Consider the following 121,896-nt stretch of genomic DNA (forward strand, 5'->3'; position numbering starts at 1 on the left):
GTCAGATGGGTAGATTGCAAAATTCTTCTCCCATTCTGTGGGTTGCCTGTACACTCTAATGATAGGATTTATTTTTTTCTGTGCAGAAGCATTTCAGTTTAATTAGATCCCATTTGTCGACTTTGGCTTTTGTTGTAATTGCTTTTGGTGTTTTGGTCACCAAGTCTTTGCCCATGCCTATGTCCTGAATGACATGGCCTAGGTTTTTTTTCTAGGGTTTTGGGTTTTACATTTAAGTCTTTAATCCATCTTGAGTCAGTTTTTGTATAAGGTGTAAGGAAGGGGTCCAGTTTCAGTTTTCTGCATATGGCTAGCCAGTTTTCCCAGCACCATTTATCAAATAGGGAATCTTTTCTGCATTGCTTGTTTTTTGTCAGGTTTGTCAAAGGTCAGATGGTTGTAGATGTGTGGTGTTATTTCTGAGGTCTCTATTCTGTTCCATTGGTCTCTATGTCTGTTTTAGTACCAGTACCATGCTGTTTTGGTTATTGTAGCCTTGCAGTATAATGTGAAGTCAGATAGCATGATGTCTCCAGCTTTGTTCATTTTGTTTAGGATTGTCTTGACTATATGGGCTCTTTTTGTTTCCATATAAACTTTAAAGTAGTTTTCTCTAATTCTGTGAAGAAAGTCAAGGGTAGTTTGATAGGAATAGCATTGAATCTATAAACTACTTTGGGCAGTATGGCAATTTTCACAATATTGATTCTATGTATCCATGAGCAATATCAGTATGATATTGGCTATGGGTTTGTCATAAATAGCTCTTGTTATTTTGAGATATATCCCATCAATACCTAGTTCACTGAAAGTTTTTAACATGAGGGGATGTTGAATGTTATCAAAGGCCTTTTCTGCATCTATTGAGATAATCATGTGGTTTTTGACATTGGTTGTTTATATGATGGAATACATTTATTGATTTGCATATGTTCAACCAGCCTTGCATCCCAGGGATGAAGCTGACTTGATCATGGTGGATCATGGTGGGTAAGCTTTTGATGTGCTGCTGGACTCAGTTTGCCAGTATTTTATTGGGATTTTTGCATCTAGTGTTCATCAGGGATATTGGCCTGAAGTTTTCTTTTTTTCTTGTGTCTCTGCCAGGTTTTGGCATCAGGATGGTAAAGGCCTCGTTAAAATGAATTATGGAGGAGTCCTTCTTTTTCCATTGTTTGGAATAGTTTCAGAAGGAATGGGTCCAGCTCCTCTTGGTACCTCTGGTAGAATTCGGCTGTGAATCTGTCTGGTCCTGGGCTTTTTTTGGTTAGTAGGCTATTAATTACCGCCTCAATTTCAGAATTTGTTATTGGTCTATTCAGAGATTCAATTTCTTCCTGATATAGTCTTGGGAAAGTGTATGTGTTAAGGAATTCATCCATTTCTTCTAGATTTTTCTGGTTTATTTGGGTAGAGGTGTTTGTAGTATTCTCTAATGGTAGTTTGTATTTCTGTGTGGTCAGTGGTGATATCCCCTTTATCATTTTTTATTGTGCCCATTTGATTCCTCTCTCTTTTCTTCTTTTGTTAGACTAGCTAGAGGTCTGTTTTGTTAATTTTTTCAAAAAACCAGCTCCTGTATTCAATGATTTTTTGAAGGGTTTTTCATGCCTCTATTTCCTTCAGTTCTACTCTGATCTAAGTTATTTCTTGTCTTCTTCTAGCTTTTGAATTTGTTTGCTCTCATTCTCACTTCTCTAGTTCTTTTAATTGTGATGTTAGGGTGTTGATCTGAGATCTTTCCAGCTTTCTGAGGTGGGCATTTAGTGCTATAAATTTCCCTCTGAACATTGCTTTAGCTGTGTCTCAGAGATTCTGGTTTGTTGTCTCTTTGTTCTCATTGGTTTCAAAGAACTTTTTGATTTCTGCCTTAATTATGCTATTTAGCCAGGAGTCAATCAGAAGCAGGTTGTTCAATTTCCATGCAGTTGTACAGTTTTCAGGGAGCTTCTTAATCCTGAGTTCTAACTTTATTGCCTTGTGTTCTGAGAGACTGTTTGTCAGATTTCAGTTCTTTTTCATTGCTAGGGAGTGTTTTACTTCCAATTATGCGGCCGATTTTAGAATAAGTGCCACATGGCTCTGAGAAGAATGTATATTCTGTTAATTTGGGTTGGAGAGTTCTGTAGATCTCTATTAGATCCACTTGCTCCAGAGCTGAGTTCAAGTCCTGAATATTCTTGTTAATTTTCTGTTTTGTTAATCTGTCTAATATTGGCAGTGGGGTGTTAAAGTCTCTCACTATTATTGTGTGTTTGTCTAAGTCTCTTTGTAGGTTTCTAAGAACTTGATTTGTGAATCTGGGTGCTCCTGTATTGGGTGCATATATATATTTAGAATAGTTAGCTCTTCTTGTTCAGTTGATCTCTTTACCATCATGTAATGCCTTTCTTTGTCTTTTTTGATCTTAGTTGGTTTAAAGGCTGTTTTTTCAGGGGCTAGGATTGTAACCCCTGCTTTCTTTTTTTTTTTTTTTCCTGTTTGCTTTTTGCTTTTTATTTGCTTGGTAAAAATTTTTCCATTCCTTTATTTTGAACCTATGTGTGTCTTTGCATGTGAGATGGGCCTTCTGAATACAGCACACTGATTGGTGTTGACTCTATCCAATTTGCCAGTCTGTGTCTTTTAATTGGGACATTTAGCCCATCTACATTTAAGGTTAATGTTGTTATGTGTGAATTTGATCCTGTCGTCATGATGATAGCTGATTATTTTGCACACTAGTTGATGCGGTTTATTCATGGTGTCATTAGCCATTATGTTTGGTGTGTTTTTGCAGTGGCTGGTACCAGTTTCTTTTCCATATTTAGTGCTTCTTTCAAGAGCTCTTGCAAGGCAGGCCAGGTGGTAACACAATTCCTTAGCATTTACTTGTGTGGAAAGGATTTTATTTCTCCTTTGCTTATGAAGCTTAGTTTGGCTTTATATGAAATTCTGGGTAGAAAATTGTTTTCTTTAAGAATGTTGGATATTGGCCCCCACTCTCTTCTGGCTTGTAGGGCTTCTGCTGAGACATTCACTGTTAGTCTGATGGGCTTCTCTTTGTAGGTGACCTGACCTATCTCTCTGGCTGCCCTTAACATTTTTTCCTTTATTTTGACCTTGGAGAATCTGAGGATTATGTGTCTTGGGGTTGATCTTCTCATGGAGTATCTTAGTGGTGTTCTTTCTCTTTCCTGAATTTGAACATTGGCCTGTCTTGCTAGGTTGGGGGAGTTCTTCTGGATAATATCCTAAAGTGTGTTTTCCAGCTTGGTTCCATTCTCCCCATCACTTTCAGATACACCAATCAATCATAGGTTTGGTCTTTTCACATAGTCTTATATTTCTTGGAGGCTTTGCTCATTCCTTTTCATTCTTTCTTCTTTAATCTTGTCTGTGCCTTATTTCTGCAAGGCAGTCCTCAATCTCAGTTGTCCTTTCTTCTGCTTGATCAATTCAGTATTGATGCTTGTATATGCTTCACGAAGCTCTCTTGCTGTGCTTTTCAGCTAGATCAGGTCATTTATATTCCTCTCTAAACTGGTTATTCTAGTTAGAATTTCATGTAACTTTTTATTAAGGTTCTTAGCTTTCTTGAATGGGATTAGAACATACTCCTTTAGCTCAGAAGAGTTTTTTATTATCCACCTTTTGTGGCCTACTTCTGTCAATTCATCAATCTCATTCTTCATCCAGATTTGTGTCCTTGCTGGAGCAGTGTTGCAATCCTTTGGAGAAGAAGCATCTGGCTTTTGGAATTTTCAGTGTTTTTTCACTGGTTTTTCCTCATCTTCATGGATTTATTTAGCTTTGATCTTTGAGGCTGTTGACCTTTGGATGGGGTTTTTGTGGCCAGGTCTTTTTTGTAGATGTTGTTGTTGCTTTCTGTTTTTTAGTTTTTCTTCTAACAGTCAGGCCCCTCTTCTACAGGTCTCCTGAAGTTTGGTGGAGGTCCACTCCGGACCCTGTTCACCTGGGTATCACCAGTGGAGGTTGCAGAACGGCAAAGATTGTTGCCTGCTACTTCCTCCAGAAGCTTCATCCTAGAGGGGCACTACTGGCCTGATGCCAGCCAGAACTCTTCTGTATGAGGTATCTGGCAATCCCTGTTGGTAGGTCTCTCCCATTCAGGGGGCACGGACATCAGGGACCCACTTGAGGAGGCTGTCTGTCTGTTAGCAGAGCTGATGCACTGTGCTGGGAGAATTCCCCTTGTCAGGATCAGAGCTGGCAGGCAGGAAAGATTAATTTTTTTATCTGTAAGCCCCTGACTGCAGCTGCTGCGTTTCTTGCAGAGATGCCCTGCCCTGTGAGGAGGAAGCTAGAGAAGCAGTCTGGCCACCACTGCTTTGCTATGCTGTGGTAAATTCTGCCCAGTCCGAACTGCTCAGTTTGCTTAGCACTGTCAGGGAAAAACTACCTACTAAACCCACAGTAATGATGGTCACCCCACTCTCAACCAAGCTTTATCATCCCAGGTGTCTCCAGACTGCTATGCTGGAAGTAAGAATTTCAAGCTAGTGGTTCTTAGCTTGCTGGCTAAGCAGGAGTGGAACCTGCTGAGTGAGACCACTTGGCTCTCTGGCTTGAGCCCCCTTTCCAAGAGAGTGGATGGTTCTCCTGTCTCACTGGAGTTCCAGGTGCCCCTGGAGTACAAAAAAACTCCCGCAGCTCAGTGCCTGTCCAAACGGCCACCCAGTTTTGTGCTTGAAACTCAGGGCCCTGGTGGTGTAGGCTCATGAGGGAATCTCCTGATCTGCGGATTGCAAAAATCCGTGGGAAAAGCATATTATCCAGGGTGGGTAGCACTGTCCCTAACCACTTCCTTGGCTGGGAGAGAGAGGTCCCCAGCTCTGTGCACTTCCCAGTGAAGCAGCACCCCACCCTGCTTCTGCTTGCTCTCCATGAGTTTCATCCACTGCCCAACCAGTTGCAATGAGATGAACTGGGTACTTCGGTTGGAAATACAGAGATCACCTGCCTTCTGCACTGGTCTCACTGGGAGCTGCAGACCAAAGCTGTTTCTATTCGGCCATCTTGGCCCCTCCCTGCCTTTTTAATTTTAATAGTGTTTATTTGTGCTTCCTCTCTTTCTTTACTTGCCTTTCTAGATTATTTTTATTGTTATTATGTTTTACCTTTTCAAAAACATAGTGTTTTATTTTTTGTTACCTCTGTTGTACATAGTCTATTTATTAAATTCTGCTATTTTTACAATTTTATTATGAATCATTTCTGTAATATAGAAAAGACATTGGTGATTAGAGTTAAGTCATACTATAATCCAACATAACCTCATTTTAACTTTTAACTTAACTAATTCCATTTGCAAAGACCTCATTTTCAAATAAGGTAATATCATGAACTCCTGAATGAATATGAATATTTTGAGGAACACGACTCAACACAGTACAAGGTGTTCTATCTCATTAATTAGATTGAAATTATGAATCTGGATTAATCTATTCATTCCATATAGATACGTTATTTTCCCTTTGGAAACTGATATCCCAGAAACCATTGCCCATTTATAGACTTAGAGCCTGTGCATTCAGCCTGTGAATTCAGTTCTGTTTACTCCTTTATGTTTCTGTTTAGCTTCTGGAAAACCAGATGTCAAGGACAATGTTTATATTGTCTTTGAACATAAATATGTCCCTGTGGAATTTTAAAAACATATTGTACCAATTATTCTTATTTGAGATAGAAAATATTTCAATATGTAATTATTGAATTATTTATCAGGTTGTTCTACTTTTTTTTTTTTTTTTTTCTGAGATGGAATCTCACTCTGTCACCCAGGCTGGAGTGCCGTGGCATGATCTTGGCTCACTGCAACCTCCGACTCCTGGGTTCAAGCAATTCTTCTGCCTCAGCCTCCCAAGTAGCTGGGACTACAGGCGTCACCACCACACACAGATAATTTTTGTATTTTTAGTAGTGACGAGGTTTCACCATATTGGCCAGGCTGGTCTCGAACTCTTGACCTCGTGATCTGCCCACCTCGGCCTCTCAAAGTGCTGGGATTACAGGCATGAGCCTCCGTGCCCAGCCTCTTTCACTTTTAAACTAGCTTTTCTCAAATCCTGAAGTACCAAATCATCAGGCTTTTAGGAAATGGAGTAGGCAATGCTCTATTACTTCTGTTCTGTTATATTATGTTTTCCCCCTCTTTTCTCTCCCCTTTATTTCCCCTTCTCAGGCTCAATCACTAAGCACAATGTCAGAAACATTATAATCATTCAATGCATTGTATCTGTCATAATAGTTTTTATCAAAGTATAGACAATACTGTAATAAACATCTTTGTATGTAATTATTTGAATACATCTGTAGTTTTCTACAGTAAATCATCTTGGAACCAAAATTACTGAATCAAAGAATTTAAACTTTTTGAAGTTCACTTTTCAAGTTTCTTTTCAAAAAGATTTTACCAAACAGATTTTTTTTACCAAACAGATTTTACCAAAAAGATTTTTCCAGACAGATTGCCCCTGCTTATTCATATTTATCAGACATAGGGTTTTTTCAATATTCATTAATTTATTCCAAAGCGGTGTCTCACTGTTTATTCATTTTTTATATATCTGATTATAGATGGCATTTATGCTAATTTGACAGGAATTTATGACAGAGTCCTCTAAAATATTTTGCATGATAGAAACTTTTCTTTTCTCAACTCTTTCTAGTTCTCTTGGGCTCAAGTCTGGAATAATATTTTTTATACTCAATGGCTAAAAAAATGTGTGTCCTCTTGAATAGCACCAATGTGACATTTGTTTACTCTAATAGAAATCCTAATTAGTTCTCAGTTTTCGATATATGCTCAATAATATAGAAAACAAGATAAAGAGATTGTTTTCTGAAAATTTCAACTTTCTCATAGAATTCTGAAGTCATATATTCTCACATGATATAACAAAGACCAATCACAATACCTCAGATTTTCTTTGGAGCAACAGCATTCTCCTGTCCTCAACTCCTGCTAATTAAGTGTCTCCTGAAATTCCAGTTGTGACCTGCTTGGATCATCTTGCTCATCTGCCTTAGACCTCTAAAAATGTGTTCCCTGTTCTGTGGACTGTAAGCCTTCTGAGATCCTCTTGGACACACTGGCTATCTATAGCTGCCTAATAATTTTTATAACACATTAAATATAAAAAACAAGTTTTTATAACAACCCCAAAGATCACACTAGCTCACCAGCATCCAAAGCAAGCCAATGTGAATTGCCAGAAAAAGAATTCAGAAGGTTGATTATTAAGCTACTCAAGGAGGCACCAGAGAAAGATGTAAATCAACTTAAAAAAATTTAAAAAATTATAAGATATGGATGAAAAACTCTCTAGAGAAATAGATAACATAAATTAAAAAACAATCTCAACATCTGAAAATTAAGGACACAGTTAGGGAAATGCAAAATACACTGGAAAGTTTCAACAATAGAACTAAACAAGTAAAAGAAGGAACTTTAGAGCTTGAAAATAAGACTTTTGAATTAACCCAATCTGATAAAGACAAATAAAAAAGAATTTTAAAAAATGAACAGCCCTCAAGAAGTTTGGGACTATGTTAAATGACCAAACCTAAACATAGTAAGTGTTCCTGAGGAAGAAGGAAAATCTAAATGTTTTGAAAATTTATTTGAGGAAATAATTGTGGAAAACTTTCCTGGCCTTGATAGAGACCCAGACATCCAAATACAAAAAGCTCAAAGAACACCTTGGAAATGTATCACAAAAACATCATCACCTAGGCACACAGTCATCAGGTTACATAAAGTGAAGACAAAGGAAAGAATCTCAAGAACCATGAGGTAAAAGCGTCAGGTAACCTATAATGGAAGACCTATCAGATTAATGGCGTATTTCTTAGCAGAAGCCCTACAAGCTAGAAGGGATTGGGATTCTATCTTTAGCTTCTTTAAACAAAATAATTATCAGCCTAGAATTTTGTATCCAGCAAAACTAAGCTCTATAAATAAAGAAAAGATAAAGTCTTATCTAGACAAACAAATGCTGACAGAATCTGCTACTACCAAGCCATTTCTACAAGAAATGTCAATAAGACGTTTTAAATCTTGAAACAAACCCTCAAAATACACCAAAACAGAACCTATTTAAAGCATAAATCTCACAGGGTCTATACAACAATACACAATAAAGGAAAAATAAGGTATTCAGGCAGCAACTAGCATGATGAATAGAATAGTAACTCACGTCTTAATACTAATGTTGAATGTAAATGACCTAAATGCTCTACTTAAAAGATGCAGAATGGCAGGATGGATAACAATTCACCAACCAAGCATCTGCTGTCTTCAAGAGACTCACCTAACACATAAGGACTCACATAAACTTAAGGTAAAAGGGTGAAAAGAGATGTTCCATGCAAATGGACACCAAAAGTGAGCAGAGGTCCCTATTCTTATATCAGACAAGACAGACTTTAAAGCAGCTGCAGTTAGAAAAAGACAAAGAGGGACATTATATAATGATAAAAGGAATAGTCCAACAGGAAAATATTACAATCAGAAGTATGTATTCACCTAATACTGGAACTTCCAAAATTATCAAAGAATTACTACTAGACCTAAGAAATGAGATGGACAGCAATACAATAATATTGGGAGACTTCAGTACTTCACCGACAGCACTAGACAGGTCATCAAGACAGAAAATCAGCAAAGAAACAAGGGACTCAAACTATACCCTAGAACAAATATTTATGTCAAATGACCACACCTAAAAACTGGACTTAACAGATATTTAGAGAACATTCTACACAACAACTGCAGAATATACATTTTATTCATCTGCACATGGAACATTCTCCAAAATAGACAATATGATAGGACACAAAGAAAGTCTCAATAAATTTAGAAAAATCAAAATTATATCAAGTACTCTCTCAGGTCACAGTGGAATGCAATTCTAAATCAACTCCAAAATGAACTCTCAAAGCCATGCACATACATGGAAATTAAATAATCTGGTCCTGAATAATCTTTGGGTCAACAATGAAGTTAAGATGGAAATTTAAAAATTCTTTGAACTGAATAATAATAGTGATGCAACCTAACAAAACCTCTGGAATACAGCAAAAGTGGTGTTAAGAGGAAAGCACATAGCATTAAATGCCTACATCAAAAAGTCTGAAAGAGCACGAATAGACAATATAACATCACACCTCAAGGTACTAGAGAAACAAGGACAAACCAAACCCAAGCCCAGTGGAAGAAAAGAAATAACAAAGATCAGAGCAGAACTAAATGAAATTGAAACAAAAGATATACAAAAGACACATGAAACAAAAACCTAGTTATTTGAAAAGATAAAACTGAATTTTTTGAAAACCATTATCTGTGTTTTCCCATCCTTTGGAAAGCCTTCTCATATTTCTGAGTGAATATCTCACATTGAAGGCCACTGGGATAGAGGATTAATAGCTAAGATAGAAGATGAGATGCCAGATCTCTTTCTGTGTGCCAGACATGTTCAGAATTCATGAAGTCGATAATGGAGAGACTTTTGAAGGCATAGTTGATTGATTTATTCAATGTATTTATTTTCTATAATAATAATTTATTATAATATTGTTATAATGAACTTTATTATAATAAGGCTTCATTTATCATAATAAATTAATATTAATAAAGGTTAAATTCCTTTAATAAAGTATCTTATTTTAATATTAAGTTATTATAATAATAATTTTCTATGTATAATGATTTATTCTTTCTGATAATATGCCAAGCACTATACTAGAATCTGATGACTGATCAAAAAGATGAAGTTCCTGATGTTTTGTTGATCATATTTACTGGAGAAAAGACAGTATACAAACATATTTCATAAAATCATGTAATTTTAAGAGATATGGGGGTAGGGCAAGAGATAGAAATTTACAAATGTTACATTTTTAAGCAGGTCAGGGCAAGCATCTGCAAAGCAGTAATAATTGAGCAGAAAAACAATTGAAACAAAAAGTGGACGTCTGTAGATAAAACATTTCAAGTAGAAGGAAGAATCATGTAGCTTGCTTCATGGTCAAGTTTGACTCTTTAAACAAAATAAATTGTTGACTTCTTCCAATTTTTTCACATGTATTGATGATTGAATAACTGCTTTACATACAATTACAGTCATCTTTCTTACCATTTTAAAATACTATTGCAGATTAAGTCTTTGTTTTTAACATCAGTTCATTGGTATGCATTTTTAAAATAGATATTTCATTTATTTATTTAAAAATATTTATTGAGTATCTTCTAAGTATGAGACACTATTCTTGGAACTGAGTATACAGCACTGAACAAAGAAAACAAAAACCTATCCTTGTTCTTCTGGAGATTCCTCTGCAGTGTAACTTTATGGTTGTTGAGGCAAAGGAAGGCTGGCAGTAAACAAAATATGTGAGTAAAATTTATAATATGATGGTGAGAGAATAATAATTGAGTGTCAAAGGGAGTAATATTAAAAAATTGTTAGAGAAGACTTCGCTGGGAAAGTGCCATTTGTGTGGGTACTAGAATATGGTGAGGGAGTAAGCTATGCAGCTATAGGGAAAGAACATTCCAGACAGAAAGAAAAATAGGAACAAAGATCCTCAGTAGAGGATCTGTAACTTATAAGGCCTTAAAGCTGTTCTTTGGATTTTTGAGTGATATGTGAAGCCAATGGGGGATTTGAGCAGAGCTATGACATGGTATGACCCTCACTTATATGTTAATATTTACACAGGGGAATGAGGTTGGGGAAGAGGGGCTGTGAGTGGTCAGGAGGAAAGCTGAGATGCAAGTATGAGGGTATTGCAATAATTCAGGACCAGCCTGAAAGTTGTGGAGGAGGTGAGAAATCATTAGATTATGGGTATATTTGGAAATTAGAGCCTAATGTGAGTGTGAGAAATAGAGAAGAATGATTCTAATATTGTGTGTGGGTGTGCATGTGCATGCATGTGTGCAACTGGAATGACAGAATTACAATGTATGGGGATTATTGTCTTCCCTGGACAATAATCCCTGGAAATGGGGATTATTACAAGAGGAGAGGTTTGGGAATGGAAGACAAAGATACCATGTTAGAAAATATTAAGTGTAAGATGCCTGTTAGAGATATATAGGAAGATGGTGAGAAGTCAATGGATAAATCTAGAGTTCATGAGTAACTTGGCTAGAGAAAAAATTTTGGAATTATCAACATATGGATAAGATTTAAAGACATGAGAATAGATGAGGTCACAAACACACACAGTAATGTTATTGTCTGATATGCTTCAATTTAGAAGACAAAGATAAAGAATTTAGAGTAAATGAAGTGTAAATAAGTAAGTCAGTGAGTTAGAAAGCAAACCACAGAGGGTAGTGTCCTGCGAAGTTTTGTTTAGTGAGGGAATTCTCAGTTCTGAAAAATGCTGCTAATAGTTCGGGTCAGATAAGGACTATTAGATGTAGCATTTAGGTAATTTATGACTTGGGAAAAGTAGTTTCAGTGGAAATTTGGGGGCAAAAACCTGATAAGAGTGTGCTCAAGAGAGAATGTAGAGAGAGAGATTGAATGCAATAATTAAACAAGCTATTTCTCTGTAAAAATAGCACAGAAATAGGGCAATATTAGGAAAAAATGGGATCAAAAGAGAGATTTTTGGAAGATGAAAAAGTGACAGAATGCTTACATGCTGATGGAAACATTTCTTTAAAAAGAGGATAGTGATATCCTTAAAAACACAACGGGAGGAGTCAATGTCATATGCAAGTGGAGATTGGCCTTAGCTTAAACTTGGGTAGTTCACTAAGGTAGACCATGTGGTACTGGGGCTTTACATAGATAAGTGTGGTCAAGGGAGCTTTTGAAGTTTCTTCTTTATTTATTTATTTTTTCAGTAAAATAGGTCATCAGCTGAAGGTGGGGAAGGGATGTATTAGAATTCCAAAAGAAAAAAGATGAAGGCACAAAATGCTCAGAATGCAAAATGACGTGAATGATTTCTTGGCAAAATGAAAGGTCCATTTGGGCTTCCTAATCATACGTTTAAAATCAGCATGGTTGAGAGATTTTCCTCAGTTACATTTAGCTTCATGAGGGAAATGTGCAGAGTTATTTGAGAGTTAAATTTAATCAAATTGTGGCTTTGACATGCAATTAAAATAAAGCAAAACAGTCAAAATTATATGAAGTTATATAGAAGATAGTGATTACCGTGATCATTAAATTAACCCAGATGTATAGATAAGGAAGACCGAAATCTCTGGCAAAATCAAATTATAGATTATACATCCTGGTCAGTGGAAGCATGTGGATCTAGGGTGTTACTGAGTGTGAGCTAGGAATGATAAAGAGTGGTGCTCCAATCTTTGATATTATGGAGAGATTACAGTGGTGTGAAAAGTATAGGATATGCCCATAGTAGTAGGTAGAAGCCAAGATCATTGAGGAGAAGACTAAAAAATAAAAAAAATTAAAAAAAAAACAGAGAATTAAAAAGATTCTCTTCATGGTCATTACCATCATGAATAATTAAAATAGTAGTAGCATTTTGAGAGAATGGCTTTGGATCGAGAGCTAAAATTGTCATGAAATGAGTGGGAGTGACTGAGGGTTGATAGATGATTTCAACAAGAGGAATAAGTGATAGAGTCTTTCAATATGAGATCCAAAACTGTGGATTATGAGTGTAGAGGGTGGGGAAATGTAAAGAAACTAGCAAAGTGAGGCACATTGGAAACCAGCCCATCTGGTTGGCAGCAATATGGGGGATAAGGCAACCCCTATGTATCACTGCTGCAGGAGAGGGAGTGTCTCAGAGAAGACCAATTTTTAAGTTCAAGGCAGAAGTGAAGCAGAATAACTCGGAGAGGAGGTAAAGGTAAGGGGAGTTTCAGTCATGACTAGTGATGGGTTCCAGAAAACTCAAGAGAAGAATTTCAGTCCAGGATTGGGAGAAAGAGAGAAGATGGGGACAAACATAGGAATGTGCAGAGCTCTTTGGGGGTTAGAGAAGAGGTGATGAGTCATCAGGGAATCCTTACCTTCTTATGGTGGTCACTACCGTAAGAGAGATAATTGCCATGGTGATATTAGTATTGATGATGCCAGAGCTTTGAGCATTGGTGGGTATAGAAACATGTTTGGAGAATACTATGTAGAACAGGGGTTCTTTCCAGGAGAGTGTAGCTTTCTGGAGCTGTCTCTTAATCAGCACCAACAGAAGTGAAATGTTCGGGTAATGGCAGATCTGCTAGGAGCCTGATGGTTCCCTCTTGAGGTGTGCCTGTGGTACACACTTGAGAACTCTGGAGCTAAAACCTATTGGGCATAGGTTTTACAGATCTACAGGATACAGATCTCAGAGATTTTATTTGTACTCATTTAATATAAATTAACGGTTTTAAAATTTATAATATGCAAATATCATACAATTAATCTAATTAGGTATTGAATCTATAATGTGCCAGGCATTATGTAAGGCACTTTACATACACTAAATCTTTATTCCAAATATAGATTTCCTATTTTACAGATGAGCGCACTGATGCTCAGAAATGGTAAATAACCTACTGATGTTTATACTGCTGGCAGGTAGCAGAGACATATTGGCATTTAAGTCTTTCAGACTTCAAAGGCCATGATATTTCATCAGAGCTGTGATAGCTGTTCCTGAAAAAAATATCAGCTGATTCTTCAAATCAATTTTTGTCATCTAATTGATGTGTGGCTGTTAGCATAATATTGATCTTGAAAGATGTTTTGCAACATCTTTCCCCTGGTGTACTCTTGTTTTTCCACGATCCCACAAAATGAGCAGTCTAATTATTTACACAATTAGGAAGAGAAAAGTGGCACAGAGAATGCTCTTTGACCTGTGAAAATATTGAAGAATTTTATAACTGGCACCTTTAGCTTAGGATTATAAAGGTTGTTAGTTTGTACTGTTTTATCTTCATTGTATGTAATATATATATTAGTCTCCAAACATGTTGATGTGTTTCAATGAAATAGATGTCTGAGGAGAAAACCATTAGCCTGAGAAAACCCAAACTGTATTCCCATTGTGAATAAAAGGAAATGATGGAAAATGTTCTGCATTCCTGCTATGATATCAAAATCTGGCAGCACATGAAAATTTTTCAAAATGCTTATTTAAAAGGCATAATCTTTGGTTTCCTGAGCCAGAATCTGCTGGGTATGGGACTGGTTTGCTATTTTGACAACTCGCCAGTAGATTCTTACTCAGCAGAGTATTTGGAAGCCTTACTCTAATTTTTTGGCCTTGGGTCTACATTTCTCAGTTCTGCACAGTCATTCTTCCCCTCTACACTCTTTAGTTTGTCTCATGACTCCAATACTCTCAATAATTAAACCAAGAATAGAACTAATCAATCAGATAACTATGACACAGACATCAAATACATTTTGCTGCAACCATATCAACAAATGTCCCGTGAATGATAAGGGGTAACCATATTCTCATATGTGCATCCTCACATTACCACATGTATATATGTGCATATGTGTATACAGGTAAATGTGTGTACATATGTATACATGTATGTTTGTGTGTATATACACACATGTATCTTCACACTTTTCTGAAATATATATATTTATGTGAGAGAAGGGTCTGTACTTTATTTCAGAAGAGAGCTTAATGTCCGAGGTATAATTGGGAGTCTAAAATGTTTGAGTTATTCAATTAATTAAACTTCATCTCTACTCAAGAAAACTTTTAACTGAGTTAAGCTCTTCCTTTCTCCAAAAGTCAAGTCAATAAAAGGAAACTGTGATATTAATAATTCTTTCAGGTTTTGATGTAAAGAATCTATTGCACAAAGCAGTCTTAATTTTCATCATTCAGAAAAATGGTCTTGCAGTTAATTGGGACTTTCCTATTCCAGATGGTATATCCAGTCTCCATACATACCATATTAGAACTATACCTATGTACCAAGCAAAGAGGGTATATTTTAATTTTTAAATGCCAATGTAACCGTAGGCATATTTTTTATCTGTCTTAAATTATTTCCTATTTGGAAGTTTTAAATATCTGGAATAATTTATTGTATTCATATTTTTAAAGAAAAAAATCTTATGCCACCAACTTAATTGAATAAACAAGTAAAAGCCATTCCCAAAAGTAAAGTTTACTTGTTAAGATTAACAAAAAATAATGTGAGAATTCTGAGAAATATAATCTTTAAATATTGGCAACTGGAGCGAACTGTTAAAACTAACTAGGTTTTGTCTGTTTGACTAGAGCAATGACATAATAAGGTGGTTAATCATCACTGGACTTGTTTTCAAAAAGCCAACTACTTTAAGAGGAATAAAGGGTGGACTTGTTGCAGTTGCTGTAGGATTCTAAGTCCAGGTAAGAACCATTGAGATTCTCTAATTTTAACATATATTTTATGTAAGAAATTTTCACAGAAAGAGATCTTGATGGTCTTGATAAATATTACAAATGGTATGCTCTGTGTCTTCCACATGCTTACATTCTGAGCCCTCAAAACATAGTAAATATTCCTTCTGGGAGTAGAAGAGCCTCAGGTTTGTATACTGCTAAAAATAAAGTAGAGAAAATAATACCTTTATATATTTAAATATAAAGTTTCAAATCTTGGTCTTACTAATCTCTAAACAAATAAAAATCAAGTCTCAAAAATGAAGCTCTAGTTACCTTCTTAAAATATGCTACAGGATAATTATTTTTATCAACTACATTGACTGATCACACTAGACTCCTTATTTCTTTGATGTCTTCTTAACTGCATGAAGGCAGCCAAGGGTGGGAGTAGAGGGAAGAGTTAATTGGCAAACATAAAAAAACAGGTGTCTCAAAGTCACATAACCACCTCAATTTCCTTGTTTCAACTCAAGTTTGATACAGGGTGAAGGGAAATATATTTTCTAGATAATTTATCTCCAATTAAATAAGCAAAAAGTCTTCTCAGCACAGTTTATTTTATTTTATTATTATTATACTTTAAATTTTAGGGTACATGTGCACAACGTGCAAGTTTGTTACATATGTATACATGTGCCATGTTGGTGTGCTGCACCCATTAACTCATCATTTAACATTAGGTATATCTCCTAATGCTATCCCTCCCCCCACCCCCACCCCACAATAGTCCCCGGTATGTGATGTTCCCCTTCCTGTGTCCATGTGTTCTCATTGTTCAATTCCCATCTATGAGTGAGAACATGCAGTGTTCGGTTTTTTGTCCTTGCGATAGTTTGCTGAGAATGATGGTTTCCAGTTTCATCCATGTCCCTACAAAGGACATGAACTCATCATTTTTTATGGCTGCATAGTATTCCATGGTGTATATCTGCCACATTTTCTTAATCCAGTCTATCATTGTTGGACATTTAGCTTGGTTCCAAGTCTTTGCTATCGTGAATAGTGCCGCTATAAACATACGTGTGCATATGTCTTTATAGCAGCATGATTTATAATCCTTTGGGTATATATCCAGTAATGGGATGGCTGGGTCAAATGGTATTTCTAGTTCTAGATCCCTGAGGAATTGCCACACCGACTTCCACAATGGTTGAACTAGTTTACAGTCCCACCAACAGTGTAAAAGTGTTCCTATTTCTCCACATCCTCTCCAGCACCTGTTGTTTCTTGACTTTTTAATGATCGCCATTCTAACTGGTGTGAGATGGTATCTCATTGTGGTTTTGATTTGCATTTCTCTGATGACCAGTGATGATGAGCATTTTTTCATGTGTTTTTTGGCTGCATAAATGTCTTCTTTTGAGAAGTGTCTGCTCATATCCTTCACCCACTTTTTGATGGGGTTGTTAGATTTTTTTCTTGTAAATTTGTTGTAGTTCATTGTAGATTCTGGATATTAGCCCTCTGTCAGATGAGCAGATTGCAAAAATTTTCTCCCATTCTGTAGGTTTCCTGTTCACTCTGATGGTAGTTTCTTTTGCTGTGCAGAAGATCTTTAGTTTAATTAGATCCCATTTGTCAATTTTGGCTTCTGTTGCCATTGCTTTTGGTGTTTTAGACATGAAGTCCTTGCCCATGCCTCTGTCCTGAATGGTATTGCCTAGGTTTTCTTCTAGGGTTTTTATGGTTTTAGGTCTAACATTTAAGTCTTTAATCCATCTTGAATTAATTTTTGCATAAGGTGTAAGGAAGGGATCCAGTTTCAGCTTTCTACATATGGCTAGCCAGTTTTCCCAGCACCATTTATCAAATAGAGAATCCTTTCCCCATTGCTTGTTTTTGTCAGGTTTGTCAAAGATCAGATAGTTGTAGATACATGGCATTATTTCTGAGGCCTCTGTTCTGTTCCATTGGTCTATATCTCTGTTTTGGTACCAGTACCATGCTGTTTTGGTTACTGTAGCCTTATAGTATAGTTTGAAGTCAGGTAGCGTGATGCCTCCAGCTTTGTTCTTTTGGCTTAGGATTGACTTGGCGATGCGGGCTCTTTTTTGGTTCCATAAAAACTTTAAAGTAGTTTTTTTCCAATTCTGTGAAGAAAGTCGTTGGTAGCTTGATGGGGATGGCATTGAATCTATAAATTACCTTGGGCAGTATGGCCATTTTCTCGATATTGATTCTTTCTACCCATAAGCATGGAATGTTCTTCCATTTGTTTGTATCCTCTTATTTCATTAAGCAGAGGTTTGTAGTTCTCCTTGAAGAGGTCCTTCACATCCCTTGTAAGTTGGATTCCTAAGTATTTTATTCTCTTTGAAGCAATTGTAAATGGAAGTTCACTTATGATTTGGCTCTCTGTTTGTCAGTTATTGGTGTATAAGAATGCTTGTGATTTTTGCACATTGATTTTGTATCCTGAGACTTTGCTGAAGTTGCTCATCAGCTTGAGGAGACTTTGGTCTGAGACGATGGGGTTTTCTAGACATACAATCATGTCATCTGCAAACAGGGACAACTTGACTTCCTCTTTTCCTAATTGAATACCCTTGATTTCCTTCTCCTGCTTGATGGCCCTGGCCAGAATTTCCAACACTATGTTGAATAGGAGTGGTGAGAGAGGGCATCCCTGTCTTGTGCCTGTTTTCAAAGGGAATGCTTCCAGTTTTTGCCCATTCAGTATGATATTGGCTGTGGGTCTGTCATAGATAGCTCTTATTATTTTGAGATACATCCCATCAATATCTAATTTACTGAGAGTTTTTAGCATGAAGCATTGTTGAATTTTGTCAAAGGCCTTTTCTGCGTCTATTGAGATAATCATGTGGTTTTGTCTTTGGTTCTGTTTATATGCTGGATTACATTTATTGATTTTTGTATGTTGAACCAGCCTTGCATCCCAGGGATGAAGCCCACTTGATCATGGTGGATAAGCTTTTTGATATGCTGCTGGATTCGGTTTGCCAGTATTTTATTGAGGATTTTTGTATCAATGTTCATCAAGGATATCGGTCTAAAATTCTCTTTTTTGGTTGTGTCTCTGCCAGGCTTTGGTATCAGGATGATGCTGGCCTCATAAAATGAGTTAGGGAGGATTCCCTCTTTTTCTATTGATTAGAATAGTTTCAGAAGGATTGGTACCAGTTCCTGTTTGTACCTCTGGTAGAATTCGGCTGTGAATCCATCTGGTCCTGGACTTTTTTTGGTTGGTAAGCTGTTGATTATTGCCTCAATTTCAGAGCCTGTTATTGGTGTATTCAGAGATTCAACATCTTCCTGGTTTAGCCTTTGGAGGATGTATGTGTCGAGGAATTTATCCATTTCTTCTAGATTTTCTAGTTTATTTGTGTAGAGGTGTTTATAGTATTCTCTGATGGTAGTTTGTATTTCTGTGTATATTGAGAATGGTTCCAAAAACAGGGGCTTGGTTTAGGTTGTGAAGACCCTCAAATAGAAACTATGAATTTTATTTTGTGTCATTAAAGAAAGCTTTGAAAGATTCCTAGGATAAATATGATATGCATAGGATAGAAAGAAAGGTAGGAGACAGGACAAACAGAAGTTAATCAATTGAAATAAACCAGGTTTGGAGTGGTGGGACAATAGCCTTCAAGACTTCAAGAATATTTGTTAGTAGAAAGAAAATCAAAGCCTAAAACTAAGGGAAGACTATCCACCTTGCAAGTCATACAAAGATATTTGCTATTATATAATTAAAAAAAAGATTTCCTAATATTTAAATTATGAAGAAAGAAATAGAAACAGATATTCATGGAAAAAAATGGGGTGAAATTTATCAAAGGGCAGCTTATTACCTTGAGACTAAACAGCTATTGACTCTTTTCTCACCTCACTGAACCCAGAAACCCGACATATCTAGGTACAGGCATTCATAAAACACATACACACACAAAATGTAATAATTGGAGTTCACTTAGAGGTACACACGTATGGGTTTCTGCATTCAACCATATGTTGATATATACTCACATATACGTAAGTGATAATATCCTATTTATTACTTCCACATTTATGCACTATCCCCTAAATATGTATTATATATATTTATATTATTCAGCATCAATAAGCCCTTGTTGAATAAATTAGTGAATAAAATATAGAGTTGAGCTTCATTATTCACAGATTCTATATAAGCAAATTTGTCTACGCACTAAAATTCCTTTGTGACACCAAAATCAATACTGCTGGACTTTCGGGGGCATTCACACGCATGTGCAAAGCGGTGAAAAATTTGAGCTGCCATGTTCCCAACTGAGGTTGAACAAAGTGAAGCTCTGTCTTCTTGTTTCTGCCCACATATGATAAACAAATATCCTTTTCACACTGTATTTATCGCCACATTTTTGGCATTTTTGTGTTTTGTGTTTCTGAGTTGAATGTTTCGAATGGGCCCCAAAGATAGTGCTGAAGTGCTGTCCGGTGCACGAGAGTATCCGAGGGAAAAGATACATATGCTGTATAAGCTTCCTCCAGGCCTGAACTACAGTGTTGTTGACAACTAATTCAATGGTAATGAATCAATAGTATGTATTAAATAAAGTGTCTTCAAACAAAACATACATAAAACAGAGTTCTATATTGAACAATTTACAAAAATATTGTGACCAGAGGCACACAGGCACATAACTAACCCCACATCTCTCCAAGGAACAATGGCTCAATATTTGCTAATTCAGTGTTCCCAGCAACTTTATAAAACATAACTACTGCAACAAGTATCAACTGTACATATAATATATATTAGACATATTGTATAATTAGTGCCCTATTAAAAATCATGTATCTATGCTGTGTCTGCTTATATAGATATCTTAGATACATAAATATGTATTGTTTACATACATAGGAACAAGAATGTATTTCTAAAACTCCATGAAGAACACATTATATTCTATATAAAACAGTCAGTTGAAGTAAAATGTTAACTCATTTTACTAGTCTTTAAAGTAGGACTTTAATGACTCTCAAAATAACAATTTCTCTTATACATTGACTCCAAAACTTTAGTTGTTGAATTTATTCTACAGATATGGCCACATAAAACCAAAATGGCATATGATGATATATTAAGAACATCTTTAATATGAAATGATTAGATACAACCTAAATGCTGATGAATATAGAACCAGTTACATATATTATGGACAACTTAATACCCTGCTACCATAAGAAAAATGAGAAAGACTTATTAATATAAGGTTAAGTATATAGAGAAGATAAAAAGGTAGAGAATGATGTTTAAGGTATACTACCATTTGCGTTGAAAAGGAAAATATTATGTACTTAATGAAAAATCCACATTATATTTCCGGATAATGGGACAAGAGTTAGAGGAAGAATCTTTGTTTTATTTTTTTAATTTGCATTTTCAACTAAATGCATTTTCTCTTGGAAAAGAAATGAACAAAATCAAAATAAAGTAACATCATGATGGTGGTAAGGTCAAGCAATACCAGAGTTGCTCTGAGAAGTACTTGGAGTACACTTTGCTCTTTTTAACAAATCCAAATTCTGTCTGCTTTTTGAGCCTGATTGCAGTGGTGTCTCCTTTGTAAAACTGAGGCCACTCTAATTTAATTCTTTATATTATTTTTGTATCCGTTTTGAATATCTACTCTGTGCAAAGGGCTAATAGGCACATTTTAAAACTAGAAGGATAAAGAAAACATGTATTTGCTTTTATAAATTTCACAATATAGGTGTATAGAAGAGATAATAATTTAAATTTCTATAATTTAAAATGTTCAAGTAATCTGGTGTGTGATTCTATATTACTTACTTGTTTCAAATTTCTCTCCACAAATTTATTTTTCTATTAAATTATAATCTCCTTAGGCTAGAATTTGTGTCTGTCTTTCCTACTTTTGTGTCCAGCATTGACCTAGCAGAGTGGTCAAGACATAGTAGACCCTGAATGAATGTTATTGAATGGTTGATTGATTGATTGATGATCTTGTGGCTTTTCTTATTTCTAAATTATATATTGTAAAAATAAAATAAACTATACTTTTTCTTCTTTTATAGGTGGTTGTTTCAAACTAAGCATCAACAAAAATTAAAAACATTTGTTTGATATCAATATTTCAATCATGGACCAAAATCAACATTTGAATAAAACAGCAGAGGCACAATCTTCAGAGAATAAGAAAACAAGATACTGCAATGGATTAAAGGTAGAATAAGTTTTATGTTTTTGAGCTAAAATAAGTAAATAAGAAACTTTAATGTATAGAAAGGCAGGTTGTTAAAAAGAACATTATATTTCAAATTATAATTTTCAATTGAAGCATATATTGAAATATTAACATAATGATTCATACCTTGATTTAAACCAGTCTTTTAATCTGATTAAGTATTTCTTTGGTGAAATTTTTGATACCTAATAGTTTATCAATGTAGAAAATAGAGAAATACTTTGATAGCTTCTCTTTGGTTTTGGATTGATCACGAGATATTTATGAATGTGATTAAAATAAAAAATGCATAATGAATAGTATGTTAAAATTCTTAGAATTCACTTATAAACTTAGAATATTAATGTCTTGGGACTCACTTTGTGATACTGACTTATTTAAAAATTCTTTTTTTAAAAACAAAAAACAGCATTTAAAAAAGTTCTGATAAGTAATTTAGGCTCATGGAACAGAGGTCTACGATAGTCAAAAACCTGGCCAAAAGACCTGTTTGATGATTTAGAAAAGCCATTTAATTTTTTCATTTGCAAGCTGGTAAAAGTAATTATTCTGCCTTTTGCTTTTGACACGAACTGTATTAAATGATGCAGTTGAGGTATTAAGTGATGCTGGCATTTTTATAAACAGGAGTGAGTACTCGTAAGCACAATGCTAAATGGGAAGCCAAGACTCAGAAAAGTTAAGAAATTTACCTGAAGTCATTGACGTTGTGAATTGAAAGCCCTGGAACCCAAGTCAAAGCATTTAAATCCCCATACGGAAGTCTTGAGGAAATCAAGAAATAAATCAGGGTCACCTTTTATCAATGTTTTAAATTTTTTATGTAGACAAATTTGTAGTCTTATACAGCTGAATAAAGACCACCAAGATTAGAGTCAATTATAATAATGTTATAAAAGGTTCCTTTTAGCTTCTTCCAGGGGACATAAAATTTGTTTGTTTTCTGAGATTACTGATAAAGCCTTCTCTGATGAAATATTTGAGTAATATTTAGGCCGAATGGCAGTCATAAGGAAAAAGTATTGGTTAATGCAAGTGAATTATGTTCTATATTCTAAGGGTAATATAATGTACTGAATTGCTTTCATTTTTAAATACTGAGTGTTACAGTAATTTCACTGACATGTGCATAGCAAAATGGCAGCAAACTGCCTGAAGCAATAAAATTTCCAGAGTGATCCCTTACAGCATATCTGGAGAAGCTGGGAGTTAGGGAATTAGCAGTGTATGGAAAGGACATTAACTGCAGCCCAATAAAGAAGACCAGAGCTGGAGGAAGATACTGGGATAAGATTGGCATCACTAATGCTGGTATTTCAGAAACATCGCTAAATTGGTTAATCATGTCTACAAGTGATATTTAAAATAATATTTTCACTAACTTAAATTGTTAACATTGATATGTTGTTGAGAAAGAATATTAAACTCAACAATCATTTTACAATAATTCTGTAAAGACTTGTCTGCCTGTAGTTGAAGTTTGTTGCATTTCTGAGCTTACTTTTTATTCATGAGGAATGAAAACATAATGGGAGAAAATTTTTTAAATAAACGGTATTTTAATTTTTTATGAAGTTTGGGACTTCAAAGTATTAACAAAAGTTGCTGAAAATATATTGACTTTTACTTTCATTAAATTACATTTTATCATCTAATTTCTTAATTTTCTGTATTTGAAATATTATGATTTAGAGATATCTCTATAGATAGAAAGATAATGAAAACATAATAGTAAAACAAATGTAATTCAGGAGCATAAAAAAAGATGAGAGAAACCTTAATAATAGTAGCTAACATTTATCAGCATTTACTATACGGCAGACATTGGTTTAGTGTTTTACTTTTGCTAACAGATTTTTTCCTTACCACAATTCTATCAACTGGATGCTATTATCTCCCCTTTTCAGATGAGAAAACCTAGATATATACAGGGCAAATGTCTTCTCCTAGGTCTCAAAGTTGGTAATTGGTACACTGAAGGTCTGAACTCAGGTAATCTGATTCCAAATCCTATGCTCTCAACTCTATTCCATGTTGCTAAAATAAATGTGGATTTTTGTAATATTAGTACCCTCAAGATGTTATGGCAAGCAGGGTTTTATAAGTGGTCTCTTCAATAACTTTCCTCATTCCATACTTCTAAAAAATTATCTTAAGGTTAAATTATTGAGTGTCAAGCAACCATGGATTCTAACACTTGCTAACATGTATGCACACACCCAAATATACATGTTGTTACTGACTTACATATACAGACTCAGCAGGTGGCAATGTATAAGTGCAAATTGATAATGTGTCCATGTAAATACAAACAATACTTTGAGAAATCAAATATTTGGATTCTTTTCTACCCCTTCTCCTCAATTTTTGTACTGAACTAAATACATTACATAGAACCTGCTAGTATATGCTTCATCATTACACTCGTCATTTCTTCTCTTCAAATTTATACTCAACAAGATACAGGAGAAGATTTAAACACAATCCAAAGAAAACAGGAAAACAATTCAAGAGTTTAAAGATGACATAGTCATTTTAAGAAAGAATCAAAATTAACTTCTGAAATTAAATATTTTACCACAGGAATTTCATAATACAATTATAGTAGTTAACAACAAAATAGACCAAGCTTAAGAAAGAATCTCAGAGTTTGAAGATTACCCCTTTGAATCAACACAAGCAGACAAAATTAAAGGAAAAATATTAATGAACAAAACCTCTGAGAAAAAGGGATTATGTAAAGAGACCAAACCTGTGACTCATTGGCATTCCTGAAAGAGGAGAGAGAGTAAGCAACTTGGAAAACGTCTTCGAGGATAAAGTCCGTGAAAAATTTCCCAGTTTTGCTAGAGAGGTCAATATGCAAATTCAAAAAATTCAAAGAATCCCTTCAAGATACTATAAAAGATGGCCATCCACAAGACATATAATCATCAGATTCTCCAAGGTAAACATGAAAGAAAAAAACCTTAAAGGCAGCTAGAGAGAAGGGGCAGGTCACTTACAAAAGGAGCCCCATCAGTCTAACAATAGATCTTTCAGCAGAAAGCTTACAAACTAGAAGAGATTGGGGACCTATTTTCACCATCCTTAAAGAAACTTCAACTAAGAATTTTATATTCTGCCAAACTAAGCTTCATCAGTAAAGAAAAAATATTATTTTCAGTCAAGCAAATGCTACAGAATTTGTTACCATTAGACCTGCCTTACAAGAGATGCTTAAGGGAGTCCTAAACATGGAAAAAATGATACCTGTCACCACAAAAATAGACTTAACTACAGAGCCCACTGACGTTATAAAGCAATTATGCAATCAAGTCAACATAATAACCAGCTAATAACATTATGACAGAATCAAATCCTCACATATCAATATTAATCTTGAATGTAAATGGGTTAAATGCCTACACTTAAAAGGCATAGAATAGCAAGTTGGATAAAGAAGCAAGACCCAACCATTCTGTTGTCTTCAAGAGATCCGACTCACATGTCATGACATCCATAAGCTAGAAAATGAATAAATTGAAATAATATTTATCTCAGAGTTGTCAGGATATTTATAAGGTGCTTAGCACAGTGTTACATAGAAACTCAATAAATTGGAAAGTTCCAACATAGTAGCATTATAGTTGCTGCACTTTTTTTGAGACAGGGCCTCTGTCACCCAGGCTGGAGTGCAGTGGCATAATCTTGGCTCACTGCAAACTCCACCTCCCAGGCTCAAGTGATTCTCCCACCTCCTGAGTAGCTGGAATTACAGGCACATGCCACTTCGCCCAGCATTTTTTTTTTTTTTTTTGTATTTTTAGTAGAGATGAGGTTTTACCTTGTTGCCAGGCTGGTCTTAAACTCCTAGGCTCAAGCAATCTGCCCGCCTTGGCCTCCTAAAGTGCTGGAATTACAGCTATGAGCCATCACATCTGGAAGCTGTTTCTTTTTAAAGTGACTACATTAATTTACTTGATCATGAGTAATACGTAAATGAAAATTTGAGAATACATTCGCTCCAATATTTGGAATTATGTGACTTCTAGATTTTTGCAATTTAAGTAGACATAAAATGGTACTTTTATTTTGGTATTTGTTTGTGCTCCTTGATTCTTATAAATATTATATTATTGTGAAATCCATTGCTGAATGCAAGTGGTGCTGGTTACATTTGCCTATTTCCAAGTTTTAGTACGTTTATTTTTGAAATATATTTTATCAGTTTAAGGACTTATTTGTAATATCTTTGTCTGGCCTTGGTATTAGGGTAATGTTGGCCTCAATAAATGAGATAGGAAGTGTTTTTTTCTGCTTCTAACCTCTGGAAAAAAACTGTAGAGAATTGATATAAATTAATTCTTAAGTATTTGGTAGAATTCAACAGTGAAACCATGTAGGCCTGTTTCTTTCTGTTTTGGAAAGTTATTAAAATCAGTTCAATTTCTTAAACAGAAATAGTCCTTTTAATATTGTCCATTTATTCTTGTACAAATTTGGGTAGATCGTGTCTTTCAATATATTGGTCTATTTTATATAGGTTATTATAGTTGTAGGCAGAGTGTTGCTTATAGTATTCCTTTATTATCCTTTTCATGTATATTGGATCTATAGTTATGTCCCCACCTTTATTTCTGTTATTAGTAATTTGTGTCTTCCCTCATTTTCTTAGGTAACCTGGCTGGGTCAATTTTATTAATCTTTCTAGAGTATTAACCTGTGGTTTTGTCAATTTTCTCTGTTGATTTCCTGTTTATAATTTAATTGATTTCATGTCCAATTTTTATTCTATTTTTTCTTGTGCTTACTTAAAATTTAATTTGCTTTTCTTTTTGATTTTCCCAAGGTGGAAACATAGATATTGATTTTAGAGTTTTCTTATTTTCTAACATATGCATTCAGTGCAATAAATCTCTAAGTCTTTATTTTGCTACCTTTCACAAATTTTGATCATTCGTATGTTTAATTTTATTTTCTTCAAGATGTTTTCAAATTTTTCTTCAGATTTCTTTTGACTCATAAGTTACTTAAAAGTGTGGTAGTTAATCTCCACATATTTTGATATTTTTCCAGTTTTCTTTCTGTTATATTCTAGCTTAATTTCATTGTCGTCTAAGAGAAGACACTATCAGTTTAAATGTGTTCAGGTGTGTTTTATGGCTTAGGCTGTGGTATATTTTGGTGAATATTCCATGTAAGCTTAAGAAGAATGTGTATTCTGCTGTTGTTGGATGAAATAACATATAGATGTTTATTATATCCAGTTGATTGATGATGTTGTTAAGGTCAATCATGTTCTTCCTGTTTTTACCAGCTGGATCTTTCCATTTCTAGAGAGGTGTAGAGTCTCCAAGTACCATAGTGTATTCATTTATTTCTCCTTGTATTTCTACTGACTTTTACTTCAGATAGTTTGCAGCTCTGTTGTTTGGTGCCTCCATGTTAAGAAGTATTATGTTTTCTTAAGAATTGACCCCTTTATCATTTTGTAATGCCCCTTTTTTACCTCTGTTAATTTCCTTGCTTTAGAGTCTGCTGTGTCCAAAATTAATTTAGATTGTCTTGCTTTGTTTTGGTTACTGTTACCATGGAATGTTTTTCTCCACTTCTTTACTTTTTTAAAAAATCACACTTTAAGTTCTGGGATACATGTGCAGAACGTACACATTTGTTACATAGGTAAACACATGCCATGGTGGTTTGCTGCACCCATCAACTCGTCATCTACATTAGGAATTTCTCCTAATGCTACTCCCTAGCCCCCAACCCCCAACAGGTGCTGGTGTGTAATGTTCCCCTCCCTGTGTCCATGTGTTCTCATTGTTCAGCTCCCACTTATGAGTGGGAACATGCAGTGTTTGGATTTCTGCTCCTATATTAGTTTACTGAGAATGATGGTTTCCAGCTTCATCCATGTCCCTGCAAAGGACATAAACTCATTCTTTCTTGTGGCTGCATAGTATTCCATGGTGTATATGTGCCACATTTTATTTATCCAGTCAATTATTGATGGGCATTTGGGATGGTTCCAAGTCTTTGCTATTGTGAACAGTGCTGCAATAAACATACATGTGCATGTGTCTTTATGGTAGAATGATTTATAATCCTATGGATATATGCCCAGTAATGGGTTTACTGGGTCAAATGGTATTTCTGGTTCTAGATCCTTAAGGAATTGCCACACTGTCTTCCACAGTGGTTGAATTAATTTACACTCCCACCAACAGGGTAAAAGCATTCCTATTTCTCCACATCATCTCCAATATCTGTTTCCTGACTTTTTAGTGATCGCCTTTACAACTGGCATGAGATGGTATCTCATTGTGGTTTTGATTTGCATTCTCTAATGACCAGTAATGATGAGCTTTTTTTATATGTTTGTTGGCCGCATAGATGTCTTATTTTGAGAAGTGTCTGTTCATATCCTTTACCCACTTTTTGATGGCATTGTTTGTTTTCTTCTTCTAAATTTGTTTAAGTTCATTGTAGATTCTGGATATTAGCTCTTTGTCAGATACATAGATGGTAAAAATCTTCTCCCATTCTGTAGGTTGCCTGTTCACTCTGATGATAGTTTCTTTTGCTGTGCAGAAGCTTTTTAGTTTAATTAGATCCCATTTGTCAATTTGGGCTTTTGCTGCCATTGCTTTTTGTGTTTTAGTCATTAAGTATTTGTCTATGCCTATGTCCTGAATGCTATTGCCTAGGTTTTCTTCTGGGGTTTTTATGGTGTTAGGTCTTACATTTAAGTCTTTAATCCAGCTTGAGTTAATTTTTGAATAAGGTATAAGAAAGGAGTCCAGTTTCAGTTTTCTGCATATGGCTAGCCAGTTTTCCCAACACCATATATTAAATAGGAAATCCTTTTTTCATTCCTTTTTTTGGTCAGATTTGTCAAAGATCAGATTGTTGCAGATATGTGGTGTTATTTCTGAGGCCTCTCTTCTGTTCAATTGGTCTATATATCTGTTTTGGTAAAAGTACCATGCTGTTTTGGTTACTGGAGCCTTGTAGTATCATTTGAAGTCAGGAAGTGTGATGCCTCCAGCTTTGTTCTTTTTGCTTAGGATTGTCTTGGCTCTATGGGCTTGTTTTTTTTGTTTTTTTGTTTTTGGTTTTTTTTTTTTTTGGTTCCATATGAAATTTAAAGTAGTTTTTATCTAATTCTGTGAAGAAAGTCAGTGGTAGCTTGATGGGGTTGGCATTGAATCTGTAAATTACTTTGGGCAGTATGGTCATTTTCACAATATTGATTCTTCCTACCCACGAGCATGAAATGTTTTTCCATTTGTTTCTGTCCTCTCTTATTTCCTTGAGCAGTGGTTTGTAGTTCTCCTTGAAGAGGTCCTTCACATCCCTTGTAAGTTGTATTCCTGGGTATTTTATTCTCTTTGTAGCAATTGTAAATGGGACTTCACTCATGATTTGGCTCTCTGTCTATTATTGGTGTATAGGAATGCTTGTGATTTTTACACATTGATTTTTTGTCCTGAGACTTTGCTGAAGTTGCTTATCAGCTTAAGGAGATTTTGGGTTCAGACGATGGGGTTTTCTAAATATACAATCATATCATCTGCAAACAAAGACAATTTGACTTCCTCTCTTCTTATTTGAATATCTTTTATTTCTTTCTCTTGCCTGATTGCCCTGGCCAGAACTTCCAATACTATGTTGAATAGGAGTGGTGAGAGAGGGAATCCTTGTCTTGTGCTTGTTTTCAAAGGGAATGCTTCCAGCTTTCGCCCATTCAGTATGATATTGGCTGTGGGTTTGTCATAAATAGCTCTTATTATTTTGAGATATGTTCCATCAGTACTTAGTTTATTGAGAGATTTTAGCACAGCTCCAGTGTGCAGCTCCCAACAAGATCAACACAGACGGTGGGTGATTTCTGCATTTCCAACTGAGGTACCCAGCTCATCTCATTGGTACTGGTTAGACAGTGGGTGCAGCCAACAGAGGGCAAGCCGAAACAGGGTGGGGCGTCACCTCACCTGGGAAGTGCAAGTGGTCAGGAAACTTCCTCCCCTAGCCAAGGGAAGCCCCGTGAGGAACAGTGCATTCTGGTCCAGACACTATGCTTTTCCCACAGTCTTTGCCACCTGCAGACCAGGAGATTCCCTCGGGTGCCTACGCCACCAGGGCCCTGGGTTGCAAGCACAAAACTGGGTGGCTGTTTGGGCAGACACTGAGATAGCTGCAGGATTTTCTTTTTAAACCCCAGTGGTGCCTGGGACACCAGCGAGACAGAACCCTTCAGTCCCCTGGAAAAGGGGCTGAAGCCAGGGAGCCAAGTGGTCTAATTGAGTGGATACCACCCCCACAGAGCCCAGCAAGCTGAGATCCACTGGCTTGAAATTCTCCTTGCCAGCACTTTAGTCTGAAGTCAACCTGGGATGCTCGAACTTGGTAGGAGGAGGGGTGTCTCCCATTACTGAGTCTTGAGTAGGTGCTTTTCCCTCACAATGTAAACAAAGCCACTAGGAAGTTTGAAATGGGTGGAGCCCACCGCAGCTCCACAAAGCCCCTATAGTCAGACTGCCTCTCTAGATTCCTCCTCTCTGGGCAGGGCATCTCTTAAAGAAAGGCAGCAGCCCCAGTCATGGGCTTATATATAAAATTCCCTCTATCTGGGACAGAGCGCCCGGGAGAAGGGGCGGCTGTGGGCGCAGCTTCAGCAGACTTAAACTCTCCTGCCTGCTGGCTCTGAAGAGAGCAGTGGATCTCCTAGCACCATTCTCAAGCTCTGCTAAGGGACAGACTGCCTCCTTAAGTGGCTCCCTAACCCCTGTGCCTCCTGACTGGGAGACATCTCACAGCAGGGGTCAACAGACACCTCACGCAGGAGAGCTCTGGCTGGCATCTGGCGGGTGCCCCTCTGGAATGAAGCTTCCAGAGGAAGGAACGGGTGGCAATGTTTGCTGTTCTGCAGCCTCCACTGGTGATACCTAGGCAAACAGGGTCTGGAGTGGACCTCTAGCAAACTCCAGCAGACCTGCAGCTGAAGGGCCTGACTGTTAGAAGGAAAACTAACAAACAGAAAGGAATAGGATAAACATCAACAAAAGGATGTCCACACAAAAACCCCATCTGAAAGTCACCAACATCCAAGACCAAAGGTAGATAAATCCACAAAGATGAGGAAAAAACTAGTGCAAAAAGGCTGAAAATTCCAAAAACTGGAATGCCTTGTCTCCTCCAAAGGATCATGTTTACCTTTAATCCATATATGTTTATATATTTAAAGTGGGTTTCATGTAGACAACATATAGTTGGTTCTTGTTATTTGATCTACTGTGTCAATTTGAGTCTTTTAATTAATACATTTAGATCATTTGTGTTAAAAGTGATTACTGATATAGTCATGTGTCATTTAACAACAGGAATACATTATGAGAAATGCATTGTTAGATAATTTTGTCATTGTGCAAACAACTTAGCGTGTGCATACACAAACCTAGATATTATAGCCTATTACACACCTAAGCTTATGGTATAGGCTATTACTTTGATGCTACCAAAACCTGTACATTATTGTAGTTTACTAAATACTGTAAGAATTACAACACAGTGATACTGGTCTATCTAAACATATCTGAGCATAGAAAAGATAAAGTAAAAATATGGTATTATAATCTTATGGGACAGTAGCATTGTATGTGCTATCCAACATTGACTTAAATGTCATTATGACGTGTGTGACTGTAGTTAGATTAATATCTACCATAGTGGTTGCCTGGGCGTTTGCAAGATAAATTTACAAATAATTCAAGTCCACTTTCACATGACATCACACCGCTTCATGGGTAGTGTGAGTACCTGATAATAGCAAATTATTTCTAATACTTTCCTTCCATTTCTTGTATTGTTATCATTCATTTCAATTTTGTGTCAGTATACATAATCAAATACATTATAGATATTATTTTAAAAAGTTATGTCTTAGATTAAGAATAAGAAAAGTAATAATTTATATTTTATGCTCACTTATTTCTCCTCCAATGTTTTCCTCGCTTTAAGTAGATCTGAGTTTCTGATTTATATTATTTTATCTTTCTGTAAAGAACTCCTTTTAACATCTTGCAAGGCTGGTCTAAAGGCAAAACATTTCTTTCATTTTCATTTCTCAGAGGAAGTTTTATTTCTCTTTCATGTTAGATGGATAAATATACACGGTATGGGGAAGGTATTTTTTCCTCTGTATTCTTTTGGGATTTTTTTCCTTTGTCCGTGATTTTCTATAGTTTTAAAATGACATGACTAGGTGTAACAACTTTTTGGGCATTTATACAACTTGTTATTCTATGGACTGCCAGGATCTCTGGTTTGTTGTCTGATATTAATTTGGGGAAATTCTCAGTTGTTATTGTTTCAAATATTTCTTCTGTCTCTTTCTATTTCTCCTTCTAGTGATTCCATTATGTATATGTTATACCTTTTTTAGTTGGCCCACAGTTTTTTGATACTTTGTTCTGATTTTTTGTCTTTGTTATTTTTATTTGCTTTTTAGTTTTGCAGATTTTAATTCATATATTCTGAATCTCAGATATCCTCTTTTCAGTCATGTGCAGTATACTGATGTGTTTACCAAAGGCATTCTCCATTTCTGCTACAGTGTTTTGACATTATCATATTTTTTAATGAAATTTGTGTCTGCTTACATTGCTCTGTTCTTGCACGCTTCTTTGTTTTACCACTAGAATGCTTAGCATATTAATCACAGTTGTTTTAAGTTCTCAGTCCAATAAATCCAACATCCTTTCTATATCTGAGTTTGGTTCTGATTCTTGCTCTGTCTCTTCAAAATTATATATTTTTTTTTTATTTTAGATGACTTGTAATATATTCTGGATATCCAGACATAATGGATTGAGTTTTGTAAAACCTGCTATACATAGGCCTTTAATAATTGTTACTAAGGTGTGGGAGAGGAGAGGCTTTTTTTTTTTTTTTTTTTTTTTGCCTCTGGACTGTAACCTTCACAAGTGTTTTTTAGTATTTTTTTTTTCCTTCTTAGTGAGAATGGGTTTGGTAGAGTGAGATGGATTTTCGTATTTTCCTTCTGTCACATGAAGAGTAGAATTGGCTGGAGCTGGGTATTTCCTTTCCCTCGGGTCAGTTAGGCTTTAATAACACACCATCTTACGAGGCTCTGATAAACTAGTTCTGCCTAAGGGCAAGCACTACAAGTCCTATTAAAAACAGAGGGCTCTGGTCTATTTCCAAAATGAGTCTTGTCCCCTCGTGCTACTGAAAGAACAAGATAATTTTTCTCCAACACTTACTATAAGAACCTGGTCAAGCTCCTGGAGGGAAAACTCAAAATGTGAAGGTCACCGACTGCGTTCCCTTGGAGGGTTTAGTGCTCAGACTTAACCACACTGAGTGAGACTATAGCAGTTTATCAATTATAATGAAGGTATTTCTACCTTGGCACTGGTTCCTGTGCAGTTTCTGTTCATGAGTCTCTACTGCTATAAGCTGTGAATCTTTGTAATGACCTATTTGTCTCTCCAATCTTGAAGGCAGTCGTTTGCCATTGGTCCTCACCTCTTTTATGGATCCATAAAGTGTTGTTGCATTTTAAATTGGTTCAGTGTTTTTCTTGTTGTTACTATAAAATGGCAAGCTCCAAGCTCTTTGAAGTTTTCCAGAGCCTAGGAACCAGAAATACCAGCATATATTTTTTATTGTATTTTCTTATCTCGTGTCTTACAGTTCTACATTTTACTTAAGATTTCATTGTGATTTCTTGATTAATACACAAGTTATTTAAAAATAACATTTTCTTCAAATATTTGGAGATTTTTCTTAATAAATTTTTTGCCACTAATATTTGTCCTAATTGCATTGTGGAAGCTATGACAACTAATTTTTGAAATTAGTTGAGACTTCTCTATGTCCTAGTACATCACTGATGTTTGTAAGTCTCCCTGATGTACTTAATAAAAATGCATATTCCATATTCTTTCAACTGCTGAATGTATAATTTTATATGTGTCTGAGAGGTCAGTCTTGTTAATTGTGTTATTCAGATCTTCTATGTCCTTGCTAATATTTTAACTATTTCACTTATCATAATTGAAAGAAAGATGTTGAATTTTTTTCTTACAAAAGAAGTTGTATTGATTTTTGCTTGTATATTTTGCAACTAATAAGTGCATTATTATATAACCGTTTTATCTTTTAGGATGATATAATTCAATATGTGGAGGACTTCTCTATCCTTAATGATGTTTCTATGTCTATTTGGGCTATTATTTATACACCTATAAAATTTTCTCTTAGTGGTTGTGTTTTCTCATTATTTTACTATCATCAGAATTTCTTCATGATTTAGGAGTATCTCTTATAAAAAGCACAGAGGTAAATTTTGAAGAAAAATCCAAATTAAAAATTATCTATCTTTAAACTAGCAATTTTGTCCACTTATGTTTATTGTATCTATTGATATAGTTAGACTTGTTTTTACTATCCTAGATTATTATGCCGATTTTCCCCTTTTTTAATGCTCCCTTAAAATTATTTCTTATACTTTTTGAGTGTATATGCCTATCTGTCTCATAACAAGACAAACATTCCAGCATGATTCTATGATCTGAATGTTTGTTTTCCCCCAAATTTGTATGTCGAGTCATAATCACCAAGGTGATTCTATTAGAAGGTGGAGACTTTGGAAAGTGATTAGTTCATGAAGGTAGAGTCCTCATGAACAAAATTAGTGTCCTTATGAAAGAGACCCAATAGAGCTTCCTTGCCTCTTCTAACATGTGAGGTTACAGTAAGAACATGGTTCTCACCAAATACCAAATATGTTGGTGTCTTGATCTCAGATTTCCCAGGCTCCAGAGCTGCAAAAAGTAAATTTCTATTGTTTATAAAGTACACAGTTTTCTTATATGCTATATTTTGCTATATTTTCTTATAGCACCCCAAACAGACTGAGACATATGTTCACATACTCTTTTATATGCCTCTTTACCTTCTATACAATATGACCCTGTCTGGATTTTCAATCTAAACTTTTAAATTCTAGATACTATGACTATTTTACCCCCTTTCCTGTTTTTAGTTTTTTTTTTAAGACATTGAGAAAATTTATCAAGTATTTTATTCACTTTGCTTTACAAATCTCATGCAACATCTTCAGAATTGGATTCTTCTTTTATTTAAGCAATTCTTCCAAAATTGTTTCCAGTGTGTGTTTTGTTGCAGTATTTTTGAGGCCTTATATGCTTGAGCATTTATATCTTTATAGTTGAGTGGCTATTTAGCTCAATATAAAATTATGGGTTCAATGTTCTTTTACTTCAATACTTAAAAAATATATTTCTTTGTCTTTTATATAAACACTTTGGCTGTTAGAAAGTGATATACTTTCTTTCCTGAAAGGCCTCAATTTTTTTTCCTGTCTTTGATATTCATAAATTTTAATATACTTCTTCCAAATATGTCCGTGTTCTTACTTATCTCTTGTGTTGAGCATTCAATGGGCACTCTCAACCTGCATTTTTTTGGTTTTTTTTTTAAATCTTAGTAAATTATTGGAAAATTTTCATTTATTATTTCTTTAAATATTTCTCCTCTTCAACTTATTTTTTCTCATTTTAAGGCATTAATAATTAAATTATTCTCAATTTTAGTTAAAAACTATGTATATCTTAACCTTTTACCTATATATGCTTTCACTATTTTAAATGAAATAACCAATTTTATTTTCCAATTCTTTATTGTTTTAAGCCCATATATTATTTTAAACTCTTATAAGTCTTGTTCTCCATGTTTTCTACTTGTTCTTTTTTGTTATCTTATTTTGCTTTTATTTCATTTTGCTAATTTTCTTTTCTTATATATCTTGTGTATTTGTAATGCTTACTTTACACTCCTGTTAAGTGTTTTCTAAAACAATTACTCCTTATGGTGTCTTCAAACCAGTTTGCTTCTTTCTTTCTCTTTTGAAATGTTTTCTCAAAGACATCACTATTTTGCCCCGAAGTCACATTTACCTAGTTATGATGGTTTCTTTTTTATAGTAATTGCACAGGGGAAGAGCTAAAGCATAGAACTCTGTCATTGTGAACCCCCAAAGCTCAGAGAAAGGGGAGGGAGATGAGCCTCGAGGTGAAGACCAATAACCAATAAATCACATGTCACTCTGCACTTTGACAAATATTTCTTTACCCATGGCTCCCTCAGTCCCTTGAATGCGAAATTGCTTTGAAGAGATTGTTAACTAGTACTGCAGAAATACTGAGGGGATTAACTGTACAAGGGAATGCTCAAGGCTAGTCAGCCTTTCCTCCTTTTCTCAGCTCCTCTGTTGAGCAGGACTTCAGAGCTACTCTGATTTTACTCTGGAGGACACATGCAACCAATGTCTGAACAGTCATACTCAATCCCTGCATTGAGGTAGAAAGCACTGATTACTAGAGGCTGATCTGAATCATGCAACTGTATTGAAGGCAACAAAAAATAATAAAATAGCCATGTATTTTAATAGGGAAAGTATATAGTAATTGAAAAGAAAAAACAAAATCAATACAAGAAGTATTGTGACCGAGAGATAAAGGTAAATTTGAAGATAGGTTTGTGATTTCATAACAGAGACCTTTGAATGCTAGGAGCTACCCCCTCCCTTTGTAAAGAACAACATTAGGTAAGTGATTAAAAAATTATGTCAAAGTCTATGATTTTGAAACTCTACCATATTTGAAAATATTATATTAAAATAATGATATTAAACAAAGAATTTATGACAAATGTTCATCTTTTAAGTAAAAAACTTTAAAATTTGTAAGCAACTAACTCTAATGACATAGGCAATTGCTAGGATATCACAAAAGAATGGGATTGTAATAGTGAATTTATAAAATTTGCCTGAAATTAATCAAATCAGCACAGAAATGCACAAACAGATGACAAACACTGTAAAATGTAAAAGGAATTAATCATAAGAAGTTTATTTGGCTAAAGTAACTATTGTTAAAGATAGAGTTGCCTAATGTTAGTTAATAACAGAAAAAATATCAGAAATTTTAAAATGTGCTGTCTTAATCTATTAAAATTATATAAAATTAAAGCAAAACAATGTAGGTTTATAAATAAGAAGCTTTAGAAAAGCATAATACTGATGCTTAATATAATTTTATATCTTGAGCTGGGGTACATCATCCAATTTATGCATGAGAAAAGTGTTTTATAATTTTTCACTCTGTAATTCATATTTTAAGCTCATCTGAAATGTATTTTACAGAGGTAATAACAAGCAACTTGGTGCTCAACTCTCTTCCTGCTCTTCTCCTACTGCTAAAATAATTTGTGTAAATGAACTGTGAATGAATTTGTTTCAGAAATAAAATTTATATTAATAGAGAGAAAGAAGGATAAATCGATAGTCTTCCAAATATGATACATGTACAATGCAATGGTATTCACAAACATCTTCATGAACACATGAACATAATTTCTTTTGAATCTTACCATGATCTTCTAAAATAAGTAAGCTAAATAGTCTATATTATACTACTATTTATGAGGAAACTACATTTCTGTGAATTGTGTAACTTTTTCATCTTTGTAAGGTTAGCAAGCAAAAACAAACAAATAAAAAACAACAAAATAAACAAAAAACAAAAACTTGGCCCAGATCTGACTTTAAAGTACATTCTCTTCTATTGTATCACATAAGATCTCAGTCCACAGATGGGTTCCTGATTTAGCCAAGAATATAGTAAAGTGAGTGTAAAGTAGAAGAAAAAAGAAGGAAAATATTAGGTATAGAAACCTACATGAAATAAAATGAAATAAAGAGAGCCTACTCTTTCTGAAATGCACCAGTAAAATGCACTCCTATCTTGCGTATTAAGTTTATAATCATACATTCAATTCAAAATTTAACTAAAACTATGGAAACTGAGAGCTAGTAATAAAATGATATACACAACATTCTAACCAGAAAATCTTCCAAGCAATTGTAAAATTCAGATAAGAAGAAATAATCACAAATGTTCAGAAATTAAGATTAATTAAGACTGTATAATTTTTTTTTTTTTTTGAGTCAGGGTCTCACTCTGTCACCCAGGCTGGAGTACAGTGGCGTGATCTTGGCTCACTGCAAGCTCCGCCTCCCAGGTTCATGCCATTCTCCCGCCTCAGCCTCCCAAGTAGCTGGGACTACAGGCGCCCACCACCACGCCTGCTAATTTTTTGTATTTTTAGTAGAGACAGGGTTTCATCATGTTAGCCAGGATGGTCTCGATCTCCTGACCTTGTGATCCGCCCACCTCAGCCTCCCAAAGTGCTGGGATTACAGGCGTGAGCCACCGTGCCTGGCCAAGACTGTATAATTTGTTCCTGAAGGGGAGGGAAAATGTAGTGGTAATTTTTCAAGATGAATTGGAAGATAAAGAAAGAGAGGTCACATAATTTGTGTTATTCAACTGAAATAGTTTTGAATTTCAATAAAACAAGCTAAGGAATGCCCTTTGTCATCAAATTGATGTGAAGAGTAAAAAAATTTTAAAAACTAAATTCTCTAAGATAATATGTGCAAGTAAGATTATTTAAATTTCAACAAACATTTAACAAGTGTATACACATCCTATGTTCCAGTTTTATCCAACTTCTTATCATTCCTAAGTATACTAAGTAAAGTAATAGCTATTAATATGTTGACGTCATTAGCAGAAAAATAACTTTGCAAATGATTAAGTGATGACAGTTTTATATCCCTGTTATTAGATGTTTAAAATTCAAAAAATAATTAATTCAATAAATTTTTGAAACTAAATCCATAGAATAAAAACATAGTTTTTCAAAATGTATTTTTCAAAGGTAAAAATTTCTCACATTAGGCTAGGTGCGTGGCTCACACCTGTAATCCCAGCACTTTGGGAGGCCAAGGTGGGCGGATCACGAGCTCAGGAGTTCGAGACGAGCCTGGCCAACATAGTGAAACCCCATCTCTACTAAAAATACAAAAATTAGCCAGGTGTGCTGGTGCATGCCTTTAGTCCCAGCTACTCAGGAGGCTGAGGTGAGAGAATCGCTTGAACCCAGGAGGCAGAGGTTGCAGTGAGCCAAGACCATGCCATTGCGCTCCAGCCTTGGGGAGAGAGTAAGAGTCTGTCTCAAGAAAAAAAAAAAATTCTCACATTATTGTAAATACTATTACAATAGCTAACAGAAATTCAAGATTCATAATAAATTATTTTTTTCTGATGCTAATACAAATACACATTTTACTGCATCTTGGGTGTTGTAAAAAACAATTTACTAAAACAAAAAAAAGAATGTATACCTTAAATACATAGAATTTTGTCATCACACCTTAATATGAGAAAATAATGTTCTTCTTTTCCAAAGTAAAAAGAAATTAATAGAGCAAAGCTATATTTTACAACAATGTACATATAATCCATAATTCTGTCTAATACTTGATATTCTACTAACTGAATTGAAGCAGTACTTGCCAACATTTACATATACATGAATAATTGAACTATAAAAGTTATGAGATGCTGATCTGAATTTAAAAAGTCCCTCTGTGATAGTAAACATATGCATAAATTAATTCTATAAAGTTTTATTGCATTTTCTCAAAATACATTGAAGTTCTGTAGTCAAAGTAATCAATAGAGAGCCAAAACTGTTTTTGAACAGTTTAGCATATTTTCATTACTAAAAACAAAACTTGCCAATAGATATAAGAAAAAGAGCTGACCAAATTAGTTTATTAGAGTTTAAATAGCATAAAATAATAATTTGGAAATTCTAAAATTGTATTTTAGAAAATCATGACAGGTAGAAAAATTATTTTAATACAGGTCTCATTTGAATTAGATAAACTTATATTCTATACCTGAATAAAAAGTAATTGAAAATACCTATGACTTTGCAGCAACAACAAATGGCAAATGATAAAAAATTCAAATTTTTCTTACATAAATATTTGTGAAAAGGGGAAACTGAAGACAGAAAATATGATAGTTTAAAGTGAAACATTTACATAGTTTAATGTAGATAAAAGTAAATTGAGAAAATTCCTATTTGGCATTATTTGCTGTGAGTTTACCAAGATAATGTTTTTCTCCATTTTAAAAACAATGGTCTATGGTCAAAAAGTAAGTCAAACTCTCCCTGTTTGCAGGTGACATGATTCTATATCTAGAAAACCCCAAAAGCTCCTTCAGCTGATAAACAACTTCAGCAAAGTTACAGGACACAAAATCAATGTACAAAAATCACTAGCATTCCTGTACACCAATAACAGCCAAACCGAGAGCCAAATCGGGAAGGCAATCCCATTCACAGTTGACACAAAAAGAATAAAATACTTAGAAATATAGCTAACTAGGGAGGTGAAAAATCTCTACAATGAGAATTATGAAACACTGCTCAAAGAAATTAGAGATGAAACAAAGAGAAAAACATCTCATGCTCATAGATAGGAAGAATCAATATAATTAAAATGGTCATACTGCCCAAAGCAATTTACAGGGTCAATGCTATTCCTATTAAACTACCAACAATATTCTTCACAGAACTAAAAAAAAAAAAAAAAAAAAAAACTATTTTGAAATTCATACAGAACCAAAATGGCCAAATAGCGAAGACAATCCTAAGCAAAAAGAATAAAGCTAGAGACATCATGCCGTCTGATTTCAAACTATACTACAGGACTATAATAACCAAAACAGCATGGTAGTAGTAGAAAAACAGACACATAAACCGATAGAACAAAATAGAGAGCCCAGAAATTAGGCCGCATGCCTATAAACACTTGATCTTCAACAAAGCTGACAAAAACAAGCAATGAGGAAAAAAACCCTGTTCAATAAGTGGTTCTGGGATAACTAGCTGGTCATACACAGAAAATTGAAATTGGACCCCTTCCTTACACCATACATAAAAATTCTAAAAATTCAAATTATAATAAAAGAAAAAAAAAATCAACTCCAGGCAGACTAAAGACTTAAATCTAAAACCTCAAACTACAAAAACCCTGGAAGACAACCTAGGCAATATCATCCTGGACATAGGAACGGCAAAGATTTCATGACAAATGACACCAAAAGCACTCAAAACAAAAGCAAATATTGACAAATGAGATATAATTAAACTTAAGAGCTTCTGCACAGAAAAAGAAACTGTCAACAGCATAAACAGACATCCTACAGAATGGGAGAAAATATTTACAAACTATACATCTAACAAAGGTCTAATATCCAGCATCTATAAGAAACTTAAATTTACAAGAGAAAAACAAACGGCCTCATTAAAAAGTAGGCAAAGGGTATGAACAGACACTTTTCAAAAGAAGACATGCACATGGCCAACAAGCACTTGAAAAAAAGGCCAATATTACTGATCATTAGAGAAATTCAAATCAAAACCACAATGAGACATTATCTCACACTAGTCAGAATGACTATTATTAAAAAATAAAAAACTAACAGATGCCTGGCAAGGTTGTGGAGAAAAGTGAACACTTATACACTGTTGGTGGGAGTGCAAATTAGTTCAACCATGTGCAAAGCAGTGTGGCAATTCCTCAAAGAGCTAAAACCAGAACTACCATTCAACCCAGCAACCTCATCACTGTGTATATACACCCAGAGGAATATAAATCATTCTACTACAAAGACACATGCATGTGAACGTTCATTGCAACATTATTCACAATAGCAAAGAAAGACATGGAATTAAACTGTATGCCCATCAGTGACAGATTGGATAAAGAAAATGTGGTACGTACTATGGAATACTATGCAGCCATAAAAAGAACAAGATCATGTCTTTTGTGGAAACATGGATGGAGCTGGAAGCTATCATCTTTAGCAAACTAACGCAGGAAGAGAAAACCAAATACTTCATGTTCTCACTTATAAGTGGGAGCTAAATGATGAGAACTCATAAACACAAAAAAGGGAATGACAAACACTGGGGTCTAGCTGAGGTTGGAGGGTGGAGGGTGGGAGGAGAGAGAGAAGCAGAAAAAATAGCTATTGAGTACTAGGCTTAATACCTGGATGATGAAATAATCTGTACCACAAACCCCCGTGACACATGTTTACCTGTACAACAAACCTTCGCATGTACCTCTGAACCTAAAATAAAAGTTAGAAAGAAAATATTAACAACTTTAAATTTAGTCATCATAAATGTCAAATTTAAAAAAAAAAGATTTTAGGCTGAAGTAAGTGACTCACACCTATAATCATAGCACTTTGGGATGCCGAGGTGGGCGAATCACTTGAGGTCAGGGGTTTGAGACCAGCCTGGCCAACATGGTGAAACCCTGTCTCTAATGAAAATATAAAAATTAGCCAGGTGTGATGGCATGTGCCTGTAGTCCTGGCTATTCAGGAGGCTGAGGCAGGAAAATCTCTGGAACCTGGGAGGCAGAGGTTGCAGTGAGCCGAGATCACAACAGTGCACTTTAGCCTGGGTGACAAAGTGAGACTCTGCCTCAAAAAATAAATATAAAATAAAAAAGATTTTAAATAATATTATAAATAAACTAAAATTTCTAGGAGCAATTTTTTAAAATCAGAAAAATAAGTCATATGATAATACAGATACTCTTAAGAAATGCATAAAATATATGAATATACATGTGTACTTATTGATGTGCATGAAAATACACTAATATATCCAACAAGAATAATCATATCCATTATTTTATAATATTAAAGTAAGCAATAAAAGGAACACTTAAAAATATTTTCTTCAATTTAATTGACTATATTTTTTTATTTGGAAACAATTTTAACACATATTTTAAATAGCTTAAATAGAGAAAAATGTAAATAAAGCTGTATTACAAAGATATTCATTGATAAACATTTCAAAAAATTTTTTAACTTCCTTATTTTTATCACGTATTTTGCTCTAGAAAATTTCCATTCCACATGATACATTTGTTGTATAAGAGATACAAAACAAATTCCTACTAGGGGAAATAAAGCTTCAGTAAGGAGGTGGCATTAAGCTGGGCTTTAAAATTCATGCAGAATTCCCATTGCTTCAAATGGAGAGAAGCAGCAGTGTACCACAGATAAATGAAGTGAGACATAATACGGGTTTGGCTCAAGATAATAAGGAGATGTATAATACTTTTTTATGTATAATACTTTTGTTCCAATTCCCTTTATGCTCCATTTCAGTTTTGTTTCTCTAGTTAAATAACTTTGCATCTCTAAACTTTATTATTCTTATTTGTATAATGAAGAGAGTAACTTATGCCAAGCAAAGATTTTGCAGACACTAGAAATAATATACACAAAATAGTTGGAATATTTCCTGAAAAATAGTAGGTTCCACATAATAACATGATTTATGCTTATGCTCTTTCTGTATTATTTGGAAAGAAATATGTGAAGTGCAGGAAAGTGGTGTGAAGTTATTTTTGTGGGATATCTAATGTGATCCTTCTCCTTTATCTATGTTATCAAATATTTTTCAAAAGCTATATTTCTCATTAATGCTTTTTGTGAGTAAATTAACTAGGAAAATTAGAAGAATGGCCACAATATGCATCATAGAAAGGCATAGATTACAAAGAGAGTATATACACAATACCTGTCCAGAAGATGTGGTATAAGCCAATATTTTAGTTATACTTATTTACTTCAGATATTGCAAATTTTTCTTATTTTTGTACTTTCTTTCTTTTAGTGACATTTCCTATATTTTCATTCACTATGACATTGTTTTCTTTATATCAATAGTCATGAAGAGAACTAACTATTCTAACAAGGGAGTAGTTAGAACAGTTATTTTAAAATACTTCATTAAAGGACTACAACGTGTGTACAATCTATGACTTAGTATTGGTTGATTGTCATTTTTCATGAACTTCATGAATGGGTAATTTTGAACACTGTTATATTATTTCAAAGTGTGTTATTTGTTTGTTCATATGTTTTACAAAGTAACTAACTTGTTGGCTTGAAATTGCAAACTCTGTCTCTTGGTGTTTTAGTCAATTCAGGCTGCTATGACAAAAATACCACAGACTGGGTAGCTTAAACAACAAACATTTATTTCTCACAGTTCAGTAGGCTGGGAGACCCAGATCAGGGTGCCAGTATGGTTAGCTTCAGGTGACAGTTCTCTTCTTGCTTTCCTGACATGGCTAAAAGAGAAAAAGAATGGAAGTAAGTTCTCTTCTTAAAAGGGTGCAAATGTCATTCATGGGGGTTCCACAGCCATTATCTCACCACCCCCCAAAAGCTTCACCTCCTGATACCATCACATTGGGATTAGGATTTGACATGCACATTTGAGAGGGACACAAACATTCATTCCATGACAGATGGTAATCAAAGCAAAGACAATGAATGGGTTTGTCCAGCAAGAGTATGTAGAGTAAGAAGAGAAGACCGTGTGAAACAAATCACTGAAAAAAAAAAAATGTAACAGCCAGAATAACATGATCTAAGGATACTTGGGAGGAATTATGCAAAAAATAAGATTTGAGTCATGCAAGAAAACTCTTTAAATTTTTACTGGAAAAGACGTGAGAGACAGAGTTATGAAAAAGAGAGCATTTGGTGGGGGCAGATCAGTTTTTTCTAATAAAATAAACTAATATGGATTAATTGTACAATCATTCCTTAGTAAATTTCAAAACTGCATCCAGGCAAATCTCTTATGCAACAGGCCTGCCTTAGTTGTGTCTACTGGGTACTTGTTTATTTTTAGGCATGTCAAATTCGACTTGTGAAAAGTTGATTATATTGTCTTTAATGCTGTCTTCTTTTTTCCCCATATTTTTCACACCAAATAACAGTTATTCAAACTAGAAACTAGAAAACAAACATACAGTTATCCAAACTAGAAAACAAAATCAGAATTTACATTTTCTATTTTCCCCACCTCCTGTTGGTTCTCCTCTTAAACTTCTCCTTGTGTGTCTGTAAGCTTGTTATCCACTTTTCGTCACTGCTCTTTGTTTTTTCTGAAGTCAGCTTTCTAACAGATCTCTTTTTTGTAAGTTCTTCTTCTTCATGGCTGCCAGAATTAACCCTGTAAAATTTAATTTTGTTATGTAACATTTTAAAATGCATATTGACTCCTCAGTGTCGAACATATTTCTATCCTTACACTTCACCTACACAAATATTATTTCTGTTTTTCAAATAATCCGTGTTATTTAACTTCTTAGGGGCTTTTCATGTGCTTACTATTTTGTTTTAAGTATTTTGTGTCTTCAATATCTAAGCTTCTATTATCAACTGAAGACTTAGCCCCAGTGTCAACACATCTTTAAGAACTTTAACCTGTAAGGTCAGAATAGTCCCTTTTCCCTATCTGCTCATAACATTATAAACTTAGGGCAATTATAGAACTCAATACATATTATACTGTCATTATTGGTTTATTGCCACTGAAGATTATAATTTTTAGTCCATTGATTATGTCTTATTTGTTTTTACTGCCCTTGTTCCTGTTCCTCTATACCTGCCTCAACTACATAGCTTAGCAGAGTAACTGCTGTATTGCACTTGCTCAATGAATGTTTCTTGAGTAAATCAGTTGAGTTCCAAAGCTAATCCAAGTTGTGCATTTGACAAATTAGAAGCTTGGAACTGTCTTCTGACTTTAATTTTAGAACTATTGCCGTAATAAATTAATGACCGATCTGCCATGATTGCAGGCAAGTAGAGACTTTATTTCTTATCTCAATGTCAGTTGTCTCTTTCTGCCAAAGCACATTTTATTTGATGATTGTGCACAATTATATCTCTGTTTGGTTTTTATTTGAATAAATTTAGAACATATAGCTGGAGATGGTAGCTCACACTGATGATGAAAATAGACATTTATCAAGGTTATTATGTAGCTAGCACTGCATGTACACAGAGGTATTTAGGGAGCCACACATATGTCCAAGGCAAGACATATGCTCATAAAATGTCTGAGAAGATTGTATCCTTTTATCTAATGCTAATCTCCAAGCTTAGAACAAGGCAAGTGAAAGGTCAAAGGAGATAAAAAATACAAAGGAGATAAAAAATTTACAAGAAGGTGTTATGGACTAAATATTTGTTCCCCTCTCCCCAAAACTGTATATTGAATTTCAAAATCCAGTGTGATAGTATTTGGGGGTCTTTTGGAGCTAAAGAGATCTTGAGAAATTTGCTCTTATAATGTGAGTAGTGCCTTACAAGAAAATGCTGGAGAGCTCACTAGATTTTTTTTCCTCCATGTGAGAATACAAAGAGAAGTTAGCTGTTTGCAGCCTAGGAGAGGGCTCTCACCAGAAATTGACCATGCTGGCACCCTTATCTCAGACTTCTCACCCTTCAGAACTGTGAAAAATAGATGTCTGTTGTTTAAGCCATCCATTCCATCATAATTTGTGAAAGCAGTCTGAACTGACTTAGGCAAAGGTTCAATAGCAAATTTGAGCAGTTAGAACACAGAATCCGCAAACTTGAAGATAAGACCATTGAAATGATTAGTCTGAGAAGCAGAAAGAAAAAAAAACTGAAGAAAAATTAACAAAACTTACGAACTGTGGGACACTATCAGGTGAACCAGCATAAAAATTACAGTAGTTCCAGAAAGAGAAGAGACAGAGAAAAGGGAAGAAATAATATTTGAAAAAAAGTGGCTGAGAACGTCCCAAATTTGATAAAATATATGATCTCAACATCGTAGAAGCATAAGAAAATCCAAATAAACTCAGAGATCCACTTTGAGGCATATTATGATCCAACTATCAAAGGCCAAAAAATAAAAATAAATACAGAATCTTGACAGGAACAAGAGTGGGAAATAATCATGGGCAAGAGTTCCTTAATAAGATTAACAACTGATTTCTCATCAGAGACCAGAAGACATTGAAATGATATATCCAATAAAGAAGTGATATTCAAAAGTATGCAAAGAACACCTAAAACTCAATAATTAGAAAAATAACCCAATGATAAAATGAGGATGAGATCTGAACAGATGCCTCACTGAAGAAGATATAGAGACAACAAATGAGCATGTGGAAAAATGCTCCACATCACGTCATTAGGGAATTGTAAACTAAACAATAAGCTATATCACTATATACTTGTCAAAAGGACTAAAATTCCAAACACACAAAAAAATACCAAATACTGGCAAGAATGGGGAGCAACAAGAACCCTTATTTATTGCCAGTGAGAATGCAAAATAGTACAGCCACTTTGGAAAATATTCTAATAGTTTCTTACAAATTTAAAGATAGGCTTACCATACAATCAAGCATTTGTAGTCCTTAGTATTTACCGAAATAAATACCAAGGGGGAAGCATATCTACACAACAGCCTGCAAACAGGTGTTTATAGCAGCCTTATTGATAATTGCCATAAGTTAGAAGCAACCAATGTGTCCTTCAATATGTGAATGAGTAAAGCGACCATGGTACATTTCATGCAATAGAATAAGAATATTTTTAGTGATTAACAAGAAATGAGACATAACCAATGAAAAGACATAAAACATTAAAAGTATATTTATAAGTAAAAGAACCCAATATTAAAATGTTACCTACTATATGATTCCAACTATATGACAAATTTTATTTTATAAATGCTTTACCACAAAAGTTAATTCTAAAAATGTTTGAATGCCACCAAAAAACATACAAAAAACATGGTGGAGATCATCTTTATAGTTTTTTATAATAATCCTCTTGATAAAGATTATATCATAAGAAATCTTGACAGTTTACATTCAAGGATATGACATTTTATTTACAAATTAATGAAATCTAATAAAATGTGACAATGAAAATTTAACTGAGTATAAAAGAACCTAAATTAGTAGACGGTGAGAGAGGAATGGGGGAGGGGAAGTTTATCAAGAAGTTCTACATCAGTACAGAGCTTCATAAATTAGTGCATCACAGCATGGTGAAGAGCAATTGTAAAGCAAATGAAAATGTTGTAGAACTCTTATTAGTATCTGCAGCCACCCTGGCACTTTAAACATATCCAGTAGGAGAGGTTAATTCTCTCAGCAGGAGACCACTCACATTACTTTTTTCTCCCTATAAAATAATGCATCGTTTTGTCATGCTGGTAAAAAACACATAACATTAAATGTACCTTTTCAACCAATATTTAAGTATACAATTAAAAAGTGTAAAGTACACTCACATTGATGAACAACAGATCTCTTGAACTTTTTCATTTTCCATTGCTGAAACTTTGTATCCACTAAACTATCTTCTCCTCAGTCCTAAGTAAGTACCTTTCCACTTTCTGTTTCTAATTTTTTGACTACTTTAAATATTTCTTTCTTTTCTTTTCTTTTCTTTTTTTTTGAGATGGAGTCTCACACTGTCACCCAGGTTGGAGTGCAGTGGTGTGATTTCGTCTCACTGCAACTGCTGCCTCCTGGGTTCAAGCGATTCTCCTGCCTCAGCCTCCCAAGTAGCTGGGATTACAGGCGCCTACCACCATGCCCAGGTAATTTTTTTTTTGTATTTTTAGTAGAGATGAGATTTCACTATGTTGGCTAGGCTGGTCTCAAACTCCTGACATCGTGATCCCCCCACCTTGGCCTCTGAAAGTGTTGGGATTACAGGTGAGCCACTACGCCCGGCCTACTTTAAATATTTCATATGAGTAGAATTATACACTATCTCTCCTTTTGTGACTGGCTTATTTAGCTTAGCATAATGTCCTTGAGGTTCATTCATATTGTAGCACATGATGTAATTTACTTATTTTTTAAGTCTGCATAATATTCCATTGTGTATATGTACCACATTTTCTTCATTCATCAATAGACATTTGGGTTGCTTCTACATCTTGGCTGTTGTTAATAATGCTGCAATGAATATGCATGTACAAATATCTCTGCTAGATCCTGTTTTGAATTACTTTGACTATATACCCAGAAGAAGAATTAATGGCTCGTATGGTGATTCTATTGTTTAGTATTTGTGGAACCTCCAAACTCTTTTTCATGAGAGCCGAACCATTTTATATTTCCATCAACAAACATGAAGTTCCTAACTTCTCTTACTCATTATTTTCTATTCTTGAAATAGTGGCTTTTCTGATGGTTGTGGGGTGATATCTCATTGTGGTTTTAATTTGTATTTCCCTGATAATTAGAAAGTTGAGCATCTTTTAATGTGCTTATTGGCTGTTTGTATATCTTCTTTGCAGAAATGTCTATGTAAGTCCTTGACCCATTTTTAAATTGGTTTGTTCTTTGTTGTTGTTTCCTTGGAAAAGTCCATATATTCTAGATATTAACTCCTCATCACTTATATTATTTGCATTTATTCTGTGCCATTCCATAGGTTATCTTTCACCTGTTGTTTTCCTTTATGTGCAGATGATTTAAGTTTGATATAGTCTGATTTGTGTAGTTTTAATTTTGTTGCCTGTGCTTTTTGTATCACATTTAAAAAACTGCCAAATTCAATGTCCTGAAGCTTTTCTTTTATTTTTTTCTGGAAGTTTAAGGTCTTACATTTAGGTATTTAGTTCATTTTGAGTTAATTTTTGCATATAGTATAGGGTAAGGGCCCAACTTCATTTCTTTGCATGTGGGTATCCAGTTTGCCAAACATCATCTGAAGAGGCTGTCCACTTCCTTGTACTAAATGAATGGTGTTTTGCTGCTGCTTTTAAGATTCTCTGTTTGTGTGTAACTTTTGACAGTTTGATTATACTGTGTCTCGGTACAGAGTTTTTTAGATTTATCTTATTTGGAATTATTTGAGCTTCTTAAATGTTTAGGTTCCTTTATCTCTTAAGATTTAAAAAACTGGGGGCCATAATTTACAAGTTTTCAGAACTTTCTCATTTACTTCTCTTCTGGTATTCCCATAATGCATATGTTGCCCTGCTGGATGGAGTCCCATAATTTCTTTAGGCTCTTCATTGTTCTTCTTTTCTTTTTGCTCCTGTGACTCTAATTTTAGAAGTCTGTCTTTGATTTTGCTGATTTTTTCTTCTGCCTAGCCAAGTTACCTGTTGAGTCTTTCTAGTGAATTTTTCAGTTCAGTTATTTTATACTTCAACTCCAGAATTTCTATTTGGTTCTTCATAGTTTATACTCTGTTAATATTCCTATTTTGTTTATTTGTTATATTCCTCATTTCATTTAGTTGTCTGTTCATATTCTCTTTTAATTCATTGCACATACTTGACTAATTTCAAGTTCTATGTCTGGCAATTCCTATATCTTCATTTGTTTTCGGTCAGTTTCTGGAGATGTAATTTTTTTTTCCTTTTAATGTGTGAGAATTCTTTCTTTTTATACTTTGTATTCTTTTGTTGTTGAGATTTTAACATTTAAAAAATCAGTCAACTCTCCCAGATTTTGTGAGATGCTTTTCCATAAGGAGAACTCTCCTCACTAATTCTGGATAGAGATTCTGTGGCCTACTCATGCTTTTTTTCTAGTATGCATTCCTTTCTTTCTCCTTTAGGCTTGTGTGTGTGATCTGTTTGAAAAGGTTTGTTGGTTTCTATGGAAGACCCTCCCCTGGGGCTTGAGGTACAGTGGCCTTTCTGGGGCTGCATTAAATTGTTGTACTGGTGCTCCACCTCGTGTCTCTGTCTGGAACTGCAGTTTTTGGTGTCCCTTTGGTTGCCTTTGCTTGCAAAGACCGCATTTTTATTAGTACTTGAATATAGGCAAGTCAGAAGCCAGTCCTTGGGCAACCTCCCTAAAAGTCAAAATATTGAACATAGGGGATTTAAATGTTTCCTTCCAATTGCATTGCACACTGTGGAGTGAGAAAGACTCTAGTGAGAGAGACTAGAAACAATCATGATTTTTCTTGCCAGGTTGTTTTCACGATAGCCTGGAGGTACAGAAACCTTGTAATTGGTTTCTGAAGTTCTCACAGAGGCATTTAGTACATATGTTGTTAAAATTGTGTCTTGCTGTTGAGGTTCCAGGGCTGTTCTGCTCTCTTGCTGATGTCACTCTCTTCCACATTTTTTAGTCCTTTTTAATAAAATGATTTTTTAATGATTAGGACCTGAACAATTTTCATCACTATTCTATGGCATAAAGACTGCATACATTTTTACAAGATGTTAGAATTGACTATCTTTGAAGAAAATCTTCATAATTTTTGTCTAACTCTGTTGCCCCTTTCTCCTGTTTTATTCTTCCCATCATCAACTTAATACAACTAGTTTTGATACTCTTCTGCCTTTTATGCTGTTCCTTAGATAACTTTTTATATTTTATTTTAAAACTTTTAGTTATCTCTATAAGTTGTATCATTTAATAAATCTTTTGAATTCCTTTTATCTTCATTGATAACATATATCGTTTGACAGTTTCTTATGCAGAAAGGAACACACCCACATTTTGTCGGCTATCAAAGAGTTTTGTTGGGCCTTTTTATCTCTGTCCCCCAAACATGGCCTAGGGCCAGACACAGAGTAGGTTTTGGTTATATAAATGTTCATTCATTATTTCTTAAGCATCTTTGTGACAGGCACTGTCCTAATCACTGGGGATGGAGCAATGAACAAAACAGACAAAAACCTATGACTTGGTGGGGCTAATATTCTGCTGTGGCAATATAAAATAAACTCATAAAGGAATAAATGTATTGTGAGCAGAAAGGGGTGCAATTTTAAAGAGATTGGTCAAGGAAAACCTCACTGTGAAAGTTCCACTGAGCAAAACTCTTAAGGGTGTAAAGGAATGAATGATAGAAATACGACTACGGGGAAGAGCCCTTCATGTCAAGTGAAAAGCAAGAACAAAAAGCCTGGAGCAATACAATGAATCTGGAATGCTCAATATACAGCAAGAAGGACTAATGTAGCTGGAGAGGAATGACCAAGGACAAGAGTAACAAAGTATAAGATTAGAAAGATAAAGAGGAATATTTGTGGGGAGGTGGGTGTAAAAAAGAGGATAGGTTGTTTATGGTCTCATAGGTTACTGGAAAAACTTGATATTACTGTAAGTCACATGGGAAGACAGAGTGGCAGCATGGTCTAGTTCTGATTTATAAAGGACTTCTTTAGCTACTTTGTTGAGAAGAGACTGCTAGGCAGATGTGCACAGAAGTAGAAACATGGCTCAGAGGCTCTTGCAACAATTGAAGCTAGGCATGGTGGTGGAAACCACTGGGAAATAAGGAGGTAATTAGAAGAGGTCCTTTAGTCAGTTCAGGCTGACAGAATAGCATAGACTTGGTGACTTAAACAACAAATAGTTATCTCTCACATTTCCAGAGGCTGAGAATTCTGATATCAGGGTTCTGGCATAATTGAGTTCTGATAAGGGCCCTATTCCTGGTTTCCAGAAGACCATATCCTCGTTGTGTCATCACTTGGGGGTAGAGGAGAGAGAGAGAAAGAGAGAGAGAGAGAGAGAGAGAAAGAAAGAAAGAGAAATAGAGGAAATCTCTAATTTCTTGTCTTATAAGGGCACTGATCTTATCAAGAGGGCTCCATTCTCATGACCTAATTGCCTCAGAAAGACCCTATCACCAAACATCAACACACTGGAAATTAGAGTTTCAACATATAAATTTGAGGTAGGGGATATAAACATGTAATATATAACAGGGTAAATATTAATAGTAGAGAGCCCAAAGAAATGTGTTTATGGATATAAATGTGAGCTGTAATAGAAATGATTAATCGATACATTTTATTAACATGAAATTGACAAATAAAACATCTATAACCACTGCATCTTACACTGGATGCCAGTCACTTGTGTTGGTCATAGAATTTTTCTTTGCCTCTGCAAAGTTCTATTTTTCAGCTGGCTTCCTGGAAATGCTACCTTTGAGAATGTACTGCCACTCCCCTCCCAGTTAGCCAATGCTATTCACGTGGAAATAAAGAACAGCTCACCATCATGGCCATCTGAGAACATGATGTAGCTTTCTATAAATCAGTTAATTAGATTAATTTTAAAATAACAACCTTAACTGTAATGCTTTAATATTTTGATATTATAACCAAATTAGAAATGATGCTTTATCAGTGTAGTGATAATAACATTTAAATGGCTGAGTAGTAGTACCTGGTAAAAGGGAAAACTAAGTATGGCTTTTAAGATACAAATAATGTTTTTAAGTAAAGAAGAAAAGCTATTATAATTCCATGTGCCTATTTACATTTTATAGTCCTTTGATTAACCATTTTTTCCCTTTCTTTCTGATTTTTCTTAGATGTTCTTGGCAGCTCTGTCACTCAGCTTTATTGCTAAGGCACTAGGTGCAATTGTTATGAAAAGTTCCATCATTCATATAGAAAGGAGATTTGAGATATCCTCTTCTCTTGTTGGTTTTATTGACGGAAGCTTTGAAATTGGTAACATTTATTTTCTATTTTAATAACCAAACTTGCAAAGTTAAAAAACAAAAAACATGCTTTACACCACTGGTTATCAACTGGGGTAAATTTATCTCTCACAGGCATTTTGGCAATAACTAAAAACATTTTTGGTTGTCATAACTGGACAGGGATTGGGGGGTAAGGGAGGTGCTACTGGTATCTAAAGGTGGAGGTCAGGGTACTGCTAAATATTCTATAATGCGCAAAGAATGATGTAACTGAAAATGTTGATAGTGAGGATGTTCAGAAACCCTGATTCTACACAAATGCATTTTTTGCAAACTAATGCCATGTCATACTTTACCTCCCCTCTCTCAAGATGAAGAAACTTTGGGAGAGGACTGTTATTCTTAAGGAGAAAGGAATCTTTTCAGAGCAACCTACATTAGACCTCTATTGTTTCACTAAGCACACAAAAATCTTTCCTTTGAAATATTGAAGATATTTTGTTGTCTTCATTTTATGTTGGATTTCTCCAATAACAGCTCAGGGAAAACATTCTCTGGTTCATATTTGTGTTTTTCCCTATTAGTAATTTTCTTCTAGATCATTTATAAGGTGAATATTAAATTTTCTGGGAATTTTTCTCTTTAAATTTTTTTCTTCTAAATTTCCATTGTTTTTCTTTATGTTTCATTAATCTTTGATGCCATCATCCATCTTACCATATCAAGTTCTAATTTGTATATTTATCTGTATTTCATATTTACAACAGCACTTTATTATTCCCTTATTATTTTTAGGCTGCCAGTTCTGATTTTATGGATGCAATGTGCCCTTGTACCCCTAAAGGTACTAAATTTTTTATAAAGTAAAAAATTTACTCATTCCTTTCGGTGCTTTTCTTCCAAATTATTTTTATGCTATTTTTTTCATAAGTGCTCAGTAATCTCTAACTGCTATTTGTTTATTGTTATGCATGAGGCTCCAGATGGATTAGAAGTGGTCATGACTCTTTTCACTTGATATGCTCTGTGTATATTATTTAATATAAATGACTTATACACGACATTAAATCTCAAGTGATTTCTCCTCCAGGAGACTTCTGGAAGCTTTTTTTTTTTTTTTGAGACTGAGTCTCGCTCTGTCGCCCAGGCCGGAGTGCAGTGGTGCGATCTCCCCTCACTGCAAGCTCTGCCTTTCTCCTGCTTCAGCCTCCCGAGTAGCTGGGACTACAGGCACCCGCCACCACGCCCGGCTAATTTTTTGTATTTTTAGTAGAGACGGGATTTCACTGTGTTAGCCAAGATGGTCTCGATTTCCTGACCTCGTGATCCACCCGCCTTGGCCTCCTAAAGTGCTGGGATGACAGGCGTGAGCCACCACGCCTGGCCTCTGGAAGCTCTTAATTAAGTTCCCCCTTTCTGTGATTTAATAGCACCTCTGTCCCTCTGTTTTTATCATTAGTATGAAACTTCTTGAAGACAGATGCCATGGTTTATTCTTTTTCAAGTAACTTTCTTATTTCTGGCTCTGAGCTTCACGTCAGGTACATGTTAGAAATTTAAATAATATTAAGAATAAATAAAGAAATGCATGAAGGAGCACCTTACCCTCATCAGGAAGATTCAACTCCATTTTTCTTCATTCCAATATAATCCAGTCAACTCCAAATTTTTCAGTAAAAGTTTACTTCACTAATATTGCCAAGTAATTCAAGTGCTTTTTTTTTTTGTATTTAAAACAACTTTTCAATGAATGGTCTAATGTAGGTGAATTCACCTTCTCGATTAAATTACATCATCTTTGAGGGAAGGCACTATGTCTTGGACTCTATTTGCATTCATTCTGGGGTTTTCAATTCAAAATTGAACTAAGTTGTATCAACATAATTTTGTTCCCTTTCTAGGAAATTTGCTTGTGATTGTATTTGTGAGTTACTTTGGATCCAAACTACACAGACCAAAGTTAATTGGAATCGGTTGTTTCATTATGGGAATTGGAGGTGTTTTGACTGCTTTACCACATTTCTTCATGGGATAGTAAGTGTTTAAAAAAAAAAAAAAATCTCTGTGCCACTAACTATCAGTACCTTGTAAATTAGGAGTAGAATTTTATTATTAACCCTTTAAATAGGCAGTTACCTTTTGAGAAGAATACCCACTAAGTGTGTATAGAAAGTGTCTATTTGTCTAAATAATCACTTTATTTATCATAGCTTTCATAGACTTTGAAATAACAAAAAGACTAAACTGCAGAGTTTCAAATGAAATAAATAGACTTTTTATGAGTTTTTAGTATAACATATATACTGTACGTCTTTGCCTATAAGATTTTGATTATTTTTGATAAGACTTCAACACTTATACCTATACCCACTGAAGTATAGTTGTTCCCATCATTTCACTGAAGCTGTTATTCCTAAGGTCACTGTGTAGTTATAATTACAGTCAGATGCTCCTGAGAAAAGTTAAAAAGGCACATGAGGGAGAAACTTATTTTTCACATTGCGGTTAAGGTAGCCAGTTCAAGGATGATATGATTCTACCTCTTTCCATCATAGTGCTATGCCTCACATGGTCTTGGCCTCATGATCCAAATTGTGGCAATGTATTTCCAGGCAACAAGATAGAAGAAGAAAAGAAGAAACAAACAGTCCACACAGGCTGAGGCTTAAGAAGCATTTTCAGAAGCAAAATATCTCTACTGACTTTACATTTACCAGATGTTAGTTACATTTCAAGCATAGATATATAAATGCTGAAAAAAATAGACATTATTCCAAGATACCATGTTCCCAGTTAAAAATCCCAACTATAATTACTGTGGAAGGAAAGAAGAGAGGATATTGGGAGACAATGAGCAGTTTCTGTTAGAGACACCAATTACTTACTCATTGCCAAATCCAGCAATGACATCATTTGCTCACCATATTAATTCCATTCCCCTGCCATATTTGGCCCTTATAGGAAGTTTCTTCTTAGTGGTACTGCTCTAGCTTGTTTTCATCATACTGCACTCTCTTGATTCATTTTCTATCTTTGTGTCTTCTTCATCATGTCCATTTTTTTTCCCCTGCTTTTGACACCATACCGTCGGAGTCCCCTAATTCCCTTTTTAATCTTTATTTATATAATCTTCATGAGTTGTATGGAAAATAAACCTTAAAGGCAAGTATGACAGCTTCATCTTCCATTCTACCCTAAAATTAAGGACCACAATCTAGATCAGCATTGCTCTAAATATGCCATAATATGTGATGCCTTTGCACCTGGTATTTCTACAGCCTTGAATACCTTTGCTTCTTTGTCTACCCTTCTATTCATCTTCCAGATTCGTTTTACCTGTCATTCTCATTTTGATGTCTTCTCTGATCTATTCCCACAACCTCCAAGCAAAGTTGATCATATCCTTTGTCTTTGTGACAACTCAGGACCTTATATATTAAACTTATTATAACTTTTATCATCTATGTTTATACTAGTGTGAAATTCCCTAAGTACAAAAACTGTGTGTTTTATTTCTAGCTCTTGAAGCTGAGCATAATGCCTGGAATACAGTAGGCTACCTTTAGAGCTCACATGGTACCTAATTATGGATATTAACATCTCTGTTATTCCTATCAAGTTTTCTCTCATGTAGTTGATATGGATTAGATTTTATTTTTACTACATTTTGAAAAGTCATGCATTAGAGCGTGTGTGTGAATCTGTGTCCATGAAAGAAAATCTGACAGACTGATCATCTTTGAAGATAATTCAAAAGGATGAATGGTTACATACAATTAATAATTACTTTTAAAAAAGGTGAAACCAGGATATTTCATATCTTGACCAAGATATAACCACTCTTAGGATAATAGCAAGGTGATAACCCACTTAGCCTGGGGTGTATTGAATTATCTTTCTTACTGGACACTTCCATTTCACTTTTACCCATCACATCTCTTAAAACACATGCTGGGAAATTGACAGAAAGTACTGTGGTAATTTGGGGAAGATAATGGTGCAAATAAAGGGGAATATTTCTCTGTATTTCTAGGAAAAGTGAAAATATTCAGTAGATAAGCAAAATGTTTAATTCAGTGATGTTCTTACAGTTACAGGTATTCTGAAGAAACTAATATCGATTCATCAGAAAATTCAACATCAACCTTATCCACCTGTTTAATTAATCAAATTTTATCACTCAATAGAACATCACCTGAGATAGTGGGAAAAGGTAAGAATTAATATTGACAGTAAAAAGTCTTCTAAAATGTATAAATTTAATTACATCTCTAAAAATTGTTGTGATATTCATTAGCAAAATTTAATTAAGAATGAATAGGAAAAACATTCGACTCTTACAGACATAATTATAGTGTTAATATACACAGTTCACCCTGTAACAACACAGGTTTAAACTATGCGTTTTCACTTCTATGCAAATTTTTTCCATCTGAACTGGATGATAAACCTGCCGATAAGAATATCTGACATTTTCTATATTTGGATTGAACAGGGCCAACTGCAGAACTTAAGTGTGCATGAATTTGAGAATACACAGGCAGCCCTGTAACAAATTCCTTAATATACCAAGGGATGACTGTATTATATGTAAAAGCATTTAGAAGTAGATCAGAAAAGAGAATATTTTCAACAGGAAATTGACAAAGAATATATGCATTAAAATAAAACAGAAGGAAATGGTATAAATATGTAAATAATATAACTTTGCTTTCAATGCAAAAGGCAAACTACTATATCATTTAAAGACTTTTTGCCTATTATAACACAAATTATAAATTATAATTGCAAATTGTACTGCTAAAGATTTTTTTAACCTATTAAATAGAAAAAGACTAAAAATATATAGAAATGAGGTAGAGGCAAAAAAGGATTTCACATTGTATATATTGCTGGAAGTATATACATGTGTAAATCTTTCTGGAGATTCATTATCAATATATGTTAAGAACAAAAATATACTTACCTACTTAGTCTGAAATTCTGCTATTATTGATTAATCTTAAAGAAATAACCAGGAAACTGCAAAATGAATTATTTACAGTTATAGTCATGATAAACCTAATAGAATAAAACAACAAAAAAGAAATTAAAAAATAAGATATTGAATAAACATATTTGGAAACTTATTCAGCACATTAATGTCCAGTCATTAAAGTTTTGATATTAAAGAAATCTTAACAACATGGAACAATTGTTATAATATGGTGTTAACTGTATATACCACTTAATAATATGAACTGGATTTTTAAATATATAATGGACATAATGAATATAATGCATATATTTAGTGCAAATCTAGAAGATATGTAAAAACGCTTGAGGTGATCGTGTGTGTAATGTGATTACAGATAATTTTTACCTGTTTGTGCTTTTCTGTATGATATGGCTTGACTATGTCCCCACTCAAATATCACCTTGATTGTAATAATCTCCACATGCCAAGAGTGGGGCCACGTAGAGATAACTGAATCATGGGGGCGGTTTCCCCCATACTGTTCTCGTGGTAATGAATAAGTCTCACAAGATCTGATGATTTTATAAATGAGAGTTCCCCTGCAAAAGCTCTCTTGCCTGCCACCATGTAAGACATGTCTTTGCTCTTCCTTCATCTTCCGCCGTGATTGTGAGGCCCCCCAGCCATGAGGAACTATGAGTCCATTAGACCTTTTTCCTTTATAAATTACCCAGTCTCAGGTATGTATTTATTAGCAGCATAAGAATGGACTAATACACCATATTGTCAAAGTTTGCAAAGTGAATATAGATTACCTGTACTTGTAAATTTAAAAAAATGAGTAGAATAATTAAGAGTTTACAAGTAGTTAAATTTGTAATAGAAATGCTAAAATTAATGTTTAAAATGAAACACTCTCTTATCTACATAGGTTGTTTAAAGGAATCTGGGTCATACATGTGGATATATGTGTTCATGGGTAATATGCTTCGTGGAATAGGGGAGACTCCCATAGTACCACTGGGGCTTTCTTACATTGATGATTTTGCTAAAGAAGGACATTCTTCTTTGTATTTAGGTAATGTACACAAAATATTAAATTGTATGACCACTTTCCCTTTGTCTACTTTTGAAATAGTAGAGTTACTAAACTTATTATTTTACCTATTAGAACATATATTTGGGTATATGTATGGTATCATATTTCTTTTTAAAACATGGTGAATAAGAACCATGCATTCTTGGCATCTAGTAAAGTTGCTTTATAATATTTTCAGGTATATTGAATGCAATAGCAATGATTGGTCCAATCATTGGCTTCACCCTGGGATCTCTGTTTTCTAAAATGTACGTGGATATTGGATATGTCGATCTAAGTAAGTACAACCAGAACAAGGTACCATGATAATGTCTTTCTAAGCACACAGAAAAAAAGCATTTTTTCAAATAACTGAATTCACTCTTTCAATAGTCCTTTGCTTAATATAATTAGAAGGTTACAAGTAGGAAATAAATGCATTACTAATCAGAATAAATATAAAATTCAGCTCCTATTTATACTATCTTTTACAACTGAGTGTAAAATAAGAGAATGTAAACAAAGTTATTTTCATGAGCTTGGTCCAAAATAACCGTATGTAAAAAGTCTCCCTCCCAAACTGACTGTCCAGTCAAGTAAATTTTATTTTTCAGTTGATGGTGGCTTGGATGTTGATGTGTAGAACTTAAAGTTTGCTTTGCTAAAGTCTTCTTGTGGCTGCTGCATTGATTTATGGCTAGAGTCATTTGAGAGACTTCACTGTGTATTTTTTGGTCATTTTCCTTAGTCCTAGCAGAGGGCTTGGCATATGGCAATATTCAGTAAGTACTTGTTGAACAAAGGAATAAAACAGAGGACACATAAATAAAATGTATGATTTTCTTCTTCATTCTCACAGCGTACTTTCCTTCTTATAGATGAAAGAGATGCCATGTTATAAAAACTGTCTCAATTTCAGGCCCTTTGCCTTAAAAAATATTCTTGCACCATATCTATATATTCTTTTTCTTTTTCGCAACTCAGTGGAAAATATATACATCTATATCCAATGTTGATAGATCTAGCTGGAGCTTAGATTCTCCCTTCCCACTTCTTTGTCTCCATCTTCTCTTTTATTTAGCAAACACACCCAAGTATTTCCCATCTTTATACATAGCTAGTGTTTTATACCCCCACACAACTTTCTAGCTGAATCTTTTTTTTATTCCTCTTTAGAGCCAAGCACCTAGGAAAACATTAACTAAATTAGCTAAGATATCTCACCTTCTCACCGCCCATCCACTTCTAAATCCAGTATAATCTGCTTCTGTTATTAGTGAAACACAATCAATTTCTACCTACTTTACTATAGATTAGTAAATCGGTATATTTCTATCATTTGTGTTAATTGATATTTCCAGTGCTTCTTCATGTTTTCCCTTCTTAGATATCTTATTAATACCTAAAGCACAATATGTCAAAATCTGATCTCATCACCTTACCTCCAAACCCACTTTATTCCCTATATTCCTCCTCTTGATGAATATCCATACCTTATTCAATTACTGACTGAGTTACTGTGCCCTGTAATCTCACATTTCTCTGCATTTACACTTGGTAAAACTTTTTCCTCTTTTTCATTTGCATAGTTCTTGAAGTCTCTTCCAAAATGTGGCTCCTCTTAGAGAAGCCTTACTTCATCGCTTTCCATTAGTCCGAAATTAATAGCCAAGAGCATGCCTTTATTGTAACCCTTCTCACAATCAGCTATTAATATTTGTGTGCTTACCTGCCATCTCTTTACCACATGACAGAATGGCATGTTCTTAGCAAATAATAATTAGTTATGTTTGTGAATAAATAAATACAATTTTCTATCTCACTAGGCCTTCAATAGATCATTCCAAAGAGCTCAAAGGATTCATTTCCAAGATGGGATAGACATCACAGTGGGCCAACAACAGCCAAAAACGTGAAAGTGTTTGCTAATCTAAAACTAGAAAGAAAATATTTGATAAAATGTTTTACATGTTCAATTTTAGACATATGCCTTAGAGTAGCTACACATTATGTACATTATTTCTACTCACTCAACTCCAGTTTCATCGCTGCTTTATCAAGAAGAATACAGAAATAAGTGGTAAATGTCCTTAGGTTAATTATTTTATAAGCTCTCTAATAAGAAACTATTACATTATTTGAGAATCTGTCACGATACAATTTCTAACATTGAATGTTCAGATATTATTATATCTTCTCTTATTCAGTGATGAGTATGAGCTTCACTTACAAAGTATACTTTGGCAAACTCCAATGCCTAAAGGAGCTGAAGACGTAAAAATAAATGAGTAAAGAGTGCCAGGAACAGGAATTTAGGGTGTGATGGTTAGAATAGGAGAATTCTTTTGGTTGTGAACTGCTCTCCCCACACATCCAAAAGCACTTGTGTTCCTCAGCTCTGGTCTATTCTTTTAATGCACAAATTTAGGCCCTGCATTGGCAAGGACTTCTGATTGGTTTCCAAGAAAATCCAAACACCAAAATTTTTGCGTAGAATTTTTCAATTTTTAAGACTGAGTGAGCCAAGAAAAACTTTTTCTCAGGTCCTGTCTAGCGAGATTATGACCCTTAGTTAGTAGAACAGTGAAAGAACAGAAAAAAAAGTCATCAAAATTACATTTGTCACAGGTGATGAATAAATACTTTGCATGTAGATGGAGTCACTGATTTAACCAATCATTTCCTGAAGTCTGAGTTGTTGATTATGACACAATTCGATCATATAAATCAAATTTAAACCCAGATCTGTGCATCCTTGAAAATAATTATTTCTAGATAGTTTGTAATCAAGTCAATGTTATCTTATATTAGTGACTTTTCTTATAGATTAGAGTAATGGCACCATTTAATCATGCCACAAACTTCTGTGGTATGTGTTTCTGTATGCATATGCTTTTTTATTTCTTATTATTTTTCTTTTATTGTGGTAAGAACAATTAAAATGAAATCTACCTTCTTAACAGGTTTTGAAACATACAGTGGACCCATGAACAATAGGTTTAAATTATGCTCGTCCACTTATGCACAGACTTTTTTCAATAAATATATTGAAAAAATTTGGGGAGATTTGTGAAAATTTGAGAAAATTTATAGATGAATTGCATAGTGTAGAAGTAAAGGAAACCCTAAGAAAAAGGTATATCATGAATGCATAAAATATATTTAGAGACTCAACTATTTTATCATTCACTACCATAAAATATACACAAATCTACTATAAGAAATTAAATTTATTATAGGGTACAAGATGGCCAACTAGACACACTCAGGAAGCACCACTTCCGCTGAGGAAGCCCAAAATATTGAATAAACTAACATACTTCGAGCATATCTTTTGAGAGAAAACACTGAAAGTCAATAGAGAGGTAACACAGACACTGAGGCTGAAGAGAGAGAAAGCTGGAAACCCAGTGCAGGATTGTTGAACACCAGAGATAGTTTCCAGCCCTGAATGGCTCCTAGCTAAGAGGTGAGTCAAGTGGCAGTGGGACAGCCTACTCTCACTGTTGACATCTGGGATCCTACCTACAAGAGAATCCATGACCCCCAGAGACATTGGAACAGGCAGGGGCATCTGCCCAGAGAGTAGGCAGAAACAGAACTACAGCCAGCATTGAACCCAGGGGGTTTTGCATGTTGGGTAGCTGCAGCAGAATGCAGCCATAGGCGCCCAACATCCAAGGCTCTCTTTCTTCCACCAAGTAGCTCTCAACCCACCTGACTGCTGAGCGAAGAGACAGCAGGGCCAACTTTCCTGTGAGCTGGGACACATCTGCACTGTAGGCCCTTCTGCCCTCCAGTCCCTCCCAGTACTCCTGCCTGGCCACACCTGCAAGAATATGTGCACAGCACAGCCTCCACTGCTCAGCCTGAGGGTTTTTTCAAGGACCCCCACCTGAGTACTTCCTCAGTATCCTTGGGGCACTTCAGATCCCCCAGTGTAGCTACTGCCTGAACCAGAGGGGCCAGACAATGGAGCCACAGGCTAGTCCCAAAACCCCAGGGCTGCAGTGCATAGCTTGGGAGTGTGAGCTGAGATTGGTGCCCAGCACTCAAGCAGAGGAGGAACCCCCAATCTCAGAATACTGAGAGGGGTGAGATGCATGGGTTCATGGGCCAGTGCAGAACGAGACATATCTCTTTTCATATGCCTAGTCCAGGAAGGCTGTGTCCTGTCTGCCAGCTGCTGCCTCTGCCTAAAGGAGCTCCATGGCTCAGAAGAGTTTCCTAACAAAAGAAATGCAAGTGTGGCACCAGTGACCAGAGCGGGAGGGTGAGGGGGTGTCCCCTAAGGCCCAGGCGTGGGCCTGTTAATGGGGTCATCTCTCTGGCCCACTGCCGCAAGCACTGTTGTAAACACACTGAAAAACAAAAGAGTTATGTCCCTGAGTAACAGCTTATCTGCCAGCCATTACTCTTAAGCACCAATTACTGGATCACAGCTCAATTTAAAACATCTATCTATATATTTGAGACTGTATCTCACTCTGTCACCCAGGCTAGAGTGCAGAGAAGCAATCATAGCTCACTGCAGCCTCAAGCTCCTTGGCTTAAGCCATTCTCCCACCTCAGCCTTCTAAGTAGCTGGGACTACAGGCACACACCACTACACTTGGCTAATATTTGTTATTTTCTGTAGAGACAGGGTTTTCCATGTTGCCCAGGCTGATCTCAAACTTCTGGCCTCAAGTGATCCTGCCACCTTAGCCTCGCAAAGTCCTGGAATTACAGGCTTCAGCCACTGTGCCTGACTTCAAAAATAGTTTGTCAGTATACATTGCATATGAAACTGAGAGGAAGAATCTAACTGCAAATAAAAATATTGTGCAGAGTCTTATCCCAGAAATTAACCTAACTGACCATACTCAACTTATACCACAGTTAAAGGAACACCAGTCCTTCAAGATGAAAAAAAATCAACAAGAAATCTGGCAATTCAAAAAGGAAGAATGTACCTTAACCTTCAAATGGGTGCATTTGAGCTCTCCAGCGATGGTTCTTAACCACATTGGAATGACTAAAATGACAGACAGGCAATTCGGAATCTGGATGGCAAGAAAGCTCATTGAGATTCAGGAAAATGCTGAAACACAATTTAAGGAATTCAATAATTCCAGTAGAATGATCCAAAAGCTGAAAGACAAAATAGCCATTAAAAAAATACTACTTCTGGAATTAAAAAAAAAAACTACATGAATTTTATAATACATTCAGACCTTTAGCAGCAGAACATACCAAAGAGAGAAAAGAATCTCAGAGCTTAAAAACCAGTTTTTATAATCAACTCTATCAGACAAAAAGAAAGAAAAAAAAAAACCTTAAAAATGAAGAAAACTTCTAGGAATTTGGTTTCTTTCTGTCAAGAAACCAAACTATGATTCATTGGAATTCCTGAGAGAGAAAAAGAGAGAGTAAGCAACTTGTAAAACAAATTTGCGGATATAGTCCATGAAAATATCCTCAAACTTGCTAGAGAGATTGATATGCAAATTCATAAATTACAGAGAACCCCTCTGAGATGCTATAAAGATGACAATCCCCAAGGCATCTACTCATCAGTTCCCCAAAGTCCACATGAAAGAAATAAATATTTTAAGATTTTTTTGGGGGGCAGCTAGAGAGATGGATCAAGTCACTGTCAAGGGGAACCCCATCAGTCTTGCAGAATGCCTTTGAGCAAAAACCATACAAGCCAGAAGAGATTGGGGGCCTATTTTCAGCACCCTTAAAGAAAAGAAATTTCAACCAACAATTTCATATCCCACCAAATTAATTTTATAAGTGAAAGGGAACTAAACTCCTTCTCATACAAGCAAACATTGAGGAAATTTCTTATCACTAAACCAGCCTTATAACAGGTCTCTAGAAGAGTGCTAAACATGGAAACAAAAGATAATACTTGCCGCAACAAAAACACACTTAAATACATAGCCCAGACACATAAAGCAACTATACAACAAAGTCTATGAAACAACCAGCTAAAAACATGATGCCATGATCAAAATCTCACATATCAATAATAACCCTGAATGTAAACAGGCTAAATGCCCCAATTAAAAGACACTGAGTGACAAGCTTCATAAGAAGACAAAAATTAGCCTTCTGTTATCTTTAAGAGACACATCTTACATGTACAATACCCACAGGATCAAAGTAAAGGGACGGAAAGAGATCTATCCATGCAAACAGAAAACAAAACAGGGCAGTAATCACTATTTTTACATCAGATAAAACAGACATTAAACCAAAAACAGTCAAGAAGGATAAAGAAGGGTATTACATAAGGATAAAGTGTTAAATTTAACAAGAAGACTTAACTATTCTAAATATATATGCAGTCAAAAGTGGAGGGCCCAGATTTACAAAAAAATTTCTTAGAGACCTAAGGAAACTAAAAACAGACAGCCACACCATAATAGTGGAAGACTTCAACAACTCACTGACAGTGTTAGACAGGTATCGAAGCAGAAAATTAAAATGTAAATTTTGGACTTAAACTCAACTCTCAAGCAACTGGATCCAAAAACATCCTACAGAATACTCCACCCAACACTAACAGAATATGCTTTCTCCTCATCTGCATATAGATTGTATTCTAAAATCAATCACATGCTCAGTTATAAAGTGTCAATACATTCAAAAAATTAAAAGATTTTGAGTACATTCTTGAACAGAAGTGCAATAAAAATAGAAATCAATACCAAAAACATTTCTTAAAACCACCCAAAAGCATGGTAATTCAACAACTTTTCCTGATTAATTCTTGGTTTAAGAATGAAATTAAAACCGTTTTGTGACATTAAATAAAATAGAGACACACCTCACTAAAATCTTTGGGATCTATCTAAAGCAGTGTTAAGAGGAAGTTTACAATGCTAAAGGCCTTCATCAAGAAGGCAGAGAGATTTCAAATTAACAATTTAACATTGCACTTACACTAACTAGAAAAAAAAAGGACAACCCCAAAGCAAACTCAAAATAAATAACTAAAATCAGAATGAAATTGTGATGCAAAATGTATACAAAAGATAAATAAAACCAAGAGTTTGCTATTCGAAAGAATATAAAAAGATTAATAGACTGTTAACTAGATTAACAAAGAAAAAAAAGGAGACCCAATTAAGCACAATCAGAAATGACAAAGATCACATTACAACAACTCCCATAGAAATGCATTACGAACGCCCCTCTGCACACAAATTAGAAAATCTAGAGGAAATAGAGTCATTCTTGGAAACAACCTCCGAAGATTAAACCAGAAAAAAAGTGAAAACCTGAACAGACCGATAACAAGTTATCAAAATGAATTAGTAATAAAAAACCTACTGACGAAAAAAAGCCCCGGACCAGATGGATTCTCAGCCAAATTCTACTAATTCTAATTTTATTCTAACATCAAAGTTTGTTTTTTTAAAGTTAAACTTTAAATTTAAGCACGGAAACACATACATACCTCATATTATGTCATCTACAGTCAAGAGAAGTGAAAACAAATGTGAAGATGTACTATTAAAGCATAACTTTATAAAATTGACTGTAGTACACTTTACTGCTGTAATAATTTCATAGCACCTCCTGTAATTGTAGTAATAAGGTTGTGTTGAAAGCACCTGCTTAAAACACCATGTGACACTAATTACCTCCACATGAACAGTTCCTCTCTCCAATAAATTGTGGGTTGCAGCAAAATCTGATTGTTTGTGATTCTTGTGTGTTTTTACACTGTTTAGTGCAATACTGCCAACTTTGAATAACACCGTTGGAGCCATATGAATTGCCACTAGTGATGCTGAAACTGCTCCTAAGAAACTGAGAAAAGTCACGACATTACAAGAAAAAGTTGTATTGCTTGACATATAATGCAGATTGAAGTCTTCAGCTGCCCATTGTTTCAATACAAATGAATCCAGCATAAAGATCATTGAAAAAAAAACAAAAAAGGGGAAAAAAAGGAAATTCATGATGGCATTGCTGAGTCTATGCCAGCAGGCACAAAATCTTGCACTTTTAGTAATATACCATCTTATCTCATATTGAAAATGAAATTGTTATATGGCTGCAAACTTTTATAAGAAAGGCATAACCACAGACTTTAATGTGATTTGAGAAAATGTGAAGTTATTATATGACCATTTAAAGCAAAGGAAGGTGAGGGATCTAAAGCTGGAGAAACTAATGCAAGCAAAGGATGGTTTGATAATTTTAGAAAATGATTTGGGTTTAAAAATTTTCAAAATAACAGAAGAAGCAGCTTCTGCCAAATGAGAGAAAGTGAACAAGTTTTCAGATTCCACTAAGAAGATCATTGAGAAAGGATATCTGCACGAGCAGGTTTTTAATGCAGATGAAAGTGTCCTATCCTGGGGAAATAAAAAAGCCAAAAAGGACGTTTATTAATAAAGAAGAGAAGTGAGCACCAGGATTTGAGGCAGGAAGGGATAGGGTAAGTCTACTGTTCTGTGCAAATAAGGTCAGGCTTATTATCAAAACTGCTAGTATCTACAAAGCTGATAATTCCCAAACCTTGAAGGGAAAAGATAAAAATCAACTGCTAGTCTTCTAGTCATACAAAAGGAAGGCCTGAACAATTAGTACTCTTTTTCAGAATTGTTTCCATCAATGCCTTGTTCCTGAAGACAGGAAGTAGCTTGACAATAAGGGACTGCCTTTACAGTCCTTTTCACATCAGTCGATGCCCCTGGTCACCTAGAACCCCATAAGTTCGACACCAAAGGCATTGTAGTGATCTGTTTGTTCCACCACAACATCTCTAATTCAGCCTCTAGATCATGGAGTCATAAGAAACTTTAAAGGATCATTACAGATGATACTCTAAGGAAACGATTATCAGTGCTATCAAAGAAAATCCTGATAGGCAGAACATCATAAAAGACTAGAAGAATTACACCACTTAAGATGCTATTGTTGTTATAGGAAAAAAAAAAAGGGAAAGTCATTAAGTGCAAAACTGCATTTCTACCAGAGAAAATTTTGTTCAGATGTTGTGCATAAATTCATAGGATTAATAACATGGCCAATCAAGAAAATTATGAAAGAGATTATGGATATGGAAGAAAAGGTGGGGAGTAAAGAATTTCAAGATATAGGTATTGGAGAAATTCAAGAGCTAATTCACAGCTCATCAGGGAAGTTAACAGAGGATGACTTGATGGAGATGAGTGCCTGCAAACTAGCGTCAGATGATGGGGAAGGAGACACAGAAGCAGCAGTGCCAGAAACAAATTGTTATTAGGCAATCTAGCAGAAGGATTCTGATAATTAAAGGCTGTTTTTGGCTTCTTTTATAACAGGGACTCTTCTCTAATGTGAGCACTGAAACTAAAGCATATATTGGAAGAAGGATTAGTTCCATTTGGAAAACTTTTTAGAGAAATGACAAAACCACAAAGTCAAATAGAAATTATGATGTATTTCTGAAATAGTTACTGAATCTACTTGCCTCTTTTGCCTTCCCTTCTACCTCCTCCACCTCTTCTACCTCTGCTACCCTAGTGAAAGCAAGACCAGTGCCTCCCATTCCTTCTTCTCCTCAGCCTACTCAATGTGAAGAGATGAGAAAGATCTTATGATGTTCCACTTCAACTCAATAGTAAATATGTTTTATCTTCCCTGTGATTTTCTTTATAACATTTTTTCTCTAGCTTACTTTATATTAAGAATACTATATATAATACATGTAACATACAAAACATGTGTTAATCAACTGTTTATGTTATTGGTAAGGATTCTGATCAACAGTAGCTGATATGATTTGGATCTGTGTTCCTGCCAAAATCATGTAGAATTGTAATCCCCAGTGATGGAGGTGGGGCCTGCTGGGAGGTGATTGAGTAATAAAGGTAGTTTCTCATGAATAGTTTAACACCATCCCCCTTGATGTTGATCTCATGATACTGAGTGAATTCTCATGAGATTTATTTGCTCAAAAGTGTGTAACACCTCCCCCCTCTCTTCTTCCTGTAGAGGCTGCAGAACTGCATAAGTGAAACTTTATACCCACTGACTAACAACTCCCTGCTTCCATTCCATTTAATCACTGGCAATAACCATTCTACTCTTTGCTTCTGTGAGTGTTACTGTTTTATGTTTCTCACATGAATGTAATCGTGTAGTATATGACCTTCTGTAACTGGTTCATTTTGCCTAATGTCCTCAAAGTTCATCCAAGTTATCACATATTGCAGAATATCCTTCTTTTTAAAGACTGAATTATATTCCATTGTATGTCTATACAATATTTTCTTTATCCATTTATCCCTCAGCAGACATGAGGTTGTTTTTACAGCTAGCTATTATGAACAGTGCTGCAATGAACGTGCAAATGCAAATGTCTCTTCAAGATAATGATTTCAATTCTTTTATATATGTACCCAGAAGTGGGATTGCTGGGTCATATGAGAGTTCTGTATTTAATTTTTGAGGAATCTTTATAGTACCTTTTATACTGGCTGTACCTTTTTGTATTCTACCAGCAGTGTACCATGTTCAAATATCTCCACATTCTTGCAGACACTTTCTTTGTTAAATGATAGCTATTCTACAGGTGTAAGGTGTAGGAGAAGAGTGGAGTTGTGCTTTTGATTTGCATTTCTCCAATATGTGATGTTGCAAATCTTTTTATTGACCTGTTGTTCATTTGTGTGTCTTCTTTGGAGAAATTTCTATTCAGGTATGTAGCCTAATTGTTTTTTCAAATTTACTTTTTTTTTTTTTTTGAGTCAGTCTCATTCTGTCACCCAGGCTGGAGTGCAGTTGTGTGATCTCAGCTCACTGCAATCTCTGCCTCCCAGGTTCCAGTGATTCTCCAGCCTCAGCCTCCAGAGTATCTGGGATTACAAGTGCCTCCACCACACCTGGCTAATTTTTGTATTTTTAGTAGAGCTGGGATTTCACCATGTTGGCCTGGCTGGTCTCAAACTCCTGACCTCAGGCGATCCAATTTGTCTTGGCCTCCCAAAGTGCTGGGATTACAGGTATCAGCCACCCACTGACATATATAAAATTGTATTTTTATCATGTACACTCTAATGTTTTGAAATACATATATACGTGGAATAGTTAAATTTAGCTAATTAACAAATGCATTATCTTACATAGTTACTTTTGTAGTGGAAACACTTAACATCTACTCTCTCAGCATATTTCAAAAATACAACATATTGTGGTTAAGAATAGTCACCCTGCTGCACAATAAATCTCTGCAATTTTTTCCTCCTAATTGTAATTATGTATGCTTTGACCAATATCTCCTCATGTGGGAGATCAGTCAGAGTGGTGGAAGAAGCTATAGAGAAGGAAGCAGGCCTTTTGAAAGGTGAGAAGGCTCTGAAAAACTTCAGGGGAGAATAAGCTGAAGATAGCTGTTCTCTTACCCTGAGGCAGAGCGCAAGAAATAGGTATAACGAAGTATAGGGGAATTTATCTAAATAGGCTTGTCTACCCATGTTGTCCAGAAACTGACCTTTGACCATCCGTACACGTGACTGTTCCCAGTAAGGGGGAACAATAATGTTAATTACACACAGATTGTGTTGGCTCCAGGCTTTCGGCATTATGTCTGTACTAAATAAAAGTGAGCAGCTCCAGCTTATTGGGACTGCTACTCACTCTTTGGCAGTCCCCTAGCCACTCTTTCACCGCATACCTGTGTCTGAGTACTCCTTTCATCCGTTCGTAGGCCAGGGTCTGCAGGATGAACCCAGCATCCTCAACGCCACTCTTCTCCCAACCACCTGGCTTCTGGTAGCCACCATTCTACTCACTAATAATTAATTAATTTTTATTTCAATAGCTTTTGGGGTAGATGTTGTTTTTCGTTACATAGGTGAATTCTATGATAAATGTTGATATTTTAGTGCATCCTTACCTGAGTAATGTACATTGTACCCAATATGTAGTTTTTTATCCCTCAGTCCCCTTCCATCTTTCCCCTTCTGAGCCTCCTAAATCAATCACATCAATCTGTATGTCTTTGTATCTTCATGGCTTAGCTCCCAGTGATAAGTGAGAACATACAGTATTTGGTTTTCCATTCCTGAGTTACTTCACTTAGAATAACGTCCTCCAGTTCCATCCAAGTTGCTGCAAAATTTTTAATCGTTATTATTTTTTTGCTATTGAGTTGTAGGATTTCCTCGTGTGCTTTAGAAATTAACCCCTTTTCATATATAAATGATTTATGATATTTTATTTTATTCTGCATGTTTCTTTTTTGCCCCATTTACTGTCTCTGTTCTGTTCCATTGGTCTATATTTCTGTCTTTATGCTGGTACCATATTGTATTAATTACTATAGCTTTAGAATACATTTTGTAATTAGGAAATATGAGGCAGCTTTATTCTTTCTCAATGCTTTTTTGGCTATTTGATGTCCTTCGTGGTTCCATATGCATTTTAGAATTGTTTGTTATATTTTTGTAAAAATACTATTGGGCTTTTGATAGGTATTGTATCAAATCTTTACATATATTTGGATAGTATGGACATTTAATATTAATAAGTCCTTCAATTAATTAACACAGAATGTCTTTCTAATTATTTATGGCTTCTTTAATTTCTTTCCTCAGTGTCTTGAAGTATTTCATGCACAAGTCTTTCACCTTCTTAAATTTATTTTTGTGTTTTATTCTTTATGATTTTAGTGTAAATGAAATTGCTTGCCTAATGTCTTTTCAAATAGTACTTGGTTAATTCATAGAAATATAAGTAATATCTTATAATTATTTTGTATCCTGCAACTTTACAGAATGTGTTTATTCAATTCTAACAGGTGTGTGTGTGTGTGTGTGCATGCATCATCTTTAGGGTTTTCTATATACAAAATCATGCCATCTGCAAGTAGAGGCAATTTTACTTCTTTCTTTCAAGTTTGAATGTCTTTTATTTCTTTTTCTTGGTTAATTGCTCTGGCATAAAATGGCAGGACTATGTTGAATAGAAGTGATGAGAGTGGCCATTCTTCCTTTGTTCCTGAAAGCTTTCAGTTTTTCACTCTTGAATTTAATGCTAGCTGTGGGCTTTTTAAATATGCACTTCATTTTGTTGAGGCAATTTTTATCTATTCCTAGCTTGTTGAAAGTTTTTTTCACAAAACGTTGGATTTTAACAAATGCTATTTAACATCTGCATATATGATCATGTAGATTTTGTCCTTTTTTTGTTAATGTGTTACGTTACACTTGGTGATATTTGTTAAACTTAGCATTTCAGGTATAAATCCCCCGTGAATATAGTGTAGTATCCTTTTTATATGCTATTAAATTCAGTTTACTAGTATTGTTTGAGGATTTTTTCTTCTGTCTTCATCAGATATATTGGTTTGTAGTTTTCTTCCTTTTGGTGTCTTTGTCTGGCTTTGGTATCAGAATAATGCTGGCGTCATAAAATTAGTTTGAAGATGTTCTCTTCTCTTCAATTTTTGGCAAGAGATTGGAATGGATTGCCATTAATATTTTCTTTAGCTATTTAGTAACATGTACCAGTAAAACCATCTGGTCCTACGTTTTTTGTTGAGAGGTATTTGATTATTAATTCAATATTTTTACTGGTTGTAAATCTCTTTATGTTTTCTATATTTTCTGTGTTTTATGTCTCCAGGAATTTATTTTTTCTTTCTTATCTAATTTTTGATGTATAATTTCTCATAGTAATCTCTTATGATTGTTTTATTTTTCTAGCATCAATTAAATGTCGCCACATTCAGCTCTTATTTTGTTTGTTTGAGTCTTTTCTCTTTTGCTTAGTCTAGTTTAAAGTTTGTCAATTTTGCCTATCTTTCAAAAAGATCAACACTTAGTTGTGTTGATATTTTTTCTAATGGTTTTTTTTCCATATTCTTTATTTTATTTATTTCTTCTCTAATCTTTTTTTTCTTCTGCTAACTTTGGCCTTAGTTTGTTTTTCTTTTGATAATTTTGTGAGGTGTAAAATAGGTTGTTAGTTTATGATAATTCTTTACTTTTTACTAGCATAATTATGTGATATTTATCAGTGTGTATTGAGAGCAAATAAATAATGCCAGATGCTGCTAGTGACCATAAATTAGAGAAATAACCTCTGTTTTTTGAATATGGAAATGAAATTTACCCTACAAATGTAGATATTTATTACTGAACACTTCCTCTTACTACTGTTCTTGCTGCATCTCACATTTTAGAATGTTTTGTTTTTGATTCTCTTCATATCTAAATATTTTCTAATTTCCCTTTTGATTTCTTTGACAATTTAATTATTGAAAAGTTTGTTAGTATCCATATTTTAAAAATTTTCTGCTTTTCTTTTTGATACTAATTTCCAGTTTTATTCCATTGTAGTTAGAAAAGATAATTGGTATGATTTTAATTTTAAATTTATCAAGACCTGTTGCATGATGTAACATGTGGTCTATCTTAGAAAATGTTCCATTTCTATTTGAAAAGAATATACATTCTGTTTTTATTGAGTGAAGTATTCTCTCTCTATGTGTCTGTTAAGTTCAATTAGTCTATAATGTTGTTGAAGTCCTCTCTTTCCTCATTGATTTTCTCTCTAGTCATTCTATTTATAATTGAAAGTGAGATATTATGAAGTCAGCCTACTATGGAGGGCTAACTGTAATACACTATTTTATATAAGAGACTGGAGCATCCTTGGATTTTGGTATCCACAGGGAGTCCTAGAACCATTGTTCACAGATACCAAGAGATGACTGTATTGTATTTCTCTATATTTCTCTCTTCAGTTCTGTCTATGTTTGCTTTATAGCTTTTGGGTCTTTGAGATTGGGTGAATATATTGGGCTGTATATTCCTGGTGAATTAACTTAAAAAATCATTTTATAATGTCCTTTTTGCAACTTGAGACGGTTTTTTACTTAAACTCTTTTTCTTTCTTTGACGAATAGTTAGGTTGCAAATTTTCCCAACTTTTATGCTTTGCTTCCCCTTTAAATATAACTTTCAACTTTAGGTCATTTCTTTGCTCTCATATCTGAGCATTGCATGTTAGAAGCAGCCAACCTATATCTTTAATGCTTTACTGCTTAGAAATTTCTTCCATCAGATGTTCTAAGTCATCACTCTTTTTTTTTGGAGACGAAGTCTCACTCTGTGGCCCAGGCTGGAGTGCAGTGGCGCGATCTCAGCTCACTACAAGCTCTGCCTCCCAGGTTCACACCATTCTGCTGCCTCAGCCTCCCGAGTAGCTGGGACTACAGGTGCCCACCACAATGCCTGGCTAATTTTTTTGTATTTTTAGTAGAGATGGGGTTTCACTGTGTTAGCCAGGATGGTCTCGATCTCCTGACCTTGTGATCCACCCACCTCGGCCTCCCAAAGTGTTGGGATTACAGGCGTGAGCCACCGTGCCCGGCCAAGTCATCACTCTTTAGTTCAAACTTCCACAGATCCCCTAGGGTATGAACACAATGCAGCCAAGTACTCTGCTAAGGCATAACAAGAGTGACTTTTCTCCAGCTCCCAATAACTGTCATTTCCATTTGAGACCTTGTCAGCATGAACTTCATTGTCCATGTCACGATCTGCATTTTGGTCATAATCATTTATCCAGTTTCCAAGAAGTTTCAAATTTTCCTTCATCTTCTTATCTTCTTCTGAGTCCTCCAAACTCTTGTAAGCTCTGCTCATTACCTAGTTCCAAAGTCAAGTCCACATTTTCAGGTATCCTTATAGCAATGTCCCACTTCTTGGTAACAACTTTCTGTGTTAGGCCATTCTGGCATTCTTATACAAGAATGCGTGAGACTGGCTAATTTATCAAGTAAAGAGGTTTAATTGGCTCATGATTCTGCAAGCTGTACAAGCATGGCACTGGCATTCTCTCCGATTCTGAGGAGACCTCAAGGAGCTTTTACTCCTGGCAGAAGTTAAAGCAGGAGCAGGCACATCACATGTTGAGAGAAAGAGGGAGGCAAGGTGCCACACTTTTTAAGCAATCAGATCTCCTGAGAACTCATTCACAATTGCAAGGACAGCACCAAGCAATGAAGGATCAACCCCCATGACCCAAACACCTCCCAACAAGCCCTACCTCCAACACTGGATATTACATTTCAGCATGAGATTTGAACAGGACAAATACTCAAACCATATCAGCCTCCAAGTCTTCATGGACTGGTATTGTATAGGAGAAAGCTTTCTTCATTCAACCCAAGCAGAGCGTCTGTGGGCCTCTTAAATTTTGATTCTTTTTTAAACTGCTATCTTTTTCTTAGGAACTTCCAGAATCTAGAGTATGTAGGGTCTCATGAGCACTTTTAGATAGTGGACAGAGAAGCCCGTCACTTGGTCAACTCTCAGAAAATTTTGAATATTTCACATGCTATCCAATTTTTTGCCTTCCCAAGGAGAATTTGAAAACTGAGGTGTTTTCTTTTTTTGTTTGTTTGTTTGTTTTTCTTTTCTTTTTTACCTCCTCACTCTGCATAGATCTGGGAGCAGGGAGGAGCTGTAGCAAGTGCTCATGTGCTAATTTAAGCCACCATTTTTGTGTTCTTTGTAGCCCATTGGAAGCAAGCATATGCCTAGCCCCAAGATAGGCAAAACAATGACCAGCTGCTGGAGCTGGACACAGAAAAGATGAAATGTTAGGTTTGTGGTCGAAATACTTCCCTCCCCATAGAGAAGCTGGAGTTAAGTTTTTGTTTCTAATTTTTTTTAACTTGGTCACTCTGCCCTAAGCTATAGGCCAGGAGCTATGGGAATGCTTACACACTAGTTCAAGCTGCCTTCTTTGTTTTCTGTAGCCTCCAAAGGTCTGGTATATGCTGGGTCCTGCCAACACTTCAAGATAGGTGATATAGAAGACAGTTGCAAGGGTAGTACCTGAAAAGTTACAATTTTGGATGCGCAGTCTCACTCTGTCTCTCCACAGGGATAAGCTGGAGATGCGGTTTTCTTACATTCAGTCTATGTTGAGCCAGGGAATAGAGCTATTGCAAGTGTTCATATGCACTTGCAAACTTCTAGTTCCTCTTGAATGCATGGTATTATAATGAGGAGAGGAACAGCAAAGAGGTGTCTCCAATTTTCTTAAAAGTGTCAATGTAGCTAATATTGCACTTTCCTGGGGTTCAATGGCCTGTCAACTAGTTTCTGGATTTTCCACTAATGGAATTGATCGGTGTATTATTGTTGAATAAAATATTGTTGAAAGAAAAAAGGGTCCAGTCCTTCCTATTAGGCTATCTTGCTGATAACTCATATTGGCTTTTTTATTACTTATTTATTTTATACCTGTTAAAAGAGTGCATTTATACTTGAGATATAGCATTTACATAATACTCTTATTCATGATTTAAAGAAAAATATGAATGAAATAAAATGGTTAAATTATCCTTAACTTTTAGAGTCTAACTCTTCAGGGTTACTTTTAAACTCATATTTTCACTGTATTTTCTTATCCTCTGTGCTGTCAAGAGAGTTGGAAATGCTTATTTCAGGCACGGTGGGAAGCCCCTTTATTGGCTCAATGGATTTCTTGCAAACTGCTAAAATTTCATTGCTGACCCTTTCTTGATTTTATTAGCTTGTGCCAATAGACATTTTCAGACAACAATGAGACGTCACAGTTCTTCCACAGGTAGTTATTAAATGGGTCTGCAAGCTTAAATGTCCAGTGATAGAAATTGTCCAGTCATGTCATCAGAAAAGCCATCAAGTGCACACAAGCTCAGGCAATGATAACGATATCATGACTGATTCCTAGACAGTATCTGTTGCATTGTGTCATCAAATGTTAGACTGATCCTAGTCTCAGAGATGACAAAAAATTAAAAGAAAAAAATCGTGTCTTGGAATTGAGGAAATGTAGTTTACTTTCTTCATACCATTATTTCCCTGAACCTACTGTATTTCAAAATGATTTTTGACTGGCTTCTTTAATTATTTATTTTAGGCACTGTCAGGATAACTCCTACTGATTCTCGATGGGTTGGAGCTTGGTGGCTTAATTTCCTTGTGTCTGGACTATTCTCCATTATTTCTTCCATACCATTCTTTTTCTTGCCCCAAACTCCAAATAAACCACAAAAAGAAAGAAAAGCTTCACTATCTTTGCATGTGCTGGAAACAAATGATGAAAAGAATCAAACAGCTAATTTGACCAATCAAGGAAAAAATATTACCAAAAATGTGACTGGTAAGTATTTTACATTCATTGTCATTTTGAAGTTGTTAATCTCAATGAAAAGGAAGAATGAGTATTCCAAAATAATAAAGCATACCCAACTCATCTGGAGTTGGCTTTCTTTTGTACTAAATTTAGATAAATTATTTTTCTAAAACTCCTATTAAAGTTAACATATATGTCCTGAGCACGTAACAAGTGGAAGAGAATTAGGTTTGTACTTTTTAGCAGGGAGAAACCAATAAAAGTTTACAAACATCCATTTTTTATGAGCCAAATAGTAAATATTAATTTTAATATTATATGGTCTAAACTGGGAGAGTTCAAATAATTATAATATTTCATTCCTTTATTTATTCAACAAGTAGTACCAGGAACTGTACTATGCCCTGGTAATAAAACATTACCTCTATTTTTCAAGAACCTAGTGGGTGATACTGAGAAATATATAGACAATAGCAATATAGTGCCTTAAGTATTATGGTGAAATTAAACTTAACTATTCTCAGGTGTAGAGATGGATTAAGGAGAAGGAAGTTGGGAGAATTTTCTCCCTACATAATTAGAGTAATATTTCTTTTGGTATCTATCTATCTATCTTATCTAAATATTCAAAATAAACTGGAAGCAAGGGTGGTAGTTAACATAATTAGAGTAAGTAATGTAAATTAGGATGCATCAGCATTTGATAATGCCTCCTCTTTTGAATATAAGCCCTGGGACTAATGGAGAACCATTGAGAGTCAATAAACAAAGAGAATGACTTGGTAGTAGCCAGAGCAAGATATGTGAATCACTGAGGTGTTAACAGCAGTTTTCAGATTAGGGAGAAATGGTGAAATAGCCAAAGCAATGCAACACCTAAACCTTTGGCATCTTTCTCAAGTTTTCTTTAAAGCAAGATGACAAATTCTCCAGTGTAGCCTACGTTCTTCCTTTCATCAGGTCTTTTACTTATTACTTTATTGCTATTTTCTCCTTTCTATCACACTAACCCAAGAGCAGTGGTGTTCTGGTACTCTTTATATTGGCTCATAGCAGAGGACTGTTAAGTTTCAGCTACATTGGTAGGCTGAAATTGTTCATGGCAAGAGAATTACCATGATTTATTACCATGGAAATTGGGATATACTACAAGTAGAAGTTTGTTTTCCCAAGAATCAGATGTTAAACATTTATGTTTTTAAAATTTAACATTCACACTAAAAGTACTATACCAATAATTTTCATTTTGTATATGATGTTTCTACTCTACCAAATCAAATCTTTAAAAAATATTAGGTTGTCTAAACCTATAATGAGCAGGGTTGACTGTGATCCAAAAAGAACAGAGAGGATAATGAAGTTGTAAAAATAGGACAATTGTAGACATAATCTATATTATGAACAGTTTTTGTAGGTGTGACCCTAATAAAGAGGATCTTAAGTATGTATCTATTAGGAATGGATAAAATAAGACTATATAGTCAGAAAAAATATTGAATTTATTCCATATGCTCTTGAATAGAACTAAAACTGATTAGAATGAAAAGATGATTTCAGTTCATTACAAAAACAGTGTGTAAACAATGAGAACTTTTCAAAAGTGGAGCAAATGGCTTCCTGAGGTACTCAGTTTAATGCCACTTAAGTTGTTTATTGATCCACTTATTAATGATATATAGTAGATCATGACTGTACAGAAGTTTACACAGGATGACATTGAATTTCTCATCCTCAAAAATGCAATGCTTGTGTGAATGTATATACTCCATTTCTGTTGAAGAAAGGCCACAACTCACTTATAATACTTACAAATCAGGGACGGTTCTTCATGACTGGGGAGACCTGTGGAGAGAAACGTGGCACTTTTGCCCAAGAATTTTAAATGTTGTTTATTCCCACTATACATTTTCTTATCTCTTCTTTTTTTCTTTTCTGTGTCTTTTCTCTAACTCCCTTTACTCCTTATTTTAAGCAGATGCAACTGTTTTGTAGCTGACATTAGATGGATGTCTTAGTTCTGACCATATCTAATGAAAATCTTTAGATATTTAAATAGAGAAAAATATTTCAAAGGCCGTATCATCCATCTCTCAGTAACCATATCTTGGCTCTGTTTTGATGAACTCTGATACTTCCTACTGTTTTTCTAAGTAGTTCCTTCTACTTTTAACTCCTATTACAGCTAGTTGACCTGGTGATCACAGATCCAAATGACATAATTTCTACCATGAACAGAAGTTATAAATTTGTTACCACAGCTGTTTGTAGGGATAGGTAGTTGTATTATTACTATTATAATACTACTTGGGACACAACATTATCCCCTGGCAGCTTTCCTTGTATCTTAAGACAGAGAGTTAATAATATTGCCAAATTTACTGAGAAAGTATGTTATGGTAGAAAAGCTGTATACTAGAGAAACAAGAGGTCTGAGTCCTCATACTAAATTAATCTTTAAGAATTTTGAACCTCAATGCTCTTATTTCTATGAGTTTTGAATTATGTTGTCTTTACATTTCCATTTAATAGTTATATTTTTAATATAATACTTATATCATTAAGTACTAATAAATAAGAAACATCATATGTCTTACTCACTTTTTGTTTGTTTTTGAGATGGAGTCTTGTTGCTTTATTGCCTAGGCTGGAGTGCAGTGTCACCGTCTCAGCTCACTGCAACCTTCGCTTCCCTAGTTCAAGCAATTCTCCTGCCTCAGCCTCCTGAGTAGCTAAGATTACAGGTGTGTGCCATCATGCTGGCCAATTTTTGGATTTTTAGTAGAGATGGAGTTTCACTGTGTTGGCCAGGCTGGTCTCGAACTCCTGACCCCAGGTGATCCATCTGCCTCAGCCTCCCAAAGTGCTAGGATTACAGGATTGAGCCACTGTGCCCGGCCTTCACTTTTGTTTTCTGAACAATTAGCATATTGTCTCATACCCAGTTGAAAACCTAACATTTGTTGAATGAATGAATAAGTGAATTAATATGTTTGCAATAGTATTGTAAAGTACCCAAGATAACCAAATATTAAGTGAAGAAAGCAAGTTACAAAACAGCACTTACGTATGACCCTATTTGAGGGTAAAATAAACTAAACTAATAAATATTAATATTCATATGGAAAATATTGAAAGAATATATTTAAAAACTGTGAACAGCCTGTGGTATTGCAGGCTATTCTCACTCTTTGTGTTGTGTGTTTATAGAATTTTAAATCTTACATGACTTACGTTCACAAATTTTAGATATAAATGTATATTTAAGTTGCATTCAAATATTTTCTTTATTTTTACAATTTTATAGGTTTTTTCCAGTCTTTTAAAAGCATCCTTACTAATCCTCTGTATGTTATATTTGTGCTTTTGACGTTGTTACAAGTAAGCAGCTATATTGGTGCTTTTACTTATGTCTTCAAATATGTAGAGCAACAGTATGGTCAGCCTTCATCTAAGGCTAACATCTTATTGGGTAAGACATATTTTTTACTTGTGTGCTTAATAAGTGAAATACTACTAAATACTGTATTCCAAGTGACATTTTATTGTGAAAGTGATTTTGTATTTTAGTAATACAAGATAAGTATAATTTTCTTGTATTCTTTCTCAAATGTTATTAAACGTATAAAACTGTGATGTCACTACTGCTCTGCATTTGAAGTTGCATCTTATTTTAGATAAGTTCCTGAAGAAAATGTTACAAATAAATGGAAAATTTAGAGGTAGTATCTGTATAATTGGATCTTATAATTTAGTGCTGAGATCCTGAGACAAACCCTTTTGTAATTATAATCATTATAATTCTATAATTTATGGACTTTGAAATCAAGACTCAGTTACTTACAAAAATATGACACTAATAGTTCCAAAAAGAGTATCAATTTAAATACATCAAAATATGCATAATTCAAAACAAATATATTTTACACAGTATTTTTTTGCTACAATATCTATTTTCAACGACATATTTAGATGTGCTTATTAAGGAAAGTTTCCTTGTATTATTCTTCCCACAACTCTAGTATTGTAGACACATTATAGAAATTCAATAAATATATGATGAATTAAACAACTTATCATGTGGTATGTAACTAGGTCATAAGCAAACAAGAAAATGAATGTACTGAAGCAGGAGACCAAGCTTCCAGATAATCTCTTTGTTGATCTTAAGATAAAAGTTTAAAATCTAAAGATAATGTTTTGACTCCCAGTAACCTAGCCTGAGCTTTTTCCTAGAGAAGACTTCATCTTTAATAACTCCTACTAGACAAAGATATGGAAAAGTTATAGGAGGGATTAAACATTATTAATCCTGTATGTAGACCTATATGTCAATTCAGGTTCTATATGTTTTTTAATAAATGACAAAGATATATTAATTTTTATGTTGTTAAGCTCTGGGCAGATTTAGTGTGAGTTACTGAGGGTTAGAACTCTATCTGAGGGAGGCAAAAGGCTCTAGATGAAGTTCCATAGGCAGAAAGATGGTGTTTTGTTGTTGTTGATTTCCCGAAAAACAAAATTGCATCATAGAAATTATCTGCTCCAGCAAACAAATATCCTCAGCCACACTGCCTTTTGCTATTGAGGAAACCAAACTGTCATCATTGGCAGGAACAAATTACATGGATCCCCTACCACCATGCTGCTATGTCATTCTTCTTTTTAAAAAGTAATAAGATTGGCATTCTACTATAAAGACACATACACACATATGTTTATTGCAGCACTATTTACAATAGCAAAGACTTGGAACCAACCCAAATGACCACCAATGATAGACTGGATAAAGAAAATGTGGCACATATATACCATGGAATACTATGCAGCCATAAAAAAGAATGAGTTTGTGTCCTTTGCAGGGACATGGATGAAGCTGGAAACCATTATTCTCAGGAAACTAACACAGGAACAGAAAAACCAAACACTGCATGTTCTCACTCATAAGCGAGAGTTGAACAATGAGAACACATGGACACAGGGAGGGAAACATTACACACCGGAGCCTGTTGGGGGGTGCGGGGCAAGGGGAGGAAGAGCATTAGGACAAATACCTAATGCATCCAGGGGTTAAAACCTAGATGACAGGTTGATAGGTGCAGCAAAACACCATGGCACATGTATACGTATGTAACAGACATGCACATTCTGCACATGTATCCCAGAACTTAAAGTAAAATTTTAAAAAGAAGCAATAATATTGAATAAATTTGATTGACATACACTGTGTTTCATCTATAAAGACATATAAGAAAACTCATATGTGATTACAACTTTTTTTTCTTTTTATTCTAGGAGTCATAACCATACCTATTTTTGCAAGTGGAATGTTTTTAGGAGGATATATCATTAAAAAATTCAAATTGAACACCGTTGGAATTGCCAAATTCTCATTTTTTACTGCTGTAATGTCATTGTCCTTTTACCTATCGTATTTTTTCATAATCTGTGAAAATAAATCAGTTGCCGGCCTAACCATGACCTATGATGGGTTTGTATATATCACTATATCAATTGCATAATATGTTAATCATCTAATTAAGGGTCTCTGTATAAGTAATATAAGGCAGAAAACAATTTTAACTAAACTTTCTTTATGTTAAGAGAAATTTCAATTTTAAAATTTTTAAAATATCTGTTTCTTAAGGCCTCAAACACATTCTTTTATTCCTCCATTAAAGAGAAGCAACATAGGTTGTAATAATAATAACTATTATTTATGTGGTACTTGCCATTAGTAGTGGGTACTTTTATCCTTATTTTACGAATGGGAAAAGTAAGGCTTAGAGAAATACATGGATGACACAGCTAGCATTGTTAAGATTCTAACTCAAATTTGGGTTTTATAAGTCCAAAACTCTTAGTCTTAACCACCACTGTAATCTTGGATGGATCATAAGAGTCACATAAACGGCATTATCCAAAAGTGACTAACCAACTTTTATCTACAGTTCATATGGATGTTTAACAACTATCTTAACAAAAGAACACTTTTAATGTTGTACTGAATTTTCTTTTTTGCAAGCTAATATTGTTTTTTTCTGATATTATCTACATTGGAAGTAGCATTAAGAAATACTCTATATATAAGTGCATATTAGACATTGAAGAATCTTTACTTTTCCATGATTACCATGTATAGCAAAGTATTTTTAGTGCAACAGTCTCCACCTCAAATCAAGGGCAAGAATCCTATGCAGTTTTCTGATAATTTCCTGAATATAGCCAACAATTTAAGCTTAGGAAGATTCACATTCAAGCAACAAGCAGAGATGCTCAGATCACAATTCAGTAACCATGTTCTTTAGTGCTGCTTACTACTGGCACTGAGCTTTCAAAGTCTGGAACCAATGAGGTGTTGGTTTTAACTTGTCAAATATTCCCACATTTTCTTCTCTAAACATTGTGCTATTCTTGAAGGCTTGCCAAGCTTATCTGAAATTGTTTCCCTGCACACTGCTAATTCTGAACTGTTATTGGTATTTCCTATCCACCATCGCCTACCGTAGTAAATTAAAATACATTGTCCTAGAATACTGAATTTTAGAGGCAAAAGAACCTTAGAGATGATGCAATCCAACCCTTGTATTATATTTTCCTTTATAATTGAAGAGTCAGAAAAAATGTAACATGTTGAAGTCACACAATGTCTCTAGACTCTAGACTGATCCTATGTCACACCCTTAGTTCAAAAGTCTTCCTGGTTGCAAGGACAGGCCAGTTTCTTGACAACAAGGTTAGTCACTGTACCAAGTATACAAAAGATGGCAGCAGAGTTAAACAGAATTTGTTTCATTTAATAAAATTTTATTAAGCCCTTCCTTAAAGATAAATATTAAGGATATTTGTAGGATACATCAGTTACCTCATGGGACTCATAATCTAATGATAAATAATATAATTAATGGATTCAACATTCATAAAATCCTGCTACTGGGATAAGTTTTTTTTAAAGTGTGAATTATTGCAGAGTTCTCAGAATATGTTCTGAATATCTCTAAGGATCCCTGAGACTTTATCAAGCGGTGCACAACTTCAAAACTATTTTTATAATAATACTAAGACATTATTTGCCTTTTTATTCTCACGCTATCCTGACAGTATAGTGATATTTTCTAACGCTCCAAGGTATGTTATTAATTCATCAATCTGACTGCTAAAATATGTGTGCTTATGTACTTTTGTGTATTAAAATTTTCTTAATATTACTTTCCAATATAGTACATGTCAAGAGGTACAACTTAATTTAACAAAATCCCTTTGGAACAGGCCCCCAATCTTTTATAAGAGTGTGAAGGGCTTCTGAGAACCAATTTTTTTTCCAAAAAAAAAAAAAAAAAAACCCGTGTGAGGTTGACATTATTATCTATGACTTACAAATGGCAAAACTGATTTTAGAAACAAGTGCCAGAACTAATATAAACATAGATGTGACTGATTGCAATATCTGGACTGGGTCATTGTCTTAGTCCATTCAGGCTGCAAAATTCTAGGTAGCTTATTAAGACACAGAAATTAATTTTTCAAGATTCTAAAGGCTGGAACATGTAAGACCAAGGTGATGGCACATTTGGTGTCTAGGGGGGGGCCCATTCCTTAATTCATAGATGGTACCTTCTCATTGTGTCCAGGCATGGTGGATGGGGCAGGCAAAGGGTCAGTAATTCCATTCATGAGTACTCATCCTCATGACCTTATCACTTTTTAGAGGCCTGACGTCATAAAGTCTTCATATACGAGATTAGTTTTCAATCTATGAATTTGGGGGCCGCAAACATTCTGACTATAGTAGTCATAAACCATTCTGCTTAACCACTCCAAGTAGTATTTCCTCAAGCAGAATATGCTTTTTAATAAAATTATTGATAATGTAGTTTCTGAAGTATGAATCTTAGTTTTTCATTTAAATTATGTGCTCATTCGAAGATAACACATCAATCCTCAATTATTATCAAATTAAACATTTGAAAGAAAATAATTTTTTAAATGTTTAAGCAGAAATGAATTATACAAAAAATATATCTTATAATTTTAGCTATGGTATAATCATATTTTATAATTTATAACCATTTCATAAAGGAAATCAGTATAAAGTGTACTATAGTTTTATTTCAAAAATATACTGAGCTTTTCTAGCCTTTTTCAACTGATTCTATTATTCTTGATTTTTCATTTTGTAGAGGTTCTGCTTTAAGCATGTCTGTTTTTTTCTTATATATTAAAATAGAGATTTTTAAATGCAACCTAGTTATATAGCATTCATAGACTCACAAGACTTTACAGTGAGCTGAAAGGAATGTCAGTCTAATGTCATCACCTTACTGAAGAGAAACTCAGTCTCAGAAAAAAGATGTAACTTATCTAATGTGAAATTTCTTAATAGAATTATAACAACTTCTTGTCTAAGTCTTAACATCTTTGGTTTATTTTTACATTTTGCTTTTCCTAGGTCACAAGTCATGCATTGGCAAAGATGGAGAGCATAAAACAAGCATTAAAAAAACTTTGCCATTTCATCATCATCAAAGCAAATTTCTTCATATAAAGAAAAATTATTTATCTTCTCTTTTTCTTCTACCTCTTTCTTTGCTTTCACTTTACTTCTTCCTTCTCCTCCCCTTCTTTGTCTTTTTCTTCTCTCTCTCTCTCTTTTTGATATATGTCTATCATATATTTCCAGAAATAATCCAGTGACATCTCATAGAGATGTACCACTTTCTTATTGCAACTCAGACTGCAATTGTGATGAAAGTCAATGGGAACCAGTCTGTGGAAACAATGGAATAACTTACATCTCACCTTGTTTAGCAGGTTGCAAATCTTCAAGTGGCAATAAAAAGCCTATAGTGAGTATTAGTTTTTACTTTCCTCTCCTTATTCAAAAGCACAGATTAGATTGAACAATTTTTTACCAAATATTTCTGTAACTAAGGACTCCATTTAAAAGATAAAAGAGAAAGTTTCCAGTATTATGTGTTATTGTGATGGGTGTGATGTTGTATAAACAAAGTTTTATATAAAAGTCTGCTTAGGGCACAATCGGGTTTTTCTGTTACGTGAATTCTAAGTGGAGATCACCCCACTTTTTTCTTTTGAGATTATAAGACTATGACCTTTTAGAATTTGAATGCATTTAGAATATCTAAGAAGCACCTCATTTGACTGAAGCCTATAATTTTCATTAAGTTGGAATTACTTTATCCCTCAGAATTCAGGAAAATGTCCTGAGTTAACCCGTTGTCAGCACTTCCTATCTTACTAAGACAACAATCAATATGCAATGTTATATACAGATTCTGATCTGTTTAGCTCTGGGATCACTACCCTTTTTACTTTCTAAGAAATTAATCAAGGCTTTGTGCTCACTTAACTGCCCTATTCTTGATTTTCTATTTTGATTTTTCTAAAGCTGGCACTTCTACCCAAGATAATGTAGTATCCTGCTCACCTATTGTCAATATGTCCCATAGACCTGTCATTTCTTTGTTCTCGCAAAACCTTTCTTTCCATGTGAACTATGGTTTTTCACTAATCTCCTGGGTAGCTCCCTATCATTGGGAATGGGTTATGGTGTTTCCCATACCTACAATCTACTCAACATCTCACAAAGTTTTGTAATGTTTTCCTAGGAACTTTTACTATTACCAACATTACTGAAAAGTCAGCTATAATTATTGCTCTCTGCCACACCCTTCTGTGTTTGATTTTTAAACATTCTCCATCTACTCTTGCCCATGGACCTACCTACTAATTGTAATAAGGAAGGGCATGTAGAACTTTAAAGAATAAAGCATCCTGGACTTTTTGAAGACAGGCCACAACTTTAATAAACTTGCACAAATATGGCCTGAAGACTACTTAAAAGCCCACATCTTAGTCATGGCAATAATGAATCTTTTGTGCAGTTGTTTCCTTTTCCTTTGCTGTTTATTTTTATTTTGCTATTTTTTAAAAAAATAATTCAACTCTTATTTTAGGTAAAGGGGATACAAATGAAGTTGTGTTAGATGGGTATATTGTGATAAGCTAAGGTTTAGGGTACAATCAGTCTCATCCCCCAGGGAGTGAGCATAATACCCAATAAGTAGTTTTTTAGTACTTGCTCTTTTTTTATCTCTCCACTCTAGTAGTCTGTAATATGTATTTTTCCCGTCTTTATATTCGTGTGGACCCAGTGATTAGCTTCCATTTATAAGTGAGAACATGTGGCATCTGGTTTTCTGTTCCTATGTTAATTCACTTAAGATAATGACCTCCAGCTTCATTCAGGTTGCTGCAAGGGACATTATTTCATCCTTTTTTTTGGCCATGTAGTATTCCATTGTCTATATGTACCACATTTCTTTATCCAATTCACTGTTGATGGGCACCCAGGTTGAGACCATGTCTTTGCTATTGTGAATAGAGCAGTGATGATCATATAAGTATATAAGTAGATGTGTTTTTGGTAGAAGAATTTATTTTCCTTTGAGTATATACCCAGTAGTGGGATTGCTGAGTGGAATGGTAGTTCTGTCTTAAGTTCTTTGAGAAATCTCAAAACTACTTTACACAGTGACTGAACTAATTTACATTCCTACCAACATAGGATAAGCATTCCCTTTCTTCTGCGGCCTTGCCAGCATCAGTTTTGTTTTTTTTTTTTAAGGTTTTAATAATAGCCCTTCTGACTGGTGTGAGATGGTATCTCCTTGGGATTTTGATTTGCATTTTTCTGATGATTAGTGATGTAAACATTTTTATGTGTTTGTTGGCTGCCTGTACGTCTTCTTTTGAGAAGTGTCTGTTCATGTCATTTGTCTACTTTTTAATATTGTTTTTGTTTTTTGCTTGTTGAATTGTTCAAGTTTCTTATAGATTCTGGATATTAGTCCTGTGTTACATGCATGGTTTGCAAAGGTTTTCTCCTATTCCATAGATTGTCTGTTCACTCTGTTGATTATTTCTTTTGTTGTGCAGAAGCTCATTAGTTTAATTATATCCCACTTGTCCATTTTTTTTGTTGCAATTGCTTTTGAGAACTTAGTCACAAATTTTTTGTCAAGGCCAATATCCAGAATATTTTCTATGTTTTCTTCAATGGTTTTTATAATTTTAGGTTTTACATTTCAGTCTGTAATACATTTTGATTAAATTTTTTATATGAAAAGAAGGGGTCCGGTTTCATTTCTCTGCATACAGTTAGCCAGTTATTCCAGCACCATTTATTGAATAATGAGTACTTTCCCCTTTTGCATTTTTTTGCTAACTTCATTGAAGATCAGATGGTTTTAGGTGTGTGGCTTTGCTTCTGGGTTCTCTATTCTGTTCCTTTAGTCTGAGTCTGTTTTTGAACCAGTACTATGCTATTTGGTTACTGCAGCCTTGCAGTATAGTTTGATATCAGGTAATGGGATGCCTCTCACTTTGTTCTTTATGCTTAGGATTGCTTTGACTATTCAGTCTCTTTTTTCATATTGAATTTTACAATAGTTTTATTCTAATTCAATGAAAAATCATGCCGGTTGTTTGATAAGAATACCATTGAATCTGTAGATTGCTTTGGGCAGTATAGACAGTTTAATGATAGTTTTTCTACCAATCCATGAGAGTAGAATGTTTTTCCACTTGTTTGTGTCACCTATAATTTCTTTCTTCAGGGTTTGTATTTATCCTAGTAGAGATCTTTCACTTCCTTTGTTTAAATGTATTCCTAGGTATTTAATTTATTGTAGTAATTCTAAATGGAATTGCATTATTGATTTGGGTATCAGTTTAACTGCTATTGGTGTATAGAAATGCTACTAATTTTTTTCCATTTATTTTGTATTCTGAAACTTTATTAAAGTATGTTGTCAGTTCTAGGAGGCTTTTGGCAGAGTATTTAGGGTTTTTGAGATATAGAATCATATCACAGTGCAGAGAGATAATGTGAGTTCATTTCCTGTTTGTCTGTGTTTTATTTCTGTCTCTTTCCTGATTGATCTGTCTAGGATTTCCATTACTATGTTGAATAGGAGTGGTGAGAGTGGGCATTCGTGCCTTGCTCCTGCTCTTAAGAAGAATGCTTCCAGCTTTTGCACATTATATATGATGTTGGCTGTTGTTTTATCATAGATGGCTCTTATTATTTTGAGCTATGTTCCTTCAATGCCCAGTCTGTTGAAGAACTTTATTATAAAGGGATGGTGGATTTTATTGAAAGCTTTTTCTGCATCTATTGAAATGCTCATATACTGTTTGTCCTAAATTCCATTTATGCAGTGAATCACATTTATTGATTGTGTATACTCAACCATCCTTACATCTCAAAAATAAAGCCTACTTGGTCATGATGAATTAACTTTTTCATGTGCTGCTGGATTCAGTTTGCTAGTGTTTTGTTGAGGAATTTTGCATCTATATGCATCTATATTCATCTATATTCACCAGGGATATTGGCCTGTTGGTTTGTTGTTGTTGGTGTTGTTGTTATTGTTGTTGTTGTGTCTTGCTAGATTTTGGTACCAGGATGATTCTGGCTTCAAAAAAATGAGTTAAGAAAGAGTCCTTCTTCCTCAATTTTTCAGAATAATTCAGTACAGTGGGTATTTGCTCTTTTCTGTATTTCCAGTAGAATTTGGCTATGAATGCATTTGGTCCAGGGCTTTTATTGATAGGCAGGTGTTTTCAGTACTGATTCCAATTTGGAACTCTATATTAGTGTTCAGGGTTTCAATTACTTCTTTGTTCGTCTTGGATGGTTGTTGGATGGTTCGTTTTGGATGGTTGGATAAGAATGACCCAGTTAATACATGCTCCCTCTTTGCACACTAGCAAAGGCCTGAAAGTGACATAATATTAGAACCCTAAAAAGAACTCTGTCTACCACAAGACATAATCTTCATTATACTGGCAATGACTATGCCATTTGGGGGCTACTGCAAAGTTTTTATTATTTATTTATTTGTGTATTTATTTATTTATTACTGAATCCTCATAATGAACCATCACTTCTTAAAATAGTGTTCTTTGTACCAAAGCTTAGTTTAATTGACCAATACCCTTGTTTCGTAAACAATTCTTCTATATTATTCCTAGTGAAAAAAATAGTAAGAACTGTAAGTTTGGCAGAACCGTAGATGTATAGATTTAAATTCTTCTACAATTCTTCCTTCAATAATTGGTCTTTAGCATTAATAGATTCAATGTGAGCTTTCCTTAAACTTTAGCCTAGATTTAGAACAGGCTAAATTATTAAAGCCACCTATCTATATAAACTGTCCAACTGATTAAAAATCTGAAATCACTTGTTTCTACATTTTCCACTTCTGTGCTCTAAACACTAGTGGGGCATTCTGTTGTGTTTAACCTCTCTGGTAATAATATCATCCGTCATTGTATCCTTGGATTTTGTTTATGCCTGCTAAATTAAAATTTTAGCATCTCTACCTGTCTCTATTTTTCCTGGACTCAGTGCCATTTTCATGGGTGACTCCAGTTAAATTTTGATTACTCCCAAACTGCTAAATTATCTGAATTCTTTGGATAATTCCTCTTCAGGGCATGTCTCTGAAACTTAGAGATTGTCCAAAAGAGTGTGTGTTCTGCAGAGGGTAAAAGGGAATGGAAAATAATTATTAAAGAGAATCTATAGTGATGAGAAAATTGTATATATACAGAATTCTAGGCACTAATTTCTTTGTTGCTTAATTTTAAAATGAAGAATGAACTAAATGTCAATCATGAATTACATTGTCTTGTATAGAAAGAAATCCAGAAAACTATTTTACCTTTTATCTGTTAAGCAACTGTATTTTTAGAATCTTCTTAAACTGTAAATATATTAGTTTGAACAAGTGAGACTTCACTAAATATAATGCAATGTATTTGCAGCACTGTTAGGTCTTGCAAATTTCTTATGTCATATTTTATACACAACGTTTAAGGTGTTTTACAACTGCAGTTGTTTGGAAGTAACTGGTCTCCAGAATGGAAATTACTCAGCCCATTTGGGTGAATGCCCAAGAGATGATGCTTGTACAAGGAAATTTTACTTTTTTGTTGCAATACAAGTCTTTAATTTATTTTTCTCTGCACTTGGAGGCACCTCATATGTCATGCTGATTGTTAAGTAAGTATGACTTTTAAAAACATCTTCTTATGCATGAGACTATAAACACACCTAATGATATGCATATTTTTACATAATATACTGGGAATTCAAATTCATATTTTGTCAAATTTTAATTTTCTGAGAATTCATTTATTAAAATTACTATGAACTCTCAAGGCCGTAATTAATAATTTTGCCTCTAATTCTTCCATTAAGAAGTCCAGATTCCGTACGTTTCTTCTCTTACTAAGAATCTGAAGACACAGACTGACAATTCTTTCAGTTGTAAAAGAATCTCCCTAGGATTCTAAAAGAACCTTTTGAATTTTGAGTTGCCTTGCATCCTAATGGGTCTCTCAGGGTAAATCTATTGATTTCACTAAAATAAAGCATTTGAAAACTAGATATAAAATATGCTCCATTTGACAATAACATTCCAAAACTTTTAATTGACTCACATCATGACTTTTATAATACCCTTGTAGAAAAATAAGAAAATACACAAGAAGAATTAATTCCTTTCTTGGCTCATTAGAAAAGATACAATGCTTGGCCAGGCGCGTGGCTCATGCCTGTAATCCCAGCACTTTGAGAGGCTAAAGCGGGTGGATCATGAGGTCAGCAGATCGAGACCATCCTGGCTAACACTGTGAAACCCCGTCTCTACTAAATATACAAAAACTTAGCCGGGTGTGGTGGCGGGTGCCTGTAGTCCCAGCTACTCGGGAGGCTGAGGCAGGAGAATGGCGTGAACCCGGGAGGCGGAGCTTGCAGTGAGCTGAGATCATGCCACTGCACTCCAGCCTGGGCAGCAGAGTGAGACTCCATCTCAAAAAAAAAAAAAAAAAAGATACAATGCTTGATGAATATTACATGGTAAATGAAACCAATAAGACACTTGTTGTCATACAGCTTTCAAAATTACAGGAAAGACTGGTGTAAGATAAATAATCTTAAAATCAAAGCATATATTTATAAATTGTTCTGAGTCCTCATCAGGAAAAAGATTTCCCTAAAAAGAGAGATTCAAAAGGAAAGTTAATTTAGGATTGAGGTGGGGGGCTGTGAAGAAGAGGATTCAGAGTACATCTCAAAATAAGTAACATTTATTCTAAAGGTCTAAAGGAAAAGCCAAATGAAAGGGTTTCCAGGAGAGGGTCTGGGTGCTGATGCCTTAACACAGGAAAGAGCTGGTGTGTTTGAGAAATGAAAAGAAGCTGGCAGATTGAAACATACTGAATGAGAGGTTGTGACACATGATAAGATTGGAGAGTTAGGAAGGGTGCAGGTAATGCATGCCCTACTGGCCAAGTTGATTCAATCACCTAAAACTGGTAACATGTAAATAATTGCTCTTAGATCTTAAAAATATACATGTGTAAGTATAGTGACCTGGGTTAACATTCAATTGTACTTTTAAAACCTACATTGTTGATCACAAGTTCACTGTCAGCCAACAGCATGACATGGTAGAGATGAAAAAAACAAAAGCATTTTTAACATTTGTTAACATTAGTATCAACCTATAAATTAAATTTACAGTTGTTTAATTTTGACCCTGACTGCAAATCTTATCAAATTATTTATACTAAATATTTCACAGATATAGCTCCATCTTAATATAAAATGTTGTCTACTCAAAAGGAGAAGTCTTTCATATTTGCCAAATTAAATTCATTGACATATTAAAAATAACCTTAAAATTAAATAATAGTCTGCATATCAACAGGTTTTAGCTTTTTATTTTAAACTCATGAGTTTTAAAAAACACTGTTCCATCATCGATGATAACAATATCATATCTATTTCAGAAATTGATTAAATCAGCATTACAACTTGTCAAAAATATTTAACTCTCGCTAGCCTTTGACTTTATTGAAATAAGCATTTTGTGAATATAACTATAGAATAAAAATATAAATTTCAGTTTGTTAATAATTTTCTAATGCTTACACTATGAAGCTATTTTTTAAACTTGATTAAGTAGGCAGAAGGACATCCATTTATTCAATATGTATTCATTTTTTATGTCAGGCATAGTTGTATGCACTGAGGATGCAACTGTGAACAAAAGTGATAGAACTTTATTAGCTTTTAGTGTGGGTGGGGAATGAAGGAATGAATGTGTGTAGCAGAAAAAACAGTAAACAAATAAGTGAGTAAATATCTAAAATAGAGTAAGTGTGAAGCACTAGAAAGATAAATAAATCAGAGTTAAGAAAATAGAAAAAAATGAGAAAATAGGTAAGAGATAGTAGTTCAGATATTGTGCTTTGGAAGTCCTTTGAGTAAAGACCTGAATGAAGAGATAGAAAATAAAGGTACAAGCCATGCTAAATGGAGACAGGGGAGGAACAATCCAGGCAAGGTAGAAGAAAGGTCAGGGTCCTGGTGTGAAGTATAGTTGACATGTACAAGGTCCAAAAACGTGTGTGAGGAAGAGAGAGGTGACAAGTTGCAGCAAGAGAGCTAGCCTAGTTCAGATCCTATGGGTCACAGGAAAGACTTTGAAATATATTCTAAATGTGTAGAAAGCCCAAGGGGATTTAAGCATTAGTATTTGCAAAGATGCCTTACATAACTAGAAGATCACTCTGGCTGTAGGTGGAAAGTGTGTTTTGTGAAAACAACAGTGAAGTCAGGGAAAACAGAAGGCTCGAATTGTTCTTCTCAAGATGGACGCTTGATTGAGAATGCTGATAGTAGGAAAATATGAAGTAAATGAAATGAGTAAATGAAACAAATATGAGTCTCAGTTGTTTTGCTTTATTTTATTATATTTATTTATTTATTTTTGAGAGACAGTCTTGCTCTGTCACCCAGGCTGGAGTGCAGTAGCACAATCTTGGATTGCTGCAACCTCCACCTCCCAGGTTTAAGCGATGCTCCTGCCTCAACCTCCTAAGTAGCTGGAATTACAGGTGCACGCCACCATGCCTGACTAATTTTTGTATTTTTAGTAGGACCTGGTTTTACCACGTTGGCCAGGCTGGTCTCAAACTCCTGACCTCAAGTGATCTGCCAGCCTCTGCCTCTCGAAGTACTGGGATTACAGGCCTGAGCCACAGCACCTGGCCTTTGTTTTATTTTTTAATGCAAAGCCAGTAGGGTTTGCTGAGACATTGAATGTGGCATGTGAGAAAGATAATTTAAGGATAATCCCAAAGTTCTGGCTTGAGTTCTGGAAGGATGGTGGTACTATTGAACAAAATGGGAATGACTAAGAAAGGGTAGATTGGGAAAGTGAAAAAGCAAGAATTTGCTCTATCTCTATAAAGCCGAGCAGCCTGTTCAATATCTAGCAATGTCATATATGCAATCCAACAGGAGAAACCTTGATGCCAGAGCCATAAATTTTAGAGTCAGCAACATACAGATAGTATTGATTTTTATTTTTACTTATTTATTTATTTAGAGACAAGGTCTCATTTTGTTGTCCAGGCTGAAGTATGATGGCATGATTATAGCTCACTGTAACCTTGAATGCCTAGATTCAAGCAATCCCCCAAGGCGGTATTAAAATCCATGGAACTAATGAGATCTTCTAGGGACTGAGTACAGATAGAAACAAGATCCTAGGATCAGTTCTCAATCACTCTAACTTAAAGATCACTAATAGGAGAAACCAATAAAGAAAACTGAGGAGGTTTCATGAGAAAAACTAGGAAAGAGCGTTGTCCTCAAACTAATAAAGCATATGTCAAAAAGAGCATAAACAACTGTGTCAAGGGCTGCTGAGAGTTCACAGGAGTTGAACCTGGGAGGCGGAGGCTGCAGAGAGCCAAGATCGCTCCACTGCACTCCAGCCTGGGAGACACAGCAAGACTGGTCTTAAAAAAAAAAAAAAAAAAAAAAAAAAAACAGAAAAGAAAACCACAAACCAGTATCCCTGATGAACATATGAAAAAATTATCAATAAAACACTAGCAAATCAAATCTGACGGCACATAAGAAAAATTTTATAACATGATCAAGTTGTTTTTATTCTAGGGATGAAGGGTTGGTTCAACATACATAAATCAATAAATGTGATTTGCCACATAGAATAAACTAAAAACCAAAACCATTTGATAAGACAAAATTAAAAACAAAAACCATATGATCATCTCAATAGATGCAGAAAAATTATTTGATAAAATTTAACATCTTTCATGACAAAAATCCTCAACAAGCTGGGCATCAAAGGAACATACCTCAAAATAATAAAAGCTATATATGACAAACCCACTGCCAACTTCATACTGAAAGGAAAAAAGTTGAAAGCATTCTTCTGAGACTTGAAACAAGACAAGTGTGTCTATTTTCACCATTCCTACTGCACAAAGTATGGGAAGTCCTAGCTAGAGCAATCAGGCAATAGAAAGAAAGAAAAGGTATCCAAATTAGAAAAGAGGAACTCAAATAAACTCTGTTCACTGATGATATGCAACAATAACAACAAAAATAGACTAATGGGACTTAAACTAAAAATTTCCCGCACAGCAATGGAAATAATCAACAGAGTAAACAGACAACCTACAGGATGGGAAAAAATATTTACAAACAATACATCTGACAAAGGGCTAATATCCTTAATCTATAAGAGATACAAAAAAACTCATCAAGAAAAAAATTATTAAAAATAGGGTAAATGATATGACAAACATTTTTCAAAAGACAGTCAACAAACAACAAACATATGACAAAATGCTCAATATCACTAATCATCAGAGAAATGAAAATTAAAGCTACAATGAGATTCCATTTTATACCAGTCAGAACGGCCATTACTAAAAAGTCAAAAAGCAAGATACTGGTAAGAATGTTGAGGAAAAGGAATGCTTATATACTGTTGAGAATATAAATTAGTACAACCTTTATGAAAAACAATGTGGAGATTTTTCAAATATCTGAAAATAGAAGTACCATTTGACCCAGCAATCCAACTATTGGGTATCTACCAAAAGGAAAGTAAATCATTTTATGAAAAAGACTCATGCTCTTTCACACTTATTGTAACACTGACTAGACCACAAAAAATCAGTATCTTCAGAGGCATAATAAAGTCTGTTCTAACCACTTCCTCGTAGGATTTTCATAAGTACCATATGAGAAAATATTTTTAAGCCATCTTGAAATCATGATGCATCGAATAAATAAGGGAATAATTATTATTATTGCTCAAGTGTTTGCCTTTTAAAACAATTAAAATATAACTTAATATAATGGGGCCATTGAACTGTGAGCTTAATTTTATCATGAAGAAAAACAACACAGGAGAAGGCTTTAATGTTGTTTCGTTTTGATATTTTAATGATATTTAATGTTTCTTTGCCTTTATCTTGTTTCAGAATTGTTCAACCTGAATTGAAATCACTTGCACTGGGTTTCCACTCAATGGTTATACGAGCACTAGGTATGATGAAAAAAATATATATATATATACACACATATATTAAATTTAAGTTATAAATATTAATGTCAAGGCTTAAAGACTGAATGTAATGAATCCTTAATTATGATAGTAAATAAAATTAGTATCATTTCTATTTCTGTGATAAAAACAATAAGAGACAGAGTAAAATTGAGTGATGTAAAAGAGAATTCGATTGTTAATTATACGTAAAGCCAATCTGTTAAGACTAAGGAATTATCATATTTGTATTACACTGTTTCAAACACAAAGATAGATGGTCCTCCAAATTTTTCTTTTTTTCAGAAAAATAAGAATATTTCCTCCCAGTAGGCAGAGTGAAGGGCCTAACTTCTAAACTGAGGCATGATTTAAGCAAGGCCTAAAGCTAGCTTGGGAAGCGTGGGAATCTGGTCAGAGAATCTGGCCAGGCTATGGCCAAATTACAATGAAGAAATTGTCTAAGAAGCGTATTTGATGATAAAGTCACAAATCCTCAAAGTTAAAAAGAAGAAATATAAAGGGAGTAGAAGAGAGGAAATGAGATGCTATAGTATTCCATTGGTTTTCTTCCCTCCATTCCCTTTTGTGTGTCTCTAATCTCCCAGACTCTGTACATCCTGGCAGGTTTCTACCTTCAGATTCAATGGAGGTATCTCTCTGCTAGAACCTGGGTGACAAAAGCTTAAAGTAACATCTAGGTTGTTAGTACTCCTTCTGATATGTAGAAATGAGACTATAAGAATGGAGTAAATTTTTTTTAGCAGTAGAAAATAGGAAAAAAAATGAGTTTCACCATTCTGAGTATCCTATTTCGATGTATCCAATCTGTGGCACGATGGAACCTAAATGCACCTATGGAAAAAATACACATTTAGTACAAAACTTCCAATTCACAAACAATTGTCTTGAAATGTGTCAATTGTGGAAGGCCTATATAGTGTATTTACCTGGAAAAGTAATTTAGAAAATAGCTTATGAGTTTTAAAATTGTAGCGATTAGGACAAAGTTTGTTACTTAAAACAATCCATTACATTTGTTCAAATCAGTGGCATTATGTGGGGAAAATAAATTGTTAGCATATATTTTTTGTTTTTCAAAGGGTGGCTGTGATTTTTGAAACCTGAAAATTTCTCACCCATTTCCTCAGTACCAGGTTTTCTCAGATACATTGGCCTCAGTCTCCTGTCATTTTAATATTTCTCACTCTCAAAAAATTGAGACTGATGAAAACTAAATGGAATAAGTAAAATTGTGATATATCAATCACTATCATTTTATCCATGGCAAAATAAATTATGAAAATTATTCACCACAATACAAACAAGAACAAAGTAAAGTTATGAACACTTTTGTTGCACCATCTTAAGGGTAGTTCTCTACTGGCATGTTCCTAAAATTCTTTATCAAATTACCTTTGCCTAGAACCAGGAGTGAATCTCAGAGTTCATTAAAACAGCAGTGGAGGCAGATGGACACTTATTATATAAACAACATATCTGTCTGTGAAAAGCCTTGCATTGTGCAAAATCATGAGCTACAAATAAAAATTAACTAAGAAAAAGACCACTGAAAACTTACTCATCATTGTGATCAGAACACTAACACAAACAAAATTTAGTACCACAAGCCCTAACTTAGCCTAAGCTACTTCAGGAGGTATTTACAAATGCACAAAATCAATTAGTAGAAAATCACTGGACTGTGAGCTCTAATGATATCAATAAGTGGGAAGTAGATGTCTGAGCCCAGAAAAAATTACAACCTGCCAAAAGCTAAGCACTCTCTGAAGCTCAGCCTATACTTATCTGGGGAGGGAGCTCTGATGAAGCATTCACTTTTAAATTCTCTTAAAATAGTGTTTAAAAAAAAAAATCTGCCTTTACAGCAGTTGAGCCAAGATCTTTTTCCTTTCCCCATAAAATTGTAATTCTACTCCATTTCAGGTTTCTTTGCCTAAGAAAAATCCCATATTAACCAACATAACTTCCAAGTTTTACTAACAACATTGTCCTTTTTACCATTCAGGCTTAAGTTAATTGCTATCATAAGAAGAACAGAGTATATATGCATGTATGTAGGGAGGGTACGAGTAGGTAAAAGGTGTCAATGACATTACTACATGATTTGGGTCTTTGAGATTTCTAATAATCTTTATTATTGGGTAGATGCAGAACAAAATAATAAATGAATCCTCCAAATTTTTAAACTTTTATTTAATCAAAGTGTATCAATGTGGAATATCATGCGGTTACATTTAAAATATGTTCCCTGGGCTGACATCTTCTCTTCTCCTATTACAGGAGGAATTCTAGCTCCAATATATTTTGGGGCTCTGATTGATACAACATGTATAAAGTGGTCCACCAACGACTGTGGTACACGTGGGTCATGTAGGACATATAATTCCACGTTATTTTCGTAAGTTGTCATAAATAGATTTCATTAATTTATTTTTTCTTTGACTATATTAATTCCTAAAGAATATCATTTTCATTATATAATAATATTAATAATGATAGCCACCATTTAATGAAAACTGAGTTTGCATGCACTATGGTATCAAGCAATCTGGTATCTCATTTTAGTACTCATAGAAACTATAGGAAATGGATATTTTCTTCTATTCTGTTATATACGAAGAAACTGTGATTCAAGGATAATAACCAACTTGTCAAAAATCAGAGATAATAGAAAATGGCTAGGATTTGTATGAGAATCTTTTTTGTTTCCAAAACTCTCTTCATGTTAGTATATATAAGGATAAATATACACATGTAAATATAAACACACACATATATATATGCGTGTGTGTGTATTCGATTGCCTCTGACTTCTCTAGAAAGAAACAGAATGACTAGCTGGGGCTCTGGTCATATGTCAATTAAGAACAAAAAGGGAAAATATGTTTCTATATTACTCTATTCACAGGGAGAGATATTCCATAAGTGACATGAAGATAACTGCATAGGCATCTGGAAAAACAAAAAGCTACAATTATACTTTACCTCTTTAAAAAAAACTAATTTCAAATTCATATATTGACAAATTATACACTTTGAAATGTGAAACTACATATATTAAAACTCGTAGTATAATTTCTTTCAATTATCTACAAAGCAGAAACTATGTATGACCCAAATGCCCAAAAACACAATAGAAAAAAAGGCAAAATATTTATAAAATCTGCATCATTAAACTTTGAAAAGGAAATTTCAAAGTGAAAGTATAAATTAGGAGAATAATTTGCAACTTGTAACACAGACACAGGCAAATATCCTGAATATATACGGAACTCTTAAACATCAGCAAAAACAACATCCAATGCTGGCAAGGATGCAAAACAACAGGAATTTCCTTTAATTTTTCTTTCATTGCTGGTGGAAATATAAAAAATAGTAGAGCCATGGTAGAAGACAGTCCGGAAGTTTCTTATAAAGGAAAACACGGGCTTATGATATGGTTAAGTAATCATGCATCTAGGTATTTATCTAAGTTAGATGAAAACATGACCCCACAGAAACCTGCACTTGCATAAGAAAAAATGGAAGCAAACAAGATGTCTTTCAACAGGTGAATGGATAGCCAAACTGGGGTACATTCATACAATAGAAAATTATTCAGCAATAAAAAGAAGTGACCTATCAACTTACAAAAAGACAAGAAAGGAACTAAATGCACATAGCTAAGTGAAAGAAGGCAGTCTAAAGAAGCTTCTGGGCCTGGTGCGGTGGCCCATGCCTGTAATCCAGGCACTTTGGGAGGCCGAAGTGGGAGGACTCATGAGGCCAGGATTTCAAGACTAGCCTGGACAACATGGCAAAACCCTGTCTCTACTGAAAATACAAAAATTAGCCAGGTACGGTGGTGCACATCTGTAATTTCAGCTACTTGGGAGGCTAAAGCACAAGAATCCCTTGAACCCAGGAGGCAGAGGTTGCAGTAAGCCAAGATCATGGCACTGCTCTCCAGCCTGGCTGACAGAGCGAGACTCTGTCTCAGAAAAATAAAAAAAAATTAAAGAAGCTTCTGACTATATTATTGTAACTGTATGACCTTTTGTAAAAGGCCAGACTATGAAGACAATGAAAGATCAGTGGTTGCTAGGAGCTCAGTGGGGAGAAGACAAGGATGAGTAGGTGGAGCACAGGGCATTTTAAGGGTGGTGAAATGATTTTATATGATATTATAATGTTGGATACATGATGTTATGTATTTGTCAAACGTATGGACCCATACCCATACAACATACAAACCACATAAAAAGCAAACTCTAATCTAAAATATGAATTTAATAATAATGCATTCATATTGGTTCATCAATTGTAACAAAGTTACCACACTAATAGAAACTGTTAATGATAGGGGACACTGTATGTGTGGGGCGAGGAGTATACGGTACTTCTTCATACTTTCTGTACAGTTTTTCTGTAAATCTAAAATTTCTGTAAAAAGTAAGTTCTATTAAAAAAAAATCAAATATCTCCCAAAGAAAAAATCACTAATGGCTATTAAATATATAAAAGATGCTCAAATTAATTGATAATGACAGGATTGCAATTAGAACTCACCCAGATTGTCAACCATCAAAAATGTTAAGTAGACATTGTCTTGGCAAAAGTACAGAACTTTGAGCCAGCAGCAAACTTCTAGAAATTTATCCTACAGACAGCTATACTCCCAAATAGATAAAATGGCACATATATAAGATTACATACATGTGTATGGCAACATTGTTTATGATGGCAAAATATTGGAAGCAACTTAAATATCTCTTGATAAGGGAGTAATTAAATAAATAGTTCTACCTGCAGGAAAATGAATAGTCTGATGTCTTGAAAACAGAATAAAAAATTATTTGTTTACTAATATGGAACCTTCTTCAAGACATATTTTTATATGAAAAAAAAGAACCATGAAGAATGTGTATGGAGCATGCTATCATTTATATGAAAGTGGAGCAAGTTTATTAGTTCAGGATACATCTCTGGAGTAAAGACCTAGGATCAAATTTACCAAACAGACTTTCTTCCATTTAATGTGTAAATTCGCTATCTAAAATCCCCAGCAGATAAAATGATCCAGCTTTTTCCAGAATTGCACCCCACAGGCATTCTCATAAATTTATTTAAATATTAATGACAGAAAATTTCTCACAAAATTGAAGAAAGATATGAAAAGAAATTATAAATGAAAACTTCATAAACTTGTCTTAATGACTTTATTTAAGAATGTGTTCATTTTTTATTGAAATCATCATGTATTTCCAGGACACCTGGCAAGATGCTCCTCAGAATTTCCCCAAAGCAGCGACCACAACTTCAAGTATTAATGTAACATTTTGAGATGGCTTTATAATGGTTTGAGTATAAAAAGACCCTAAAACTATTTTTAAGCCATACTAGTTCCTTTTTGTTCAGTGAAGGTTTAGTTAGAACTAAAATGGAATTTAAAAATATTTTATGTTAATTGGTTTATTAATGCATTCTTCTTGTTGAAAAACTGTTATAGTATCCAAATTTTTAATATACTGCAAAGACCATTGTGATAACATTATATAGTGTATATGTGTACTATATATATTTAATATGCATATATATGCATATATAAGATAGACATATATATGTTATTCTTGTGTACTTTAATTTATGCTTGTCCCAAGACATTAAGATTTAAAGGGTCAGTCTTTGTACATCCCCACATATTTATCATTTTCTTTTCTCTGATTTCTTCTTGGATGTCAGATTCCATCTAGGGTCATTTTCCCTCTGATTAAGGTCGATTTTTAAAAATGTCTTTCAGTGAGCTCTTTAGTGGCAAATTGCCAATTTTAATTTCTCAGGAAAGAACTTTAGTTCAACTGTATACTTAAAAGAAATGTACAAGGTATAGAATTCTAAACTGACAATTATTTTCTCTTGTCAGATTGAAGATATTATTCTATTGTCTTCTAAGTTCCATTTTACTCTTGATAAGTTAGCTGTTGTCTGTTTTCTTGTTCCTTTAAGGTAACCTCACTTCTCTGTGGATTCTTTAAATATCTTGTCTTAATCCCTGGAATCTGTAATTACACTATGTTCAGGTTGCAGATGGAATAAGTTTGCTAATTAGCTGAACTCAAGATAAGAAAATTATTTGGTTGGGCCCAATGTAACCACAAATATCCGAAAAAATAAAAAGAGGAGGTCAGAAGGATGTGATGTGAAAAAGACTCAGTCTATTGTTGCTGGCTTTGAAGATGGAAGAAAGGGGCCAGGAGCCGAGGAATGTAGGTGGCCTCTAGAAGTGAGAAAAAGCAAAGGAACAGCTTATTTCCTGGAGGTCCCAGAAAGGAACACAGCCTTGCCGATACCTTGATTTTAGCCAACTAAGACAAGTATTAGGCTTCTAACTGCCAGGAAATGCTCTGGGCTTAGCTCACACACCCGTTTCTTTCATAAAGTTCGCACCATTCCAGCCAGCTGGAAATGACCAACCATCTTTGGGACTTACCACATTGTAGCTAACTCATGGCCCTTATCACTTTCCTTTTGGTCACTTGTGTTCATTGCTTAATTGTGTAAAGTGGAATTTAAAAAAAAAAAGAGCAGTGCATTTACCAACGAATACACAAAAAGTTAAATTGTTATCTTATGAATTTTTAAAATAAACTCTTATTTTTAGAGCAGCTGAAGGATCACAGTAAAATTGAGGAGAAATTACAGAGATTTCCCACATACCACCTGCCCCACACATGCATAGCCTATCCTACTATCAATGTCTCCCAACAAAGGGTGATACAGTTGTTACAAATGATGAAACAACCTTAACTCATCTTTATCTCCCAGAGTCCACAGTTTACATTAGGTTTCGCTCTTGACATTGTACTTTCTATGGGTTTGGACAAATGTATAATGATATATATCCACCATTACAGTATTATACAAAGTAGTTTCTCTACCCTAAAAATCCTCCGCTCTGCCTCTTCATTCCTTCCTCCTCTAAAACCCGTGGAGACCACTGTGATTTTTACTGCTTTCATAGTTTTGCCTTTTCCAGAATCATACAGTATGTAGCATTTTTAGACTAGCTTATTTAACTTAATCACATGCATTTAAATTTCCTCCAGGTGTTTCAATTGCCTGATAGCTCATTTCTTTTTATTGCTGAATAATATTCCATTGTCTAATGTATAACAGTTTATTTATATATTCACCTACTGAAGGACATCTTGATGGCTTCCAAGTTTCATGTTTCTCTGATGATATATATGAAGATGTTTGATTTTGTTATATTAACCCTGGCTCCCATGTCCTGAAACCTTGCAATAATTGCTTATTAGTTCCAAGTGTGTTTTTGTCTATCTTAAACTTTCTACTTAGACAATTATGTCATATTGCAAACAAAGACAATTTCTTTCTTTTCAATCTATATACATTTCATTTTCTTTTCTTTTTTAAAATTACATTAATTACGACTTCCAGTACCATGTTGAAAAACAGTGGTGAGAGGGGATGTCTTTGACTTGTTCCTGAACTCAGTGGGAAGACTTTGAGTTTCTCACTATTAAGTATGAAGTTAGATGTAGGGTTTTGGCAGATATTTTTGACGAAGTTGAGGTGGTTCTCCCCTATTCCAAGTTTAATGGGAGTTTTATTATAAATGAGTGTTTGATTTTGCAAATTCATTTTTCTAGATCTATTGATGTGATCATGTCATTTTATTATTCTTCTTTAGCCTGTTAATGTAATGAACTGTAAGAATTCATTTTGAATGTTGAACCAGTCTTGGAAACCTGAGGGAAATCCCACTTAGTCATGATGTATACTATATTTATACATTGTGTTGGATTCAATCTGATATTTTTTGAGAATTTTCACATCTATGTTCATGAGAAAAGTTGCTCTGTAGTATTCTTTTTTTTTTTTTTTTTTTTTTTTTTTTGAGACATAGTTTTGCTCTTGTTACCCAGGCTGGAGGGCAGTGGTGCGATCATGGCTCACCGCAACCTCTGCCTCCCAGGTTCAAGTGATTCTCCTGCCTCAGCCTCCTGAGTAGCTGGGATTACAGGCAGGCACCACCATACCCGGCTAATTTTGTACTTTTAGTAGAGATGGGGTTTCTCCATGTTGGTCAGGCTGGTCTCGAACTCCTGACCTCAGGTGATCCACGTGCCTCGACCTCTCAAAGTGCTGGGATTGCAGGTGTGAGTCACCATGCCCGGCCCTCTTTAGTATTCTTTTCTTGTGATGTCTTTGTCTGATATTGGTATTAGGATAATGCTAGCCTCACAGAATGAAATAGGAAGTACTTCTGCTGCTGCTATCATCTGAAGAAGATTGTAATGATTTGGTATAATTTCTTACTTAAGTGTCTGATGGAATTTGCCAATGAACCTATCTTAATTTGATGCTTTCTTTTTTTTATTATTATTATACTTTAAGTTCTAGGGTACATGTGCACAATGTGCAGGTTTGTTACATGTGTATACATGTGCCATGTTGGTGTACTGCACCCATTAACTAGTCATTTACATTAGGTGTATCTCCTAATGCTATCCCTCCCCCCTCCCCCCACCCCACAACAGGCCCTGGTGTGTGATGTTCCCCTCCCTGTGTCTAAGTGTTCTCACTGTTCAATTCCCACCTGTGAGTGAGAACATGTGGTGTTTGGTTTTTTTGTCCTTGCGATAGTTTGCTGAGAATGATGCTTTCCAGTTTCATCCATGTCCCTACAAAGGACATGAACTCATCCTTTTTTATGGCTGCATAGTATTCCATGGTTTATATGTGCCACATTTTCTTAATCCAGTCTATCACTGATGGACATTTGGGTTGGTTCCAAGTCTTTGCTATTGTGAATAGTGCCGCAATAAACAAACTCGGCTTTTTGGCCAAGATCAAGTATAGTATCTGTTCTTTTCAGTTTAATTTGATGCTTTCTGTTTTAGAAGGTTATTAAATATTGATTCATTTTTAGAGAGTTCTATCCTCCTTCAATGCCTAGGGTTCCATGAGGAAAACAGAGCTCTTTCCCAAAAATGGTACCTCCTATTTTTTCCCAAGGACTCCTCGTCTGTTAGAAATTAACTTAGTTCTTTTCATGTGGTCATCAAGAGGGGCAAGAAGACAGACTGAGGAAATAATTCACTCAAGTGAGAAAAATAAATAAATAAAAACTTCTTCTCAAAAAAACAAGATCCAAGAAGAGAAAAAGCACAAAGGTCTTGTGTGTGTGTATATATATATATATATATATATATATATATATATATACACACACACACACACACACACACAGACACACACATATATAGACATATATGTATATATGTGTGTATATATGTATATGCTATATATACATGTATATATGTGTATCTATATATACACACAAACATATATGTGTGTCTGTAAAGAGAGAGAGAGAAAGAGAGAGGGAGAGCACTTGGATATCCATTTTTAATTAAGCTGACTTTTAGCTATACTGCCCTTTAAAAAAAATCCTTTATATCTCTTATTATCTGACTTTAGCAAGGCCAAACAGCCAGTATTTCTGGCTTTTGAACTTCTTTAGAAATAGTAATCTCCTAGGTGAAATAAATAAGCCTTAACTAAGGTTGTAACTGAAGCATGAGTGTATGAGGTATTTTCAAATAGGTGGTGAGCAGTTTTTACAAGATCTAGAATCTTCAAAGGTAACTCGGAGAAACAAAAATTCAAGAAGGGAAGCCAGAAGTTGGTCATGGAGGAGCAGAGAATCAACAAATGGAAAAAGCCACAAGAATATCAAATCAGAAAGCACTCATTCCTTGGGCCAAGAATTGAGTCCCAGGCCACCATTGTGAAAAGACAAACCCTTAGCTTCTGAGCTACAGCATTGGATAGTCTTCATTACCTTTCCCAGAAGGATTCCAGTGCAACCAATTTCAAGCTTGCAAAGGCTTTTAACTGCTCAGGATAAATTTTAGAGCTAACTATGACATTAACTACAAAATTCCTGTCCTCTAGATGGCAGAGACCAAGAGTAAGTACTGCCACATGGTTACAAGATCAAGCTCCCAAGGACATAAAACAAGATGAGAGGGAAACCGCATCCAGTATAGGTTTCAGGAACACACAGCAAAGTTTGTAACTGACCAGCCCTAGAAGCTGGCTTAAAAAGTAGGCTTATAGGAATCCTAAGCCTACTTTCTACATTCTTTCCTATGATACCCTTCTCCATTACAGAACAACACTAAAAGACAAATTCTTGGCATAAAGTACACCAGATTTGCTAAACCCTAAGACTAGCCTCAAAAATTCATTTTTCTATTAATCAGACCACACACACACACACAGAAAGAGAAAAACAGAGAGACAGAGAAAGACAGAGACAGAGACAGAGACAGAGAGACAGAGACCAGAAGCTTGGCTGGTAACAAATTCTTACCCCTTTTGCCAGCATACCACGTTTCCGGGTTCCCTTTCTCTGCAGCTTCCAGAAGAATGAAGTGGCTTTTGATGACCTTGCTCATTGGACCATAGCTTTCGAGGCCAAGCCACTTTACAAAAGAAAATTATCCTTTTCTGTTTTATAAAACCATAGGCAAAAGCTTCTCATTTTTGCAAGATGCTGCCCAATGGGCTGCATGAGGAACCAAATTAACATTTTCCACCCCAGCCTAGCAAAATACACATAACAAAACAGACATTTGTCACCTCATTCAGCACCCAATATTGACCTGGCGAGGCTCAAACTTTCTTTCATTGATCCCTATCATCTATGATCCACTCAAGATTTGGAGTGCTAACCTCCAACTGAGAATTCAGGTCTCTGGGCAAGATGCAGAAGTGGACCGTCACCCCGACTCAGGCCTTTTGAGCTTCCTTCAGGACTCACTGAACGCGACCAGACAAAAAATGAGGGTTTTCTGAGTTAGGTGTCCTAGACTTCCATCAGTAGTTCCTTTAGAGGTCACCTCCACATATACAAATACACACAACAAAGACAAGACAGAAGGCCTTCCAAACCACGACTTCTAACCAAGAATTCTGAGTCTTCCTCCCAAACGAACCTTCTATTCTCCACCTGAGAAATCTCCCTGAAATCTTCTTGATTGAAGAGAAATCTCCTGAACCAAGACTGTTCCTACTAATTAGAGAGAGCTAACCAACACCTCCAAAGGAGCTGAACTGAGACCTCAAAAAAAAAAAAAAAAAAAGACCAAGAGCCCCAAAGGAGCCAAACCAAGACCTCTAAAGAATCCAAATCATGATCCCCAAAGGAGCCAAACCAACTGGGAGAAGGAAAGAAGTGTTGGCAGTGCCTAGAATACTCACCAAATTAGTTTAGAGACAGACATTATTTCCAGGAACTATTTCTCCATTGCAATTAAATCCATGCACATTGGGTCAGCAGCACCCTGCCAGTAGAGACAGTGCCAGAGTCAGCCCACAGTCCAAGAGAACTAGGCAGCCGCTTGGGCTGGCCTCCGGATCCATCACCAGAGCAGGGCTACTGAACCATGGGCAGGTAGGCACAAGGGCAATCCCGGATGAGACCCCTAGTGTGTAACCACCTAACGGGTTCACCTTGCCCACCGCCTAGACAGAGCTTATTTATCAAGAAAGAGCTTACTTATCAAAACAGAGAAATTGCAATAAAGAGTAATTCATGCAGAGCCAGCCATGCGGGACATCAGAGTTTTGTTATTACTCAAATCAGTATCTCCGAGAATTTGAGAACTGGAGTTTTTAAAGATAATTTGGTGGGTAGGGGGTCAGTGAGTCAAGAGTTCTGATTGGTCAAGTCAGAGATGAAATCATAGGGAGTTGATACTGTCCTCTTGTGCTGAGTCACTTCCTGGAAGGGGCCACAGGATGAGATAAACCAGTTTATCAATCTGGGTGTTGTGAGCTCATCTGTGAAGTTCAGGATCTGCAAAATTTATCAGGTATTGATCTTAGGTTTTACAATAGTGCTGTTATCCTCAGGAGCAATTTGGTTAGAGTCAGAATCTTGTAGCCTCCAAATGCATTACTCCTAAATCGTAATTTCTAATCTTTTGGCTAATTTGTTAGTCCTACAAAGGTAGTCTGTTTCCCAGGCAAGAAGCTGGTTTGTTTTGGGAAAGGACTGTTACTGTCTTGGTTTTAAACTTAAGGCTATAAACTAAATTTCTCCCAGAATTAGTTTGGCTTACACCCAGAAATCAACAAGAACAGCTTGGAGGATAGAAGCAAGATGGAGTTGGTTAGGTCAGCTCTCTTTTAGTCTCGGTTATAGTTTTGCAATGAAAATTTCATTAAGCATTTAGTGCAATAAACTTTCCACTTTACGCTGTTTAAGCTGTATCCTAGAGGTTTTAAAATACTTTGTCTCGATTTTCATTTGTTTAAAACAAAAAAATTGTGTTCTGCCCTAATTTTGTTATTTACGCAAAAGTAATTCAGGACCAAGTTATATAGGTTTCTTGTAATTGTGTAGTTTCGAGAGTTGCTCTTGATACTGATTTCTATTTTTATTCCATTGTGATTCATGAAGATGTTTGTTATAACTCTGATTTTTTAAAAAATTTATTGTGACTTATGACTTAGAATGTGGTTAGTTTTAGAGAATGTTTTATGAAGAGATAAAAAATGCATTTTTTATGATTTTGGGGTGAAGTATTCTCTAGATATCTATTAGAGCCACTTCGTAAAGAGTCTAGTTCAAGTCCAACTTTTTTTTTTTTTTTTTTAGCTTTTGGCCTTGATGATGTGCCTGCCTAGTGCTGTCAGTCTGGTGTGGAAGCTTATTACTCATTGTATTACTGTCTATCTCTTTGCTTAGGTCTGGTAGTATTTATTTTATAAATATGATTGCTTCAGTATTGAGTGTGTATATATTTAGATTAGTTAAGTCTTTGTTGAATTAAATGCTTTATCATTATATAATACACTTATTTGGGTTTTTTTTAACGGTTGTTTGTTTAAGGTCTGTTTTATTTGATACGAAGAGAGGAATTTCATCTTACTTTTGTTTTCCATTTGAAAGATAGATCTTTCTTCATCCTTTTACTTTAAGTCTATGGGTGTCCTTACATATGAGATGGATTCCTTAAGGGCAGCAAAAGGTTGCCTTTTTTTTTTTTTTTTTAAATCCACTTTGCTACTCTGTCTCTTATATGGAGCATTTAGGCAATTTACATTCAAAGTTCATATTGATCTGTGAGATTTTGTACCTCTCATACTGTTGTTAGCTAGTTGCTTTATAGTTGCAATTGTATAGTTACTTAATAGGATAGGTAGGCTTTGTAATTATGTGTGCTTTTATGGTAGCAAGTATTGGTCTTTTTTTTCCTGTTTTGAACTCCTTTGAGCATTTTTTCTAAAACTGATCTGGTGGTGACTTACTTCCTTAGCATTTACTGGTCTGGGAAATATTTTATTTCTACTTTATTTACAGATCTTCATTTGGGAAGTTATGAAGTTCTTGGCTGTCATTATTATTATTTTTCTTTTGTAAGTCTAACAATAGGCCCCCAATCTCTTCTAGCTTGTAATGTGTCTGCTGGGAAGTTCACCTTTAGTCTAATGGTATTTCCTTCATAAATAATTTGGCCCTTTTCTCTAGCTGCCTTTAAGATTTGTTCATTCATGTTGAACTTAGGCAATCTGATGACTATATTCCTCTAGAATGGTTGTTTTGTATAGTATCTCATAGGTGTTCTCTGAATTTCTTGTATATGGATGTGAAGCTCTGTAGCAAGATTATTTTTTAATTTCTGAATTATTTCCACAACTGTGTTTTCTAAGTTGCTTTTTCTTTTCTCTCATTAATGCTAATAATTCATAGGTCTTGTTGCTTTAAATAACTCCATGCTTCTCAAAGGCATCACTCATTTTTTTTACCTTCTGTTTTCTTTATTTTTTTTATGACTGTGTTAATTTGAAAGACCAGTTTCAAGATTGTATTAGTCAGGGTTATCTAGAGAGATAGAACTAATATATATATATAAAATATGATATATAGAGAGATTAGATATATATTATTATATAGAGAGAGATTATATATAAAATATGATATATATCTAGATTATATATATCCTATATATCATATTATATATATAGAACTAATAAAACATATATAATATGATTATATATATAGGAGCATATTAAGGAGTATTAACTCACATGATCATATATCTATATATCTCATACATATATCATATATATATATATAATACATGGAAGTGTATTAAGGAGTATTAACTCACGTGATCACAAGGTCTTACAATAGGCCATCTGCAAGCTGAGAAGCAAGGAAGCCAGTCCAAGTCCCAAAGCTGAAAAACTTGGAGTTTGATGTTTAAGGGCAGGAAGCACCCAGCATGGGAGAAAGATGTAGGCTGGGAGGCTAAGCCGGTCTAGTCTTTTCATGTTTTTCTTCCTGCTTTATATTCTGGCCACACTGGCAGCTAATTAGATGGTGCCCACTCAGATTAATGGTGGGTCTGCCTTTCCCAGCCCACTGACTCAATTGTTAATCTCCTTTGGCAACACCCTCACAGACACACCCACAATCAATACTTTGCATTCTTCAATACAGTCAAGTTGACACTCATTATTAACTATCACGAAGATCTTTAATTATTTTTTATGCTTAGTCTAATTTACTGCCAAAGTTTCCAACTGTATTTTGGAATTCTTTTGGTAAATTTTTTAATTCCAGAAGTTCTATTGGGTTTTTTCTTAATATATCCATCTCACCTTTCATATCCTAAATTGTTTTTCTGGTTTCATTTATTGGTTTTCAACTTTCTCTTGGATCTTATTAAGTTTTCTTGAAATTTATATTTTGAATTCTTTATCTGTCACTTCAAACTTTTCAATATGATTAATATCCATTGCTAGGGAGCTAGTGTGACCCTCTGGAGTTGTCAAGATATTCTGGCTATTTGTTCTGCCGAGGTCTTGTGTTGATTTCTTCTCATTTGAAGAAGCTGACACTTGTTATTTTGAATTTTCTGTTGTTTGAATAGGACATTTTAAATTTTTTATTATTTCTTCCCTTGAGGATATGACTGTGGTGCATGTTGTGTATGATGGTTTGGCCTCGTTTCTGGGTTTCATAAGGCCAAGGCTTAGTAGGGGTCCCTTGGTTGTGGATAGATTCTGTGCAGTGGTTTTCTTAGATGTTACTTCTTGTTATGATGTATTGGATATATGATCTGACACACCAATTCTTATGGGGCTGAGGGTATGGAGGTCCTAGGAATCTTATCTTGGGGGCTAGCTCTAAGTTCTTCTGGTGGCACATTTTTAATTTGGTGGCCAGTTCAGGCTGCAATGCAGTAGATGGTGCTTAAGAGTAAAAGCCAATTTGTCCTTAGTTAGACTGAAGTTGAGTTGAAGCACTTGCCCTGGCCCTGATGGGGTGTGGCATAAAGAAATCATGTATGGGTATGTAAAATTTGGTGGAAATGGGCTGGGGAGGTTCACCAGTTTCTCATTCTCAGCTGGCAGAAACATAATCTGCCTCACTCTCATGCCCCTGTTACAGGGCTCATGACCTTCAGTCCACAAAGTCCTTGTCCTCTGTTTCCTGGCCGCAGTGAAGCTGCAGGCTTCAGGCATGCTCCTCCAGTGACTATCATAAAAATGGATTCAGGGTGGAGCCTCTTTCCCAAGTCCACAGCAGGCAACTCCACGATCTGTTTGTCCTCCATTGCCAGGATACTACTGTTATGTGTAGGGAGGTAAGCCCAAGTAGCACAGGCTCACTTTTATCTGGGCTGCAACTCCTGCAAAAAACATAAAAGACGCTTTATCTGAGTGCACACATGCCAGTCCTCAGCAGGAAGAACCACTGCTGCATCCACAACAGTATACGGTGGAGAGGGTGGGAAATTACCCTCTATCCAGATTCATTCCTGAGTGTTGGTACTGCCTCCTTTAGTAATTGGTGCTGTGCCCATGTTCTTTTTGTCCCAAGGGAAGCTATAGTGGGCTACAGTCCCCACTCTCTTAGGGGAAGTAAAAATTGAGGGTTAGATCTCCAGAGGTCCTGCTGTTTCCCCGAAGTCCACTAATCCCTGTGCCTACCAAAGTCAGAGAAGTTTGCTGAATATGTTTGCCAGGAATTTGGTGGTGTGGCGACTCAAAGATGGAGCATCCTCAGGCAGGGCAGTGGCATACCATAGATGCACAAACAGTGTGGCAGGGCAGTGGCATACCACAGATGCACAAACAGTGTGGCACATCCTTCCTTTAGATAGGAAGGTGGTGCAGCCGTACCTGTGTAGGTTGGCCACCTAGTTGTCTATCCCTGGGGAGTTCCCAAATTGCCACCAATAGCGTTACCCTGGGTCAACTGGGCAGAGGAAATTCCCAACAATTTGGTGGTCAGCAGATTATCAGAGATGTGAGGGGAGCAGAGAAGCAATTTTAGCTACATTTTCACAGGGTTCTCTGGGGGTTGATTATTACCAGGCTTTTACTGCTTTTCTTTACTACACCACAGCTTCTTCTTATGAGCACTATAACAGTTCTTGGCTCTTTTTCATTTGGAACTTCCTTATTCACCAGTAACTTTGATCTTCTTTCTGAGGAGAACTGTAATTTGATGTCCCTGGTCAGTCATCTTGAAAATAACTTGACTTTTTTTTTTAATCAGTGGTAGCATGATATATCTTCTTCCATCTAATTACTTTTAATCTATACATCTTTAAAGTAGATCTCTTAGAGACTACATATAGTTTGTTTCTTCTTTTTAATCCTTTAACAAACTCAGTCTTTTAATTGGTGGATTTAGATCATTGACATTAAAAGTGACTACTGATGTTGTTAGACTAATGTTGATCATAATTTTACTATTTTCTATTTGTTATACTTGTTCTTTGATCCTATTTTTGTCTTCTATTCTTTTTTCTTCTGTTGTGTTCTTAACTAAATAGTCTATATGACTCTGATTTTATATGACTATATAATTATAAATTTTTATGTTACCTTTCTTTATGTATATCAAGTTTCTGACCTATATGAGTCTGTCTAAAAAGCTTGTCTTAACATTTCTTACAAGGAAGATGTACTGGAAAAACATTTCTTCAATTGTTGTTTGTCTGAGAATGTGTTTATTTCTACTTTACTTTTAAAAGAATTTCGCAGAGTACAGAATTTTAAGTTGGTGATTTTTTTCTCTTAAGACTTTAAATATTTCACTCCACTCTCTTCTTGCTTGCATGATTTCTGAAGAGAAGTCTGATATATTTTCTCTCCTATAGATAAAATTTGTTTTTCCTTCTGGTTAGTTTCAGGATAAAGTTTTCTTTATCTTTGACTTTCTGTAATTTGAAAATAACACACCTACATGTAGTTTTTCTGGTCAATAATAACTTATTTGTATATTTAAAAGTAATTTAGGAAATGTAGTTGAATTGTTTGTAACTCAAAGGACAAATCCTTAGCATTTTCCAAGTTTCCTGAATCTGTGATATAGTGTCTGACATTAATTTAAGAGAAATTCTTGGTAATTTTTTTTTTTTTTTTTTTGAGATGGAGTCTCACTCTGTTGCCCAGGCTGGAGTGCAATGGCATGATCTTGGCTCACTGCAACCCCCGCCTCCGAGTTCAAGTGATTCTCCTGCCTCAGCCTCCTGAGTAGCTGGGATAACAGGCGCCCGCCACCACGCCCAGCTAGTTTTTGTATTTTTAGTATAGACGGGGTTTCATCATGTTGGTCAGGCTGATCTCTAACTCCTGACCTCGTGATCTGCCTGCCTCAGCCTCCCAAAGTGCTGGGATTACAGGCGTGAGCCACTGCACCTGGCCAGTAATTATTTTTTAAAAATGTTTCTTTTGCTCCTTTTCTCTTTGTTTTCCTTGTAACCTTTCCATTACACACACTTATATAATTGTCTCAAAATTTTTATATGATTTCAATTGATTTACTTTTTAGTCTTGTTTCTCTTTGCTTTTCAGTTTTGGAGGTTTTCATTGATATATCCTCAAATTAGAGAGTCTTCATCAGTTGTGTTCTATCTACTAATAAGCCCATCAAATGCATTCTTTATTTCTGCTACAGAATTTTTTATTTTTAGCATTTTCTTGGGTTCTTAAAATGTTTATTTTTATACTTACATTGTCCATCTGTTATTGAATGCTGTCTACCTTATTGATTAGAACACTTAACATATTAATCATAGTTGTTTTAAATTCCATTTTGAAAATTTCCACGTCCTTGATATATCTAGGTCTGGTTTAAAGCTTACTTATTCTTTTCAATCTATTTTTTTTTTTTTCACTTTTGGTATGACTGGCAATTTTTTTTGTTACAGTTAAGCATAATGCATTGGGTAAAAGGAACTGCTTTGATAAACCTTTAATAATATGGTGTAAGGTGCTGGAGAAGGGGCAGAATTCTACAGGCCTATATTTAGGTTTTATTATTTTAGTTATAATCCAGTAACCTCTGGATTACAAATTTCAAACACACTTCTCAGTTTCTCCTCCCAGCTGTAGGTGGCGCAGGACGGCTTAACAGGGCTTGAGTTGTATATTTTTCTCGTTCTATGAAGAAGGCCAGAGGCAACTAGAGCATAGTTTCTATGGCTTCATAACCCTATTACAATAATAAAATATCTATCATTATGCCCCAATAAAAAGAATTATTAGAATTATTGTCTTAATATTTTATTTATAATTTTTTTCTTTAGGATCTGGATACTGGAGAAAATGTTGTAAGTTATTACACACAATTTAAAATGATTTATTGTTTTATTTTCTCTATTTCTACAGAAGGGTCTACTTGGGCTTGTCTTCAATGTTAAGAGTCTCATCACTTGTTTTATATATTATATTAATTTATGCCATGAAGAAAAAATATCAAGAGAAAGATATCAATGCATCAGAAAATGGAAGTGTCATGGATGAAGCAAACTCAGAATCCTTAAATAACAATAAAAATTTTGTCCCTTCTGCTGGGGCAGATAGTGAAACACATTATTAAGGGGAGAAAAAAAAAAAGCCACTTCTGCTTCTGTGTTTCCAAACAGCATTGCATTGATTCAGTAAGATGTTATTTTTGAGGAGTTCCTGGTCCTTTCACTAAGAATTTCCACATCTTTTATGGTGGAAGTATAAATAAGCCTATGAACTTATAATAAAACAAACTATATGTAGAAAAAATGAGAGCACTCATTGTTAAATTATAGCTACGTATTTGTGGTTAAGGTTAGACTATATGATCTATACAAATTTTAAGTGAGAGACGTGGTTACTGTGTAATAAAAGAAAAAATACTTGTTCGGGTAATTGTAATTCTTAATAAAACAAATGAGTATCATACAGGTAGAGGTTAAAAAGGAGGAGATAGATTCATATCCCAAGTAAAGAGAAATGTCTAGTGTCTATTTTATTAAACAAACAAACACAGAGTTTGAACTATAATACTAAGGCCTGAAGTCTAGCTTGGATGTATGCTACAGTAATATCTGTTACTCACATAAAATTATATATTTCACAGACTTTATCAATGTATAATTAACAATTATCTTGTTTAAGTAAATTTAGAATATATTTAAATATTGTGAAAGAAATAAAGACATTCCAATATTTGTAAGCTGTGATTGTCAAACAACATATTACATTGTGTGTTAAGTTTCCAGTGGACCCATGGTAATGTATTAGGAAAAACTGACTTTGGCTAATGTAGCCACTCTCATACTTATCTTGGCTAGATTTCCTGGATCATTTGCTGCGCCTTCTACATCAGCACTTGCTTCTTCACTTTGTACTTAGGCAATGAAACCAGCTTCTTTTTTTAAACCCCATGAAGCAAATTGTACAGCTTTTTTTCTTTTGCAGCTTTCCCACCTCTCTTAGTCATCATAGAACGACAGAGAGTTAGGGCCTTGATCTAGATTAGATTTGGCCTAAGGGAACACTGTGGCTGCTTTGATCTTCTATCCAGACTACTGAAGTTTTCTCCATATTGGCAATAAGTCTGTTTCACTTTGTTATTATTTGTGCGTTCACTGAAGTAGGACTCTTAATTATCTTCAAGTACTTTCTTTTTGCATTCACAACTTGGCTAACTGCTGAATGCAAGATGCTTAGTTTTGACTTACCTTGGCTCTTGATATGCCTTCCTCACTAAACTTAATCATTTCTAAAATTTGATTTAAAATGAGAGATGTGTGACTCTTTATTTCACTCAAACACCTAGAGGTCACTGTAAGGTTATTAACTGGCTTACTTTCTATGTTGTTCTGTCTCAGGACATAGGAAGGCCCAAGGGGATAGAAAAAGATGTAGCAATAGCTCGTTGGTGGAGCATTCAGAACACACACGACTTTACTGATTAAATTTCACATATTATATGGGCATGGATAGTGGCAAGTCAAATCAATTACAGTAGTAACATCAAAGATCACTAACCACAGGTCACTATCACAGATGCAATAACAATGAATAAGTCTGAAATATTGTGAGAATTAGCAAAATGTGACACAGAGACATAAAGTGAGCAAATATTTTTGAAGAAATGATGTCAATAGACTTGTTTGATGCAGGATTGCCACAAACTTTCAATTTGAAAAAACAAACAAACAAAAACAAAAAACAAAAAAAACACCAAAATATGGGAAGTGCAATAAAGTGAAGTTCAATAAAATGAAGTATGCCAGGAATAAAAACCAGCAGGATCACAGGATCAACCTCTACTTAAAATATTAGAAATACGGAGGTAAATAGAAGAAATAGCTAAAAAGAGTTGTAAATGCTTCCCTCTGGAAAACAGTAATAACAAGCAGAGAAAAACTCATTTTCAATATGAGATTTTTGATATAATCTTATTTTTACAACTTTATGCATAAATGGCTTTGGTAAAATTAAAAGTCAATCATCAGACTGGTATGTCTCTTATTAATCAACAACAAACAATAATATTGATGCCCAGGTACTACACTGAGAGCCTTGGATGAGCCTCCAAGTCTTGCTGGCTTCAGATACCAGAGAGATCACAGGGGTTAACACACTAAGCAGACTCTTGAGGTCCCTGATTCCACGACTTGACTCTTGGATAGCATTTCTGAACCTGCCCTCCGCAAGAGGGGAGCCCACTGTCCTGAAGGTTGAATCCCAGGTCAGGCAGAATTCAATAGAAGCTGATGAAAGTGCCCTTAGGCATTAAAGAAACATTGGCAGTAGTCTGGCAGTACTCCCTGTGGGCTTGAAGTGGTTGTGGCTATGGGTTGAGTCTCCCCTACATTTGGAAATGCGAGGGAAGAGTGGGAAAGACTGTCTTGTGGTTTGAGTGTCACCTCAGCCACAATACGATAGAACACCAGGTAGCCTTTATGAGTTTTGGCTCTAGTCTCTGACTCCTGGATGGCACCTCTGGACCCACATGGGGCCTGGGGGACCTCACCACCCTGAAAGGAAGAACACAGGCCTTGCTGGCTTTGCTGCCTGCTGATTATAGAGCCCCATGACCTTGAGCAAACATAGGCAGTAGTCAGGGAGTAATTATAGCAGACCTTAGGCAAGACTCAGAAATGTGCTGGCTTCAGGTGTAACCCAATATAGTCATAGTTCTGGAGGCCACAGAGGTGCTTATGCCACTTCAAACCTAGATTTAGTTGGCTCAGAACAGAGGGACAGACTATGTTTGGGAGAAATTAAGAAAGAGAACAAGAATATCTGCCTGGAAATCCAGAGAATTCTCCTGGATGTTGTTCAAGACCATCAAGGCGGTACCTCTACCAGTCTGCAAAAACCTTAGCATTACTAGGCTTGGGGTGCTCCCTAAAGGAGACACAGCTTACATCACAATAATCAAGTTCTTTCAAATACCTGGAAACCCTTCCCAAGAAGGATGGCTGCAAATATGCCCAAACAGCCAAGACTACAATAAATATTTTGCTCTTCAATGCCCAGACAGACAAATATCTACTAACATCAACACCATTCAGGAAAACATGACCTCACCAAATGAACTAAATAAGGCACCAAGAACCATTCCTGGAGAAACAGAGATATGTGACCTTTCAAACCAAGAATTCAAAATAGCTATTTTGAGGAAACTCATAGAAATTCAAGATAACACAAAGGAGGAATTCAGAATTTTATCAGATAAATTTAACAAGGACATTGAAATAATTGAAAAGAATGAAGCAGAAATTCTGTAGCTGAGAAATACAATTGGTATACTGAAGAACGAATAAGAATCCTTTAATACCAGAATTTGTCAAGCAAAACAAAGAATTAGTGAACTTGAAGACAGGTTTTTTGAAAATACACAGTCAGAGGAGATGAAAAAAAGAATATAAAACAATAAAACAAGCCGACAGAAAGTGGAAAACAGACCCAAAAGAGCATATCTGTTATGGGCCCTAAAGAGGAGGTAGAGAAAGAGATGGGGTAGAAAGTATATTCAAAGGGATAATACCAGAGTACTTCTCAAACTTAGAGAAAGATATATCCAAGTACAAGAAGGTTATAGAACACCAAGCAGATTTAATCCAAAGAAAGCTACCTCAAAGCATTTAATAATCAAACTCTCAAAGGTCAAAATTAAAAAAATGATCCAAAAGCAGCAAGATAATAGAAACAATTAAGACAGAGTGGTGCTACAAAATTCTGGCAGCAGAATTTTTACTGGAAACCTTACAGGCACAAGTGGCATGACGTATTTAAAGTGCTGAAGGAAAAAAAAAACAAAAAACAATAAACACTTTTACCCTAGAATAGTATATCCAAGAAAAATATCTTTCAAACATGAAGAAGAAATGGAGACTTAGCAAGACAAACAAAAGCTAAGGAATTTCATCAATACCAGACCAAGCCTACAAGACATGCTAAAGGAAGTGCTTCAAATGGAAAGAAAAGAACATTATTGAACAATAAATAACCACCTAAAGGTACAAAACTCACTGGTAATAGTAAGTATGCAGCATAACACAATGTCATAACATCTTAACTGTGGGATGTGAACTATTATTCTAAGTAGAAACACTAAATGATGAACCAATCAAAAATAATAACTTCAACAACTTTTCAAGACATGGTACAGTAAGCTATAAATAGAAACAACAAAAAGTGAAAAAGCATGGAGATAAAGTTAAGGCGTAGATTTTTCATTACTTTGATTTTTGCTTGTTTGTTCATGTAAGTAGTGTTACATTGTTACTAGGTTAAAAATAATGAGTTATAAGATAGTATTTGCAAGCCTCATGGTAACCTCAAACCAAAAAACATACAATAGATACACAAAAAATAAAAAGCAAAAAATAAGTTATATCACCAGAGAAAATCACCTTCACTTGAGAAGACCGGAAGAAAAAAAGAAGGATGAAAAGACCACAGAACAACCAGAAAACAAATAGCAAAATGGTGGGAGTATGTCTCTACTAATCAATAATAGCATTAAATGTAAATGGGTTAAATTCTTTTTTTTTATTGAGTTATCTCACTGTGGTTTCACAGGCTGTATAGGATGATCTATTGTCTTTAAGAAACACACTTTGCTTATAAAGACACACATAGACTAGAAATAAAGGGATGGGAAAACATATTCCATGCAAAGGGAAACTAAAAAAGAGCAGGAGTCACTATAATTATATCAGACAAAATAGATTGTAAGACAAACACTGTAAGGAGACAAAAACAAGGTCATTACATAATGACAAAGTGGCCAACTCAGCAAGAAGATATAAGAATTTTGAAAACATATGCACCCAACACTGGAGCACTCCAATATATAAAGGAACTATTATTAGAGCTAAAGAGAGATATAGGCCCTAATACAATAATAGTTGGAGACTTCAACACCTCACTTTCATTATGGACAAATCTTCCAGACAAAAAATCAACATCAGACTTAATCTCTACTATAGTCCAAATGAATCTAATAGATATTCACAGAAAATTTTATCCCAGAGCTGCAGAATACATTCTTTTTCTCAACACATGAATTATTCTCAAGGGTAGACCATATGTTAAGTCATAAAACAAGTCTTAAAACATTGAAGTAACATGAAATAATGTCTAGCATCTTCTCTGGACAAAATAAAATAACTAGAAATCAACAACAATAGAAATTTTGGAAACAATACAAATTACATGGAAATTAAACAATATGCTCCTGTATGACCAGTGGGCAATGAAGGAATTAAAAATAACCTTGAAAAAAACTCTTAAACAAATGGTAATGGAAACATAACATACCAAAATCTATGGGATACAGGAAAAGCAGTACTAACAGGGAAGTTTATAGTTATAAGTGCCTACACCACAGCAGAAAAAACTTCAAAGAAACTATTTAACAATGCGTCTTAAACAACTAGAAAAACAAGAGTAAACTACACCCAAAATTAGAAGAAGAAAAAAGATAATAAAGGTCAGAGCAGAAATAAATAAAATTGAAAATTAAAAAAAAACTATATAAAAGATAAATAAAACAAAAAGTTGATTTTTTGAGAAGTTAAACAAAATTGACAGACATTCAGACAGACTAAGAGAAAAAAAGAATATCTAAATAAATATAATGAGAAATGAAAAAAAGATTAAAACTGATACTGCAGGAATTCAAAGGATCATTATTTGCTACTATGAGCAACTATATGCCAATAAATTGGAAAATTTAGAAGAAATGGACAAATTCCTAGATACATACAACCTACCAAGACTGAACCAAGAAGAAATCCAAAAACTGAATAGGGCAATAACAAGTAACAAGATCAAAGCCATAACAAAATCTCCCAGTAAAGAAAAGTGCAGGATCCAATGGTTTAACTGCTGAATTCTACTAAATGTTTAAAGAATAATTAATAGCAATCCTCTTCAAATTATTTCATATAATAGAGAAGAAAATACTTCCAAGCTCACTGTACAAAGCTAGTATTACTGATGTCAAAAATGAGACAAAGACACATCAAAAACAAAAACTGCAGGCCAATATCTCTGATAAATATTAATGCAAAAATTCTCAATTAAATACTAGAACACCAAATTCAACAATAGATTTGAAATATCCATTTATTATAACCAAGTAGAATGTATCCCTGGGATGTAAGGATGTTTAAACATACACAAATTAATCAATGTATTACAACATATCAACAGAATAAAAGATAAAAAACATACGATTATTTCACTTGATAATTAAAAAGCATTTGGTAATATTAAACATTTCTTTTATGATTAAAATCTCTGAAAAAAAGCTTGTTATAGAGGGAACATACTTCAACATAATAAAAGGCATATACAACAGACCCACAGCTAGTATCATACTGAATGGGGAAAACCTGAAAGTCTCTTTTTCTGAGATCTGGAACATAACAAGAACACCCACTTTCCCTCACTGTTGTTCAACATAATAATGGAAGTCCTAGCTACAGCAATTAAACAAAAGAAAGATATAAAGAACATCCAAATTGGAAAGAAAAAAAGTCAAATTTTACTTGTTTGC

General features: G+C 34.8%; 1 protein-coding gene, 1 long non-coding RNA gene and 1 other non-coding gene across 3 annotated transcripts; 2 read left to right on the forward strand and 1 right to left on the reverse strand.

Annotated features, from left to right (window-relative positions):
- Positions 1-21,429: 21,429 nt before the first annotated feature.
- LOC100448597 (solute carrier organic anion transporter family member 1B1) lies at positions 21,430-116,603 on the forward strand. Its single transcript, XM_002823010.6, has 14 exons — positions 21,430-21,578; positions 52,748-52,889; positions 54,763-54,895; positions 56,953-57,074; positions 58,750-58,896; positions 59,096-59,194; positions 76,810-77,052; positions 80,330-80,494; positions 82,318-82,513; positions 85,703-85,868; positions 90,930-91,114; positions 96,427-96,491; positions 98,793-98,910; positions 115,224-116,603. The coding sequence occupies exons 1-14, from the start codon at positions 21,495-21,497 to the stop codon at positions 115,432-115,434; spliced, it is 2,076 nt and encodes a 691-aa protein (XP_002823056.4). The 5' UTR covers positions 21,430-21,494; the 3' UTR covers positions 115,435-116,603.
- LOC129049078 (uncharacterized) lies at positions 42,873-57,061 on the reverse strand. The gene is made up of 3 exons (XR_008511860.1): positions 55,402-57,061; positions 44,466-44,615; positions 42,873-43,722 (listed from the first exon to the last, which is right to left on the reverse strand). It is a non-coding gene; the product is annotated as an uncharacterized LOC129049078 (long non-coding RNA).
- LOC112136026 (U2 spliceosomal RNA) lies at positions 105,342-105,541 on the forward strand. The gene has a single exon (XR_002917232.1). It is a non-coding gene; the product is annotated as a U2 spliceosomal RNA (small nuclear RNA).
- Positions 116,604-121,896: the final 5,293 nt, after the last annotated feature.

The sequence above is a fragment of the Pongo abelii genome, chromosome 10 (genome assembly GCF_028885655.2).
Source record: "Pongo abelii isolate AG06213 chromosome 10, NHGRI_mPonAbe1-v2.0_pri, whole genome shotgun sequence".
Lineage (NCBI taxonomy): Eukaryota > Metazoa > Chordata > Mammalia > Primates > Hominidae > Pongo > Pongo abelii.

What these genes read in the sequence shown, in the direction of transcription:
- LOC100448597 (XM_002823010.6), top strand. Translation starts at nt 21,495, where the DNA reads ATGGACCAAAATCAACATTTGAATAAAACAGCAGAGGCACAATCTTCA. An exon ending in TGACGGAAGCTTTGAAATTG is followed by an intron (nt 52,890 to 54,762) that starts GTAACATTTATT and finishes TTCCCTTTCTAG; the next exon opens with GAAATTTGCTTGTGATTGTA. An exon ending in ACATTCTTCTTTGTATTTAG is followed by an intron (nt 58,897 to 59,095) that starts GTAATGTACACA and finishes TAATATTTTCAG; the next exon opens with GTATATTGAATGCAATAGCA.